This window comes from Diospyros lotus, chromosome 8 (genome assembly GCF_014633365.1).
Source record: "Diospyros lotus cultivar Yz01 chromosome 8, ASM1463336v1, whole genome shotgun sequence".
Classification (NCBI taxonomy): domain Eukaryota; kingdom Viridiplantae; phylum Streptophyta; class Magnoliopsida; order Ericales; family Ebenaceae; genus Diospyros; species Diospyros lotus.
In genome coordinates, this window is record NC_068345.1 from 8,227,780 (window position 1) to 8,337,050 (window position 109,271).

Consider the following 109,271-nt stretch of genomic DNA (forward strand, 5'->3'; position numbering starts at 1 on the left):
ATTTTTCGTGTAGTGTAAGGTAGTCCCTACGCGACCACTCCAATACTTAAGTTAGATTCTTGAGAATGGTTAAAGAAATTATAAATTAAGGTCATCAATATTAGTGGTGTATTTTTTTTTTTTTGGAGCGAAGGTTTTTCTATATTGATAGAGAAACCTAGGATTTGAGGATAAGTATCCATGGTATTTCAAGATCAACTAAGATTTAGACTTCTTATAGATAAGATTTATTCGTTACAAATTTTCTCAATGGACTTTCGACATCGTGTTCACAAATTAGTTGAGATTTTTTCGCGAGAGGGAGAGGTCTCCAGGAGACCTTTTAGTCTCCTTAGAGCCTTATTTGTTAGTCTTCTTCCTGAGATTGTCATAAATCCTTCGGGAGAATCTAGAATGTCGAAACTGTCCACACTTTGTCGATAGTTTTTGAAACAATCTCTTGAAAATCAATAAGAATTGTCGATAGTCTTCGGCAGATCATCGATAATCTCTTGGAAGTTGAGCAATTCCTAAGTTTTGAGGCATTTTCCTCTTCATCGGCTTTGGGCTTTATCTCTTTTGGGTTTTCTTGGGCCTTCAAATTAATTGTATCATTGGACACACATGATATAATAAAGGCGATGCTATGGAAGGAATACAAAATCTAAATAATTAATCATCCTATAATCTAGGTAAAAATAATAACATATGATTAGATAACTTTTAAAATTTTTATCAATTAGAGATTAAAATTTAAAAAAAAAAAAAAATCCAGTCCCCTATTGAAAAAGAATAGAGATGGAAGTCCCTAAAGTATAGGTTGAGATCAACAGTTTTGGGAAAAAAATCTGTTCAAGACTAATATTCCTTTAGTTTAGTCAATTTCTAACAATATGTCTTTTAAAAATTGACTAAACTAAACTAAAGACATATTGTTAGAAATTTCACTAAATTGTCTAATCAGAATTAAACAATTCAATCAGGTGATGATGGGTACGTAGGCTTGTGAATGGTTTGGATACAATTCTATTCCAAATCTGTTACAAATCCATTAAATTCATATTCGATAAATAATGTTTCAGTCTAAACCTATTTGTATTCGGACTTGGATCTCATTGATATGGGTCTAGATCCATTTATTATACAATTTTTCTTTTTCTTTTTCTCTAAACCAACCATCATTTCAACCATATATAGATAATAGAACAAAAGAACACCACCAATTGATCTCACTGGTTTGGATCAAATGGATCTGATCCAAGTCTACCCTCAAAATAGAGTAAATTTAATGGGTCGGATATGAGTCTTTACACATTGGGCTCTGCCAGTTCCCTTTTGTAAAGCAATGACCAATGGGTCGTGGAATATGTAACAGAAAAATACAGCCCATTAATGGCCCAGCCCACAATTCGACTTCCAGCGCCAATAAGCCGTTCAAATCTCTCTCTCTCCTCTCTCGTTCTCTCTCTCTCTCTGAGCAGTACTGTCTGAGCCCTCAATTGGTTTTCCATGGATCATTGTCATCGCCAGATTTAGCAGTGTTCCCAGGCTCTCTCTGGCATCCATTGTGAAAGAGAGATGCTTCTGAGATCGATCTATGGATTGGGAGGCTAACCTTCCGGCCCCACCTGCTCCACCGCCATCATCATCCACCAAGAACAGCCTCGTCCGTCCAATCAACAACCCCGACTTCAACCTCTCCCGTTCTTTCACCTCTACGACGTCTTCTTCCTCCTCGTCTTCATCCCCGGGCTTCGCCCGGAATGTTCAGGCTGCCTTCAAGCGCCACCGTCCTCTCGGTATCTCTCTCTCTTAGATTTTGATTTTCATTTCTTATTGATATGTAAATTGAAATTTCTTAGATTTAGGGGTTTCTTGAAGTCTTCATATGTTTTGTTGTTTAGGTTTCAATTGAGACTTGTTTAATGGTCTTTAAAAAATAAAATTGCGGAAAGAATTTGAACTGGCGTTGTGCTTCGAACTTTTTTCAATTTTTGATTATAGACCTGTCGATGCATGTTTCATGTTCCTTCCATGAGGTAAAGCTAGGACTTCAGAGCACGGAAATCAGGTTTTTATTTCAAAATTTGCTAGATTTGCTCTTTATTCAGGCTCCACTTCTATGTACTGACACAAAAATTAGTTTCCTTTGTGTGTGTGTTTGTGTTAATTATCGCTTTAGCTCCTGGATGAGGGCTTTCCCTTATGATTTAAGCTTAAGAACTTCTCAATAAAAACATGGGCTCCTTTTAAGTTTTTGCCCCCCTCATTGTACCACTAATGAGGACATTGCAGGTACAACGCATTTGAATAACATAAGACCAAGGCGCATGTTGGTTCCTCAAAGAGAAACATCGAAAGACTCATCTAGAAATCTGGGTTCTATGGAGTTCTCTAGGAAGAACCAAGATGAGATTTTGGAAAGTCGAGGTCTTGCAGTTGCAGAGTGCGGGGGAAATATAGTAAATACCGTTCTTGTTGTAGACCAAAATCATATAGATGCTTCAATCACACCGCCTTTCATGTCTGGCACCATTACAAATACATATGAAGAGAGCATTAAACCTTTTGATTTTCAGAGAGATCAACCCAGATTCAGTGCTGACCATAAAACCAATGATGTAAAGTCTCAACATCTTCCTATGGTTGACACTCAAAAGAAGGTGAAGTTTTCGTTGACAACCAATGCGGGATCTCAGGGTAATGATATTCCCAACTCAATAGTTCAGGAATTTTGGTTTGTAGATTCAATAAAGCTGTAGCAATTTTTTATGTGATTTTTGTGACAAAAACTATGAATGATTAAAATTTCATATCTTTGCACACCATATTAACAAATTGAAAGTTGGCACATAAATTTCTCTTCCATATTTTTGGCTTTTTTCGATCATCTTATCTTTGCAGGGGCCGAAGACAGAATGGCCACTGGAACAGACAACTTACCATCTCATATGGGTTCACTTGCATTGACAGAAATGGACCAGCATGCTAGTAATCAACCAGAGGCTATGGCTGCTATCAGTCATGAGTTGGACCATCAAAATTCTCACAACATAGAAGCAGATATTAGTTTGAGGTCTGATGGAGCAAAATTTTCTTTGTTCACAAAGAAAATGATGGAACTTCAGGATCATCAATGCAGAAACTCTTTACCTGGTGACATGAGCCACCCCATGACTCAATCTTCAGTTGTTGGGTCCTCTTGCACTACAACAACGTTCGTCAATTCAGCTTCTGCTCCCTTGGTTAATTCAATGACACATGGTTCACAACTGCTTCAAAGTAGACAATCTAATGTGCCTGTAGAATCTATAGGAGATTGCAATGTGAGTTCTCAACTTGTGTCACTTGGAAATCTGGTTCAACAACCTTCCATTCCTTCATCTAAGTGCTCCAGCAAAATCTCAGCTGATCGGACAGCTGCTGAAGCCCTCATGGAAATTAAAGAGTATGACCTGGCCAGGGAGCCACAAGACAGTGGGCCAGTGAAGGGTAACTTCCAAAAAGATCCTTCCCGTATAGATGAAAAATCAAACAAAGGGAAAGCTCTTACAAGTGATGTTTCTGACTTGCAATGTCAACCATCATTGTCCAAAAACCAGTCCTCAGATGTGAAGCCTTCTAAATCGGATAAACAAGAAAAAAGTGAAAGTGGTAAAACAGCACCACGAAAAAGAAATTATGATCCTGACTTATTTTTTAAAGTAAATGGGAAGCTCTATCAAAGGCTTGGGAAGATAGGTACTGGTGGAAGTAGTGAGGTTCATAAAGTCATTTCATCGGATTGCAAAATCTATGCTTTGAAGAAAATCAAGCTTAAAGGCCGTGATTATGCTACTGCTTATGGATTTTGTCAGGAGATTCTGTACCTAAACAAGCTGAAGGGAAAGAACAACATCATACAACTTATTGACTATGAGGTATGAACTTTAGACCTACTCAGTACTATAGTAAATTCAAGGTCACCCCTGATGTAAATGAGCTTATGTTATTGATGAGTTATTGCCCCTTTTTATCCCACTTCTGAAGTTACATGGAGAAGGTTGATATTTAGAAGAAGTAGGAGAGTCTAGCATATACTCATTTTTGTCATCTGCATGCCATATATATGCAATCATATGCATGCCCAAGGAAGGTTTCTTATTCAACCCTACAATGCTCAATAACCTTACAATAGGGGCTACAATTTTCAAAAGTCATCAAGCAATCTGTCAAGATCCTAGGTTTTTAATCTAGGATTTCGGGTGACAAACAAGAAGAAAAAGAAAGGGAGAGAGAAAGGAGAGAACTTTAGAGAGAAAGCCGAGAGAAAAAGAGAGGGAAGCAGAGAGTTGTAGGGAGAAAATGAGAGAAAAACTTACACAATTTACTTGATAATTTTGGTAATCTGGCATTGCTTAATATATAAAAGCTATCCAGGTTTCTTTTCCAGCATTTACCGCTAATTCACTACTTCCCCGCTACCCCATAACTGTAAATAATTCAACAACTGCTCCCAATCTCTGTTACCTGACACCAATTGCTCCTGATTATCTCTCTGATTCCCACACAATCATCCTGGGATTTGTTTCCTAAAATAATAACACTCAGAAGTCCCCCATTTCTAGGCCTTGATGACCTATCACTGGTGGCCAGGTGAAGGTGTGATGACACTAGCAAAGGGTAAGGGATTTGAGATTACAGGAGACGTAGTAGGGAGATTTGAAAGAGAGAAGTAAACTGATGAGGTGAAGGAAGAGAGATCTGAGAAGAAAGGAGAGGGAGAGCAGAAATTGCAGTAGGTGAAAGTAGCAAACACTGGCAAAGAATGGAGAATCAGGGTAGAAAAAGAAACTTCCCCCCATTTTGTCCTGTGGTAAACCCTAATCTCTCTTCAAACTACATTTAGGGTATAGGACCTTAAAACATCACCAAAAACAACACTTTTGGAAGTCTCTTAAAATTACGTTGTTCTGATACCTGTTAAAGCAAAAATGTAGATTGTTGAATTGGGTTAGTTCAACTAATTAACTGGTTGGCTTTTTGCTGCTAACCAGACAGGTCCGAGTGGCCCGATGATCAGTTCCCAGTTTTCTGGTTGGACTGGCTAGCCCAGTCAGGTTCTCTTAACCTTGATTTTAGTGTATACCCCCAAAAGTTTGGTTGCTGTAGTTTAAATACAGGCCAATTCACTCATTTAGCTTGAACTTTGCTTGAATATCTGTCAGTTCAGCAGATTAAGCTTGAACAGCCTAATTAATACCTAGCTTGGTTTAGTTAAGCTCATTTGAAGCCCTACAAAGGCTGACCTACAAAACAAATTAAATAACTGAAACCATGTATAATATTTTGACTTCATCTATATTAATATGATAACAAAACTCCTCCATTGGATATCTTTCCCTTCTTAGGTGACAGATAAGACTTTACTCCAGGAAGTTATGAATGGTTCCATGAGTAACAAGGATGGTAGAGTCAAGGAAGATGGGTGCATATACATGTTGCTTGAATATGGTGAAATTGATTTGGCTCACATGCTGTCCCAGAAATGGAAGGAAATGGACAGCACTAATTCAACCATAAATGAGAACTGGCTTCGTTTTTATTGGCAGGTATGAAAGCATTTCGTTGTTTTCCTGTTCTATCTAGTTATTCTCATAAAGAAAGTTTGTGATAATCTAAGATGTTTTTTTCCCTCTCAAGAACTTGTCAATTGTTGACTTATTCTGGTCATCATCTATGCCTCTCTATTTGTTATAGTTCCAAGCCTTTATGCCTGCACGATCCAGAATGGCAAGAACAAACTTGCCTTGAGTTATAACTGGATTGCTTTTTCTAAATCTAGTTAATTAGATCTGTATTTATTGTTGGACCCGGTCATTCCCTACACCCTCCCTGCATGGACAAATTTTGTATTAATATCTGAGGCATGTTTACATCATTCATGAACTAGAATTGTTTTCATGGCGTCTGGATTTCAAGGATAACTTTCTATGATTACCGACTTGGTAATTACATGGCTAGTGTCCTTGAACTAGGTGAATGGTTGGGGTTTGAGAACACATTTTAGAGCTTCTGATAAAGTATCTTTTTGGAATTTCCAGCTAAAATTCATAGAACATTATTCTGATGATATCATGTTTTGTGTACATCAACAATGTAAACAACCTATTTGTGCAAATAATGCAAATGCTACTGTTTCTCGATTCTTCAAAGTGTTTTTTTTTTTTTTTGGGGGGGGGGGGGCTTTTTAAAAATCAGTATGGCTAAGTGGTTACAAGAGCTAACTGAGAAGAGAAATGGGACAATAAAAATTAATAGCAGGATAACTCTGAAGCTTTTGTGTTGTACAAATTCAGGTTAGAAATATCCTGACCAAGTTCTTGTTATCAAAATGCAGTTTTAATGGCCCATTGTAGACCTAATATTTGTGGCCTTTTAAACTGGCGTAAACAATGTTTACCAAAGATTAAAAATGTTCCATAATTCTGAACTTGTAATGGCTCCTTGAAGAATAAAAAATTATGCACGTTTTAAGTTGTGCAATCTACTAGGTACAGGCCTTATGTAAGTGGCAAGCTCAAGACTTACTGGGGAATGCATTCTGCATGAATGAAACTGCACAAGCTCAAAGGTACTTGATTGAGGAAGAAACACATGGATTTTTTGGAGGTTTAAATGAATATAATCTTTATACTGAAATATCAAATAATTCCCTGATGTTTGACTTGCTTGCAAGTTTGACCTAGATTTACTAGAAGTCTAGTGAGTTTTGTCAAGATAGTTAAATTAGTTTCTACCAACCTGGTTAAATGAAGTTTTATTTTTTTTCAATGGCAGTGAACAACATATACATCCACTGATCTGTTGATGCATTCCCAGCAGTCTATTAAATCTGCTGGTGTATTTATAGCCACTGTATTTATGTGTGAGTCTGTAATGCTTGATACAGGTTTTATTGGTTATGAAGTTGATAGCCTTTTCAATTATTCTTGAAGTCCTTACAAGCTATATGGTCTATGCATAACATGCTCAGCAGAAGTATATTCTTCCATAGAAAAGATTATTTTTGCATTTCATGTTCTCTCTCTCTCTCTTTGGCTAAGACAGAAGGTCTAAATATGCTTTGAGCATTGATTTTTATTACTTAATAATGTTAAATGGACTGTTGATTACGTTGAATGTAAAAAATAATATTGATTAGTTCTGATAGGATGGATAATTCTCAAAAAGTCTGATCAATCACCATGTTGTTGGCTAATGGCTTCTCCCCACTGCTCCCGCATCCCAATTTTGTATGTTTTGTGATGTATTTTGTGAAGTTTGGATGGCGGTCCCTTGCATTGATTTTCCCTTTCTTGGAGAATGGTACCATGGCCCTCTATATTTGCTACATTACCGTTTCTGCATATTTAATCTAATAGATGAATAGGTTAATCCTGTGATTCTGTGGCAGAGAATCTGATATTTACCTTGTTTGAACTCTTGGCAGCAAATACTATTAGCTGTCAACACCATACATGAGGAACGAATAGTGCATTCGGATTTAAAGCCGGCTAATTTTCTTCTTGTCAGGGGTTCACTGAAACTGATAGACTTCGGCATTGCAAAAGCCATAATGAGTGATACAACTAACATTCAAAGGGATTCACAGGTTACTCCACATCAAATTCTTCCTTTATTTTACTGTCTGGGTTCCTATTAGAATGCATCTTCTATATTTCCGTTTGTTTGTCAACTGGCCTTCACAAGGTGGCACGCCAAGATGCTGGGGTTTACTTCTGGTTGTTACCTGAAATGCATAGAAGCTATAAATTTGGTTTTTCTACTCTGCAATACTCATCGCCTGTGAGATTTTTGCAAAATGTGATTTTGTTGGAAAAAGTTCTAGGAGACCTGAACCCGTAAACCACAAGTTCATTGAAGGCCTTGTACGGGACCTGTTTAAAAGAAAAAGAAAAACTCATAAAAGCTATAATGTTACACGGATTTTCAGTTTGAAGAAGGGGCAACAGCTCGTGTGAAACCTAAAGTGGAATGTGATGATTATTGATCACCTGATAGAGTCTATTTATTAGATGAATTTCTGGTATGACTTCCTGCTTATTTGGTGATGAATTAGTGCAGGTGGGTACATTGAGTTACATGTCTCCTGAAGCATTCATGTGCAACGAAACAGATGCCAATGGAAAAATCATAAAATGTGGCCGCCCATCAGATATCTGGTCCCTTGGTTGCATCCTTTACCAAATGGTGTATGGAAGAACGCCCTTCTCAGAGTACAAGACTTTCTGGGCCAAGTTCAAAGTCATTACTGACCCAAACCATGAAATCACCTATGAACCGCTTGCCAATCCATGGCTTATCGATCTCATGAAGAAGTGCCTTGCATGGGAAAGGAATGAGAGGTGGAGGATTCCTCAGCTACTTCAACACCCTTTTCTGGTTCCCCCAATCCAACCACAATTGCCTTGTTTTTCTCGAGACAAAAGCCTTCAACTGCTTCAGTTGATTGCTGAATCTTGCGCAAATAACCAGAGAGCTTTGTCGCTGTGCGATCAGCTTCAGGAACTATTGGAGAATCCCAGACCAGAAACGGTGTCTCAGGTATCTATTTCACAAGATGAAACAATGTAACATGATCTGTAATATCCCAAGTACTTAGCTTTCAACTCGGAGAACAGTTTGCAGACCAAGCAAAATAGTGGGAAAATGTCCACCTTTCACGAGGAGGATTTGGTGCCAGGCAGCATTTTTTGTTCGCTCGATCACCTTCTTACTCTTTTATGGTGTTTTTTCCGACTGGCTTTCCCCATTTCTCTCGGTGTAGAAATTGTCTCCTGCTGCTTGTGCATGCTAGGTTTAGTTTCTTGGTTTTTTCTCCCTATGTTGCATCTGATTCCTGTAAATTTTGGAATTGCATTGATTGTGTGGTCCATATAACCATGTAAAATTCACCGCGTTGTACTCCCAACCTGAACAATTTTGCACCAAAATTATGCATTGGTTTTCTTATTGATTGGCATATGAAGCTAATATTAGTCTAGCAAGGTTGAGCTCTGTGGGGTTGATATTGGATCAGACAATTTCAAATTACATCATGTTAAATTTAAGCCACAAAGGGTTTCTATGAAGATCACCAGGGAGTTTGGGTGAAATTTACCGTGAATATCATATCAAAAAATCAAATATCAATAGTACATTAAAAATATCTTGGACATATTACTTGATCCTAAAAAAATTAAAAAACTAGTTTTAAACTAATTTTCTTCTCTCCAACCAAAGTCAAATGCCCTTACTGAAGAATTGGCTTGAGAAGATGAATGATAACAAGAGTAGCCATTTTGGAAAGCATGTAGTGTTATTGCAAAGGGAATTATGAACCACCATGAGAAAGCAAATTTAGCTATGGCATTTGGTATCAATGCAGGTTTTTTTTTTTTTTTTAACATAAGAATCGAAGGAAGCCCCGATACATAAGCCTTTGGCAGAGACCGTCACCTTCTCCCTTATAACCTATGGGCCCGGCCCAAACCGAGCAATCAAGTCGGTCCAAGGTAAGTTCGGGTCGAGACCCGTACCCATGGCCCCCCGTATAGATAGGCGATACCTATCGCATTACTCAGGATTCGAACATACAACCTCGGCATACCCAGCACCCGAAACCCATGCGGTCGACCACTTGAGCTACCCGAGGGGTTAATGTAGGCTTTTTTTTTAGGCAGCATTAAATATGTTCTCAAGTTCCAAGATATTTCCATTCATAAAACTTGAAACAATGTGAAGCAACAGTGAGCTCACACGAGAATGACAGAAGAAAATAACCAAAGCATTTTGCTGTTTACCTCACCTATTCCATTACAACTTACAACCCAAGTGTGCAAGAAAAGTAAATTTCTTAGCGTCTTCTTTCCTCTTTGTACCTGCCAGCAGCAATTTTTGTTAAACGATATTGTCTTTCAGAGACTATATGAAGGTAAATTTCGCTAGCCATCCATTGCTGGATCTGTCTCAGATAAGAGCTTGTAAGAAGCTTCAGCCCGTGCTTCCTCTACCTTAGTCAGGAGTTCCTTCATGAAAGATGTATTTGTTCCGTGACTAATTCGCAGTACATCAACTGCCTTGGTCAGCGATTTCATTGCATTCTCTGTATCCCCAAGCAACCTGTAATAACCAAAATCTCCCTTCCACTTAAAACTTCTGAAACAGTCTGGAAAAGAAAAAAATAATAGAATCTCACAAAGCTCACAATAGAGACTTCACAATTACTTTGTCCGTCTCCTACTTTATAACTTTACCATAATTAGAATTCATAAACTTCATATAAAGTATCATTTACTTCATATTTAGTATTCAACCGTATGTCTGGTATGCATAGCATAATATAGTTAAGTTGAAACACTTATGCGCTAGTGTGTAAACTGAGAAGTAATCCCTATCCTCTGTCTTCCTTAATATTGAATTTAGCATGCCACAGAACTACAAAAATCCCAGCTGGTGCCTAATTGATACCACACAAATCTTTGAATTGAGTGAAAACATATTCATGTTATTTTAGGTTCATACGGATACTGATACTGCTTCCTCTTCATTTTCCTTTTAGTTTAAGATTTGGTAAATTTCACAAGAGAGGACCATTATAATACCGCATTACATGGCTAATTTATGTTTTTAGCACGTTCGGCACCATTTCTGTAGCATTTAGTACAAAATGCATCTATTCTTGTGTTGGTGAAGGTATACCATAAGTGGATGAGGATACAAACATCTTGTACCAGTGTCCCACCTAAAGTTAGATCCCTTACCATTTACTTCTATTCTTCCAATAAATTTGAGAGAGAGAGAGAGAGGGTGGCAATGTTCCTGGTTGCTGTTCAAAAAGCCTAAAACCTCTCTGACCAAGCCTCCCCCCCAACCCCCTCACCCATATTGCAGGCAATTCCAGATTACCAGTTGCCCCCAATGGCGGATAAATCGAACACAGAGCTTTTTTTTTTTTTACCAAGTCTAATAAGTCCATGTTTCACTATTCTTAAGCATTTGATCTAAACCTTTACATGTCTACCTTCAGAAGTACACCTCTTTTAATAAGTGATATGCAATTAGAGAAGAACCTACATTACACCCTCAATTTCTCTTCTTTTGGATCACCCTTATATCAAGTATTCCAAATGGAAGGTGGCATAAGAGTACTCAGTGAATTAAAAAGGAAAACTGAAGATCTAGAAGGTACAAATAAGCAAGCAAAGTGAATCCTAACCACTCAAGTTTCCCGCAAGTATAATATTGTAGTCCAAGCAATGGATGGAACCCTGGATATACTCCTGTAGTGAAGCAGAAAGGTCACACAATTTGCATTTCCGAACTTTAAAAAACCAACATATACATTCAAACAGTATAAAGCCTGAAGTAAGGTAAATTAAAAAAAATGCCAGATACAATAACTTTAAGAATATTTAAGAATTGATTAATATTTTGAAATCCTTTTTTTTCAATAGTAAAGGATAGAGGCTTCAAGAAAGAAATGGAATGCCCAAAGAAGAGACTCTGTAAACTCACCACTATTGGCTTTTAATGGGCTGAATTTAATGTTCTCAACAAAGTTGTTCACATTGATTTTACTTCATTAATATTTTAATCCAAATAAGTAAAAGAGTGAATCATCAATGAAATGCATCAATAGGGAAGTTAGGAAATAAAATGAATAGAACATTTTATGGAAGCTTGAAAATCATGAAGTGCCATGGCAAACAATTTTATTATTATTAATTAGGGTAATGTTAACTGTTGTCCTAAGAGCAATGGTTAAGGTGTAGTAAATGCACCTTGTTTTAACTCAAAACACTCCTATTGGATGATAATAAATGTATAATGTTTTGCAACATTTTATCAACCAATATAATTGTTTTGTGACTGAAACTAAGGTGCATTACTGCACCTTAACCATTGCCCTTATGGTTAGCATTACCCATTATGTATTTATTTATTTATTTCTTTTTTGTGTATGTTGGGGAGGGTGGGGGGGAGGTTGTTGAGAACTTTATATCAACAAGAAAAAGATGAAACCTGTAGCAACATGAATACCATCAATTTGAAACATTACATTGAATTTTCCACATCAAAGGGTTAACCGACCAAAAAGCACAGTGCACACTTGAGTCAAATTATGATGCAAAATGAGGTGAAAGAAACATTGAACCATGTTTTTCTTTTTGCATTGTAACATGCTTTAAGAGTTCTAAATGCATATGTTGTAATTTTTTGGCTTAGTGGGGATCTGCAGATGCTTATAATGCTAGTTAAATAGTTTATCAACAGAAAAGTGAGAATTTGACAGACATCGAAAACATTCAGCTATGTTGATTCTCAGGCGCAAACAGTGATTTCTAAAAAAACTCTTGAAAGGCCTAAACTGGCATTCAAATTTGTGTTCCATAATTTTTCATTTTATGATTGAATGGAGGTTACACAGATCTACAGAGCAAGGATGACCGTTCATGAATGAATGTTGTAATATTGAAGTATGAAATGAGGCATGAGACTACACTAAAAGCTTCTGTACTCTACGCCAATAGACTTTGAAAGGATAAAAGAAATGTGGAAAAAATATTTTCTCAAGGCATAACAAACTTTTGTTCCTCTATTTCAAACCTCTAGTTGGAAGATATCGAGATTGGGCGGTTCAAGAAGGAACCTTTTACTGAGGCTTGACTAAGTGGCAGAGAAGCAACTTTTTGTTTGAAATAGACAGAGTAAAGCCCCTTTGAAGGTGCCCCTACTATTGACAATTTGTCAATAATGGCACACAGAAGTGTTCTTACAATTGACAATTTGATTGAAAGAGCAAAAACTGTTACATGTGCAAAGACTGGAGACAGTTGATAACCTATTAATGTAGAGTCTAGTGGCTGGGGGCTGGGGACTTTGGGCAATGATCTTATGGATATTTGGGCTCCATTGCTTTTTCCATGGACTAATATTTTACTTTTCTCCCTTCTCCTTTACCACCCTTCTGGATAACAGCGAGAGTGGGGAGATAAGGAAGAATCCTTGATTTTTTGGCGTCCCTTAGATCTTGAAAATTTGGAAACATAATCAGAGAATCTTTAAGAGGCATGGAACCACTAGTGTTAAAAAGTATATTTATGTCCATTTTGTTAAGTCATTATTGGGCATCATACCTATGTTAGGATGAATTCTTTGTTTGACGGGAGAATATCCATTTGGCAGGTTTTTGGGTGGTCTATGTACAGAGTTGGCAAACCCTTATAACATGATTCGGATCTGATGATTCTGATCATAGAAAAGATTCTCCTCAAGCAAACCAGCCTATCCTCTGATTAGGCTTACAGAGTGCTTGACTAAGCTTATGATACATCTGAAAGCCGACAGCCAATAAATGCTTGTATATAATCAATAAGTAATTTAATTTATGACTGACCTATTAGATCCTCCAGAACTCAATGAATTCAGTACATTACTTATTCCCAAATAAATAATAAATAACAAAAAACAAGAATTGTATGTCATTATATTCAAGAAACACAAACATCTTTTAACCAACCAAATGCAATCGTTGAAGTGGAACACTAAACAACTATTACCATAATCTAAACTGGACAGCCTGTTAACCCTGGAGAGATGCATCAAACTAGGAGCTAGTCAACAGAATAATAGAACTCAGTAAGCAGTAAGAGATACACGTACTTTCATAAACTGGAATGGTCAATTTGCAATATGCCAGAGCATCCTTCCAATTTTGCAGCTCCATAAGTATCTAAAGAGATGCAGAGAGTTTGTTTTAGTTGATTTTATTCATAAAACTCACGAAGAACCTCCATGTATAAACATATGCCAGAAGCATAGAATGGCATATGGGCCTGTATATAAAATTACAAACAGTATTTGGGAATTGTCAATCGGCAATATGCTATTTATTAATTTTTTCCCACAAGTAAATCCGTAATATACAAGATCTTTGTTCCACTCTTCCACATACACAGAATATATTCATCAAACTCAAAAGAATATCAATCTATAAACATCAAGAATTGGATGTAGATGCCCTACATGTGATATAAGCAAATATTTAATGAATAAAAGATATTGTAGACATTGAAAATCCACATAAGAACAAGATACCCAATTTCCCAGTGTAATATTGAGCTTAACACTTCTTAGTTCCTAATGGAACTAAACCGAGCGGGCAAGATTTAGCAATACTTGTCTCAACAAAGAACTGAATTACTTCAAATACACACCCTACCCCCCGTCTTCACATTTGTGGCTAGAGTTCACAGCATAATTAGTATACTTGTGTAGAAACTGTAATGATTTTCTAGGGTCAATCACCCTTTATACACGAGAAGAATTACAAAATAAGCAAGAATAAAATAGGAAGCAGAACAACTGGAATCAAATTTGTACAAGAGTCAAGCCATAATTATAGGAATAATCCCACAATCATGGGAAGCAAGATGATTGATTGATTGATTGATTGATATGATTTCGAACACTCCCCCTCAAGCTACAGAGTATGTCTTAACCATTCCCAACTTAATCTCCTGAAATCTTGCTGGTGGAAGACCTTTAGTTAGAATATCTACTAATTGGTTTTCTGTTGGCATGTAAGGAGTGGTTATTAAGCCACTATCTAATTTTTTATTTTTTTTTCATAAAATGTCTATCAATCTCTATATGTTTGGTACAGTCACAATAAACTAGATTGGGCACAATACTAATAGCAGACTTATTGTCACAATACAGTTTCATTGTCCCTTCTGGTCTGATCTTAAGATCATTCAAAATAGTTCTTAACCATAGAAGTTCACATACTCTATGAGTCATATCTCTAAACTCTACCTCAACACTTGATCTAGCAACCACACTTTGCTTTTTACTCCTTCATATGACCAAGTTTTCTCCTAAGAATGTACAATAACCTAATATGGATCGGTTGTCCATAAGTAAACCTGCATAGTCAACATCAGAATAGGTTTCTAAAGTCATACTACAATTGTTCCGAAACATGATTCCTCTTCCTAGAGTAGGATACAATTTATAGCCTGTAGGTGTTCAATGTTCTTCCCTTGGGTCATGCATAAATTGACTGACTACTCCCACAGAATAAGCAATATCAGGCTTGGTATGGGACAAAGATATTAATTTGCTAACTAACCTTTGATAACTGCCTTTATTAACTGCACTGCCTCCATCTTTTGCTCCTATATTGTGATTTGGGTAAATGGGAGAGCTTGTTGCTTTGCTGTTAAGTTTCTCTGTTTCCTTTAAAAGGTCCAAAATATACTTTTTTTGGAGATAAGAATATACTATTTTTGGAGTAGATTACTTCAATTCCAAGAAAATATTTCAGCCTCCCAAGATCTTTAATTTCAAATTCTCATGCCAGATGTTCCCTTAGAGCAATTCTTTCAATATCATCAATATAAACTAATAAGGCTGTGATCTTACATTTTCCATTATGTTTTATGAATAGAGTATGATCTCCTTGACTCTGTTTATATCTCATTTGTCTCATTGCCTTTGTAAATCTTCCAAACCAAACCCTTGGAGACTGTTTTAATCCCTATAAGGCCTTTTTTCAAATGACACACCTTATTATTGCCAAATAGTTTTCCGAACCCAGGTGGAGGCTCCATATAAATTCCTCTTCTAAGTCACCATGGAGGAAGGCATTTTTAACATCAAACTGCAATAGTGGCCAATTAAAGCAAGCAACAAGAGAAATGAGTATCCTAACCGTATTCATCTTGGCTACAGGAGAGAATGTTTCTTGATAATCTATCCCATATGTTTGTGTATATCTTTTTGCTACCAATCTTACTTTGTATCTTTTAATTGTCCCATCAATTTTGTATTTCACTGTAAACACCCATTCACATCTCACTGGTTTCATATTCTTTGGTCTAGGTATAACCTCTCAAGTTTTGTTCTTTTCTAATGCTTTCATTTCCTGCCTCATAGCAAGTGTCCAATTCTTATCCTTTAATGCATCATGAACCGACTATGGGATTTCTATAGTGTCCAATGAAGTAAGAAAGGCTTGATATTGAGACAATAGTCTATGGTTAAATACAAATTGGGATATAGGATATATAGGGTGTTTTGTGCATTGGCGGGTACCTTTTCTTAATACAATGGGAAGATTGAGATCATTAGACTTAGGCTCTTCTACAAAGATTGGAGAGGGGATAGCGATATTACCTTTAATTAGATGGGAATCTCAACATTGTGTTGGTTTAGGATCAACTTCCTTCTTGAATAAACGAGAGTTTCTCTTGGATTCAAGGCTCATCAAAATCAATATCTGACTGAATTGGGGAGATTTTTTATGGAGAGGGAATAGAGTGAACATGATTCTCATCCATGGTAGATTGAGGAGGAGATCAGGTAGAACCGTAGAAGGTTGTGATGGAAGGGATTCAGGTGATTGAAGTGAAGAAGGCTAACTCGGTTGAGAATATGAAGGAGAAGAGAAAAGATTTAAATGGATGTCTAGAGTGAGATCCTCATCTTTACAAGAGTGCTCCCCCTAAAGATGAGGTTGGGAGAAAGGAAAAAAGGGGTATCTTCGTGGAGAGTAGCATTCATGGAAACAAAGAGTTTGCAAGAGGATGGATGATAGCATTTATACCCTTTTTGCGTGTTGGAATATCCAAAGAAGATACATTTGAGAGGGTCAAGTTTATCACGGTTATGTTGATATTCATCAACATATGCCGTGCACCCGAAAACTTTAGGGGACAAAGTTGAGGAAATGGAGACAAAAGGATAGTGTTTCATTAAGAGCCAAATAGGGCTCTTGTTGTCAAGGGATTGAGAGGGCAAGCAGTTAATCAAATGAGCTACAGTTAATATAGTGTCTCCCCAAAAATGTTTAGGAACAAACAACTGAAATAAAAGGATTCGTATGACATTTAAGTGGTGACAATTTTTCCTTTCAACCACGCCATTTTGTTAGGGGGTGTCCACACAAAAGGACTTGTCAATAATGCCTTCTTTTAGAAAAAAAAAAATGATTTAGACATTGGTTGAAGTAATCCTTGGCATTATCCAATCGAAACCTTTTGATAGATACTCTAAATTGGGTTTTTGATCATTTGACAAAAATTGGGAAGAAAAGTAGAAACTTTGGATTTGTCTTTTGAAGAAATCTTCTTTTTGGGAAGAATAATACTCCGTCAATTATTCCCTTGAAAATGCCACAAATATATATACAGTGGATCCTAAGAATTCTCCTAAACTTTAGAGATTAAATTCCTACTTTGTAGGACTAGATTACAACAACCTTAAATACAAATAAATCTAATAAAAGCAAGAAAAAATATAACAGTAATATAAATCAAGATAAATCATAGAGGATAAATTAGCCGATAACGAGCTTAGTAGCTCGGCAACTCGACCATTAGCTCGGCCTTCCATTAGTTCGGAAGCTTAGCCTCATCAGCTCGTCAGCCCGACCTTTCATTAACTCAGCAGTTCGGCTTCATTAGCTTGGCAGCTCGGCTTCATCAGCTCGGCCTCCCAACACTCCCCCTCAAGCTGAGGAATAGATACAAGTCATTCCCAACTTACCAATTAGTAACTCAAACCCTGGCTTTGCAACAGTTTTTGTGAAAATATCAGCTACTTGATTAGTAGTTGGAATGTAGGATAAGCTGATTCCTCCTTCTTCAATTTCTTTCTTTATAAAACTCCTGTCAATTCTTACATGTTTCATTTAGTCATGCTGAACTGGATTCTTCACAATACTGATAGTAGACTTACTATCACTATAAACTTCTGTTGGTTGTGATAAGGATATCCCCAAATCCTCCATTATCCTTTCCAGCCAAATAACTTCACATATCCCTTGAGCAATGGCACGAAATTCAGCCTCGACACTGCTTCGAGCCACTACGGATTGCTTTTTGCTTCTCCAAGTAACCACATTACCCCATAGCTTGGTGCAATAACCTGAAGTTGACATGTTATCCTCATGTGAACCAGCCCAATCGGCATCCACAAAACATTCAATTCTTCTTTCATTAGTTTTCTTGAACATCAGCCCTTTCCCAACCGTTCTCTTGAGGTATCTTAGAACATGGAACACTGCATTCATATGTTTTTGAGTAGGAGAATGCGTATTTACTTATGACACTTACTGCATAAGCTATGTCTGGCCTTGTAAGTGACAAATAAATTAATCTACCAACCAACCTTTGGTACCTTTCTTTTTCAACAAGAGTATCTTCTTTTTCTTCGACATTCCAACCCTTTTCTAGAGGTGTACCAGTCGGTTTGCATGCTAACATCTCAGTTTCCTGTAACAAATCAAGTGTGTACTTCCTTTGAGAGATGAATAGCCCTTTACTCCGAGCTACCTCCATCCCAGAAAGTATCTCATGACTCCTAAGTCTTTCACTTCAAATTCAGTTTTTAATTGCTTCTTCAAATTTTCAATTTCCTGTAAGTCATCACCTGTCACAATAATGTCATCAACATAAACAATTAATATGACCTTTTTACCTTCTACTGTAGACTTTATAAACAGGGTATGGTCAGCTTGCCCTTGCTTATATCCCAAACGATTGAGAGTTATGCTAAATTTCTTAAACCAAGCCCTTGGAGACTGCTTTAATCCATATAAGGATTTCTTTAATTTGCACACATTTCCACTGCCAATTTCCTGGTCAAATCCTAGGGGTATTCTCATATATATCTTCTCATCCAAGTCACCATTTAAAAAAGCATTTTTAATATCAAATTGAAATAGAGGTCATTCAAGATTAATAGCAAGAGAAATTAATACCTGAATTGAGTTGAGTTTGGCCACAGGAGCAAAAGTCTCCTCATAGTCAATACCATATGTTTGAGTAAACCCTTGTGCAACCAATCTTGCATTGTATCTTTCAACACTTCCATCTGCATTATGCTTTACTGTGAAAACCCATCTACAACCAACCATCCTTTTGTTTGAAGGCAGTTTAACAATCTCCCCTGTGTTATTTTTCACCAAGGCACTCATCTCTTCCATAGCTGCAACTTTCCACTTAGGATCACTCATAGCCTCTTGAATATTCTTTGGAATGACAATGTTGTTAATACTTGCAACAAATCCCTTGTACTGAGGAGATAACTTAGCATAAGTCAAGTGATTAGACATAGGATACTTGATACAAGATCTTACCCCTTTCCTTAGAACAATAGGCATAGCCCAATCCAAATTATCACTGCTGGTAGACTCATTCTCAATGCTGTTTTCTGATAAACCAACATCTGGAAGTGATGATTGGTTTTGTTGTCCCTTAGGATGGGCCTTTAAACGTCTAGAATACACTTGCAAAGGATTTTTAGCAACTGAATATGGAGTTGGAACATGAGGTTCAGCTGTAGTTTCTGGCTGAGAGGATGGCGGAAAAGATGGATTAGGAGAAATAGGAGAAGAGCTTGAAGGATCTACCCTTATGCTATCGGAAAGGATAGCATGCGGAGAGGCCATAAATTCTCCCCCTTGAGAGCATAAGGGCAGAGGAGCATCAAAGAAATAGGATTAGGATCCGGGAAGGATGGAGATGCAGCAACTGAAACTAGTGAGGGGTAAAATGATTGGTCTTCATAGAATGTGACATTAGTGGAGACCAAGACTTGTCTTTTGAGAGGGTTATAGCATGTATAACCTTTTTGGGAAGGAGAGTACCCAATAAAGATACATTTAAGGGCCTTGGGGTCCAACTTTGTACGGTTAAGCTGATTATTGTGAACATACATTGGGCAACTGAAAATTTTTGGAGGAAGAGAATGTAAATGGCTGACAGTTGGGTAGAGAGAACAAAGGACAGCAAGAGGGGTTTGAAAATTTAGGGTCTTTGAGGGAAGTCTACTGATCAAATATGCAACTGTAAGGACTGTTTCTCCTCAATAGAAATGTGGAACATGGGTGGTGAACATCATAGCGCGAGCCATTTCTAGAAGATGGCGATTTTTTCTTTCCGCTACACCATTTTGCTGTGATGTGTATGAACAAGAGCTTTGATGTAAAATGCCATGTTCGGATAAATAATTGGTAAGGTCATGAGAGAAATATTCTCGACCATTATCAGTACGAAGAATTTGGATGGAAGTTTGAAACATATTTAAGATGAGTGTGAAATTTCTTAAAAATGTTGCAAGCTTCAAATTTTTCCCTCATAAGGTACACCCAACATGCCCTAGAATGATCATCAATAAGGGTTATAAACCACTTAGAACCAAAAATATTAGGGGTTTTAGATGGTCCCCAAATATCACTATGAATTAAATGGAATGGTTTAGATGGCTTATATGATTGAATTGGATGAGAAGAACGAGACTCTTTGGCAATGGTACACTGTTCACATAAGAAAGTTTGATTTTTATTGATGAAAAAATGTGGATATAAGAATTTAAGATAAGGAAAACTTGGGTGACCTAAACGATTATGCCACAACAAAATCTTGGCATTGGTTGTGGCTGTCAAAACAACCTTATTTGTAGAAGAAAAAATCCTATCCTCTGTCAAATAATAAAGCCCATCCTTAGCTTTAGCATTGCCAATCGTCCTCCCTGATACTTGGTCCTAAAATAAGCAATATGAAGGAAAGAAGGTCACACAGCAATTCATATCTTGAGTAATCTTATGGACTGACAGTAAATTGCATCTTAAACCAGGAACATGTAGTAGAACTGATTTAAATTTTAAACCAAAAATACAAAATTGTTCCATGTCCTTTGGCTGGAGAGGTGGTACCATCAGCCATTGAAATGTTTATAGAGTTGTCACACGGGGTGTATTCTGTCATTGAACTAGCTGAACATGCCATATGGTCGGAAGCACCCGTATCTACTATCCATGTATTCTTAGAGAGTTTGTTGGAACTTGGAGAGTAATGGGGATTACCTTGTAAAGCAGTAGCTGCCATGGGAGGACTTGGAGAGGATATACCTTGATTCAACAGCTTATACAAGGTTTGGATCTGCTCCTCTGATAGGTTAAGGCTGGTACTGCTTCCTGCTTCTTTTGGTGCATCAGCTATGTAGGCATTCCTTCCACTCTCCTTTTTTCCTCTTGGCTTCCAGTTAGCTGGTTTCTCATGAATTTTTCAACATGTTTCTTTGTTATGATATGGCCTTTTACAGTGGTCACACCACTGCTTCTCTCGTCCTAGATTCCTTGGTTGACTCTCTTCTTGTTTAAAACTTGCTAAAGCAAAATTTTGGTGAGTTAAAGGGGACTCACCTTGCTGATTTAGCATTATCTTTCTTCGGCTTTCCTCCCTTCGAACCTCAGTAAAAACTTCTCGAAGTGAAGGCAAAGGTTTTGTACCCAAGATTCTCCCTCTTACTTCATCCAAATCATGGTTAAGGCGATGTAGGAAATCAAACACCTGATCCTTCTCAATCATCTTACTATATTTTGTATTATCCATAGAACATTCCCAATTAATGGTGTAAAACATATCCATCTCATGCCAAAGTTCAACCAAAACATTAAAGTAATCCGTAACATTTAGATTACCTTGTCGTGTGGTCCTAATGGCAGATCTGATCTCAAAGCATTGGGATGAGTTCTCCAAATCTGAGTACATATCTTGGACTGAACCCCATATCTCCTTTGCGATTTTATAGAATAGGCAAGTTCTTCCTATTCTAGGCTTCATCGAATTGATCAATCAGGCCATTATGCTAGAATTCTCGGCTTCTCAAGTACCATATGTGGCTGCTGTGCTCGGTAGAGAAGGAGTAGAGCCTGTTAAGTAACCAGCCTTGCCTTTTCCCTTGATAACCAGCATAACTGACTAAAATCATTCCCTAAAGTTACTCCCATTCAACTTATAGTGAGTAATCTATATAGGAAAATGATCAATTGAGTTGCTAGAAAGAGACAGATTGATCGGAGAACTTATGGCAAAAACCTCGATTAGAGTGGGATTAGGTTGAGTATCAGCCATTGATGAAACAGGGTGTAGATTGATGAAACAAGGTGTGGATGGAAAAGTAGAATAGAGGCTGCTTTAGGATTGAAGAGCAGGATCTGATACCATGAAGAAATCTTCTTTTTGAGAAGAATAATACTCCGTCAATTATTCCCTTGAGAATGCCACAAATATATACGCAGTGTATCCTAAGAATTCTCCTAAACTTTAGAGATTAGATTCCTACTTTGTAGGACTAGATTACAATAACCTTAAATATAAACAAATTTAATAAAAGCAAGATAAGATATAACAATAATATAAATCAAGATAATTCATAGAGGATAAATTAGCTAATAATGAGCTTAGTAGCTCAGCAACTCGACCATTAGCTCAGCCTCCATCAGCTCGTAGATCGGCCTTCCATTAGCTCGGAAGCTCGGCCTCATCAGCTCGTCAGCTCAGCTTTTCATTAGCTCGGCAGCTCGGCCTTCCATTAGCTCGGCAGCTCAGCCTCATCAGCTCAGCAGCTTAGCCTTCCATCAACTCGGCTTCCCAACATCTTTCATGAGGTAAACCCAAGTGACTAGTGTAATCATCAATGAAAGAAACAAATATCTAGCCCCCGTGCAATTGCGAACCCTTGAAGGACCCCACACATCACTATGGATTAAGAAAAAAGGTAAAGCAAATCTTTTATTAACCAAAGGAAAAGAAGTTTTGTGATGTTTAGCAAGTTCACAAACTTCACAATGAAGAGTGTCTAGAGATACATTATGGAACAATGAAGAGTGTCTAGAGATACATTATGGAATAAGGCTGGAAACATAGTTTGTAAAAGTCTAAATGGAGGATGCACAAATCGACAATGTTATAGCAAGTTCTTGGGTAGGTTCTTGGAAGCAGTAGCATGAGAGGAGGTATGTTGTGATGAGAAGGTCAATTGTTATCTTGGTCCATTAGAACTGCTCATTACCTCAAGATAGTAGAATCCATCCTTAACCTTAGCAAGTCCAATCCTCCTCCCTAAAGTCTGGCCCGAGAAAACACAGTGTGTGTCGAAAAAAGTAAAATTGCAGTTCAAAGGTTTAGTAATATGGCTTACAAAAGATTGGTGGATAGGTTTGGAACATAAAGAACATTGTGTAATGGGATGTTTGGGATGAGGTTAGTATCGCCTTGACGGGCAATTGGAATATGAGAGAGCCATTTGCAACAGCAATCCCTTTATTTCTCGAAAGAGGTTTATAGGTTTCAAATAAGGTGGGACATGGTGTCATGTGATCGATTGCTCCCGAGTCAAGAATTCTTGAACTATGATATGGGCTTTCATTAACATTAAGGAATAACAAAAGAGACATTTACTAGAAGTAGCTAGAAAGCATGCAAAATTGGAGCTAGAAAGGGATAGAATAAAACCTCGCAACTTCTCAATTTCTTCCTTACTCAACCCATGGAGTTCATCATTATTGGTAGATTTATCGTGTGACTGATCTTCCATTTTGGCAAGGTTAGCAGACTGTTGTGCCTATCCCTCGAATCCACCAATTCTACTAAGCACCTAAGCTTTTCCATGAATCTTGAAACAATTTTCTCTCATGTGGCATGGCTTCTTACAAAACATGCACCAAGACCATCCTTATTGGATGATTTAATGCGATCGTTCTATCCTCCTATAGTTGGCATTCCTCCATTAGTTTTCCTCGATACCATGGCATATCCTTTGGTTTGCTAGGACTCCAACATGACTAAGCGTTGTCACGAACCTAGGGTTCCTCCATTAGGGTCCGTTTGGCCTCAACCATGCACCCATGTTCATAACAACTAAAATTCTAACAAATTGCAAAATACCCTCTAACAACTATTTATATCCCTATTACAATTTTGCCCCTCTATTTCTCCTAGGGTCATGACAATTCCCCCCGCCTTAAAAGGTTTCTTGTCCCCAAGAAACTTATTACCACCTAGTCGTTGCTTCTTTATCCAATGCTCATCTTCACCCATTGGTTTCTTCTTCACCTTTTCTTGTTTTTATCTCTTATTTCCCTTGTCTCTCGCTTCCTCTTTTCTTTTTCCTCAACAATAACATCATTATGACTTGTTGCAACACCAATTTCAGCCATCCACCTCTTCCTTATTGCCGTTAAAAATGGTTCCAAATGTGCCGTCAGCCCTACAACCCATCCTCCAACTCTTCTAGCTGCAATGTTAACTTTACTTTGTCTTGTGTGCCCGTGTCAATGACATACATGTGAGATGTTCCAAGCAAGGTGCCTGGTGCAATCCTTTGTTCCTTCTCTTTAGACTCTTTATTCTATTGTTTCAGGAGATCAATGGCATCAGGAGTCTCCACACCAATGGCAGTGCTTGAGAGGATGCCAATTAATTGAGTGTCATCCTCCACTTCCTCCTCCCCAATCTCTTCTTCCATGTACTCTTCAGCCCTCTCCACAACCAAGACCAAGGGAGCAGTATGCTTAGATCCTTCCATATCTTCAGTAGGGGCCTCCTCAAATGGAAATACTTTTACTTGTTGGTAGTTGGAGTATACCAAGGACTTACTTTCAGCAAGGTTGTCCTCCTTCGGCTGCTCCACTTTAAGGAATTTGTCCTTGTTAAAACTTCCTCGATAATCATCGAAGTATTCTGCGGGAAACTTGCAATGATACTTCTTAGTTAGTATCATTGCAAATTCCTGCAGCTTCTCACGGAATATTCGACCGAATTCCTTGCACTCTTCATGTATCCCATTGGTTGTTTCCTTGCACCTTAGATTGAACTAATTATCCATTTTCTTTTCCCATGTCTCACGATTCTGGCCAAACCCATCATGGTTTCTGTTATATCCAACTGAGATTATAGCATTCTGCTTCATGTATGCACTGCCTCCCCTAGCTTCACGAGTAGGACACCCCACTGAAAATGTAGCCTTATTCTGCTACAATTGAGTCTCCCATGGCCTCCTCATGTGCGCACTGCCTGCCTTGGCAAAACTTTCACTGGCAGAACGAGACACAAGCCAAGAATTCGGAGCGTTGTCCACCCTGTTTCGCCTCCCAAATTCAAACGTCTAAACGAAGGGTTGCTCTCTCTCTTGGAAATTAACCACGTAAGCTGGCAATAGCCTAAACGGATCGAAATTTACCTGGCTAGCTTGCCGATGACTTCCGCCTTCGGAACTCCAAACCTCAATGCTACGACAATCGTCTATCACCCCAGATATGTGAATCAATTTCTGGAAATCAGCCTGTATCTACTTCCCTAGAAATTCCGCCCAGCCAAGTCGTCTTCTAGCCTTCTCACCCTAGACCTTAACTACGGAAACTAATTTCCTTGCCTTCAACTCAAATCAAAATCAGCCAAAGAACAGCTACTGCCCAATCACCGTCCAAGGCTCCCAGCCCAATTTGCAATTGTTTCTGATTCCAAAATCACTAGAACTCATTGCTAGTTCAACCGCTACACCCACTCTCGAGTTCAATTCTCAACGTTTTGGCTGTGCAAATACTTCCAGAACTTGATTGAATCGGTTCGGCCTCTAGATTCACCTCACGAAACGTCCACTATAGTTCACCGTCTGGATCGGAATCCCCAACTGATCAAAGCGGCAGCATCAACAACGCACCTGATTGAATTCACGCTCACCTCACCTAGAATCGCATCTCACCATTTGGATCATACTTGCTTGCTCGTGCTTTCCTCACCCATTCACCGTCAGTTTGGGTCGGAATCACCTCCACTCTAATTTGCTAGAACCACCTATGACCAGCAACTCGCTGATGTTAAATAGTGGCGTAGGAAGTTGATTCTCGTCGTCAACTTCCTAATTTGCATCAATTGCCGAAGGCCGCCCGAGTTCTAGCGAAAAAAAGATCACTCTGAATTGGCCTTGGTTAACAAAGAGAACCGCCAATCTCAATTTCCAATCCTTCAAGTCACCTTTGAAGTGAGTCTCGTCCTCGCCTTCAGCAACCTGACTCGCCTCCGACACTACTACTTGAATAGGCCAAACGATGCGCAAACAACAGGCCAAGAGCTTCCAAGAACCGGTGGCCCTAATTAACCTGGTTGTGACAGCCTTCCTCACCCATGTCGTCACTCCAATGGAGTTCTCGCAACTTGTCTTCTGCTTACCCAATCACCGACCATTTCTCTGCACCACCCGCGGAATTCACTGCTCAATCAATTTCGACAAAAGTCATCAGAATCAATTTACCCACAATTGTATGAACCACAACCGAAGAAGTACTGCTCTGCTTCGAATCGGCTTGATTACTTCATAATCGGATCGGACAAGGACAACTACCGAATTTTAGCACTCACAATTGAGGAACAACTGCTCTGATACTATTTGTCACGAACCTAGGTTCGTGATAGGTTAGAAGAGGAATTGGAAGGAATTGAGGAAGGGAATTAAGGGAGAACAGAATAGAGAAGAGGATTAAAGGGGAAATCGGAGGGAGATTGAGAGAGAATGGTAGAGGGAATTAGAATTTCATTTATCATTTCAATCATGCTTTCTTCCTACAACAGTGGCTTATTTATAGCCCACTGCTCCTGCACCCATGTGCAGTCCGTTTGGCCTCAACAATGCACCCATGTGCATAACAACTAAAATTCTAACAAATTGCAAAATACCCTCTAACAACTATTTATATCCCTATTACAATTTCGCTCCTCTATTGCTCCTAGGGTCATGACAAGCGTTTGCTTTCTTCAACCCTTTAACAATGGAAAAGACTTCACTCAACAGTGGTAACTTTTCTTTTCCAACAATTTGAACTCAAACTGGATCAAACTCTGAGTTTAACCCTGTTAGAAACTCAAATACTCGATCTCTTTCGACGAATTCCTTCAAAATTTGGGCATCCTCGCTTTCTTTCATTTTTAGATTTTGATAGTGGTCAAGTTCTAACCATAGGCCATTCATTGTAGACGAAATTTTAGTTTTGATCTCATACATGAAAGCCAAATCCTGCAGTATGTTTTCCGAACAGTTTCCCATACCTCCTTGGCAGTTGATAGGAAAATGTAGTTGCGGCTGATTTCAGGCTGCATGGAATTCCACATCCACAACATGATTGCAGAGTCCTCCTCATCCCATGCTGCAAATCTGGGATCGTCTTGTTGTGGACCTGTTCCATCAAGATGACTGAGTTTTCCTTTTCCCTTCAAGAAGGTTCTCACCACTTGAGACCACTGCAGATAATTTCTTCTATCAAATCTGTAGGATGGATTCAGGTTTTGGAGGTCACTAGTTGTACTACTATAAATGGCTCCAAATGGCATACCAGTGTTCAGAGTTAGGCGAAGTTGTATTGGGGTTGTTAGTTGCTGAAACTGAAGACATGTCTCGTCGGTTGGGTCAAACAACAGAAGATGAACAGAAGTGCAGAGAAGTCTTTCTACTATTAAGGTCGAGAAAGAACTGGAAAGATGGAAAAATGCTAGCAATGAAGGCCTAGCAGCGACACAAATAAAGAAGAGCAATTGCACAGCAGAATCATAGCAATGAAGGCTCTGATACCATGTAGAAACTGTAATGATTTTTCATATTTTTACAGTTATATACAAGAGAAGAATTACAAAATAGGAAAGAATAAAATAGGAAACTATGAAATATGAAGCAGAGCAACTAGAATCAAATTTGTTCAAGAGTCAAGCTATAATTATAGGAATAATCCCACAATCATGGGAAGCAAGATGATTGATTGATTGATTGATATGATTTCCAACAACTTGCAACTATTTAAACATAGGGTTGACAGTAAGGTTTGACCCTAGGATCATTTTCTGTTCCAATATCATGTGATTTTTGACTACTAACTCATACTAAAAACTTAAATTATTAGTAAATGAGCCCAACAATGTCTATCAAGTTGTCCAACATTCTCTCTTGCATGCAACTTGGATGTGGATGCAAGTGCATTAACACACATAAAACCTACTGGACCCAGACAATATCACGTTAAGTTTCCATTTGTTCTGCAAGTTTAAGCTATTAAAAGAAGGGGCCTAACAATGTATATCAATCTTTCCAACACTCTCCCTCATGTGCAACTTTCATGTGGACAAAACTGCACCAAAATGCACAAAACAAGAGAAATGCACATAGTGAGACTGAACCCAGGACTTCATAAAACCAGAGCTTTGTTACTATTTAAAATTGTTCAGCACTAACTCATCTTAAAGCTTAAACTTAAGAAAAGCTGCCTAACAACATATTTCAAGTACTCCAACATTTGCTCTGACATGCACTAGAGCATACAAAACAAGATCGCGCAACAAACACAAAGGAAGATACACACTTATAAAATTTTAAACCAGGATCTCTTGATACAGGAGCCTTGATACTATGTTAAGTTACCATTAGTCCAAAAAGTCAAAAGCTTAGGCTACAAGGAAAGGGACCCAACAATATATATCAAGCTTTCTAATAGAAAAGACCACCAAAAGAAACCAATTTGGCAACCCTAAAATATTTCAAGCATTATGATTATTTCTCTTGCACCTTTTGATGAAACAGAAACATGACAAAAAGATTTAGCCCATATTTCTCCACAAAGAAATGAATTGCATCAAATAAGAACTTCAATAAAGATTACAGCAGGGGGAGGAAATGAAGAAAAGAAGAAACTTGAGATAGACCTTTAAAAGAGTTTCTCGAGTTCGCATCAGATCGATCGAGTATGGATGGCACAGCTTCTGTTGGAGTTTCTCAAATGCCTTATATGTATCACTTGCTTCCATCTTATCTGAACTAAGTAAAAGACATCATTTTTCCAGGGATAATAAAATTCTAACTTGTTCCTTACAAACTCAACCTTTTTATTCAAGTACAAATCCATTTCTTATTATTAGATGGATAAGAACAAGAATTTTGGAAAGAAAATCACTTGATACTGCAGTCATTGTTCAAAATATCAAGTTGCCACTTAGTTTTCCGTGAAAACAGAAAAGGATACACCCTGAGACAAGTAACTCGGAAGCTTTTTCTGACAATAACTTTACTTCACTGGCAATCTTCCTTATTTCTTCTTTGTCCCTAACAAGCCCACACTCTTGGCATATGAATCCTTTATCACCCGCAAATTCAGATAAGAGATTAATAGAAACAAACTTAAGCTTTGTCATATACTGAAATACAGACATTCATAAAGACATACCAGAATCACGCAGCAAGAAACCATTGCATCTGATATCCTTGCATCTGTAACCTTCCAGAACAGCACTCTCTTGAATATCTTCAAGTTGGCCCTTCAACATAGAACTGGCAAAGTTTAGAAGAAGAAATACACAAGGCGTCTTCTTCAATATAAGACAGCATGCTATATGACTAAAACATTTTAACATAATGTAGAAAGTACCACTTTTGCACAACGGGGACAAGTGCAAGAGAAAAAATATTGTTCTTTGAGAGCCTTTTGCCGAGTCATCGTGCTTCCAGCTGTTTCTATGTAGCTTATCAACACCTTCAAATGTAAACAGTGTGTTGTAGAATAGTATTAAATAAACTGAGCAACACCAAAGTGCTGTGCTCTCTCTCTCTCTCTCTCTCATGAACAGACAGACACTCATTTTTCACAACCATACAATTCATTAGGAAGACGGCATAAAATAGCAAGGCCCCACCAGAAGCATTGGCAAATGAAATTAACAATAAAAAGTTTCATAACATATGATAACTGGAAGTTTAGTGCAAATCCAGAGAAAATGGTTCTAATAGCGTGGAATGGGAAACCAAGCCATACTTTACACCTTTAAAAGGTTTTCTAAAGACCATATTATCTTTTCCCTTCCTCAACCATGTATGCACTTTTTATCGGCTGAGTACAGTGGGGACTAGGGTTCTATAGATACCAGCAGTTAGAGTCCAACTTCATTATCTTTCAATAGATTTCTGTTAATTAAGGCCTTTAGTTTTGCTTTCAGAATTCAGATACACTTTCGTTGGCAATATATCAGACAAAGAACTAATCTGCAGACTTTGTTTCACTGCAGAGAAGATGGTTCAAAGCAGAACAAATAAGGTGTTGCTTCATGATACAGAGGCAATTTCAGGGGATCAAAGGCCATAAAATTGCCTGGATATTGCTATGAGAAGGTGATGGTTTGTGCTAAAGAAGATTAGAGTCCATAAAATGCCTAGATATTGCCATAAATTTCAGGAGATCAGAGTCCATAAAATGCCTAGATATTGCTGTGAGAATAAAGCATCAAGGATCCTGGTGAAGGCCAAGCAGCATTTAGCATATTACTTACATGAACAGCTGGGACCATCCTCCTCCAGTGAGGCAATAGAAAATGAATGGTTTTTCCTAGAGCTGTAGAAGTGGGTGGTTTAAGCACAAATTCATTTTTCAAAGAGCTAGAAGTCATTTCATCTCATATACAAGTAACATTTAGGCACAGCGCTTTTGTCTTAATAAGCTAAAACGAATAAAAAGAGAATGGACAGCGTACAAAGATTCAAACTATGCAAGTGAGCCATGGTAATTTTTTATATTGGCACATTTAAGATCTGCGATTTTTACTTTATTGATAATACTGCTTAAAAATCTGAGTATATTTTCACATAGTATTTCTCATTGCAAGCACTTCTATCAAGAAAAAGGATTCTTTTCCATTCAAACTACTAAAACAATCAACAAGCATATGGTAAACTGGAATCCAGAATAAAACAAAAGAAAAATGATTGGAAAATCATGCCTGGTTCTTTTATTCAAAACTAAAATATACTCTAATAGTGGATGGATGTGCGGCCATACAAAAAAAGATAAAATTAGAAATGAGATTATTCCTAATAAGGACAAAGTGGCTCTTATTAAAAATAGGATGGGAGAGACACGATTAAGATGGTTTAGTCATGTGAGAAGAAGACCAATATAGACCCTATAGGAGAGTTGATGGAATGGAACAAGTAGTTAGCAAACGAGGTAGAGGAAGACCAAGAAAAGCTTGGTGGGAGAAACTTAGGTTTGACATTAAGTATATGAGCTTTATCGAAGATATGGCAATGGATACAAATAAATTGAAATCTAGAATTCGTATGGTCAAACCCACATAGTGTGATAAAGGCTTGATTCTTCTTGTTGTAATGCACTGCTGAAAGAAGATAAACAGCATAGCAACTGCTCTGCCAAGAATGCACTTTGTGCCAGACACCAGAGCATAGTTGCAAAGACATTTGAGTCATCAAAATTACATGGCTCCAGGTTTCCCCTTTATTTTTCCAGACAACATAACATTCAACAGAGCATCCGCATGTTGCAGATAGTTAGATCTCTGTTCTCAAGTATTCCAGACTCACTGGTTGAATTTTGTTGTAACTCATTAGCACATCCAGACAGTTTATGAGAAAACGTGGGAGCAACTTTTCATCAGACAATGTTGCTATTGGGAAAGTCTCCCAGCAGAGGGCTGCACTAATATACAGTAACCAACCTACTTGAGCACGCAGGACAGGGGGTTGGAACAGATTCCTAGAGGAGCGAACAATATACAGAAAAACAGAGACGTGAATAAAATGCAAACTAATAAGACAACAAGAAATAGAAGAGATCTCATCCAAACAGGATGCCAAAATGAATTCCACTAGGTACTGGTGGATCAATTCTAGAAACTCCGCCTGTGGATTCTTACTTACAACCAGTTCCAAGCCCAGATAAAAGGAAGGTTGCATTAGGTAGTTGACAACCAATGTTAAACACGAAATAAAATTATAGGCAAGTTAGAATTCATGTACCAGACCCACATGGTGAGAATAAGGGGTGACCAGTTGTTGGATAATTTTGGATTTTGTTAATTCAGATGTCTTAAGCTTGCTAGACAACAGAGAAATAAACACTGATGTGTTTTCTTTTTTGAGCAAATATGCCGACCCACATGGTGAGATTAAGGCTTGACAAGTTTTTGGATTAATTTTGGATTTTGTTAATTCAGATGTCTTAAGCTTGCTAGACAACAGAGAAATAAACAGTGATGTGTTTTCTTTTTTGAGCAAATACTAAACCTCAGCATCTGTATAGCTATAAAACAGTACCTCGGTATCTTTAGGTATATGTTGCACAGCACGGATCACTGCCAATCTTCCTTCAAATGCCAGAACAGCATTGGGCAAGCAACTAGCAAAAACATTCAGCAGTGTGAACATTGACATAGAGAGCAGAAACAAAGCACAATAATACCTTAAGAAATTACCTGTGGTTGATAATGGAAACGACAGGATAAAGTCCTGTTCCTAGAGGTCTCAGTTCACTGTCACAAATAGTATGCGCATTGCAGGCAAGCTAGCATGAAGTTATGAAGGACAAAAGATTAGACAAAAATTTATTATACTGTTAATCTGTCGTAAAACACCATTAACAATAGACATCATTCATATGTGCAATTAAAAAATAGTAACAATAAATATCAAGCAGATGATAGTGCAAGTGTACTAAGTTGTCTAAGCATCATAGAGTTTCTTATCCTATAACTATTCCATTTTCTTTGATACATTCGGATGTTTGGGGGCCATCTAGAATCCCTAATTGTTTTGGGGCTAGATTGTTCATATCTTTCATTGATGATTGTACAAGGATGACTTGGGTATATCTCTTAAAGGATAAGACTGCTATTAGCACTATTTTGCCTATATTCTATAAGATGATTTCTACCCAATTTGGATCTCACATTAAAAGATTTCACACCGATAATGCAAGAGATTATTTTAATCACTACCTGCATCAATTTTTCAAGCAGGAAGGGCTTGTCCATGAGTCATCCTATGTGGATACTCCTCAATAAAATGGGGTGGCCGAAAGGAAAATGCGACATCTACTTAATGTTACTAGGGCTCTTCTCCTTCATCATTCTGTTCCTGAACTTTTTTGGGGAGAAGCAGTCTTAACTACTGCATATTTGATTAATCGGGCTCTTTCTAAGCTCCTAAATCAGCAAAGTCCATTCCAGTGTTTGTCTTCCTATTTTCCGGATGTTGGTCTTCATACCTCCCTTCCTTCAAAACTCTTTGGTTGTGTGTCTTTTGTTCATATTTTTAAGCATCACAAGGATAAGCTTGATCCTCGAGCACTTAAGTGTATCTATTTTGGTTATTCACTAACTTAAAAAGGCTACAAATGTTATCATCCTCTTACTAGAAAATTCTCTTTGTCCAAGAATGTTACATTTGTTGAATCCTGGTCACCAAGAGGAGAATGTTACTAGTGGTAACCAAAGGGGTGGTCTTTCTACCTCGGATTTGCCTCTTGAGTTACACCCAGAGACCGAAATAGTAGTTGTCCCCGACTCATCTACTTCCCCCTTGGGTGACCAGGCAGACCAGAACCATAAGAAGCACAACCACTACCAATGTTGTTGTGAGAAGTTAAAGGTAGAACTCCAAAGCTAGCTTTTCAGGTTGGAGTTCTACCTCTAACTTCTCACATGGTATCAGAGCTAACCCTTGGCTGTCGTGGCCATGGACCAGTACCCTGCCCGATCACCTGGGCATGAATTAGTTACTGGAGAAGTTTCGACGTGGGAGGGAGTGTTGAGAATTCCACATCGCCTCCACAAGGGAGACCTGGGCTATATATAAGGAGGAGGATCCCTCCACCTGTTAAGCTAGTTTTTCAGGTTGGAGTTCTACCTCTAACTTTTCACATGGTATCAGAGCTAACCATTGGCTGTCGTGGTCATGGACCAGTACCCTGCCCGATCACCTGGCCATGTATCAGTTATTGGAGAAGCTTCGGCGTGGGGGGGAGTGTTGAGAATCCCACATCGCCTCCACAAGGGAGACCTGGGCTATATATAAGGAGGAGGATCCCTCAACCTGTTAAGCTGACTTTTCAGGTTGGAGTTCTACCTCTAACTTCTCGCAACTGTCATCCCCGGTTAGGTTTAAAGGTTCCCCTTATGTCTTCAAGAGAAGAACACAACATATTCTAGATCCTCCTCTAAGACCAACATCCACTCCAAGTTCAGGTGTTGAAATCACTTATCCCTCTAGTTCTTCTTCTAATCATGTTCCTAATGACTTGGATCTGCCTATTGCTATTAGAAAATTGTACACAACATTCATTGGCCAACTATCTCTCTTATCATTGCATGTCCCCAAAACATAGAAGTTTCTTGACCTCTTTGGATACCATTGTTATTCCTAAGACAGTTAATGAGGCTTTAAAGGATCAGAATTGGATACAAGCAATGTAGGAGGAGATGAGAGCCTTAGAAAAGAATCAAACTTGGGACATGGTGCCTAGACCAAAGGGAATTAGACATGTGGGCTACAGGTGGGTCTTTAACCTAAAGTATAATGTAGATGATACTTTAAAAAGGTACAAGGCTTAGCTAGTTGTTAAAGGATACACCCAAACCTATGGCATTGATTACCTAGAGACCTTTGCACCTGTGGCAAAGATGACAACAATGAGGATCCTCTTAGCCCTAGCAGCACATTATGGATGGCAGTTGCAGCAATTTAATGTCAAAAATGTTTTTTTGAATGGAGACTTAGAAGAATAAGTATTTATGGAGCCACCACCAGGATTTGACAAAGGAATTTCAAGAAAGGTATGTAAACTAAAGAAGGCACTTTATGGGCTTAAATAGTCACCGAGAGCATGGTTTGACATGTTCTCTAAGATTATGAAATAGATGGGATATCATCAAAGTAGGGGAGATCATACTCTCTTCATTAAACATTCAATGGAGGGAAGGATGACAGCTTTGCTAGTCTACGTAGATGACATTATTGTGATTGGGAATAATTTTGAAGAGTAGAAATAGTTTAAGGAGAGTCTTGCCAGAACATTTGAGATCAAAGACCCTAGTGGACTGAAGTATTTTCTAGGAATAGAAGCGGCTTATTCTAAAGAAGGGATTTTTCTTTCATAGAGGAAGTATATATTGGATTTGTTGAAGGAAACAAGATTACTGGGAGGTAAAGGAGCAGGTGCCCCAATAGAATCCAACATCAAGTTTTGGGGGGGGGGAATTCTAACTGTCAGCTGGTGGACAAATGAAGATATCAAAGATTAGTGGAAAGACTGATCTATTTGTCACACACTCGACCAAATATTGCATTTGTTGTTAGCTTGGTGAGTCAATTTATGCATAGTCCCAAGAGAAGAACATATGCAGGCTGTAAGGAAGATCCTATGTTATTTGAAAACTACACCTGGCAAAAGGATCTTGTTCAAACCAGGAAATGAATTGGATATTAAAGGGTATACGGATGCAAATTATGTAGGGTCTTTAATTGATAAATGCTCCACAACCAGTTATTGTGTGTTTCTGGGAGGGAATTTGGTGCTATGGAGAAGTAAGAAGCAAAGCATAATGGCTAGATCTAGTGTTGAGGCCGAATTTAGGGCTATGTGAATTGTTGAGGCTAAGAATTATTTTGAAAAACCTAAAGATTGCTAGCAGTGGACCAATCAAGCTATGTTGTGATAATAAGTCAACCATAAGTATTGCACATAACCCAGTGCAACATGATAGAACTAAGCATGAGGAGATAAATAGACACTTCATAAAAAAGAAATTGAAAGCTGGCCTAATTTGTGTACCCTATGTTCGCTCAGAAAAACAGCTAGCTGATCTTTTGACAAAAGGGCTGCCCACTAAAAAGTTTAAGAGTTGGAATGCAAGCAGAGAATGGTAGATATCCATTCACTAGCTTGAGAGAAAGTGTTGGTTCTCGAAGGAAGAAATAAGGAAACTTTGGCTAGCATCTCAAAGAGAGTTAGCCAAAGTGTCCTTAGTTTAGAAGATAATCATATCTTTAATTTTTTGGAGATTTTTAAATCGGTGTTTAGGAAACTTTCCTATAGTGTTTAGGGAACTTCCTATTTGTTTATAGTCAAATCTTTCCTATTGTTTAGTCTTAGTAATCTTTCCTATGTATAATCCTCATCCCTATAAGAGGACTTGTATTTGTACATACGATGTAATGAAGAACATATTCAGTTTTCACAATTGGAGATCCTCAAATTTCCAGACAATTCCATAGAGCCCCTTCATAAAACCAAAAAACAAAAGAAAGTAAAAAAAAAGTCCTACAAATTCTCAGCAGACCACTCAAGTTTGCAGTATATGCAAAAGCCCAAGGAGTTAAAACTGAGTTTTGAGATACTCAACAGCACCCGACCATGATTGAATTGTTTCACGAATTATCTTGAGGGAGTATTCCTGCATATATGCAAAAGTTCAGGAATAAATAACTCAACGAATTTTTTTCTAATAGAATACCTTAGAAAAATTTCCTGCTATCTCTTTTATACTGATGTCAGGCCACTCAAGTATCAAGGTTACAAGGTTAGCCATCTGTGCATACAACACCAGTTGCTTCTCATCGAGCTCAGACATATCTTTGTGAAAGAATGGTTAAAGAAAACAGCCAAACATGGCTAAACTCACTGATAAAAGAAGAAATACAGAAAGCTAAGGGAACGCCAAAGACCAAAACCTATAGATCTTGAGAATAGAGAACCTCAAAGATGGAAATACACAAGGATACGAGATACCAAAGCCTCAACCAGGTTGTAGTTATCTGTTGCTGTAATTGGGATTACCTGGAGTGCCAAAACAATTAACAATTATGGCCCACAAATAACTTATATGTAGTTACAAATAATTGTACAAGCAAGAAATAATGTATGCAGTTTTGAAAACAGACATTAATGTGCATCTGGTTTCTTCTGGAAGAACAGAACTATGTAAGCAAAAGGCTCTTTACTATGGAACAAAAGCAATTCACATTTGAAGGTATCTGAGATGAAATGCAAAAAGATATACCATAATTGATAACAACATATGCCCTACAACAGTTGAAGTTTTAGTGAGCAATAAACAAGTTGGGACTAAGAAAATCTACTATTAGATTATGTTAGCAATTAAGGCTATTCTAACAAAGGAAACTGATTGGGGTCTAATGTACTACTTGCCATATTGTTCATGTCATTTAGTGATATCATAGGCTGCCACAAGGCATGTGTACTGATAAAGCTAAAGTAGTGCAATTTTGTCCTCAGTTACAATGCTCTGCATCGCATTATGAATGAGAAAAAATTGCTTTTGCCTCTACTATATATTGCAAAACTTCTCGTCTTATTTAAAGATGTGAAGACATTTGTCTTAGATTAGCTTTCTGTTCTTAGCGGTTTTCTTTAGTAAATCTCTTAGCATATTTTTCTTATTGTAATGAGTGGTTGTTAGTTTGTTTTAGCTGACCGGAAGTTGGTTAATTCGGTCAGGATGGGCAGTTGGTTGTAACTGCCTTGCCCGCCTCTATGGTCTATAAATAGGGGCTGGGAGAGCTTGGAAGTATTATGAAAAACATTGGGTTGTCTTGAGAGAGTTGAGCGAGAATGTGCTAGGCCGAGAGGGGGTTGATTTGTATTTTCTCTTGGGGTGTTCTTCTCTGTTTAGTCTAGGGTTTTAGACTGAGGGAAAAAGAGGTTTGTCTAGTGCATGTAATCTCTGTAAGGATTCAAGATAATGGAGTTTTTCATGGGCCTAAGGCAGTCTGGATGTAGGTCTCATTTATGAGACTGACCCAGGATAAAATCTTGTGTTTCTTGTGTGGTTTGTTACTGTTTTGTGTTTCTGTTCTTGTGTTTTCTGTCGAGTGCTGTATGATTAAGTCTTTGAGGTGTAATCGGTGAGTTCTTCGAGGGATAGTAAGCTGGGTGTGAGGCGATCCTAAGTTCAACAATTTGGTATCAGAGCGCCGGGTATCAGCTCCAGCAATCCTATCAAGATTTTTTCAAGATTCTCAAGAAACCAAAGTCGTTTTTGGTAGGCGATTGTCATGTACCTAGGAGTATAGGAGGGTCAATGTTGTAATAGGAATATAATAAAGGGGGTAATCTTGTAATAGGTTTATAATAACTGTTAGGATATATTGTTAGCAAGTGGTTAGGCTGTTAGAAGGCAATGACGCCTATATAAGGCTGCTGTTAGGAGTTTGTTGGCTTGCTTGATTTGAATGAATTCTTAGTTCTCATTTCTCTCTAAGACTCTCTCTAATCTCCCTCAAGTTCTCCCCCTTTCTCTCAATATCTCTTCCTCCTCCTACTGATTTTCCTCCTCCTATAATTCTGATTTCTTCTCCCAATTCCTATCACAACCCTAACTAACCCTAGGGTTATGACAATTGGTATCAGAGCAGTCATTCCTTGGTTGTGGTTTTGGAAAATCAATAGTGTCCAATCAGATTGGAAGTACGCAAGCCAGATTCGAAGCAGCATCGTTCCTCGGCGGTTCTTCTCGTTGATTAATTTCCGATGGGAATTGACGGCTGCTGTCCAACGCAGGGACTAGTTATCGGACTCTGAAGCATAGTTATCAAAGGCGCGCCTAGGCGCGAGGCGCCTTAAGGAGCCAGTTTGGCGCCTTGCCTGGGCCGAGGCGAGGCGGTTTTGGCGAGGCCCTCGCCTTGCGCGCCTAGGCGCTGGGGCGTGAGGCACGCCTCATGAAACCTAGGTCTTCTAACTAAATGTTGCAGCCCAGTCGCTCCTCACTCCTCCCGACTCTAGCATCTGCCGCGCTTGCCTCTCCTCTCCAGCTCGCTGCTCGCTGGCCCGATCTTCCTCTTCCTCTCTAGCCCCAGCTGCGCCTGCCTCCTCTCTTCCTCTCCTCTCCAGCGATCTTCTTCTTCCTCTCCTCTCCAGCCACGACCCCCTCCTCTCTTCCTCTCCAACTCGCCCGATCTTCCTCTTCCTCTCTAGCCCCAGCCGCGCCTGCCTCCTCTCTTCCTCTCCTCTCCAGCCGCGACCCCCTCCTCTCTTCCTCTCCAGCTCACCCGATCTTCCTCTTCCCCTCTAGCCCCAGCTGCGCCTGCCTCCTCTCTTCCTCTCCTCTCCAGCTCGCTGCTCGCCTAATCTTCCTCTTTCTCTCCAGCCCCAGCAGCGCCTGCCTCCTCTCTTCCTCTCCTCTCCAGCTGGCCCGATCTTCTTCTTCCTCTCCTCTCTAGCCGCGACCCCTTGATCTTCTTCTTCCTTTCCTCTCCACTCTCCAACAACGCCTGCCTCCTCTCTTCCTCTCCTATCCAGCCACGCCCACCTCCTAGCTTGTTAATTTCCTCTCCAGCTACGCCCTCTTCCTCTATTCTCCTCTGCCCACGGTCTTCTCCTCTCTTCCTCGCCTCTCTTCTCATCTGCTCTTCAAGTTGAAGCTGCTAAGGCTGCCCATGGTCTTCTCCTATCTTGTAAGTTTTTTACTTGTATTTTATTTGCTTATTTCTTGCATTCTTGCCTAATTTCTTTTGCTGGCAGCTGGTTGCTAATATCTCTTTTAAGTCTTTATAGTTTATTTCTATCATTAGGAGAATTTTGTGGAAGTTGAAACTGTGTTGCAACAGCCCAATAAATGTCATCAACCACTTCCAAAACGGACCCGGCATGGAATTATTTTGAAGCTGATCCGAATGATAGAAATACCACCACATGTAAATTTTGTCGTAAAGTAACAAAAGGTGGTATATTTCGGGCGAAAAAACATCTTGTGGGCGGTTTTAGGAATACTAAAGCTTGTCCAAAATGTCCTCCATCAGTAAAAGAAGAGATTGGAGAGTACATGCAAAAGAAGAAAAATAACAGGGATGAGCGAAATATAGCATCGTTAGATGATGATCTTCAATTTGGTGAAGGGTATGATGATGGTGATGATGATGAGCCACTGCCTCAAAGTAGAAAAAGACCCAATGTATCTACTGGAAGTGGAAGCGGTACTGGTAGTGTTGGTAGTGTTAAAAGGGCCAACACAAAATGGTCCACTTGATGTTTTTCTTAAAGACCCAGAAGTTAATGTGTTGAAAAGCAAGGGCAAAGGAAAGCAAACAAGGTTGGGTGAGCATGATTTTGCAAAAAAAGAGTTAAGAGCTCGAGTTTGTAGAAGCTTTGCATGATGGATGTATGATATAGGCATTCCATTTAATGCAGTGACATATGACAGTTTTAAAGTATTTATAGAAGCAGTTGGTCAGTATGGTCCGGGTGTGAAGCCGCCTAGTTACCATGAAGTCAGGGTTCCCCTTCTCAAACAAGAGGTGAAAGCCACTCGTGAAATGATGAAAGATCATGAAGAGGCGTGGGCCAAATATGGATGTTCTATTTTGTCAGATGGCTGGAAAGACAAGAGGGAAAGGACATTGATCAACTTTTTAGTCAATTCTCCTAAAGGAAGTATGTTCTTGGAGTCTGTTGATGGTTCTAGTTATTCAAAGACTGGGGAAAAGATGTTTCAATTATTAAGTAAATGTGTGGAAAAGATTGGAGTAAGAAATGTGGTGCAAGTGGTCACTGATAGTGCTTCAAACAATGTTTTAGCAGGTATGAAATTCATTTTTGTAATTTGTATTATGTTTATAAATAGAACAATTTGAATATTCATTAGATATTTATTATTTACTAATATCTTGTTAATTTCACTCTAAATAATAACAGGAAGATTTTTGGAGGCAAAATATCCTACGTTGTTTTGGACACCATGTGCAGCGCACTGCTTGGATTTAATGTTGGAAGATATTTTCAAGTTGCCTAATATGAAGAAGACATTTGAGAGAGTTGTCATAGTGAATAGTTATATCTATACTCGTTCGGGTCTAGTAAACATGCTTAGAAGGTTTACTGACAAGAAAGAGTTGTTGAGGCCTGCAAAAACACGGTTTGCAACTGCCTTTATCACTTTGGGCATGATGCATAGTCTGAAAAGCAACCTTAAAAGGATGTTTACCTCCGAGGAATGGATGACAAGCAAATGGGTAAAAGAAGCGGGGGCTAAAAAGGTTGTAGAAGTGATTTTGATGCCTTCATTTTGGAACAATGTTGTATTTGCTTTAAAGGTGGCTGGTCCATTGGTGCGTGTATTGCGCTTAGTGGATGGTGAGAAGAAGCCTGCTATGGGATACATATATGAGGCCATGGATAGGGCCAAAGAAGCGATTGCTAACTCTTTTAATGGGGATGAAAAGAAGTATGCACCCATTTTTCAGATCATTGATAATCGATGGGATGTTCAGCTTCATCGCCCCTTGCACGCAGCTGGTTGGTACTTGAACCCAGAATATTTCTACAAGGCTGAACGTATAGATCCAGAGATCATGACTGGCTTATATGAATGCATTAGAAAGTTAAATCCAGATGTAAAGGTTTAAGACCAAATTGATGTTGAGCTTTCGATGTATAACAATGCAGATGGGTTCTTTGTATATAGGCTATTAGAAAGAGAGCTGAGAAATCACCAGGCACACATATATATATATATTACATTATATATATAATAATTCTAGATAATAGATAATAACTAACCCATGAATTTTATTGGACAGCTGAACGGTGGGCTTCATATGGAATGTCAACACCCACTTTGCAAAAATTTGCAATTAAAATTCTTAACTTGACTTGTAGTTCATTTGGGTGTGAACGTAATTGGAGTGTGTTTGAAAATGTAAGTGCATTGTACATATAACACTTACAATTTTTATTAATAGTTGGTTTGTTTCATGTAGCTTATTCTTAGTATGTTTTTGCATAAATTGTTGCAGCTTCATACTAAACGGAGAAACATGCTTGATCAACTTCGTTTAAACGACTTGATGTTTGTGAAATACAATAGAGCATTGAGGCGTCGGTATCAAATGCGTGATACCATTGACCCTATCATATTGACTGACATTGATGAAAGCAATGAATGGTTGATTGGAAAACTTGATGAGGAGAATGATAAAGATGATGAAACTGTTTTTCCAGATGACGTTAGGGATGGGTTGACATGGAGTAATGTTGTTGCGGCCGCAGGAGTTGGAGAGCCTAGTTATCAATTTAGAACTAAACAAACTCAATCACAATTGGGATCAACTTCGGCTTCGACTTCAAAGCGGTGAGTAACTCAGGAGATTGAAGAGGAGGAGGAAAGTGAGGCAGGACCGATGATGATGAAGACTTGGAAGAGGGAGAAGAATTGAGAGATGAAAAAGAAGATGAACGGGTGATTGAAGGGGATGATGAAGATATTGACCTTGATGTTGATGATCTCCTTGATGATGATTGATTAAAAAACTTCTTTATATTGATTGTGGACTTGTAGTGTTTATGTGTTTGTTTAGAACTTTGCATTATAATTGGTACTTGGTAAAGTTTGAGACTTTATGTTTGAACTTTGATGATGTTTCTAGTTTAAAATTTGCATGATGAATGAATTAACTTTGATGTTGTTAGTTTATAGAATTTGAAGATAATGAATCATGAATGATATGAATGTGTTATTATTGATAATTTGATAGTTGTTTATGATTTTACAAGATTTTGAGTTTTTTTACTAAAAGGTGCACCTCGCTTCGCAAAGGCGCACCTCGCCTCGTGCGCCACGCGCCTCAGGCTCCAGGACCTTTTGCGCCTCACGCCTTTCAGAACTATGCTCTGAAGGCGATATCGGTTGTGGAAGAAAAGCGGACAGTTCGACTATTGAATTCCGGAGCAACAGGTTGATTCGCTGCTATGTTTTCCGAGTCGCTGCAATCGCGATTTCGAATGTGAGGCAGATCAAAGTGACTCAACTTCAGCGCATTTGGAAGCCAAGTCGTAAGCTACTGTAACCATCGAATTCTCAATTCTGCATAATTTCGTTGGTTGCATCATAGTCGCGCGAGGAAGGCGAGCAGCCCAGACGAATCTAATGGGGAAACTTCAGCGATCTAGCAGAATTCCATCGATCTGGAAGTTTTGTTATCAGTGCGTAAGATCCATATTGTGAAGGCGTGCGATTGAGGCTAGTCCAGATTCTTGAGCGATTGATGATCAACGACAATTGCGATCATAGGCGAACAATTGGCCGACTTGGAGTGTTGGACGATGATTCGGTGAAGCGGACGGTGATTAGGTTGGAATCAGGACTCGGCGGAATTGAAGATGACACAAGCTAGGAGAGGCCGACGGTGATACCGAGTTGAATTTGAAGTCTAAATCAGAGTAGCGCAACAGGTATGGGAAGCTGAGGTACAAGCAATTGTGGTCTGGAAGAGTTGTTTGGCTTTTCTTGGAAGCGAGTAGAAGGTTGACGCTCAACCGCAAATTGCAATAAGTTTGTTCGAAGTGGATGGGCGAAGCAATTTCGACAGATTTGGGAGTCAATTCATAGATTACTGCAGCCATCGATTCTCAATTCCAGAGAATTCCGTTGGTTGCATCACAATTGATCAAAGGAGACAAACAGCCTAGGTGATTCTGAATTGGAAGATGTCATAGAGCGGGCGATTTGTAAGGGGTTGAGCTGAGTCAATTATATCACAAGAAGTTGCAAAGTCCAGCGATCGTGGCGGCGAAACAAGCCAGGCGGCTTTGGCGATACCGAATTTCTGATAACCTCTCGTTTGAATTTGAAGGTGAAAATGAGCGAGTGAATCTCAGAGGTCAATCGGAAATGGTTTCAGCGACTCCTAGAGCAATTCCTTAGCCTTCGGTTTATTCTTCTGGTGCAATTCCAACAATTCCAGAGAATTAGGCATTGGAGACAGAGAAGCAACAAGGAAATTCTGGGTAAATCTCGAAATTGATTCTGACGCACAAGGAAGAGAGGTCGGCTCGAATCTGAAGGAGAAGTAGGAGTGGCTTCCGGCGAATTCCGTTGAACATTCTTAGTCGTCGATCTCTTTGCTGAGGAAAGATAGAAGGTTCGACTGTGAAGGCGGGGCAGCGGTTTGATTCGCTGCTACTTTCCGAGTTGTTGCAGTAGCAGATCAGGAAGACAACCTTAGTCATTATCGGAACTAATCAAGTGGTAATTTAGGAGATTCCGATTAGAAGTCCGACAACACATACCAGCAAATTAGAGACGAGAATTCCACGGGCAGTGAATTGCGTTTGAGGCGATTCTAACTAAGAACCTGATTAGTTCACGGGAGAGTTGGATTAAGGATGTATCAAGCTCCTATGCCCTGGCCTTTGACTTGTCCTGCTCTTGAGAATTCTACCATGACGAATAGCTTGCGTATGAAACAATGGGAGTCTCCTCTGCAGCAGAAGGATGCTGCATTTTTAGTGGGATACAACAGAAAACGTGAAGAGTTTGGGCTGAATCATGAGGCACGAAAACGGACATTAGACCCTTGGGTTAGCAAAATGTGTGAGGAATTTGGCTGTGTAATACGAGAAGAGCTTCAAGAGTTTGCAAGGATGCTAAGGAGTATAACTACAAGTTTCCAGCAAAATTCTTCGACAAACCGAGAAGGAATGTTGCAGATGATCATTCTGAAAATTCTAACCAGAAGCGGATGGATTCCGACAACTATTCAGCAGGAGTGAATTCCAGTAAGCTAAAAGAAGAAGATGTTGCTGATGTGGAGGAGAAAACTGTTGACAATGAGCTTCAGAAAAATTCCAATGAACAAGACGAAGATGCGGCAGAATTTCCGACAAGGGCAGATTGTTTAATTGCTAAGGAACCTCTTGAACCCTTGAGGGAATTGAGGCACAAACTATTAGAAAACCTTTCCCTAATGGCGATGACTTAATGTCGGGGGTGACTGATGGGGTTGACTATGTGCCCCAGTCTAAGGCTGGAGATGATACTAAAGATTTGGATTTTTTTGGCAGTATTGGAGAATTGGACTTGGGAAAAGATAGCTTCCCTTATTGTCATTCTGGAGGATCTATTAATTTGGGTTATGGAGAACATCCTCATGGGGAACAACCATCTCGAACTCTATTCATAAGAAAAATAGACAACAATGTTGAGGACTATAAGTTTCGGTCTGCTATTCAAGCACTCAGATTTGAATCTGAAGCCACTGAGGTCAATCTAGTTGCCCCTATTGAAGTCCTGGTCCAAGTTATGTCGGTGACAATTTTTGGAATCCTAAGAACAAAGAAGAAGAAGCCTAGAAGGAGAAAGAGGAAAAAAGAGATTGAACAAAAAATGAAGGTAGGAGTGGGATGAAGAAAGAGCAACTAAATGATAATAAGTTTCTTGGGGACAAGAAACCTTTTAAGGTGGAGGGAATTGTCATGTACCTAGGAGAATAGGAGGGTCAATGCTGTAATAGGAATATAATAAAGGGGGTAATCTTGTAATAGATTTATAATAACTGTTAGGTGTTAGCAAGTGGTTAGGCTGTTAGAAGGCAATGACGCCTATATAAGGCTGCTATTAGGAGTTTGTTAGCATGCTTGATTTGAATGAATTCTTAGTTCTCATTTCTCTCTAAGACTCTCTCTAATCTCCCTCAAGTTCTCCCCCTATCTCTCAATATCTCTTCCTCCTCCTACTGATTTTCCTCCTCCTCTAATTCTGATTTCTTCTCCTAATTCCTATCACAACCCTAACTAACCCTAGGGTTGTGACAGATTATGGCGCCCTCATCGGCCACTCGATATGATGTGGAGAAGTTCGACGGCAGCAATGATTTTGGTCTCGGGCGGATCAAAATGGAAGCACTGCTGTGCAGTCTTGGATTGGAGAAGGCAATTGAACAAGAGGTAATTGCAGAGGGAAGCTCTGAAGGTAAGGATCCTAAAACTATATCTTTAGAGGATAAGGAAATCAATAAGAAAGCATATAGCATGCTTATCTTAAGTCTTGGAGACAAAGTTCTCCGAGAAGTATCAAAACTTAAAACAACCCTAGAAGTTTGGAATAAATTAGAGTCTCTTTACCTAAAGAAGACTTTATCCAGTAGGCTGTATTTGAAGGCCAAATTCTTCACATATAAGATGCAAGAAAATCAAAGACTTCAAGAATATCTAGATGAATTCAATAAGCTATGTCTTGACTTAGAGAATATAGGAGTAAACTATGAGGATGAAGATAAAGCCCTAGTTCTTCTTTATTCTTTGCCTAAGTCTTATGAAAACTTTCTAGATATTCTACAACACGGCAGGGACAAGCTATCTTTAGAAGATGTAATAGGAGCCCTAAACTCAAAGGAATTGAGAATAAAAATGGATGTAAAATCCACCCCTAGTGATGCCCTAACCGTAAGGTCTAGGAGTACCAAAAAGGACTCAAAAGGGAAAAAGGGAAATTCTATATCAAAGTCTAGGAATGGTAAGGGCCCTATTAAATGTTATTACTGCCAGGAAGAGGAGCATATCAAGAGATATTGCCTTAAAAGAAAGAAAGACATGGCTGAAAAGTAACCATCCGATGGTGGAGCAAATCTAGTTGATCTTGGTTATGACAGTTCGAAGGCCTTGACTGTCACAGAAATGGCTGGTAATAATAGTTGGGTGGTGGATTCAGGCTGTTCATTCCACATGACCCCTGGGAGGCATTGGCTGCAAAATTATAAAGAAATAAATGGGGGTAAGGTCTTGCTAGGCAATGACCATGAGTGTAGTGTCGTTGGAGTGGGAGATGTGAGGCTTAAAATGTATGATGGCACCTATAAGACCTTCACAGCAGTTAGGCATGTGCCCGATCTCAAGAGGAACTTGGTTTCCCTTGGAGAATTGGACAGAAATGGCCTAAAGTTCAAAGGAGAGGGTGGAATCATAACAATGACCAAGGGGTCACTTGTTTGCATGAAGGCAAAACTGCAGAATGGCATTTATATCCTGCAAGCCTCTACCTTAAGTGGTGAAGCTGCAACAGTAAGTAGTAAATCCCAAGATTTGGCAAAGTTATGGCATCTAAGGATGTCACATAAAAGTGAGCAAGGGCTCAAGGAGTTAGCTAAGCAAGGGATTCTAGAAAATAACCAAATCTCAGTTTTGTCAAAATGTGAGTCCTGCATTTATGGAAAGGCAGCTAAACTTAGGTTCAATAGGATTGCCACCCACTCATCTAAGGCCCCTCTAGATTACATCCACTCGAATTTGTGGGGGCCAGCCCAAACCTCAACCCATGGTGGTTCCAGATATTTCATTTCCATTATAGATGACTATTCTAGAATGTTGTGGGTCTATATGCTAAAATCTAAGGATCAAACTTATGTGATCTTTAGGAATTGGAAGACAATGGTAGAAACTCAAATGGGCAAGAAAATTAAAGTCATTAGAACTGATAATGGACTGGAATTTTGTAATAAGAAATTCAATGACATGTGCAATGAAAATGGCATAATTAGGCACTTAACAATGCCTGGAAACCCCCAACAAAATGGGGTGAATGAGAGGATGAATCGGACACTTTTAGAAAGGGTAAGATGCATGTTAATTCATGCACATTTGCCAAAAATTTTCTGGGGAGAAGCAATGTCCACTGCAGCCCATATCCTTAATAGGACTCCATCTAAAGCCATAGATTTGCAAACTTCTTATGAGAAATGGACAGGAAATAAGCCTAGTCTTGCCCACCTTAGGGTATTTGGGTGCTTAGCCTATGCTCATGTGAAGCAAGGCAAGCTTGAACCTAGGGCTAAGAAATGTCTCTATATAGGTTACCCAACCGATGTGAAGGGGTATAAGCTATGGAACCTTGAACCAGAAGGACCTAGGACCATAATCACAAGGGATGTAACATTTGATGAGTCAACTACCATAAACCTAAGCAAAAATGAAACCCAAAAGGATCTAGGTGAAAAGAAGGACTCAATGAAGGTAAATATTCATGGAACAGAGTCTGAAATAAATGAAATAGAGCCTGAACCAAACCCGGATCAAAATGATCAGGTTGAAGATGAAGAGTAGAATGCTGAAACATCTCAATATGAGGAAGAAGAGGTTGACAGTATGCTGATTCAAGCATTGGAGATCAGCCAAACCCTGATAGGTATAGTGTGGCTAGGGATAGGCAACCTAGAGTTCGTAAGCCACCTCTAAGGTTTGGCTACTCAGATTTAGTAACCTATGCTCTAAATAGCGCCTTCGAAGTTTCAATCCTATGACTAAGCTATAGCATCCAAGGATTCCCAAAAATGGATAGAAGCCATGAAATCAGAAATATCTTCCCTTAAGATCAAACCTGGGAATTGGTGAGAAACCTAAAGGGAAAAGAATTGTAAGTTGTAAATGGCTGTACAAAATAAAAGAAAGGGCTGGTGAAAATTCTAAGCCTAGATTCAAAGCTAGGCTAGTTGCTAGAGGATTTACTCAAGTCCAACGGGTTGATTATAATGAAATTCTCTCCCCAGTTGTAAGGCATACATCTATAAGGGTACTGCTGGCTATCACTGCTCAATTGGACTTGAAATTGGAGCATATGGATGTTACTACAGCTTTCCTTCATGGAGAGTTAGAGGAGAAGATATATATGAACCAACCTAGAGGTTTTGAAGTTAAGGATAAGGTGGAGAAAGTTTGTTTGCTTAAAAAGTCTCTCTATGGACTCAAACAATCTCCTAGGCAATGGTATCACCAGTTTGATACCGTTATGATAAGTCAAGGATATTCAAGATGCTCCTATAACTGTTGTGTGTACCTTAAGCACATATCTCCTAGCATTTCAGTATATTTACTGTTATATGTGGATGACATGCCTATTGCAAGTCAATCCTTTAGAGAAATTCAGCACCTTAAGCAAAAATTAAAGGCTGAGTTTAAAATGAAGGAGGTAGGTGAGGCTAGAAAAATTCTAGGGATGGAAATCTCTAGGGATAGACAGCATAGGAAAATATACTTATCTCAAAAATCATATATAGAAAAGCTGCTCTCTAGGTTTGGTATGGCTGTTTCAAAGCCAGTGAGTGTGCCATTTGCACCTCATTTTAAACTATCTTCAAAGCAGTCCCCTGAAGATGAGGTGGAGAAAATCCCATACTCAAGTGCTGTTGGCAGCCTGATGTATGGTATGGTTTGTACCCGCCCCGATCTAGCTCATGCAATGAGTGTAGTCAACCGCTTCATGGCAAACCCAGGTAGACCCCATTGGATGGCTATAAAATGGATGCTTAGATACCTAAGGGGAACTAGCAAGAATGTATTGTCCTATGGTGGAGCTGAGATAGGAGACAAACCTAGTATTCTAGGCTTATCGGATGCAGATTATGCTGTTGATCTTGATAAGCGTAGGTCCACAACTGGTTATGTATTTAAGTTGTGGAATTCCTCTATTAGTTGGAAGTCTAGCCTCCAACATGTGGTAGCTTTATCCACTACCGAGGCAGAATATATAGCTGTTGCTGATGCAATTAAAGAGGCTATGTGGCTTAGAGGGCTAGTGGGAGAGCTTCTTAGTTTAGAGGTTAAAGTCACTTTGATGTGTGATAGTCAAAGTGCCATACATTTATCAAAGAACCAGGCCCACCATGAGAGGACAAAACACATAGACATTCGGTACCACTTTATTAGGGATATAATTGAAAATAAACTTGTTGAACTAACCAAAGTTACAAGTGAGAATAATGTTGCAGATATGTTTACTAAGGCTGTTCCAGTTTCTAAACTTCAACAACACATCGAGCTGCTGAACATTATTCCAGAACAAAATTGAAGATGGAGCAGGGGTGTAAGAAGCTAAAGTGCAGGAGTGCAATAAATCTAAATCAAATGGGTGGAGAATTGTGAAGACATTTGTCTTAGATTAGCTTTCTGTACTTAGCGATTTTCTTTAGTAAATCTCTTAGCATATTTTTCTTATTGTAATGAGTGGTTGTTAATTTGTTTTAGCTGACCGGAAGTTGGTTAATTCGGTCAGGATGGGCAGTTGGTTGTAATTGCCTTGCCCGCCTCTATGGTCTATAAATAGGGGCTGGGAGGGCTTTGAAGTATTATGAAAAACATTGGGTTGTCTTGAGAGAGTTGAGCGAGAATGTGCTAGGCCAAGAGGAGGGTTGATTTGTATTTTCTCTTGGGATGTTCTTCTCTGTTTAGTCTAGGGTTTTAGACTAAGGGAAAGAGAGGTTTGTCTAGTGCATGTAATCGCTGTAAGGATTCAAGATAGTGGAGTTTTTCATGGGCCTAAGGCAGTCTGGATGTAGATCTCATTTATGAGACTGAACCAGGATAAAATCTTGTGTTTCTTGTGAGGTTTGTTGCTGTTTTGTGTTCTTGTTCTTGTGTTTTCTGTCGAGTGTTGTGTGATTAAGTCTTTGAGGTGTAATCGGTGAGTTCTTGGAGGGATAGTAAGCTAGGTGTGCGGTGATCCTAAGTTCAACAAAAGAACTTTGGGAATTTATCATTGAAGCTCATGGTACCTTAAGTTGATAGAATTGTGGCCGAAAACACACTAGTACATAATCATTACCGTGTTGTTGCCCTAGAGAGAAAACAATGAAAAGGAAAGGCAGAAGAACTCTTTAAATTCTGACACCAATCAATCATATTATGATGATGAACAGAAATTGGTGGGAAAAGCAGCAATTTAGAAGGCCAAACAGAAGCACCTATGGAAAGTCAGAAGAATTGATTTATTTTTAAAACAAATTAGCCATATGATGTAAATCAAGAGAAATCAGAAGCAAAGACAGCCAGTCAAAAGGACAAACAGAAGCACCTAACCTAAGGACTGTCAGAAGAATTTTTTTAAGTACAATGGGCATATTAATGCTCCCACTGATACCACGAACTTGTGGTGATCAGTTGCCTTGAGCTTCAATACACGACTAGCGAAGATACAGGAGAGTTTTTCTTACATTTTCTAATTTTTACTCTGACATCGATACAGGATTTTTACTCTGACATCATGTATTTGTCATGACTTTGTGTGCCTTCTCTTTTTGGCCAGATACTATCCTCCAATGGCTGATGGCACAATGGATAAATATGCATGGGAACCCATGATCCTCATTTTTTGGCAATTGACTTGCACAGGGGATAGGAGTGGACAAGTGATCTCCTTTACTTAGTGTGCATGTGATTACTACTCCACCTTGTTTGGCTGCTTCATATACGGTTACGCATTACTATTCTACTTCTCTTTATTTGTCGATTTTAAACATCTCTGGATTTCTTCAGACAACCCCAACAAAAAACTTAACTTAGTCACTGTTTTGGAGATTCAATCCTACAATCAAGTGTCCCTGTCACCAGTCGAGGTCTTGCAAATTTTGTTTGGACAATCAACAGCCTCCAATCACAAGCCCCATACGTAAGACTAAAACATAAGAATGGATATAGCCTTATTCATACTCATAGCATGTTACACTGAGTTTACAAAATCATTATATGTCATGTCAAAATAGTAGCTTAGTTAAACAAAATAGTCACGTGCCCTAGTTGGCTATATACACCCTCAAGGTGAGCCTCTAAACACCATCATGGGTTTGACCTTCAGCATTTACAAGCTCTGTGGAAAAATGTTAGGAATGCAAAAAATGAGCTACACAAGTTCAATAAGATCACATGCAATGCACACACAATACTCTGTCACAATGCACAAAAGCTATTTCCATCATCATTCAGGTACCCTTCAACCACAAGCTCACAAACAGTCCATCCTACGATCAACAAACCACGTCCCATATGGCCTTTTGCTAGGCTTCCCTAGGTGAGCCTCACACAAACCTTGATCTCACGTGCACAGCACAAAAGGCAATTTGCATGTCTTACAACAATGCAAAGCATGCTGCATAACACAACATGTATGACTCATCTCATACTAAATGCATCACTGGCAAACTAACAACCACACTCATCAATGCGCATGAATGAACGAAGCACAAGTAATCTTCTCAAAAGAATGCAGCTATAGTATATCTTGCACATCAAGATCAGGACAAGCTTCCTTTTTGCAACACTTCTCCTGACTATAGTGCAAGGATATATGTTAGGAAAATTGTTATGTTAGTTAAATGTTGGACCCATGTAATAGGCTATAGGCCTGGATCTAGTAGGCCGAGGCCTTGTGTAAATAAAAGCCCACGGATGAGCATAGCTAGAGGAATGTTAAAGCATGCTATCAGGCAAGTTGTTAAGCAAGTGGGTGGGATAACCATTTTGGCGCCCATTTAGGCCATAGATCAGTATAAAAGCAACTGATCTACGCCTACCCCACATGTTGAATGAAATCTGGAAATTAGTTTCCCTCTCAATTCTCGTTCTCTCCTTCTCTCTAATTCTCTGAATTCTCTCATCTCTTTCCCTCGCCATTCTCAAGCGATTGAGAATTCACTTGTCAGACTAGGAATCTAACAAAAATCTCTTACCAATTCATGGTAACTGTCAAGAAAAATAGTAAAAATGCTTCTCTTCAATCTTATTCATCTCTCACGAAAGAATTTTGACTTATACAGACTTCCTTACAAGATTAGGAAGTTGCCAAAGACTAGCTTAGGAAAGTTTTCTAAACCTACATTAGGAAATATACAACTTTTAGGATACAACAAATTAAGGAAATATATACTAATCTAGAGCTAGAAGATACAACCCTAATTTAGGAAATAAATACAATCATCAATCAAAATTGATTGAGTCTTGTCCAAGATTGGGAACAAGACCTAATTGCCAACACCAAAAAAACCTTAATTGTTGACACTCCCCCTCAAGATTGGGCATGAATATTATGCATCCCTATCTTGCTCTTCATTCTTCTGAACACAGTTGCAAGCAAGCCCTTGGTTACCATGTTTGCTAACTGATCATGTGATGAAATGTAGGGCGTGCATATCAATCCACTGTCCAATTTTTCCTTTATAAAATGTTTGTCTACTTCAACATGCTTTGTCCAGTTGTCTTGAACTGGATTATGAGCGACGTTGATTGCTGACTTGTTATTACAATAGAGCTTCATAGGTGTGGTCCATTCAATCCTGAGATCATTTAGTAAAATTTTTAGCCACAATAATTCACACATACCTAGAGCCATGGATCGAAATTCCGCCTCTGCATTTGACCTAGCAACCACGTTTTGTTTTTTACTTCTCCATGACACCAAATTGCCTCCCAACATGGTACAATAGCCAGAAGTTGATCTTCTATCTACAACAGATTCTGCATAGTCAGCATCTGTGTAGAGGCCTCTAGTGTCATGGCTTCTCCTTTCTTGAATAAAATGCCTCTCCCAGGTGCTCTCTTTAGATGGTGAAGTATTTTGTACATAGCTATGAGATGACTTTCTTTTGGGTTGTGCATAAACTAACTAACCACCCCTATAGCATAGGCTATATCTAGCCAAGTATGGGCCAAATATATCAATTTCCCTACTAGCTTCTAATAAGCCCCTTTGCCAACCATATTATCCTCCAAAGCCTCTCCCAGCTTATGATTCGAGTCAATAGGGGTTTCAACTGCCTTGCAACCTAGCAGTTCGGTTTCATTTAGGAGATCCCCTATATATTTTTGCTGAGAAATAAAAATGCCTTCTTTCAAATGAGCCACCTCCATTCCCAAAAAATATTTTAATCTCCCCAACTCTTTCATCTCGAATTCCTTCACCAGACACTCCTTTAGTTGGGCCATACCTTCCTCATTATTGCCGATAACAACAATATCATCTACATACACATTAAGCACCGTCACTCCCTCTATGGCTGAGTGCTGAATAAAAAGTGTATGGTCTTCTTGGCTTTGCCTATATCCCATGCTAAGCATTACACTTGTAAATCTACCAAACCAAGCTCGTGGGGACTGTTTCAATCCATACAGGGCCTATTGAACAAAATAGAAAAAAGAGATTTTGAACAAGATAGAAAAAAGAGAAAACCCTTCTTTTAGGAGTAGAACTCTATATTAGGTCTAGCCTCCCTCTATTGAAATTTATAATAAACTGTACAATAATTAAGGCTAAATTTAAGGCCTAAATTATAGTTAATTACATCTAATCACATGCGTAATTGACTGCTAATTATATAAACATCTAATTTGTGAAGCACGGAAACGGCTCGGAGATGTCGTTTCAGCGTTTCCGAACCATTTCCCATTTCAAAAACGGCGAAGACGTCCCAAAACCGTGTTTCGCAATTTACAGAAAATTGTGGGAAATGTGTTTCTTGCTGGAAATGCGTTTCCGTCGACTGCAGTGAAGCAATCGCCTGCAACGGGGAAGATGAGGGTCGTCACTCACCAGATATGCAACTCATCACTTGATGCTAAGTGGCAGCGAGAGAGGTGAGGTGGAGGTCGACAACGAGAGATGAGACACGACGGGCGAGAGGCGAGATAGGTCGGCGAGATAGGAAGATGCAATGAAGCAATCGATGTGTCGACGTTAGGCGATTGGCGGAGAGCGGCGAGATGGGTCGACGATTGGCAGGGAGGTGGCGAGATGGGTCGGTGGTTGGCGGCGAGGTGGTGAGATGGGTCGGCGACGAAGCAGGCCAGCGGTGAGAGCAGCGGACTCGGGTCGGCGGCGGCGACAACTGCTCGAAACCTTCAGCATCAACAAATGGTTGTCGACCGACGGTTGCAACTTGCAAAATTGATTAGGGTTTGTAACTTATAATAGTATTTATATTATATAAATTATAAACTATTTCACATACACCCTTATTTATTTTATTCTAACACTTATATTTTTAATTTTTTTTCACATATACCCCTATATTTTTTAAATTTACAGTTTACCCCGCGTTTCCATTTCCTACTTTTTTGAAGAAATGTCGTTTTCCCGTTTCCGTTTTCTATCGGAAACATTTCCCGTTTTCGTTTCCATTTCCGTTTCCGTTTCCGTGCAACCTAGCATCTAATCACACGTGTAATTGACTGCTAATTATATAGAGATTGACAGCTAATCTTTGACTGCTAATTGACAATTATTCTTTGATTTGTGGCTGTCGTGAATCAAGGCAGAAAAATCAAGAATAGTTGCCATAAATCAAGGAAGGAAGATTTATCACAAATCAAGGAAGGAAGATTTGCCACAAATCAAGGAATAGCTATCAATTAGCAATCAAAGATTAGCTGTCAATCTCTATGTAATTAGCAGTCAATTAAGCATGTGATTAGATGTAATTAGCTATAATTTAGGCCTTAATTTTAGTCTTAATTATTATACAGCTTACTATAAATTTCAATAGAGGGAGGCTAGACCTAATATAGAGTTCTACTCCAAAAAGAAGGGTTTTCTCTCTTTTCTATCTTATTCAACATCTTTTTTTCTATCTTGTTCAATATGGTATCAGAGCTTTAGGGAATTCTCCATGGGCAACCCTTCTCCGGCCTTCATTGTCGATTATCCTCCTAACCTCCAACCTTCATTATTGTTCAGTTTTCTAGCAACCTTCATTGTTGCAACCACACCTACTAATCCGTAGCTCTTTCTTAGTTTTTATTTAGCCTTATTTCTCCGTTCAATCAAGATGTTTACTCAAACTAGAGAGATTAGCTCTTGTGATACAAGAGAAACAACAGCACCTCAAGGGATCCTACCTTCTGGACAATTGCAACACATTCATGCAACCTACAAATTGGACGGAAGAAATTACCTCAAATGGTCTCAACTTATCTGAACCATTTTGAAAGGGAAAGGAAAGATAAGTCACATCACGGGGACCGAACCAACGAAAGAAAATCCAGCCTATGCAGCATGGGATGAAGAGGATTCCATGATCATTGCATGGTTGTGGAGTTCCATGGCACCCGAAATAAGTGACACCTATATGTTTCTACCCACAACCAAGGAAGTTTGGGAGTCTATTCAACAAACTTATTTGAAAGTTAACGATGCAGCCCAGATTTATGAATTAAAGACCAAAATCACTGCTGCAAAACAAGGAAACAAGTCTGTCACAGAATATGCCAATTTCCTAAAAAGACTTTGGCAAGAAATAGATCACTACTAAGTTATTGAGATGAAGAACAATGATGATACAGCCACACTAAAAACCTTCATAGAGAAAGACAAAGCTTATGATTTTCTAGCAGGACTTAATGGGGAGTATGATCATGTAAGAATCCAAATCCTTGGTAAAGTCGATTTACCTTCACTTAATGAAGTTATTTCAATTATATTGGTCGAAGAAAGTAGAAGGGGTGTAATGTTGCACCCTAAACCAATCTAGGCTTCAGCATTGGTGGCCAATGGAGGAGGCCATGGATTTAATAGAGACCAACTGAATAGAGACAATGGTAAGACAGTTCCTAAGCACACAAGGAGTGACAGCCGTGACAACCTATGATGTACTTTTTGCAAGAAACCCAGGCATACTAGGGAGATGTCCTGGAAGTTAAATGGAAAGCCACCAAGTAAAGAATGGGGAAATAAGGGTGGACAACTGCATCGGAGTCAAGGGCAAGCCAATATGGCCACTTCACATGAGGAAGAATAGATCCATAAACCAAAAGAACAAAAAGAATTCAACCAGAAGAAGATTGAAAGGTTGAGGCAATTCCTAAGTACCTAGGACAAACCATCTATCTCAAGTAACATAGGTTGTGCACTTGAATATGTTGGGCTGCCAATTACTAGTCACATGAAAATCAAGAAAATGGCTAGTTAACAATTGAATAGGACTATGAGATTCTAGGGTTTTTGATGGAAGTCTATTGATGAGGGAGGTGGCTAATAGAGCTTCTTCCCCCCAATAATGTTTTGGTACATTATGGTGAAAGAGAAGAGCTCAAATAACAGCCAAAAGGTGACCATTTTTCCTCTCGGCCACTCCATTCTATTGAGGAGTGTGGGGACAAGAGGATTCATGAATGACACCTTTTTGTTAAAAGAAAACAGATAAAGATAGGTTGAAAAAATCTCTAGCATTATCAGATCTAAACTGTTTTATTTCCACCCCAAATTGAGTTTTAATCATGTTGTAAAATATAGGAAATACACGGCTTACTTCTGATTTTGTTTTCAACAAATATAACCAAACCACCCATGTACAATCATCCACAAATATAACAAACCATCTTGCCCCAAAAATATTGGGAACATTTGATGGACCCCAAATGTTGCTATGAATTAAAAGAGAAAGGAGAATCAGTCCTTTTATTGGATAGAAAAAAAGACACTCTTTTTATGTTTTGCAAGTTCACACACAGCACAATTAAAATGTTCAAAGTCAAGACCTTTGGTTAAATCAGGAAACATTAACTTGAGAGTGAGAAAAGAGGGGTGATGAAGTCTATAATGTTGTAACCACATCTTATCTTCGTTGGATTGAGCTAGGCGTGACATGAGGGGAAGAGACTCCTCCTTGTCCTATCCACCTGGTTCCTCGAGGTAATAAAGTCCCTCTCTAGCCCTAGCAAGCCCAATCATCCTATTCTTACCCTGTTCCTATATCTCACAAACATTAGAATAAAAAAATAAACTGCAATTAGTGTCTTCAATAAGTTTTTGAATAGATATGAGATTAGCAAACAACTTAGGAACATGAAAAACATTCTTAAGGGTTAGATGCTCATTAAGGAGAACATCTCCTTAGCCGGCAACGGTGGTAAGAGAGCCATGTGTCTTTGTGATTTTTCTTGAGCCAGAACAAGGGTTATAGTAAATAAACAAGTGTGGATAGGAGGTCATGTGGTTTGAAGCACTCGAGTCTAGAACCCAACAATTTTGGTGCAAAGTTTCTAAAGCATGTAGGGAAAAAAAAGGAGGAAGGAGTACCTATGAGAGCAAGAGAGTTGGTACCGTTTTTTGCCTTCTTGTCTAGGGACCCCAAAAAACTCCTTAGCCTTTCAATTTCTGCCTTGTTGAGCTCAAGGGTCTCTCCTCCTTATTCTGAATTCCTTGATTCAGATTGTTGGCCACTAACTGCCATATAGGCCTGTCCCTGCACTTGGCTCCTTGCTGGTCCTCCTTTGGGTGGCTTTCCTTGAAGCCTCCAACACTTCTCTATGGTGTGCCTAGGTTTTTTACAATGGGTACACCATAGAGAATCCCTATCCATGGGTTTCTCCTCGTCTCTAGGCCCTTTGCTCTGATTGTGAGTTTTTAAGGACACTGGAGCAAAGCTCTCACTCAGGATAGGTTCCAGCATTACACTCTTTCTCCCTTCTTCTGCTCGTATTAAAGAAATTACCTCATTTAAGGAAGGTAAAGTCTTCCTTGCTAAGAATCTACACTCTGACCACATCAAATTCTATGTTGAGGCCGGCTAAGAAGTCATATGTTCGTTCCTTTTCAACAAATCTCTTATGTAGTGCAACATCCTCACTACACTTCATCTTTAGACACTAGTAGTGGTCCAATTCTTACCATAGAGTTTGCAACAAATTTGCATACTCTGTGATGGTCTTCGTACCTTGCTTGGTTGCTGCCACCCTTGCCCATATCTCATAAATCTGAGCTACATCCATAACCCTTTGAATAGGTCAACTTTATGGCCTCCCAGATGTCCTTGGTTGTTGTCAAGAACATGACAGTGTCGCCGATATTTGGAATCATGGAATTCCAGAGCCAGGACATCACCAAGGCGTCTTCTTCGTCCCATGCTCCAAATGCCAAATCATTCTCCTTTGGACCAGTTCCCAACAAGTGGCTAAGTTCCCCTTTCCTTTAAGGAAGGTGCAGATCAATTGTGACCACTTCAAGTAGTTATTACCATTCAAACAGTAAGCTGCTTGAAGATTTTGTAATTCCCCCCCCCCCCCCTTCGAGCCCCCATTTTGAGTTCCAGCAACTGGAATCTCTTGAGGTATGGTTAGAATTTGCTGAATCAGGTGTAGGGTCTTGAATGGTAGACATTGTCAATGAAGTTTGAATGAAAAACAAACGAAGAGAAGATTGAAAGAGATAGGCTACGAACGTCCCAAGGAATTTGTTAAGAAATCCTAGAGCTCTGATACCATGTCAAAAAAAATAGTAAAAATGCTTCTCTTCAATCTTATTCATCTCTCACGAGAGAATTCTGATTTATACAAACTTCCTTACAAGATTAGGAAGTTGCTAAAGACTAGCTTAGGAAAGTTTTCTAAACCTACATTAGGAAATATACAACTTTTAGGATACAACAAATTAAGGAAATATATCCTAATCTAGATCTAGAAGATACAACCCTAATTTAGGAAATATATACAATCATAATATCAATCAATCAATACTGATTGAGTCTTGTCCAAGATTGGGAACAAGACCTAATTGCCGACAATAACACCCTGCCAGTTTTGAGGACAGCCCTTGCATTAGTCAAGGTTGACTATCAGCAAGTTGATATGACATGGGCATATTTAATCATGGTTGTATCACTTGACAAGAGATGGACAAGCTTCCAAGGGTGCATGGCTAGTAGGGTGGCATGCAAGGACTTGTAGCAATATGATGACCAGCTGGCATGCACTGAGGAGGAAAATGACCAGATTGGGTGATGTTAGCTTAAGGGTGAAGAATTTCATGACATGCTTACAATGGGTGCATACTGCAAGCAAAGGAGTCGAGTCCTATAGGTTTCTTAAGAGGTTCTAGAAGTCGCTAGTCCTTGATAGAGTATTCTAGGCTTGTCTGGATAGCTCTAGTGGGTTATGAAGTCTCCTAGACTTGTTTTGGACTTTTGTGGAAAGTTCTAGAGTTTTTGGAGTAATCTAGGGCTCCCAAGTTTTAGAATGTTCTAAAGTTTCCTAGAGGACTCTAAAGGCTTCTAATGGTTCTCAAGTATTCTATGATGTTCTAGAGTATTCCATTATAATATTCTAGGTAGTTAGTTGGTAAGCTTATTTATGAAGAAGATTCTAAAATTAGATCTAGGCCATCCATTAGGTCAGATCTCTCATTATTGGATGTGTGATGCAGTCTCCATAAACATGAGTGTCTCATTTTGGCATTGGATCCTTAGACTTGCAGGTAGTTCTAATCTCAAGGATCCAAGAAAGCTTCTCTCACTAGAAAGTGTTTCTCTCTCTAGACTTGTGGTGCACCTCTACACTTCAACTCCTCACGCAAGTATGCAAAATGAGTTAGGTTGACTTAGCATCACCAAGGGGTATCAATTGCTAAATGTTGGTCATTTAGTTGCTCAGTAGGGTTCACGTCCATGAAAAAAGTGGTATCAGAGTTTTAGTTCAAAGTCAATGTGGACTAGCTTGATGGAAGCCACACAAATTCAATTAGGCATGGGAAGAGATGTCGAGGTGGAGGCTGAAGGGGCCCAAGTTTGGGACATCAATGGTTTCTCCTAAGGAGGGAACTATCCAAGGACCCATCATACCCTCGGTGGAAAAGACTTGGGTAATGAGATACATGGTCATGGGCCAAGTTTGAGAAGCGTGATAGGGGTAAGTCTCATAGGGGTAAGTTTGAGAAGGGGGCTTTGGTGCCCAAGGCATATTGCTTTGTTTGCAAGGGGCCTAAAAGGATGCAAGAGTTCCCTAAGTTTGGCTTGGTGAGAGCCATGATGGAGTAGTCAAAGCTCTAAAGATCCAAAGGTGGGGAGCAAAGGTGCTCAATCCAACTACTCAAGGCCATGGAGATAGTGCCAAGGACCAAGAGTAGGATGCTCAGGGACGTCAAGGAAGAGATGGAGCAAAGGTGCTCAAGCAACACAGGACCAAGACATAAGATGTCGAAGATCAAGAGTAGGTAGCTCATGGACATTGAGGAAAAGGTGACCAAACAGCCAATTTTCAACCTACTTAGTTTAAAACCTTTGGATTCCAAGAAATTTTTCCATAATTCAAGTTTATTATTCAAGACTTCTTTTGTCTCATCCACCAAGACAATATTGTCTAAAACAACATACACCAATGCACTTCCAATGCTAGTACAAGAGTTTGACAAATACCCAACTCTAATACAAGTGCCAGCACTTAGCAATTAGTACACTGATTGGAGTTCTTAAAGTTTCAGGAGAGTTGGAGAGAACTTATTGCTGGATTTCAGAAAAATAAGCCTATCAGATTGCAAATCCAGGACATGATATCTTTATTCATGGTTCATAATTTTGATAAGAATTCAGTCCACGATTATCAAGATTGCACTCTCTTTCTCAAAGTCATAAGTGTTCAACTTTTCCACCCAGTAGTAGTATGCTACATACACATTTAAAAGCCAATGAATCATAAACCATACTGAGGAAACTAAAAGGTAAACAAATATAATGGCAATTAGAGTAACTGATGCACAAATTATGAATGTTCACCTTGTCAATTTGCAATTTCCTCCGTATGCAAAGTTTCACCATCAAACGTATGGAAGGTGTAAGAGATTTTTGTCTTTCTTTGTCAAGCTTAGAGAGAGCTCTGCATTCAAGACGATGCAGCTTCCAATCTGACATCTGAACATGATTGAAATTTTGAACTAAAGCATCAAAATAAGGATGAAAAGCATTTTTCTGAAAACTAAGAAATTTCTGAAATGATGCCAACTAAACAACCTGATGTAGGGTCACAAACTTAGCACCTTCCTTTTCTTTGCACAATAGTATAGTGGATTGTTTTGTCAGGACCCTATGGTTGTATTAGGGGTATTTTTGTCCTTTGGGTTATATTTGTAAGGTGGTTTGTAGCTGTTGTACTAAAACAGCTATTGGAAGTTGTACCTTGGATAATCGCCAGTAAGTTGGCGCCAAGGAGAAGCTATAAAAGGCTTCCCAATTGAATGAGAAGCACCAATGAATATTCGTAGCAACTAATTTTCCCTCTCGATCTCTCTAATCTCTGTCTTTCCCTCTGTTCTCTCTCTCTTTCTCTGCACTCTTCTCTCATCCTACCCTAATTCTCTTCCTCACAAGAGAATTTCCATTGTCAATCACGAAGTCCTGACAATTTTGGTATCAGAGCTTTGAGCCTTGGGCTTCGATCCATATTCCAACGGAGATAGCAATGGCAGACAGAACCAAAATGAAGTAGATGGAGGCTTAGCTATAGTAGATGTCTGCAACGATGTCCAATCTGTAGTTACAAGTTGAATCGGTAGATGAGATGGTGGAATGGAAATTGGACAACACGATCTCTCATATGAGCGAGAAGGTTGGGAATCAGATTCGAGAAAATGTAAGGAGTCAGATCTGAGAACAACTACAGAGCTTCATGCTGATGTTCACAGGGTAAAATCAGGTGCGATTGTCCCTTGACTTTCCTCCTAGGGAAAGGAGTGATACAATCCTACCAGGACTTGGACCAGGCCCTAAGGCAACGAATTCCTTGGATTTTGAAGTGGAACCTACTATTAGTGGAGAGATGTTCAAGGAACGAGTGCCAAGCAGAAGGCAAGGAATGCAGGTTGCTTAGCCTCAGCCTCATTTCCCTATGCCAAAGCTGGATCTTCCATTGTTTAAAGGTCCAAATCCACAGTGGTGGATTCGGCACTGTGAAAAGTTGTTCACCTTATATTAGATTTCGAAGCACCAGAAGATCACCTTAGCTTCAACCTACTTGAAAGATGTGTCGGACTCCTGGTTCCAAGGCTGGAATAAGTTGCAAACGGACAGCAATTGACCAGACTTTGTAGAGGAGTTCAGTGCCAAGTTTGGAGATCAGAATTTAGTTGACATAGCGGAGGAATTCAATAAGCTAAGATAAGAAGGGACTATCCAGCAATACCAGGTGAGGCCTATTTCGTTCAAGTTTTATCAGCAGCTTGAACGAAGAGTTGAGGCCAACAATCATGATGTTGCAGCCAAAGTCTGTCAAACAGGCTGCGGAAAGTGCACAATTGTAGGAGATGTCTATGGAAGCTTTAATGAAGAAGCAGAAGTTTTCTTTTCGAGGTAGTCAAGTGGTGATAAATCGAGGTAGTGGTAAGGAGATGGTGAAATCCAGCCAAATTAATAGAGCCCAACTAGCAGCAGTGGTGAATCAACCTGTGGGAGGCAGATCGGGAACTTTTGAACAGAGGAGGCAGGCAGGCCAATGTTACAAATGTGGAGACCAATATGTGCCTGGTCATCAATGCTGGAAACAATTATTGATGCTGGAAAGAGATGAGGAAATGGTGGAGATAGAAGAAGTTCCAGAAGAAGAAGAGATTGCAATGGAAGAAGTAGGTGATGGTGAGATCTCTCTGCATGCCTTGTGAGCCTTGGTTAATAGTAAAACCATTAAGGTGGAAGGAAAGGTCAAGAATCAAAGCTAATGGTACTTATTGACAGCGAAAGCACACACCGAATTTGGACAAAATGACAACCAAGAAGCTAGGATGTTCGATTACCAACATGCAGACATTGACGATGACAATGGAAAATGGAGAGAAGATGATTAGCAGATCTACCTGTGTGAACTTTTATTGGGAGATGTAGGGAGAATCATTTATGATTGACCTAAGATTGTTGAAGCTAGGAGGCTGTGATGTGGTGCTGGGAGTCGACTGGATGAAAACAATTAGTCCAATCAGCTTTGATTTCAACAAGCTAAAGGTTACTATTACCAAGGATGGGAGGGCAATACCCTTGGTTGGGAGCCTAGATACAGGCTTTTGCAAGATGATAACTGGAAAGAGGCTACAGAGGCTGTTAAAAACGAAATTGGATCAGGTGGCACAATTGTTTTCGTTGCAGGCCACCGATGACAGGGAAGAGATGCACCAGCAAGCGGGGAGGCTGTTGGTGACTATTAGCAGCCCGAGTCAACCTATTTGGAAGGTACATGAATATGATTCCTTGCATATGCTGTTGGAGGAGTTTAGGGATCTCTTTGCAGAACCCTTGTACCTCCCCAACATTTATATGACCATGCCATACCACTTAAGCCTAATTCAGAACCAGTCAACATTCAGTCCTATAGATATCTACCTAAGCAAAAGACCAAAATTGAAAACCTTGTCAAAGACATGTTACAACAGTCAATCATCCAGCCAAGCCACAGTCCTTTCGCCTCTCCCGTCCTTGTCAAAAAGAAAGACGATTCATGGCGGTTCTGCGCTGACTACCATCAATTGAATGCCATTACTATCAAGGACAAGTTTCCTACACCTATAATTGAAGATCTCTTGGATGAGCTTAAACATGCTACCGTTTTTTCAAAACCAGACCTTCAAGCCAGTTACCATCAAATTTTAATGAAACCGAAGGATATTCATAAAACAGCCTTCCAGACACATCAAAGACATTATGAATTCAAAAGTTATGCCCCAGCCTTCGGAAGTGTGTGAATCAGCCTTCCATACACTATCATTGTTTTGCTCAACCCCAAGCCTGACACAAGTGGCTTCCTTTAGCCCAATGGTGGTATAACTTGTGTTATCACAGTTCCATCAAAATGTCCCCCTTTCAAGCCTTGTATGGCTACAAGCCACCCCTGCTTCCTGCCACTCTGCAGTCCACATCTGTAGCTACCGTGGATGACTACTTGCAGTAGCAACTAGAGGTGCTACAAGTGTTATGAAGGGAATTAGCCATTGCCCAGCATAGGATGAAGCAATTTGCTGATCATAGCCGCAGTGAATGGGAGTTCTCAGTGGGAGATATGGTTTACTTGAAGTTGAGACACTCTCGCCAACGGGCTCTTTCTCACGGCCAAGTGTCTAAGCTTAGTCCTAAATTTTTTGACCCCTTCCCTTTCATGGCCAAATTTGGGACTGCAACTTACAAGCTACAACTGCCTACCACTTCTCACATGCACCCTGTCTTTCATGTCTCCCTACTCAAGAAGTCAGTGGGTGCTCAACAGGTTTCTCCTACTCCGCCTAACTATGTTTCCGATGCTCCTCCTCTAATGGAACCAACCTTCATATTGGATAGAAGGGTGATCTATTTACTCAAGTATTGATGCAGTGGACTTATCTTCATCCTAACAACAACGCGTGGGAATATCTCCCTGATCTGTTGCGATAGTTTTCTCAAGCAACTAGGCTCCTTGCTCTTTGTTGAGGACAATAAAGTTTTAATTGTCAAGACCCTCTGGTTTTATTAGGGGTATTTTTGTCCTTTGGGGTTATATTTGTAAGGTGGTTGGTAGGTGTTGTACTAAAACAGCTATTGGAAGTTGTACCTTGAATAACCGCCAGTAAGTTGGTGCCAGGAGAAGCTATAAAAGGCTTCCCAACTGAATGAGAAGCACCGATGAATATTCATAGCAACTAATCTTCCCCCTCACTCAATTTCTCTCCCTCTCGATCTCTCTAATCTCTGTCTTTCCCTCTGTTCTTTCTCTCTCTTTCAGCACTCTTCTCTCATCCTTCCCTAATTCTCTCCCTCACAAGAGAATTTCCATTGTCAATCACGAGGTCCTGACATGTTTTTCTTCTCATTACTAGATAATTAAGACATAAATCATGAAGAGTTACCAGACTGCTTAGTTAAACATTTAACCAAACTGTTAACCCATATATTGTTCAAAGGACAAGGAATTTTGGAAAAAAATCAATAATTCATTGTTTTTGTTCATTCAATACAAAAACTGTAAAGAAAAAGGTATATAAACTGGTGATAACTGTAAGCCTGAAACCTCAATGTTTTCTTGTACCTCTGTACCAAAACCAATCAATCAGAGCTGAATGGAGCAATTGGAAGGCATTGATTTGAATATGATGAAATAATATATCACCTTCCTATACCTGGCATGTGCTCCCGCAGTACCATACAACGTGACAAGCTGAGCATTTCTTAAGGTTACTTGTCATGAAACACCAATCACATCTTGAGTCACGAGAAGCTTTATTTGGTACAGAGACATAAGGTTCTTCACTTAAAATTACATTTCCTGTAACACAACTTGGATTAGTAAAAACATATAAGAGAAATCAGAAAACAAACCAATGGCTTACTTTGATGTAACTTGGAGCCATGCCTCTATGCTTACGCTTATATATTTCTCTTTTTGCATCATCAGGTTTAGAAGTAGGAATGCTGTGTTATATCTAGGACTATGCGGAATGACCCTTAGATGGAATATGCCTCTCTCAACACTCTCAAATCCACCCAGTAATTATAGGAATTGAAAACAGAAAATATAAGCAATCAAACAGAAAAAAAATAAGAACAAGAAACAGAAAGCAAACCACACAACGCAAAAGGCGTGGATTTATCTTGGTTCGGTTTCCTTTGAGGAAACCTACATCCAGCCTTCAAAGAGCCCTTCTAGCAGTCTTTATTTCCAGACAAAAGATCAGTACATCACAGCCCTCATAGCCCACAAACCCTGAGTACAATACCACACTGTTTCCCCAAGAAAAAACCCCAAGACTTGCAGACAGTCTTCCTTTCTTGAACAATGCCTTGCACTCATAATACAAAGGACTAGAGCACTCACAGAAAATGAATCTATCTCAGCAAGTGCCTTGCCCTCTTATTTATATAGGAGGCGGACACACTTAGGCAACTAACTAACTTAGGAAAATTACATATTAACCCCAACAAAATGTACTAATTACACTTAACCCCTAGCTGCCTAATTTCTTCAGCCAAGACTACTCCTTCATGCTCCTTTCCGGATCTGCTATCTTCTAGGACAAAACTCAAGGCAAACTTCAACAATTCTCCACCATTTGCCTTGAGTTCTTCACCCGATAACCAACTCCTGCTTTCTCCACGGATGATGGACAAACCTGATCATATCAAACACAAACACATCAAAGAAATCATATCAATGCTATAAAACATAACAATGGACCACCCTTTTGATAAAATTCCAACTGCAATAACTAAACCTGCAACTCTTATTAGATATTATCCTCCTCAAGGGACTTCCTAATGAATATATTCCTAACATCAATATGATTGGTCTCTACATGGTGTCTACCTATACTCCACCATAAACCAAATCCATACTCAATGTTATTCCTTAATCCCAAAGGGTCCAAATTTTTACACAACATCACAACACAGTGAACCTTATCTGAATTGGCCTTAACTTCGCTAGACTTACTCCTAGCACCCAAAACCGGCCTTTTAGGATTACCACTGACTTTCTCTTATGTTTGTTTCAAACTTTGAGAACTGCTCAACTCTCTTGAGACTCTTCTAACTACCAGCCTACCAAGATATGCTTAAGATTTGGGTAATCCTAGGCTTCCATAAGTTGTCCATTTCTATTCCAACCTCTATGCCTTATCTTTCCAGCTTCTCCTCCTTCCAACAATCTCAAACACTGAACTACAACCTCAGCTACACTTTGAGATTCCCATTGGATAACTATCAATGAAACTGCCTTACTTATCCTAGGCATACCATTGAAATTAACACAGCTTCCTCATGCACTCAATTTACCCTTTGGACTATCACAATCTTATATCTTACCTAGGGAATTACTATCATACCTAGAGAGACCTTCTAAGCAACCAATCCTTTCTTACCTTTCCCTCTAGCCTATTATCCCTTGGCTACACTATAAGATCCCTTTTCTCTCTTAATTTCCACATGGATAATGGCTGTTAGAGATTACCTATTTGATCCAAATTAAGCCTTCATGTGCTGCTATACCCAATGGCCATGTCTAGCCATTTCCCTAGACTTTTCCCATTTCCCAGCACTTCCTTAATTTACAAGTAGACACTACAACAGCACTCCACCCCTTTAACCTAAGGGATATACCATTTAAGTCCAACATTCTCCCTAAATTTACATGGCTCCATGCCATTCATTTGGACAAGAGTGCATCACCTCTTCTTATACAAGAGATTCTATTTTCCAGCCTGCTCCTTAGCACTCAAACCTGAGCCTAAGCATCCTTCAAACCCAACATTCCATACCTCACTGGAAACTAACTTAAGACCTATCACTACCCATCCTAGGCAGCACTCTAAACCTTCTATTCCCTTGCTCATTTCCTACAATATGATTCTCCTTCCCTTTCCTTGCTTAATCCAGATTTTGATCAACCATGGGCTTCACCATACAAGACAACCCTTGCACACACACTTATCCCCTCACTGATCACAAGGACCCTCACTGCAAGAGCCAAAGCTATCTTAAACACTAGCTTCCTCCTTCTCACAATTCAGCCCAAGCTTACACAATGAATCTGATCAAAAAAAATTTCCAGATTTCCATATTGCTATACCCTGGTTCATAGGTTAGTTTTGGACATTCCCAAAGGATTCTCCTTGCTGGCCAGCATTCCAATTCCATCCCTTGGCCTTGGAATCAACTAATTCCATGTCCTATTAGAGTTTTTCCCTCATAGGTAAGAACCCTAGCTTTAGGAGACCTAGGTATACCTATTACACAACTCCACACACCTAACCCTTCACACCAAAAGCAATTTCCAGCAAGCTTCCTAAATTCCAGCAAGCTCATATACGCTTGGGAATTCCTTAGGAACACATCATCTTCACTAGGATCACCTCACCTAGCTCCACCATGCGACAAGGCCTAGATAGGTCCCCCCAGATCCTAGGTATAAATTGAAAAAACCATTTCCTATGATAAGTCCACCCTAAACCTAGAAACTATGCTATATTTCCAGCATTTCTAGATACTTATAGGGCATCTGCACTATCATAGTCACCCTCACACACAGATGAAGAAATTCCAAGGTTTTTCTCTAGGATTTCACTCTTTCTTTGGGGACAATTCTTCTTAATATGTCCCTCATCATGGCAGTGATAGCATCTTATCATTTTCTTGCCATTCCTAGACTTTGACCTAGACCTACCCTTAAATTTAGGGTCCCTGTTTTCTGGTCTAGTCCCAACTGTAAGAGCATCATGTATAGAGTTCTTTCCTTCAACCTTATGTTGTAATTCCTTGGAACTCAAGGCTCCGGTCACATCATCTAGAGACAACTTGTCTCTACCATGTTTTAAGATGTCAACAAAGGTTTCATATGACTTTGGTAGAGAGTGCAATAAGACTAAGGCCTTATCCTCATCATCATATTTAATATCTATGTTCTAAAGATCCAAACATAATTTGTTAAACTCATCTATGTGCTCATGCAGTTTCTTACCTTCATCCATTCTAAAGGAGAAAATTTTGGTTTTCAAATATAACCTAGTAGACAAGGTTTTAGTCAAGTAAAGGGTCTCCAATCTTTTCCAAAGGTCTAATGCTGTGGTCATTTTGGCCACTTCCCTCAAGACTTTGTCCCCTAAACTTAAAATCAAGGTGTTAAAAGCTTTCTTGTCAATATCTTTCTTTTCTTTTGATTTTTCCTTTTCCTGTTCTTCAGTGGAGGTTTCAGGCAGAGTTTCTTCCTCATCTAAAGCCTCTTATAGTCCTAGATTCCCTAGCAATGCCCTCATTTTCATCCTCCAAAGGCCGAAATCATTCTGGCCATCAAACTTCTCAATATCATATCTAGTTGCAGCCATTATAACACTGTTCTATGATAGAGAATTCAAAACAGATGAAATCTTGAAGGTTCTTGGACTGTTCTTGAACCTAAAAACTAGCTCTGATACCAATTTGTTATATCTAGGACTATGCGGAATGACTCTTAGATGGAATATGACTCTCTCAACACTCTCAAATCCACCCAGCAATTATAGGAATTGAAAATAGAAAATATAAGCAATCAAACCAAAAAAAAAATAAGAACAAGAAACAGAAAGCAAACCACACAACGCAAAAGGCGTGGATTTATCCTGGTTCAGTTTCCTTTGAGGAAACCTACATCCAGCCTTCAAAGAGCCCTTCTAGCAGTCTTTACTTCCAGACAAAAGATCAGTACATCACAGCCCTCATAGCCCACAAACCCTGAGTACAATACCACACTATTTCCCCAAGAAAAAACCCCAAGACTTGCGAACAGTCTTCCTTTCTTGAACAATGCCTTGCACTCATAATACAAAGGACTAGAGCACTCACAGAAAATGAATCTATCTCAGCAGGCGCCTTGCCCTCTTATTTATAGAGGAGGCGGACACACTTAGGCAACTAACTAACTTAGGGAAATTACATATTAACCCCAACAAAAAGTACTAATTACACTTAACCCCTAGCTGCCTAATTTCTTCAGCCGAGACTACTCCTTCATGCTCCTTTCCAAATCTGCTATCTTCTAGGACAAAACTCGAGGCAAACTTCAACATGCTGGATACAGAACTTGGATTTGCAAAAGTTTTAAGAAAAAATACTAAACTAATTGTGAGGTAATTTTATGTCACGTGTAATATGCATTTTGCTTAGGCTTGTGTAGGAAGTTAATTTTAGCATTCATAAATCAAGCAGTATCCTCAGTAGGAACAGTCCCACTCTTCCAAACTGGTACGCTTATGGGTCTTCCTTGACTTAAATTCCTAGTGAATAAAAAAGTAACCAAGTTACGAATACCGGTGAAAAAACTTGCACATTTCCATCTTTTCCGCTGATAATAGACAGCTAAGTCCAATATGCTACCCTAATCCCACCAAACCCTCGTGAAGTAGTCAATTAAACTAGCCTAAGCCCCCCATACATTCACAGCAATTCGGCGATTACCACCACCCCTTAAGATTAACTCGAAAATCAGATAACATCGATGAGATTAACCACACGCATTATCGCATGCTTAAAACAATTTAAACGAATAAATATTCCGTACTGTGTATACATAGACCATTGCGTTTCATTATGTACAGAGACCTGGAGAGAAATCTCTTAAGGTTAAGAGACAGCGGCCTTTATCTGGGAGAGTTGAAACTGTTAAACCTCGTTCAGATAGCGCTCTCTGCAAATCCTCCATCGCCAAAGAAGCAACCAAACCATGGAAAGGCTGAACTCCTCGAACCAGTAGGCCCTGGAACTTTGGCCCCGGTTGTGCAATGTATACTTGGGTTAATTGCACATACACCCGTCCTCTGAAAATTGTTTCACTTATATCCCGCAACGTAGGATCATCAATTGAAAGGTGATTGTCGGAGTCACAACGGTGGGAAAAAAAAAATACTAAACAATCAAGCTTGGAGATAGAGTTTTTAAGGGTTTAGGGCTTAAATCTTAACAGTATTATTTTATTTTTTTTATTTAGTAGTGAGTTAATTATACCATCTATGAGTTTAATGAGATGTATGACTATAATATCATCAATAAGATCATTTTAAGAGTACGATATTCATAGTTTAAATTTGAAACTAATTTAAAACTAAATCATTGTCAATTGAATATATAAAATTAGATTTAGAATCAAATTTAATTTATTTACAAAATTAGAACAACCCGATATAACATTATCAGGAATATTGAGTATTTTTTTTTGAGAATCTTACATTCCTATGTTTGGTTTAAATATAATATTCTTGAAAATTCATGTTCTTTTTCCAAAATTACCCTTATTTAATTTTTATTTAAAAATGATAAATTTATTCTATTATATAAAATATTGGGACCCATAATATCTTTAGAAAATAAAAAAAATGTTATTTTTTTACACATTATGTATATATATGCATGTATATATATATATAATATATATACATAATATATATGTTCGTATGAATATCTACTTTAATATAAATAATATTTTATAATAAATAATATAAATATATTACATATATATAATATATTTGTATGGGGTTATAAAATGGTAAGGGGTATTTTAGTCTTTTTATTTGTTAAAAACATTTCCAAATCCATGAAAAATTTGGATTCCCAACCCCCATGGAAATCTTTTTGTGGGAAAGTTGCTTAAAAATTATTCTCGGGAATCCTATTTCCCATGATTCTTTTTATAGAAAAGTTATACCAAACATGGTAATACAAATTCCCAACCTAACATTCCCAGAAATCTTAAAATTTCTCCCATACCAAACGCCCCTTTAGTTCTTAGTTCCAATTACACGTAATAATTTATTAATCTCAAAAAATTTTATATACACTTTGAAAAAAACAATATTAATATTCAACAAACAATTTGCACATAAACACACTATAAATCAGTTAGCATTTTGTTATAAATAGTGCGAGTAACTCACATCTAACAACTGATAAATTCACAAAATATGTGAAATAACATAAAATGATTATGCATTTATACTACATATTTTTAATTTATTAATATATATTGATTGATTTTGGTTGAGTCTATAAAGTCAAATGTCTAGACCTAAAACCAAATTAATCTCCATCAAGTCCAAATTTGTGGACCTAAGACCAAATTGATATATTGAAAGAATCCAACAAATCTCAATCAATAACATTAGTTAGATTCCATTATTGAAACTACCCATAGTCATGAATACCCTCTATTATAGGGGTTATAAGTAGGGGTGTTTGTGGTTCGGTTTGGCAAGTTTTGAGTCGATTTAATGCGCTGAACCACAAGTTCGATTTTCGACTAAATCAAACCGAGTGGTTTGATTTGGTGCGAAAAACCTAACTGAACCGCACTGCATTTTGCAGTTCGATGCGGTTCGATTTTCGCAATTTCATAAATTTTGCGGCTGGTCCCAAAAATTATAAGGAAACATCAAATTGATCTGCTAGCAAACGCAACACAAACACATCCCCAAGGACCCCATCAAGCTAGTACAGTACAAGACGAAACCGTCGCTGAATTGAGTTCATTGCTTGAGTACCAAAAACTTGCACTAAAAAATAATCAACAAAAAGTAAGAAAGAGAGCATACCAACGACCAGTAATCAGGCGATCGGAATGGGATGAGAAAGAAAATGGGGCGACAGGCGTCGAACTGCTGCGAGCCTGCGACGCCCGTGGGGGCCGCCGGTGTGAGGTGCTGACTGCGACGGCATGAGGTGTTAACTTTGCGAGCCTGCGACAGTATAGGGGCCGCTGGTGGGTTGGATTCGATCGACGATCATCCAAAGGAAATGGGAGAGAAAGAGGGTGTGGTACGGCAGGCGTGGGTAGGTAAATGGGTCTTTAAGACCAAACGTGACTCTAAAGACAATATTGAATGACATAAAGCCAGACTTGTTCCCAAAGGTTTTACTCAGAAAGGTGGCATCAATTATAAAAAGACTTTCTCACCAGTCTCTAAGAAAGATTCTCTTAAAATCATCTTAGCTTTAGTGGCTCATTATGATTTGGAATTACATCAAATGGACGTAAAAATTGTCTTTCTTAATGAGGATTTGGAGGAAGAGGTCTATATGGATCAACTTGAGGGTTTTTCAATTGAAAGAAAGGAACATATGGTGTGTAAATTACAGAAATCAATATATGGACTTAAGCAAGCCTCCCGCCAACGGTATTTAAAGTTTAATAATACCATTACGTCTTTTGGCTTTCAGGAAAATACTGTTGATCGGTGTATATATATGAAGGTCAGTGGGAGCAAATTTATTTTTCTAATCCTGTATGTTGATGATATTCTGCTTGCTGCTAATGATCTTGGTTTATTACATGAAACCAAGAAGTATCTCTCTGAGAATTTTGAAATGAAAGATATGGGAGAGGCAACTTATGTGATAGGAATAGAAATATTCCGTGATAGATCACAAGGATTGTTAAGGTTGTCTCAGAAAACATATATTAATAAAATTCTAGAGAGATTCAATATGAATAAGTGCTCATCAGGGGTAGTTCCAATTCAGAAGGGGGATAAATTTAACCTTATGCAATGCCTAAAAACTAAATTGGAACGAGAGCAAATGCGAAATATTCCTTATGCATCTGCAGTTGGGAGCTTAATGTATGCTCAAACTTGCACCAGACCAGACATAAGCTTCACTGTCGGGGTTCTTGGCAGATATCAAAGTAATCCAGGCCTTGATCACTAGAAAGCTGCAAAGAAGATTTTCAGATACTTGCAAGGAACTAAAGATCACATGCTCACTTATAGAAGATCCGATCATCTTGAGGTGATTGGCTATTCAAATTCAGATTTTGCCGGATGTGTTGATACCAAAAAATCAGCATTCGGCTACTTGTTCCTATTAGTCGGAGGAGCAATCTCATGGAAAAGTGCAAAGCAGTCAGTCATCGTTGCATCCATTATGGAAGCTGAGTTCGTAGCTTGCTTTGAGGCCACCGTTCATGGTTTATGGCTACGGAATTTTATTTCAGGGCTTCGGATTGTCGACAGTATTGCCAAGCCGCTGAAAATTCATTGTGATAACTCCGCAACAGTATTCTTCTCTAAAAACGACAAGCATTCTAAGGGTATTAAGCATATGGAAATCAAATACTTGGCCGTTAAATAAGAAGTTCAGAAACATACAATGTCAATAGAGTATATTAGCACCAACCTTATGATTGCAGATCCTATGATAAAAGGACTGTCACCCAAAATATTTAATGAACATGTTGAAAGGATGGGTATTTTGGGTATTACGTAATTTGACTCTATTAAAGTTTATGCATTCGACACTTTGATTTCATATGTTTATGATATTCTTGTTTTCTATTTATATACATAACTGTTTAGAATAAAGTTGACAGGAATAATTAAAGTTGGATCGTCATGATTATCTTCATTAAAGGGGATGTTAAGTTGGAAGTTAATGTTGTGGCACATGGAATGGACTGGGTCAGAAAGAATTGACTCACAACCGCCATGACCCGCATTAATATTTTAACTTAATAATGACATTATGGTAACCAAAATAAAGAGAATTAAAGGATGATTATTTGTGCACATTATGTTATTTCTTATTAAATCATAAAGGTAATATCATATGAGCCAAGTGGGAGAATGTAAGAATTATCTTGTGGCTCACATGATAATTAAGTAAATATCTCAATAGATATTATAGTGTTTATCTAATGAGATAATCAAGTTTATTATCAGATATAATTGTATTAATCTGATAAGATAAATATAAGAATTTAATAAGATAATGGTCAATCATAATTCTATTTGGTTTAGAAGATGTTAATGATAACTCTTAAGAGTCTTGATGGGAGAATACTTCTACTATTATAAATAGGGGTCTGGTCCCCTCCCTACCCAACACAATCAAAGCTATCACAGTTATATTATTCCATCATTACAGTTGAGGTCAAGGGGGAGGAACCAGATTCCAGTATTTCGTCTTCAACTGGTATTTCTCATTATGGTATTATCTGTTATGGATTCAGGTACGCATTTAATTACAGTCTTATGTGATTTACATGAGTTTTACGATTATGGGCATAATGATTAATTGTATGTTATGTTTCTCATACAATATTATGGTTTTAACTTACAAATCGAGGCCAACCCCGATAAATGCAAAGCCATCCTTGAGATGCACAACCCTACCAATGTGAAGGAGGTCCAGCGACAAACAAGCTAGATAATAGCTCTATCCCGCTTTCTCTCAAGATCAACAGATCGGGAAAGACCATTCTTCCAATGTCTAGAGAAGCTGATAGAATTCTAATGGACGAAACAGTGCAAAATTGCTTTCTAGGAACTTAAAGGCCTCTTAACAATGCCCCCCATCCTTTCAAGGCCAGAGCTGGGGGAAGAAATCTCACTCTACCTCTCCGTCAGTGATAGTGCTCTCAGCGCAGTGCTGATCAGAGAGAAAGACAAGTCATAAAGATCGATATATTTTGTTAACAAAACTTTATAGGGATTTGAGTTGCGTTACCAGAAGATCGACAAACTAACACTGGCATTGGTAATCACAACTTGAAAACTCAGGCCATACTTCCAAAGTTACCAGATCACGGTCCAAATCAATCAACCAATCCTGAAAGTACTTCAAAATCGAAACTCTTAAGAAGAATGATCGCATGGTTAGTCGAACTCTCCAAATTCAATATACATGTCAGTCGAACGCTTCGAATTTGGTATACAGTACCAACCCCGCAAGCACATCAAATCTCAGGTACTATCCAATTTCTGCACTAGATTATCTTTTTCTAATCCGAGCCCAGAATCTAATCCCTAGATACTATTTGTCGATGGAGCTTCCAACATCAAGGAGAGCGGAACTAGAATTATCTTGGAGGGACCCAGTAGGCTGATGCTCGAACAGTCCCTCTATTTCAACTTCAAGGTAAACAACAACCAAGCAGAATATGAGGCCCTCATAGCCGGGCTGAATCTAATAAGAGAAATGAGAGTAACCTGGGTGGTCGCTAGGAGTGATTCCCAGTTGGTGACCAATCAAGTCAATGGCGAATTCTAAACAAACTCATGTAAATCACATAAGACTGTAATTAAATGCGTACTTGAATCCATAACAGATAATACCGTAATGAGAAATACCAGCTGAAGACGAAATACCAGAATCTGATTTTTTTCCCTTGACCTCAACCGTAATGATAGAATAATATAATTGTGATAGCTTTGATTGTGTTGGGTAAGGAGAGGACCAGACCCCTATTTATAATAGTAGAAGTAGTCTCCCATCAAAACTCTTAGGAGTTATCATTAACATCTTCTAAACCAAATAGAATTAGGATTAACCATTATCTTATTAAATCCTTATATTTATCTTATCAGATTAATACAATTATATTTGATAATGAACTTGATTATCTCATTAGATAAACACTACAATATCTGTTAAGATATTTACTTAATTATCATGTGAGCCACAAGATAATTCTTACACGATTCCCCAACTGGTCATCATGAAACCGAGAAATTTGCTAGCTTGAACTCCGAACGCGCACTTGTCAAGATTGAGCCTCATGTTATGCCATCAAAGCTGGATGAAAATCTTGGATAAGTCCAACTAGTGGTCCTAGCTTTCTAACATTTTGGCCACCATGTCATCTACGTAGACTTCGATGTTTCGGCCGATCTACTTAACGAACACCTTGTTCATCAACCGTTGATATGTTGCACCTGCATTCTTTAGTCCAAATGGCAACTCGGTAGTAGAAGTTGGCATTCTCTATGATGAACGTCGTTTTCTCCTCATCATTGGGGTGTAGCCAAATCTGGTTGTACCCAGAATAGGCATCCATGAAGCAGGGCCGGCCCAAGGCCCAATGGGGCCCTAGGCGAAAATAATTTTTTTTTTTTAGGGTGGGGCGCTGTATTTTTTGGAGGCCCCCAATTTATTTATTTATTTTTTAGGGGGGGAGGTGGTTTGTTATCTCAAGTTATTACTGTATTTTACTCTATGTGGGGGGGGGGGGCTGTATTTTTGGGGGGCTCAAATTTTGTTTGTTGTATTTTACTAGACGGGGGGGGGGGGGGGGGGGGCTGTATTTTTTGGGGGGTCCCAAATTTTGGCTGCTGTATTTTACTTTCGGGGGGGGCTCAAATTTTGGCTGTTGTATTTTACTTTGGGGGGGGGCTGTATTTTTTGGGGGCCCCAAATTTTGGTTGCTATATTTTACTTTTGGGGGGGTGTATTTTCTGGGGGCTGTATTTTTTTGGGGGGCCCAAATTTGGTTGCTGTAATTTACTTTGGGGGGGTGTATTTTTTGGGGGCTGTATTTTACTTTGGGGGGTGTATTTTCTGGGGGCCCCAACCTTTTGGTGGCCCTAGGCATAGGCCTTAGTGGCCTATGCCTTGGGCCGGCCCTGCCATGAAGCTTAAGAATCTGAAGCCCAAGGCCCCAACTACGAGTCAATTGATGTTGGGCAGCAGATATGAATCCTTCTGGCATACTTTGTTTAGGTTGGTGAAGTCAATACACATTCTCCACTTGCCTGAGGATTTCTTTACCATGATTACACTGGCCAACCATGTGGTGTATGACACTTTTCTGATGAATCCGGCTTTAAGGAGTTTTGTTGTTTCCTTGACCACCGTGCGCTGTCTTTCTTCTCCCAACTTTCTCTTCCTCTGGGCGATCGATTCTGCATTTGGATCCAACGCCAGCCTACGGCAAATGAAGGATGGATCGATTTCGGGCATATTAATAGGTGTCCAGGCAAAAAGGTCAGCATTCTGTTGGAGTAGACCGATCAATCTTTCTTTCAGCTTGTCTGGCAATGTGGAACCAATGTGGGTAATCTATTCTAAATAGGGACCTAGGCTCATAGGATGAAGCTCCTCTGTGGGCTAGGGACAACTGCCCAAGAGTTCACTTCATGGATCCAATTCTGTCGTATGTACACTGTGGTGTAGAGCTTGGCTAAAAGCTCGATTTTCCTCGTTGTCTTTGTCGGGTTTGGGGCCTCGAGCCTTGAGGCTGTAGTGGTAACATTATCGGGCTTCCTTCTGGTCGACATGAACGACTCTGACCTTCGTAGATGACACTGAAAATTTCATAGCCAGGTGGGGAATTGATACAACTGCACCCAAGGCGTTAAGAGATGGGCGACCAAGGAGTGCATTGTACAGTGTCTAGCAGTCAATGACCAGGTATCAGATATTGATCGTCTTAACGAGAAGGGTTAGTCCAAATAAAGCCAACAGATCAACATACCCCTTGACGCCTACCTGTTCCCTGGAAAAATCAATTAGATTCCCGTGGAATGACTTCAACCCTTTTTCGAGGATTCTCATCCTTCTTAGAGTCGACAGATATAGCAAGTCAACCAAGCTTCCTTGGTCGATGAGGACTTTCTTTACCAGGAAATGGGTGTCAACAACCAAGACTACTAATGGGTCGTCAAGGTTCTGATCAATCCCCTCGAATTGGAATCTCTTCTGCCCACGAACCCTCTAGAAATGGTGTCAATGACCCGAGCTATCTAATTGTTCCGGGGCGGTCCAACATTCAGCCTTTCGTCCTCCCGTGGTCACCTCTAAGGGTTACAGCTCCTTCGCCTGTCCAGATAGCCCTGCAGGGATCATCTCCGATTTATTCTATAATTGTATTGGCAGAGGTGGTCTTCTCTGACCAGGTATTTGATCTAGTCTTTCAAGGTGTCATTCCTCTGTTGTGTGCCCAAACATGCAATGGTAATCACACCGTTTGTTGGAATCGATGTTGTTGTGAGAAGGTTGTTGGTTTGAGGTGTCAAGGAGTGGGATTATCCTTGAACTGTAAACCTCCTGGAGAATTTGATCTCACCTGGTCATGAGAGAAGTGTAGGTGTCATAGCGCAATCGGGATGGTACGGAGAGCCAGGTTGGCTCCATTCGTCCCTTGCCGATGTCTTTATTTTCTTGTTTTCAACTAGAGTCTCTCTTGGGAATGTGTTGTTGTTCAGTGGGGGTCTTGGCTGATGGGTTGGTTGTAGCCGAGCTTACAGCTGGATGTTTTTGTGCCTGGCGGCCAACACTTCCTCCATGTTTATGTAGCCTGCCACCCACACCCTGAGGTCGTCTAGGTCGACGGGGGGTTTTCAGGCCAGTAAATCGGCAAAGGGGCCTACTTTAAACCTAGCCATGATAACGTGCAAGGAAATTGCCAAGTTGAGGTGTCTCATTTGGATGGACTCTTGATTAAATCTGTTCAAGAACGTCCAGAGCGGCTCGTGCTTACCCTGATTTAAGTTAATAAGGCTAGATGACATCTTGTGGTGGCCTGGCTTGTAGAGAAATGGGTGAGGAAGTGGGTAGCTAACTCAGAAAAGTCATGGGTGAAGTTTGGCTCCAAGGAAGAGAACCACAACATGGACGACTTCTTTAATGTGCTAGGAAAGGATCGGTACATAATTGGATCTGTACCTCCACTTAGTAGCATCGCAACATTAAACATGGTGAGGTGTTCTTGAGGGTCGGTAGTGCCGTCATACAGCTCCAAGGTACCAAGAAGGTGAAAGCTATCCAGTAGAGGCACTGCCATAATGAACCCGAAGAAATGATGGCTTGAAGAGTATAAGGATGCAGAAGGTGGGTGAGTAGGGTTATGGGTAGCTTGATGGTGTTGGTGGCGGCTCTTCTGTGTTGCAGTCAACCCGTTCGCTCCATTGGTCATGCTGTTGATTTTGGGTTAACTCAGCAACTTGGTTTTGAAGCTGTTGGATGGTCTGGAGAAGGACCTTCATAACAGCTGGGTTTTTTGGGATATGGTTGGTGGTGTCTAGCTGTTTGTTAGGGGCGCTTCTAGTTTGCAGCATGAAAAGGTGATGGGATCGGCTTGAAAGGCTCTGGTGAAATTATGGGGTAGGTAAGTTTTACTGGGTGTTAGATGTTCCTTCCAGCCCAAAAAGAAGGTGGTCGGACGTGAGCTCGCAACAACAGGAAATGGACTTCAGGGGGTGGCTGGCACTTGCAAGCGCTTTGACGCTCAAGTCAGTAAGAAGGTAAAATGGGCAAAGTATCAATAGGCTAGAGAAGAACATATCTTGGTTCTCGGGAGATCTGGCTTATATAGAAGAAGGAGAGGTCCTCCTACATGCATGCATCGTGCGTTTGCAGGGTGATAGGACTAGATATTTGGCGCCGACGGGGCTCCCTGATAATGGCATGGTGCCGATGAGACCCTCATTAATATGGATGAGATTCACCATTAATGAGAATGGATCTGTCATTAATGAGGATGAGATCTTGAGTGTGCGTGAGAGTATCCAACATGTGGTTGCAATGATGTTGTTGTAGGCTGGCACAGGGCTAGGGTTGGGCCGAGATTGGGCCATGGGAAGCGAGTTTAGATTGGGCCGGTACGGTCTAGAAACAACCAAGAGGGATTTAATCCAAGTTTCATGGAATTGAAAATATTCACTGATATTTTGTTTTCATGGGTTACCATTTCTAATTGAAAGATAGTGTCCCGATTTTATGAGTTAATTTTGCAGCCAAAATACTCAGCTACTTGTTTATGACCTAGAAATAGATTGTTGTGATCATTTTAGTTTATTTTCTTCTTAAAAGAATTGTCTTCATGAAAATCAACTTTTTCTTTTCTTGTTTGCAACAAAATGAATAGGAAGTTTTGTTTTTTCAAAAATCTTGCAACCCATGTTAGTTTAGTCTCAATGATTTGAATTCCACTTGCACTTAAATCATTGAATGAATGATATCTGTGTTTATGTGGGTTATGGTTAGTCCATGGTTGTCTTCTTTTTCCTTTAGCAGAGTTCTTTTTAATATTTAGCTAAACTAACTCACCAAATGTGATATATTAGACTAATGTGTAAATTATATGTTACCTTAAAATACATTAGAATTTGATTTATTAAACTCATTTTTGCGTTTTGCTACAACTTTGTCACCTTTAGGTTTTATTTGGATTTCATCTAAATTGAAAGGGTTCAATGTTGATAGTGAGAACTTCGACTCAAAAACTCTCAACTTCATATGTTTTGATATGTGAACAATTTAGATTTGAGAGTGTTGTACCCTATATTGACAAACTATGACATACCATTAGGATTTTTTTTTTCTTTTTCATTGTTTTCTTTGTACTTTGATGTATGACGATAGAAAAAATCTATCTGTTTTGGAAGAAAATATGATATGGATGCTTAATGCATAATAATTGTTGGATCTACTTTTATTTTTTACTTTTGTTAATTCTTTGCTATTTAATACGTGGAAATAACATGACAAATTATGTATGGAATATGACGTAACTTTATCTATTTGTTAATTCTTTCACCAGATTGATTGTTCTTATGGACATTGGTAATGGAACCAATATGACGTAACTTTATTCAAATATATGACAATCATTTAACAATGAGAGAGGCTTAATGATGATTGCCCCAAATAAGCCGAAAGATATTTCTACTAGTAAGGCATTAATAGCATTGTTACTCTACTTCCTTAGCATCTTTTCTTGCGCACAAATATCACCATCCTTTCAAAGTCAAACAACTGTGGAAGTCAATAAAATAAGGGAAAAAGTAACAAATATAAGTTATCCAATCACAACAAATAAAGAAACAAAAGTAATTAATCAAACAATTTATCTTATAAGTGTATGCTTGTAAATAAGCAAATACATGTTTTAACAACAAAATATGGTTATTGGCAATAATATTTTATTCAAATATTTAGATATTGTGTTAACATTTTGAAGTCCTAGAATCGAGTTTCTAATAAATATTCTCTATTTGATGATGAAATTAAGTTAAGCTATTTATATATTTCAAGTGAATTATGTAGCAAAGTTTGGACCAAAATTTTAAGTTAACCACAAATTTATTAGGGATTAAGCTTAATCTTAATTGGATGATTGACACAAACTAAGTTAACCACAAATTTGTTAGAGTCTGACACAAATTTTTATTAGATGTAAGTTTGCATCAATCAAATACCTAAGTGTTAAACCAATTTATTTATAACAGCTAAGTCTCATTCTATCTCCTAACTTGTCAAAACCATATCTCCTAGTAAGGAAAATATATCCAATCTTTTTTTATTGAACATATCCTCTTGCTACAACATACCCTTTGCCTTTTTTCCTCTTCTCAATTGTTTGACAAAAATTATTCTAACATCCAAGTCTATTACTAATTTTGCACCACTTTTTAGCACTAAATTGATTATCTAAAATTATTTGTAACACCCTGTGTTATTGAGGTTATGGAAAGTAATAATAATGCCAAAAGTGCCTTGGATAAATGTGTATGATGGTGCACTAAGAGAGGGACATTTTGGTAAATTTGAAAAGTAGGACCCAATGAGGGGTAATTGGGTAATTTGAGAACTCATTCCTTTTATGGAATTGGGCATGGATATGAATTATTCCCATTGTGCATTAGAAGGGAGATAAATGAGATTAAAAATTTATTAAGGGCATTTTGGTATTTTGGCATATAATTTTCCCTCAAAAGTGGTTGAGTAAATGGAAATTTAAGGAGAATGTGTATATATTTATGTATGTGGAAATTCTCCTCATATTTATGGTAAGTGATGTGATCAATTATGGAGAAATAAATGGATGAAAAGCCAAGTAAGTGGTGAATTGTGACACTAGGCAAAATCTTGAAAATTTGAGAGAAATTATGTATTTAGAAATATGGGTGCATATATGTATATATATGTATGTGTGTGTGGATTTATGAGTTGGAGAGTGATTTATATAAATCAAAAGAAAATGGAAAAAATGGGTCCTTTTTGGCCCATGTGAGTGTAATCATTATGTTACATAAAGAGAAATGCAAAAAAGAAAATGAAATTAGTCATGCAATTATGGTGAAAAATGGGAGAGATAAAATAAATGCCTATGAAAAAGAATTATGTCTCTCAAATTGTCATGGTGAAATTAGTCTCAAAAAAAAAAATAAAATTGAAATATGTCTTTCAAGAGATATATATGCATGATGGATGAAAATAGTCTCATGTTGCATGTTGCATGCATGCATTGACATTGGCATCACATATTATGTTTTGTGAGAATGTGGAAGCCTTAACCATGTTCCATGCATGCATTGGCATCACATATTATGTTTTGTTCATACTTATGTTCATTACACCCTTATTAAGCTTTATGGCTCATGAGGTTTTTATCCTCCACTTATTGGATTCTATTATGCCAAGAGGTTGGAAAGGTTGCAAGCTTGAAGCCTTTGAAGATTAATATGCTTTGATGTATATTGGTGTTATTGTTATGGCTTGTGATGTATCAAGCTTAGATGTAATCTCTTTGGTATATGGTATTTAACCTCTATTTTTTTGAATGTAAGAATTTATTTTGAAAATGAGATATTAGCTTATGGCATGTGGAAGCCTAAGTATTGGTGTAAATCTCATATTTGGTGTGGGTTGTTGGAAGCATCAAAAGGGTTAAATAAAATGATTTTTGTTGGAAATATGGTGATTTTTGGTGATTATTTATTTAATTTAATTTCTAAAAATTTTGGGTTAGAAAGCCCGAGAAGAAAAAAAATGGGGGGGGGAATGAGTGAAGAAGGCAATAGCAGGGCCACCAGGTGGCCCGTAGGGGGCCACAGTGACAGCAGACGCGTGCGGCCCACAGCCAACCCACACGGCCAGAGCACCATGCAGGCCCTAGGTACGCTAGCAGGCCCCGTTGTCCATTTTTTTAAAAAAAATTCAAAAATTCGAGAATTTGGGGGCATTTCTTAATGGATTTTGGGCCCTAGAGGATTTTTAAAAATAAAAAAAAATTTCAAGCATTTTTGGAGATAAATGTTGAATTTTTGGTAAGTGAAAATATTGATTTTTTCCTCGAATTTTGGGAAAATCAATGGGTTATTTGGAATTCTGAAACATAAGAAGCCCGGTAGAATTCTTGGAAAGAAGAAGAATTAAAATAAATAAATAATGGTTGGGCAAGCTTAATAGAAATTAATCAAATCAAGTGTGGTATGGTTAAAGCCTAAGTAATGTCACTAGTAATTGTGTACATTTGCTAAAATAAATGTTAAAAGAATAGTTGTGATCATTATTGGAATAGTAGAATCACCTTATAAAAAACGAACACACTTCCATTGACAAGACCAGTATTTCCACCTTGTGGAACAAAAACTCATTGTCTAGAATTGCAATATTTAAGGATTTGAGAGATTTACAGATAAAATAAATACAAATATTATTTGAACACAAATAATTTTGTTTGTGCATCATGCCATTAATAAAAAACTATATATATATACTACACAAAGAAGGCCAACCCTACTAATAAATTAAATTATATTATAAAATAAAGAAATAAGCAATGAATAATATTATATAGAGAGTACCTTTATTCCAACTATATTCATTTTTAGCCAAATTCTCTCAACTATACAATAGATAATGCTTAACCACTGATTTCTTAAGGGACAAAAAAAGAAGAAAAAGATTAACATAAACATTATTAATGACTATATAAAATAGCATGACAACTACTAAATTAAAGAATGAAAATGAAAAAAAGCAAAACAAAAACGATGTTCTACAAATACAATTGATGAAATGATAAATATAGCTAGAATAATATAACAAGCAAATGTCTTTGTTCTACAAATATACAAAATAATACATAGCTACCATTAAGCCAATACTAACAGATACTATACTTTTTCCTTTGCTTTTTCCTTAGCAATTAGATAAGTCCTCATATCATGACTTTTTCCATGGCACACACCACAAGTTTGTGTCCTTTTTTCAGCTTGCAAAACTTGTTTTCTTGATGGAATTCTTATACATTCTTTTGGTTGTCCTTTGGTTTTACCATGTTTGGATCTTGAATAGTTATATTACTTGAAAATGCACCCTACAAGATAGCTTGATTGCTAATAGCGTACTCACTTTGTTCAATAGACTGCCCTTCTTGTGTCATGCTCATGCTATTAAACTTGAAATTCAATTCCTCCACCATTAAAGTAGTAGCATTGTAAAGATCACGATGATTCATTACTTTCTTATGCACTTCATTTAGGACTTTTCGAAGATTGCAAGCTTCTAGGGGAGTCACCTCAGTCTCTTTTCATGTGTTGATCAACAAAATTGGCCTTCAGATGGATTGCATTCATACTCCTATGTGTGTAAGCAAGATTCCATCTAGCCAAGATGTACTAATCGGGGAAGACTTTCATTTGGTAACATTGCTTCATTACATATAAAATACTAGGGTATACTCGTGCCTAAAGGCACGGTGTAAATAATATTAAGATCAAAATATAATTATAATTTATACATATTATATTAAAAATTATGAAAAATTTATAACATTTTTTCTTGTATTAAACACTCTACAAAACTCAAATAATAAACAAACATATAAGATTTATAATGTTCATCAATATATTGCAAATCAAAATATAAGAGCAAGTAAAAAAAAATTGTAAACACTGAATAAAAAATAAAAATAAAAATTATTGTATATACTTGTTAACATTTTATAATAAAAAGAAAAAAAATTATCAAATCTATATAATAAGTACATCAGTAGTTGTTATACAATAAATACCAACTGTCGCTGGTTGCCATGGGCATGACTGTGAGTGGTCGGGAACCCTTGTGTTCCCAAACCCTTGTGCCTAAATTAAAAAATAGAATTAATAAAATAAATAAATAAATAAATTCTTTTTAAATATTTTCACAAAAAAAAAAAATAGGAAGGGAGTCCGACCCGTAAAACCCACCCATCAATAATTTTCAAACAACATCAACCAAAAGTTTAATTCAACCAAACCAATACTTATTTTACATTGCCTCACATAATATAAATAATTTAAAAATAATTATTTTTACATCAATCAATCTAAAGGAGAAACCCAGCAAACGCTTACACCTACATCACCTCTTTGACTGCCTCCCTTACTCTAAAACCCACCCATCAACAATGTCATTTCCCCCCATTTTCTCTTTTTTTTTTCATATTTTATATTTTATTTTATTTTATTTTTTCCTTTTTCTCTTTTCTTTCTTTATTTTTTTTTCCTTCTCATCTTCTTCTTCCTCCCACCCATGCCAGTTGCCTCCGACTACCAATCGAGGGTTCATCGAACCCCCCAATAGTCACCGATCGGGGGCAATGGGTCGGCCGCTATCGATGGCCAACAAATGCGAGCACCGTCGTCACCCCCCATCGTCGCAAGTAGCATTTACCATCTGTTGCTCCCCCGCTGCGAGCACATCGTGCGAGTGTATGTGTGTATATATATGTATGCGTATGTGTGTGTGTATATGCATATGTGTGTGTATATGCCTCTGTATGTATATGCATGTGTGTGAAAGAGTGAGTGGGTGGGTCTGTGAGAGAGAGGAAGAGAGAAAAAAATTAGGTGGGAAGTCTAATTCATCTCAGCCCTTCACTAACATTCAAAACTCATCTCAATCATAGGATTGTATCTCTAATACATTTTAGATATTTTCAAAAAATTGTTCTGGTTTATTATATAAATAGTTACCACGCGTATTTATTTTTAATCGACAGAGACTTGCATAGGGATTGAAGAACACGATGATAGAGTTAGGAACTTGCCTTGAAATAACCAATTTTCGACTTGCACGCACTCCCGCTAGCTCGAAACCTTATTGGCTGCCACCCTGTACCTTGATTCTATTTTTGAGCCTCTGACACGCTCATCGAACTCTAAATTAATTTTCAAAAAGATACATACATATATATGTTGCTGCTAAAACATTGTTGATTATTTATGCGTGGAAAGTTCTACAGGTGCATTAATATACAAATTTATTATTGCTGCTTGCTTGTTGGGTTTATAGTATTTCTAGGGGGTTTGCTGTTATTATAGTTATATTTGTACTGTTATTCCAACATGTAATTCCAAATGTCAAAATCACATAAATCATACAATGTTGTGTTGCATGTGATGACCATGCATTGATGTTTTGGATGAAAGTCAAATAGTTTCAATACACAAAATAATTTAAATATCATTTTTTTATAATTTTATTTTTATCGATAATTTAATTTAGATATCATTTTTAAATAAACAAAATTAAATTTACACAATAAAAAAAGAAAATCGCTATAATGCTTTCGATTAATTTTAAATAATTACATATAATTCTATTATTACAAATCATTGACAATTAAAATACCAAACTTATGGCTAAGTAAAAGAAATTTGTACCACTTGATAACTTGGGAAGAAAAAATAGATAAAAAGGTAAAAAAATATAACCACCAACTTTAAACATACCTTAAACCTAAACAAAATCTTGATTTATTCCAAAAAGGTACAAAAATCAATTCGTCCATAACACAACAAAATCCATTTCATTTTTGAATTTTGGGTAAGATAATTTTTAAAGAATTAACTTTGTTAAGTTTTCTTATTTTTGTCCTAGTAAACATGGTTTTTTTATTGACATTTTAAATAATAATTTTTTAAAATTTCTTTTTTTTATTTAATATAATTTTTGATTGAATTTTAAAACACTATATTTGTGTTCTAATTTTTAAAGTTAAAATTACTTTACTTTCACAATTAAAGATAAATTTGAGATTAATTTGATTTTGTTACTTAAAAATAAATTGAATTGTGCTTAGGTTATGGACTTATTGGCTTTTTAATTTCTTTAGAGGTTAATTAATTTCTTTAGTAGTTAAATTCCTTTACTTTTTTCCTATTTTTTCTTTTAAATTATTAATTGTCGTTACTTTAAGTTTGAAAAAAATAAAAAAATTTCTTCCTTCTCTTCTTCATGCGCACAGCCCGCTGCGCGCAGAGCCGCCGCCGATCAGTGCCACCTGGGCCCCTTCCAAACACACCCACCGTTGCAGCCAGCCTCGCCACCGTTGGCCACCTCCGATCGTCGCGAGCCACCGCAGTTGGTCCCCTGCGTCTCCAGCCATCGACCGCAGCAGCTGCTTCAGCCATCGCCGGCCACCAACGTTCCTGACCAATTCGCCGCGGCCGCCTTCCACCTCCGCTGAGACCCCGAACAACTGCCTTCCACCTCTACTGAGACCGCTGCTGCACGGTCGCCCCTGTCGCTGGTTCGGCCCTTACAGACTGCTGGTTCGCCCCTGTCGCTGGCTCAGTGTGTATGTAGATATATATATATATATGTGGCTGTGTGTGTATATGAAAAATGGTTGTGCTGTGGGTGTGTTTGGAAGGAAGATGGCTGCGCTGAGCATGGCTATGGGCGAATATATATGTGTATAGATATATATATGTGCCTGTGTGTATATAAAAAATGGCTGCACTGTGCGTGGGCGGGAAAATTTTTAATCCCAGCCATCAATCCATCAGAAATTGATCCTAGCCATTGAAATGTCTCCCATTGAGACATTTTCAAAAACCATCCTGTTTTATTATATAGATGTTTGCATAATATACTCGGGAGTCTCATACAACTCATAACTACAACTAAATTGGGCTTTAGATGGATTGCATCAGACAGTTTGTGAATCGACTTTTTCCTTCTTTTCATAGAAAATATTATATGTTATCACTCTATTGATGTTGTTCACTCCATCATGCTAACAATGGAAGTTTGTTTGTCTCTATTTGCGTTGAAAAGTAGTAAACTTTTCTAGTATACTCTCTCATAGCTTGAACTTCTAATTAATACATATTTTAAAAATTAGGCTTTATTCTCATTGTCCATAAACCCTCTTTCAATTTTTTATCATGAGGACATTATAACGCCTTTAAATACTAGTTGACAGACTCATGCAATGGAGTCATAGCGTTCACAAAGCCATCAAAAACTGAATTAATACTCTTGCTCCATTCGTTTAACCTTATACCAGCAAAGAAATTGTATTTCAAATATACATCAATCCAATTGTACCTTTTCTCATATATACTTTCTAACTACATCATTCACTATTGATTTATTGTCACAATATAACTTAAGTGGTCTTTCTATACCATCCAAAATACGCAGCCTAGTGATAAAATTTCGCAGCCATATTCCGTGGTTTGATGCCTCATAACATGCCACGAATTCTACTTCCATGGTGGAAGATACTATGAGTGTCTACTTGGCACTCCTCCAAGAAATGGTTCCTCCAGCTAACAGATAAATGTAACCTGAAGTAGATCTCCTACTGTCTTGGCATCCAGCATAATTGGAGTCGGAATACCCTATGATCTCCAACTGACCCGACCTCCTATATGTAAGCATGTAATCTTTTGTTCTCTGCAAGTACTTCATTACTCGTTTTGCCAATTTCAAATGATCTATGCCAGGGTTGTTTAAATATCTACCTAACATTCCAACAATGAATGCTATGTCCAAATGAGTACAAACTTAAGCATACATTAAACTCTCGACAGCTGACGCATAAGGAATCTTCTACATCTCCTTAACTTCAAGGTCATTCTTAAGGCACTAACCAAGACTAAATTTGTCTCCCTTAGCGACATAGGTGACACCTAGCTTACAATTCTACATGCCAAATCTTTTAAGCACCTTATTGATATAACTCTTTTGTGATAATCCATGAGTATGATGAGAACGATCTTGGTGTATTTGAATCCCTAATAAAAAAGAGGCATCACCAAGATCTTTCATCTCAAATTTCTTTGATAGATATCTCTTGGTTTCATGCAACATGCCTATATCATTAGTGGCAAGCAGTATGCCATCAATATACAAAACCAGGAAAATATGCTTACTCCCACTGAACTTTTGATACACACAATCATCCATAGCATTAACCTCAAAACCAAACGAGATAATTACTTGATGAAATTTGTGGTACCATTGACGGGAACCTTGTTTGAGCCCATAGATGGATTTTTTTAATTTGCAAACCATATTCTTTGGGTCTCTTGACACAAAGTTTTCTGGTTGCATCATATAAATCGTTTCATCAATGTCGCCATTGAGAAACGTCGTCTTAACATCCATCTGATGTAACTCAAGATCAAAATGTGCAACAAGCGCCATAATAGTCCTGAAAGAGTCTTTGTAGTCGATGCCCTCCTTTTGGGTAAAGCCTTTACCTACAAGATGAGCCTTATACTTTTCACATTATCTTTCGAATCCCTCTTGGTTTTAAATATCCATTTACAACCAATGGGCTTTACACCTTCTAGTAATGGGATAAGATCCCAAACTTTATTGTGTTACATAGACTTGTACTCCTCATTCATGGCATTAATCCACTTTTGAGAGTTAGAACCCTACATGGCCTGATAGAAGTTGATCGGATCATCATCCACCATTCCAATATCTTCCTCATGTTCTTGGAGAAATACTATGTAATCATCTGGGATGGTACTTCTCATTTCACTTGTAGATCTTCTTAGTTCTTGAGATTATTGAGTTTGTTTTTTTGGAATAATTACTTCATTTTGAATGGGAGGTTGTTCAACATTATCTTGTTGAGATTCCTAATTTCTTTCTTGATCAATGACAGGTATAGAAGCCTGCACATTATCAAAAATAATAGTAGGAATTGAAACCAATTCCTCCTCCAAGACAATGCCTTTGACCTTATTTCTCCCCCTAAACTCAATATCCTAAAAAAATGTTGCAATTCCCGTTTCAAAAATTAACTTAAGTATGGGATCATAAAATTTGTAACCCTTAGATCGCTCAAAATAAACAATAAAGTAGTTGCTTATTGTTTTAGAGTCCAATTTATTTTCATGTGGCTTATAAGGCCTCGCCTCAGCTGGACATCCCCAAATGTGAAAATGCTTTAAACTAGGCCTTTTGCCTGTCCAAAGCTCATAAGGTGTTTTGACAACTGTTTTAGTTGGTACTTTATTAAGAATATAAGCCAATATTTAGTGTTTCTCCCTAGAGTGATTCTAGTAAGGTAGAATGACTAATTATACTCACTATATCCTTAAGAGTTATGTTTCGTCTTTCAATTATACTATTCATGCTAGGTGATCCTGGAATGGTGTACTGTGGGACGATTCTACATTCCTCTAGGAATTTAGAAAATGGTCATGGACGTTGTTCGCTTGAACCATCATAATTTCCATAGTTTTCACCACCACAGTCAGACCTGCCAATCTTAATCCTTTTGTTAAGTTGATTTTCAACCTCAGCCTTAAAAGCTTTGAACACGTCTAGTGATTGAGATTTCTCATGAATGAGATATAGGTACCAATAACGTGAGTAATCGTCTATGAATGATATAAAATATTGTTGACCATTCCAAGAAGCTGTAGGGAATGGGCCACAAATATCCGTATGAATCAATTCTAAGACTCTGAAACTCTGTTGGCACCTAATCTCTTAGTTTTGGTCTATTTTCCCTTGATGCAATCAATGTAGACATCAAAATCTATAAAGTCAAGGGAATTCAAAATACCATAAGACACAAGTCTCCTGATTCTAGCTTTTGAGATATGACCTAATCGCTTGTGCCATAATGATGCTAAATTTTCTTTGTTTAATTTGTGTTTAGTACCACGTGATTCCACATGCAAGGTTTCATTATATGATGCAACAGTATCAAGCAAATATAGGTTATTATATGCACATAATGAACCAGTACCAATAACATTTGAATTTAATGAAATATTAAATTGATTGCTTCCAAATGAACAATAATATCCAAGTTTGTCCAATAAAGAAACAAAAACCAAATTCCGTCTAAAAGACGATACAACAAAAGTGTCTTTCAAATCCAAATAATAACAAGTTCTTAATAATAACCTAAAAGTGCCTATTATATCAACTTTCATCGATTTGCCATCACCCACAAAGATGTATCTTTCACCATCATTTGGCTTTCGGTAGCTTAGACAACCCTACATAGAAACACTTATGTGAGTAGTAGCACCAGAATCTAACCACCAAGTGTTTCTAGGTACTGAAGCTAAATTAACCTCAGAACAGACCAAGCGTGATATTTGGCATAGTCCTTCTTCACATGCCCAATCTTATTGCAAAGAAACAACCCTTATTGTCTTGTTGTTGTTTCTTTTGTGTTGGACCCATAGGAGCAGCTTCATATCCTTTCTTTCTTTTCTTACCCTTATCTTTAAAGGTGCATGCCAAGTGAGCACTTCAGTTCTATCTTGCTTCAACCTTTCTTACTCTTGCACACAATATGAAATAAGCTCATTTAGAGACCATTTCTCCTTCTGGAAGTTATAACTGACCTTAAATTAATTAAATTGTGTTGGAAGCGAGATTAATACCAAATGCACAAGCAAGTCATCAAATAGCTCAAGCTTTAATCCCTTAAGTTTTGAAACAATGTGAGATATGTCCATGATGTACTCCATTATGTTACCCTTGCTTTTATATTTCATTGAAATCAAGCGTTGCAAAAGCGTGCTTGTTTTAGCCTTATCATTTTTCGTAAAATGCTTCTCAATTTCTACAAGGAACTCATTGACATTTGTTATCCCTTCGGACACTGCGCCCCTAAAGGCTTCCGGAATGCCGGGCTTAATGATCATAAGACTCATGTGATTTGAGTGATCCCACTTCTCAAAGTTCCTCATATCATGAAGTGAGCTTTCATCCGTAAGAGGAGCAGGTTGCTCAATCCTGAGCGCAAGGTCTAGATCCATGCAACCAAGAACAATCGATATGTTCTCTTTCCAATCCTTGAAGTTTGTCCCATTTGGTATGGGAATTGAATTTATATTGGCAAATATTGTAGTAGTAGACACATTAGCTGTACAAAGAATAAAATAATCAAATAAAAAACATGTTCAATTAATATCCATAATAAATCAATCAATAAATTCAAATAATGGTAAGCCCCATCTTGAGATAGCTAGCACAACATTAATATCAAGTCTTTGGACAATAATATTAATTGTAAGTGGTACTTTTGGTATAGTAATCAAACATTGATAATAATAACATATCAAACAATAAATCTTCCTTTGGGCCAATTTATTGGTCACATGTAAAAACTGAACAATTATCACACATTTATTACCACAGGTGCACATGAAATTATGTTAAACATTTACCTTCCATTGGATCGATAAATATTCACACAAGTTACATCCACACAACCGTTTATATTTCAAAACAAATTAATTTCCACAAGAGAAGTCACTTTGGAGACATGTTGTTTCAATTAATTTATTTAAATATATATATATATATAAGCAAGCCAATATCTGAATTTAAAATTGCACCAAATAATTCCTTAATTATTTTTTTTTTTGTCAACGTCAATAGTCAAACATTGATTGTTGATTGGGTCAAGACTGGACTGGGTTGGGTCACCCTGTCCCGGATCCTGCATCAGCCTCGCGCAATTGCTTATTTCCTAAAAAATAGTTTTTTTTAATAAAAATTGTTTAAAAAAACTAGTGAAAAACTAATTTAAAAAAATGTTTTAAACTAATTTATAAAAATTAATTAATTAATTTAAAAAACTGAATTGGTTGCGGGCTTAGCCCACAGTCCAAAATCTTCATAGGCTTCATGGGCCTATGTTTGGAAGGAAACCCTAGGGGTTTCCTCCTTAAGGAGCTTGAATGCCGCGGCCACTGGCCACGACTTTTCTTAATGTCTCGGCTAGATGGTCGTGGCTTTGATTTTCTTAATGCTGCAACCAGATGGCCGCGGTTGTTCCTTATCGGCACAATCAGAAGCCTGCGCCACAACTAAATGTAAAATTTTATTTTAAAAAAAAAAACTGAATCTATAAAAAACTCAAATACCATAACATTAAAAGTAAATCATGGATAAAAAATTATATGATTCTTAATGATTCAACATGAAAACTACTCTGATACCACTTGTTGAACTATCACCCAAATCCTAAGAAAATTCATGTCAAATCACTAAGAATAAAATAAACAATAAGCGGAAACGTACCTATATCCATTGTTATGATTGATCAAAACGGGTCTTTTGATCTTCCAATTGATACTTAGTTTCTTTAAAATTTCTCTATTGATGGAGATGCAGAGAGATTAAAAACCTAAATATCAATTGGGGACCATAACCCATATATAACTGCTTTTAGCAGTTAACAGTTTTTAATATTTTCAAATTGGCCCCTCATCAATTTAGAAATGTAACTTATGTCTCTACACATTAATTCCATGATAGTTTAATACCCAATAGCCAAAAAATTAAACTTTATAGATCAGTTTTAATTGGTTAAACGTGACGACAGCATTACACATTTACAACTACATTTGTGGCCTTATATGCTAAATCATTTATTTTCAACACCATTGTGAATGACATTAAAAAACCGTGCAATCTTCGATGAACCACATCTTGCTAACCTATATTGATCCATTAACTCTTTAGCATATGGTAACAGATGTTGCTTATTATGATAAGGAAATTTTCTTGACTTATTTGGAGAAGTAAATATTTTATGGTTAAGCTCATTAAAAAAATTGTTTGATAATTCATGCTCCATTCTTCAAATGAATAGTCATCCGAGCCTAACAACCTTCATCATTATGACGTGATGAGTTTGTTGAGTATGTTTTGCTGAAAAATGTTTTTTTTTACAAAACTTTAATGTTCTCATCTAATATCCTTTGATGATGAGGTTTCCTTGATGATAAAAGCTCAAGGAACCTTAATAAGGTTTATCTATTAATGTTTATAATGCTCTCGTATCTTGCTGATATGTTAAGCTTTAATGTTTTGATGTGATAAGGTTGCATGTTTTATCTGTTAATGTGGAGGTAGTTTTTATCTATTGACATTTGTAGATTTACGAGTATTTTCAACATTAATGCCTTATATCTTCTCCATTTATGCAATATTTAGTTAGGGAATGTACAATTAGGCAATCCTTTTTTGTTTCCTTTTCTGTTGATTGATGATTTGTAGGGGATTCAAATTAGTTAGGGATTTCTTTCTTGTATATATATGTATCTTCGATGTACAATAGGAAGTAAGAAAAGCTATCATATTTTTCTTCATGGTATTGAGCAGGTTTAGGGTTTTTGTCTATTCCTTTTTCTCGACTTTCATCACCAGCATCCTATTCGTCTCTAGCATCCCTCTTGTCAGTCAAGGAGCATTTCTCAATCCCTTACTCATCTTTGGTGTCGTCCACCATTTTTATTTCTATGCATTCAACCCTCTATCTGACATTGCTATAGCTTACTCTTCTACAACCAGTCTCTAAACCTCCTCTACAATCCTATCAAATGGTAGCAATATAGCCGCTGAGAACACATTATTCACCATTACCAGCCATAAGCTAAATGGCCAAAACTACCTTCAATGGGCTTAGTCACTCCTGATCTTTATTTTTGACAAGGGAGAGATGATTACCTCACTGGTGAAGCTGTGGAACCCAAGAAGGAAGATCCAAAATATCAGCCATGGAAGATAAAAAACAACCAAGTTATTGATATTATACTTTTGTGTTTAGTTTTGATGATGAAAAATATCTAATAGTTTTATTCTTTAAATCAAAGTATATGATTTAGAAACAAAAATCAATTTCACGTGCTCCATTAAAATGAAAACCAAATTATCTAGAATTTTCTATAGATGGAGATTTGCTCAAACAAGTTTTAAGGTTTAAAAGAATCTCCTAAATGATTTTTCAAATGGTAAATGAAGCAAAATGTTTCAAAGGCAAAACACCATGTTGCTCCAATTATCCTATTGTGTATTTTGATGTTTAACTTCTAAGTTTGGATTATTAGAGTATTATAAGGAGACATATAAGAAAATATTTTCATTTTGAAAAACTATCTCCCAGTATTTTAATAGCTAATATTTATTGTTGTTAAAACGATTTTTAATGAATTTTTCAATAAATAGAAGGTATGTATTTTGAGAGTGGTAAAATTGCTAAATCACGAGTTTGTACTAAAACCAAAATTCTATTTTATTGTTGTTATGAATTTTGATTTTTTAGATATTTTTATTGAATCTAAATGGGGGGCACTTTCTTATTTACATTCATGTATTAAAGTAAATAGAAGGTAAAATATAAATTAAAGAAAATGTAAATATGTTGTAATGTATTGTATCATCAAGTTTCATCTGTCGACAAAATCTCTTCAATTTGTCGACTAACAGAAGCCTTGTATTGAATCTGTCGACTAAGTTCTTCCTTCTATTGACTAAGCTGTGTTTTCTACCTTGCATCTGTCGACTATCCCTTTCATTCTATTGACTAAGTGTTTCATTCTATCGACTATCTTCTTTAGTTTGTCGACTAACAGAATCAATGAATTGATTCTGTCGACAGATAGTATTAATTTTTTGACTAAGTCTTGTATAAATGCTTAAATCTGTCGACTAACTCGTTTCTTCTGTGATAGTTTGTTTCGTAGAAAGCTTCCAACGGCTAGTTTTTCAAATCCCAATGGTCTCAAACAGCTACTTTTCTCTTAGATCTTCTGGGATGCCAATAAATGCAAGTCATGGATAAACTTGAGAATGCTAATGGATGGGAATGAGTTGATCTAATGAGTGCAAATCATTTTACTTGAAGCTTAGTTGAGTTTGTGCTTTATTTTTCTCCCAAATGCTTTGTATTAAATTTGTTTCATTTGATTCAAGTCTTGTATCTTTATTGAAAAACATTGTAACTAAGAGTGTATACTCTTAGAAACTCTCTTTTTGTATCTTTCTTGTATTTCCTACCTTATTGTGCTAGAGGACTTGCTCTTTGAAGTAAGGGGTTAGAATTCCTAGCTAGGTGCTAGAAGCCTTGCTTATATAAGCAAGACGTTTCTAATTTCTTAATCTTGGACTAGAGGGCCCACTTGGTTAAGTATGAGGTTTTAGTGGATTATTTGCAAAATCCTTAGTGAGGAGCTAAGGTAATGGATTAAGCTTGGGTTAAGCCGAACCACTATAAATCCTTGTGTTCTCTTGTGCTTGTGCTCTTTGATCTATTTATCTTTCCAAGCATTTCATTATTTCTCACTTGATTCACATATTTATCTTTGTAAATTTACATTTGTCATTTTTTATCAAAAAGTTTTTCAAGTTCTATCAAGTTTTCAAATTATCCAATTCACCCCCTCTTGGGTGTGTGCCATAGGATTTCAAACTTAACAATTATGTCATGTTTCCTCAATTCCATGACGAATGAGATTGGAGAAAATTTTTTCCTTTACGAAATAACTGCATAACACATTCAAGTTGCTCGAAATCGAATGTGTTCTTTATGATCAATAGTAAGGAGACCTTACTATTACTCAATACTTTAACATTCTCAATCAAAACTGGCAACAATTAGATAAGTTCGAGGAACACAAATGGAAGTGCTCCAAAAAATTATCATACTATAAGAAAATTGTAAAACAAAAACATTTATACAAGTTTTTAATTGGTCTTAATAAGAACTTGAATGATGTTCGTGGAAGGACCATGTCTACAAAACCAACCCCAAGCCTTCAAAAAGCATTTGCCGAGGTGAGACAAGAAGAAAGTAGGAAAAAACTTATGTTGGGGACCCAAAATTCATCCACTAAAGCAACTGTCCTTATTGCTCGCTAGCCACAATCACATTATGACAAACAAAAGAAGGATTGGCCAAAATATGAGCATTGTCATAAACTTGGACACACGAAAGATAAGTGATAGGATTTACATGGCAAATCAGAAGACATGAAACCAATCAATCGAAGAAAAAACAGGAGGGGGGGGGAGCATGGCAAATTCATAAGAAAAGACCAAGATATCTTTCTTTAGAAAAGAATAAATTGAGTTGTTTCATAAACTTTTTAGCCAACCAAAAAGCAGTTCCTCCTCCTTGGTTATTGCGATAGGAACTATGGCTCATAAATGTAATATTATTCATGCTCTAAATGTTAAGAGAAACCATTCAAATGTGTGGATTGTAGATTTTGGAGCTTCAGACCACATGATCGAAGACTCCAGACTTTTTACTACAATCAGCTTGTGTCGTGAGAAGTGGACTATTCGAATTGCTGATGGAACACAATCCCGAGTGGTCGAAATAGGAACAATGAAGTTGATTGATAATTTCACCCTTCACTCGGTGTTGTTTGTTCCCAGTTTAGATTGCATTTTGTTATCTATTAGCAAACTTACTCATGATTATAACTATCTCACTAAATTTTTCAAGAATTTGTGTGAATTTGAGGATTTGGATTCCGGAAGGATGATTAGTAGTGTTAGGCCATGTTCAGGGTTGTACTTGCTGATAAGCAATAACTTTCATAATGGATAAGCTCTACTAGTTGGTAATCTATATTTTCGAAGTTCTTTTTTCAATGCTTCTATTCCCAATTCAAATAATCAAGCCATACTGTGGCATTTTTTTTTAGGGCATCCAAATTTTGCATGTTTTGAAAAGTTGTTTCCTTCTTTGTTCAAGAATACAAATCCCAATTTGTTTCAATGTGAGCTGCGTCAATTGTCAAAGTATACTCGTAGTTCATTTCTAAATCAATCATATAAACCATCTCATCCATTTGCTATGATTCATAATGATGTGTGGGGTCCTTCTTGCACAAAACATATTTTGGGGTATCGATTATTTGTGTCCTTCATTAATGACCACACTAGATTAACATATGTATTTCTTCTAAAAGAAATATTTGGCGTTGGTCAAGTCTTTAAAAATTTCAACATCATGATTCAAACTCAGTTTCATACGGAAAATCCAAATTATGAGGATAGATAATGCAAAAGAATATTTCATCTCTATCCAAGTGATTATTTTTTGAACCAAGAAATCATCCATCAAATCTCTTGTGGTGACACTCCTTAAAAAAAAGGTATCGCCAAACGAAAAAATTGACACCTCATTGAAGTTACTCGGTCTCTCATGCTTTTTACCATGTAGTGTTTGTCGAGCAAAATGACACAGCTAGTGAAAATGCCCTTCCAAACAAATGGTTCTTTTATTCTGTAATACCTATTCTATTGAACTAATATGCATCCATGATGGTTATATGGAACTGAGTGACTTATACTATTCTTGGCTGTGACACTCATACTTTTATTGCAATTTTGCTTTAAACCCAAGGATAGTATTAGTATCTTAACTGGAGTATTCACATGTGTAGGGAGCATACATTCCTTAGTAAAGTTTACTAATAAATATTTATTGTGTTTCATGTAAGGTTATAGATATCTTTGATGATGCATACAACATTGGCCTAACCAATAAGTCTATGTTATATCTCTAGCATTGACCCAGGTTGGAATTTGTGTGGGTGAGAAAGCCTATGCCCATGTTGCAAAGCCAATATAGATAAGCATTTTCTAGGAAGGAGTGGGTTCCCTATGCATAAGAAGATGTTGATATGGCTGGATTCGACCAAGTACATTGACTGGGGGTTAGGTTGAGTTTAGACTTGGCCTTGATTATAACACTAGTAGAGAAATGGCGGTAAAAGACCCACACATTCCACCTAACAGTTGGTGAGACGACTATTACATTATAAAATGTTACTATTATGAAGGGTTTGCATGTAAATAACATTCTAATCACGAGGACTATGGACTAAAGGTATGTGGAGTTGTATCAACAATTGCTTGGTTGAGTACCCTTGCCAAAGGCCATGAATGGTTTCTCATTGAGATTCATATGGCTGCATGAGCAATTTTCTGCCTTTCTTAACGATGTTACCAAGGAGGATGTTTAGAGGTATGCATATTTATCTATGGTTTTAAATAAAAGCATTTTGGCTTTTCACTTAATTTAAGTAAATTATAATCCTACGATGATATCTTACTAATTATAGGGTGTATTTTTTTTTTGAAATTATGTTTATATCTCTTTCGTTAAATGCATATTAAAGAATTTATATAAATATGCAAAAAGTCAAATTATCATGCATAGTAAAAATCTAGCAGTATAAATAGATGATACTTATTTAAAAATTGTGGATATTCAATATAATTTGTGAAACATCATAAATATTCATTGTATACAAATCTTAAGCATGTAGGATATATATATATATATATATATTTATTTCTTACTAAGTTGAAAAGAGAAAACCTAAGGAGTATGGTTAACCTAATAAAACCTTCAATTGTTTTTTAAAAATATAGATGCATTAGTTTGACCATGAAATGTGCTAGCATGTTTAGTTATATGAAAATTCATTTCAAATACCTAACTCTTTAATGCTCTTATAACTATGAGTGTTCAAAAAAACTGTTGGACCGCTGTTTCTGGCCGAGCCGGCCGATTTTTTTAAACTGGTGGTCCGGTTTGGTTTGGAAAATTGCCAAATCGCATGGTTTGCGGTTTGGCAAACTAGCAGTTTGGTTCAAAATCGAACTGCCCATATATATAATATATAATTTAAAAAATATATAATTTATATATTATAAATATAAAAAGGGGCAACGAACCCTCTCGGCTCTTCTTCTCCTAGTTCTCTCTTATTTCCCCTCAACCAAACCCTAACCCTATTGCTTGAACCGAATCGCACCCATCCACACCCGTCGCACCACACCATCTTTCTCTCCCTTTCCCTCGGATGATCGTCAATCGACTCCAACCCACCAGCGACCCCCATACCGTCGTAGGCTCGCAGAGTTAACACCTCATGCCGTTAAAGTCAACATGTAATACCCCATGTTCGTATAAGGATGCCACGTAATTTCGATGAGTTTAGAATACCAAAAAATTGGCTTGATAGCAGTTATAAGTACCGAATCAGTTATATGGAGTGCCTCGAGGTGAAATTGTCTAAGAAAAATGATATGGTTTCGATGAGCGTATCGAGATAAGATTTATGGTATCGAAAGAAATCGGATCGGGAACAGTTTTCGGTACAGCTAAAATACAGCTGCCATTTAGGCTGAAAAACTGAATCGTTGTAAGAGGCTCCCGAAAAATCAACGAAACCCTAAGGGGGCTCCGATTTTGCGTAAAGATCAACCCTTTAGTGGTTTTGGGATCAATCAATAGCCCGGTGAGGACGCAAAGGCAAAATCGTTTATATCAAGTAAAATTTAAGTTATTAATTGTGGATTTTTAGTATTGTAATGCAAATTAATTTGATATTTAAAGGCATAATTGTAATAAAAGAATTTCTCTAGTGATATTATGAGAAAATTAAAGATTAATATGTAATTTTCTATATCTATGATTGTGATATATAGTATATATATATATATATATAAATGGATGTGCTGTGTGTGCGTGGGATGGCAGCAACCCATTCCTCTGCAACTCCATATCTCTAACACCCCATGCCCTACAACTCAAATCAACCACGCCCCCTGCAAGATTGAAGTCACGTCCCTGCAAGCTTGGAAGGATTTGCACGCCAAAGAAGTTATTCACGCAAGCATGTGGGTCGAGTAAGGTAAGGTTGATTGAGTGATGTATAGCATATAATATATATATATATATATATATACACGTGTTTGTAGCAAACAAGTTGTGGCTGCCTATAAATAGGCAAGAGGATCGGTCGATTGAGAAGCATCAAGCAAGGGAGAGAGTAAGAGAGAGAGAGAGAGAGAGAGCTTAGCTAAGAGAGAGAGAAGGAGATCGCGAGAGAGAGAAGCCAATCGGTGGCAGCCATGGCAGCACGATCGCGAGCTCCAGCGGCTGGGCGACGTGTCGGCAACGCGGAGGAGCTTCCAACAAGGTGCAGCGATGACCCTCGTGCTCGATAAAAGCTCAGGAAGTGGCTGGAGGAAGCGGTCTCGACCATGGAAGCCATGGCTGCAACCAGATGCAGCAAAGCTGCAACAAGCCGCGGCCAACGGCGGCCGCGTGTGGCTGCCAACAGCGGCGCAACGGGTGCGGCAGTGGCCGGGAAGGCCGACGACTGCGATTGAGGTGGCTGGTGGGCGCGGGAAGGAAGGGTGGCAGAGCTGGCTGTGTGCGCATGGCGAAAGAAGAAGAAGCAGATGAGGGAGGAAAAAAGAAGGAGAATGAGAAGAAGAAAGAAGAAGAGAAGAAGAAGAAATAAAAAAGGAAAAGAAAAGAAAAGAAGAAGAAAAGGAAAAAAAAAAAAAAGAGAAATGGAAGCTCTGTTCGTGGGCAGGGAGCAGGAAGAGGAAGGAGGAAGAAAAAGAAAGGATGAGGAAGAAAAGAAAGGAAAGAAAAGAAAATAAAATAGAAAAATAATGGAAAAAATTCTAGAAAATAGGAAATTATGTTTCAGTAATATCCCAGAGATTTTGGCGAGAAAAATGGCTCGGGCACGCATTTCAAGGATAGGGCACGCATACCGAGGAAGTCAGAAATGCTAAGTTAAGATAAGTAAAATTTTCTAGAAAATTTTAGAAATTCAAGAATATTATTTTATGAATTTTTGTAGTGAAATATTTGAGAAAATATTTTAGAAATATTTAATCTGGATTTATTGAGGAAAAATAGGAAGAAATAGAGAAAAAATGATAGAAAATGACAAAAATTATGGAAAAATAGGTTTTAATGTTTATTTAAATAATTATGGTGATTAGGATGTTTTGAGGAATAAGTTGAAGTGACTTGTCGAATTTTGAGGTTGGTACGCAAATCGAGGCGATGCACAAGGCAAGGTACGAATATCGAGGTAGCCCGATAAACTTTAGAAGATAAGTGGTACTCCCCAATTAAAGTTAGTTTTATGGAAAATACTTGGTTTGTAAGTGGTTTATGTTCCTCGAAAATGTTTTCATCATATTGACATGCCCTGATATGTATCCATCACGTAGACTGCATACATGACATGACTATGAAATGCATGAATACACGTTGATATCATTGATCACTCGCATTTGAGGCCGTAGGGAGTATGAACTGGCACCGCTGCTTTACCAAGGGTGCACCCATACACCTCGGCTTCGAAAGAGGGGGCCACAAAAATGGTAGGTAGCATGAGGGGTGCAGTTGACACCTACAAGGAAAGACATTGCATTCATGCACGAAATATGTTTTCTGTACTCTTACTTAGATGATTCATCATCTAACTTAGGTTTTGCCCTTGGAATATTCAAACATTCTAGATGGAGATTGTAGCAGATACGAGGATGAATGAGGCATGAAATGGCACTTAGCATAGTGCATGATAAATGAAATGTATGTAACGTAGCCCCTGTATTTAAGTTCTGCTACTTTAGATTCTGAACGTTTTGAGAAATGTTGAAGATGTAAGAATTTATTTATGATTAATGTTAAGATATCAGGTTTCGATCATTGCTTCCGCATTTGATGTGTATAGTGATTCTTTTTCGAGATTAATGCATGGGAATTCTGGGACGGATTCGAGGAATGATATGGTTTAGTTTTAGTGTTTGAAAGAAAAAAAAATTTATTGTCCCAGAATTGTCCCAATTTATAACGCGCCCGGGAAAGCAGGGCGTTATAGTTGGTATCAGAGCTTAAGATTATCGGAAGCCCTAAGTGACTCGGATATAGTTAATATTGGAGTTAAATCCTATTTGAAGAATAAGGAATAGCAATTTGGAGACTTAAAAGGATCCGATATTGATAGAACCAGTTAGTAGGAACCCCAAGTGGAGGCTTAGGGAAAAGAGACAAGGGTTCGTAAGACGAAATCCCTAATTAGAGATTCAGGGATTGTTAGTTGAAGGCTTAGAGGTTACTGGATTTCAGTGTTGAGTAGTGGAAGTGCATGTCTATGTAAGTTCTAGCTAAGGAAAGACTTGGTATTTAAGTGTGTCTATTTGTGACCTACCTCTCTTTCCTAGGAACTTACCTGGTATACTATTCACATACAGACACTATTCCAGTATACGATTATTATTCTCGGTAAATAGTAAAAACCTGATAGGGATTAATATAAGCAGAATGATCTAGCTATGGAAGTTAGGATCCGATGATATGATTCGGGTGTAAGGTCAACTCGGTAACTGTGATTATGGATCCAAGTAGGTCAGGGATCAAACGAATTGGGTCAAGCAAGAGGTCGAAGATGGCTAAATGATGGCGTATGAGTTGCGTCAATTAATGAGGTGACGGTGGTACAATCGATGTGACTCGTAGAGATGGGATAAGAAACCCTATCAGCGTGACGACACTACTGGTTCGGTGTTCGAGTGATAGATCTGGATCTAGGGACCCATGTGTAGAGAGTTGATGGATGGCTTGCGATAAGGTATGGGAAGTCCGTCGATCGAAGCATCATAACAGACTGCTTGGGAGACGATCAGATGCTGAAGATCTGGGACAGCCCAGTAAGGCCTGTACCTTGTATGGGTCTAAGTCCCAATGGTCTAAGAGCGAGATGTACCACTAGCTATGATTGATTGAGGCCAGAGAAGCAACCTGAAAATGAAATAGATTGAGTATAGACTGAGTGTCCTATTTAAAGAATTGTATCAGGGTTCGCGGACATCTTGGGAGTAGGTGACACGGCGAATAGTGCGAAGCTCGAGGAATAGAATACTGCGATATTTAGTAGGACAATGGGATCATGAGATGGTAGCCTCGGTTCAAAGTAGAGTTCGGGTACCGAAAAATGAAAAAGTTGCTTAATAGGTCGTATCAACCCTAAAGAAATGATAAGGAGGTCTAGTTAACAGAGGCTGTAACTACGGTTCAATATGCCAAATAGACTTACGGAATCAGGTAAAGTTACCGGTGGTCAATTCAATGAGGAGTACTTGGAAGTACCATGAGGAATGGTGGATAGAGAGCCATAGTGGCAAGGAAATTGAGTTCACGGAAGATGATTAGAACTAGATATCATGAACTGATTCGAGACTTTCGGAGACAAATCGGTTTGAGATGCTGGAGGAATTTCTTGAAAAAAAAATTAATTGAGAATCTAAGGATTCATGAGGAAACTTTAGAGTTATCAAGAAGAAATCTAGGTGACGTAAGTACTTGCCTGCTCTAGCTGGCAGTATAGTTATGGATTGTCATCTGGAAGATTGTGCAAGTCTTAGATGTGATTGAGAGAATCAAGTAATGGCAAATGTGCCAGAATAATAGGTCGCAGTAGGAAAAACTGCAGACCTAGATTGGTTAGAAATCCGAGATTTTTGATTTTGGAGAATAAAACTCGTATGACTAGATGACTAGTCTAGGTAGCCTTGGTAGGCAAATTGGGAGATGTATAACTGAGTGATGTCAGTTAGTTATGAGCTTGCTAGGGTATGGTACAGGCACTTGCGGTCAATAAAAAGCCGTAAGAAAACTGAGAAGTACTAGGATATATTCTCGGAAGATTTATCGGATTTATTTCTTAATGATGATTGCCAATGATAGCTGGAGACTATTAAATGCTTAGTTATAAGTGACTTGATTGAGGACGTAAATTGTCAAGCTTTGAAAGATATAATAATTAAGATTCGACATCTTTACCCTGAATTTGATGAATTATAAACTAGGTGCAAGAGGCTATGATATTTTCTAGGATTGATGAATGATCGAGAAGTAAAGTAGACCTTTGTAATGTTAAGGTTACTTGTGACGCTCTTCATTGTGATACTTGAGGGTAAATGGTCCCGAGATTTTGGTTAAATGATAATGATGTCATAGATTGTGTGGACTAAGAGGCTAAAATAGTACGAATAAGGTTAATAGTACTATTACCAAGACAAGTGGACAGTAGAGTCAATGAGTAAGTCTAGAGGTTGTGAGTTGGTAAGTAAACTTGTGCTACGGTTGATTGGAAGTCAAAAGAGCCGATGGTCAGATGTAAGGAAGAAATTAGATGATAAAGTATATTCGGCATGAGATGGTGCCTTAAGAATCGAGCAAGACTAGAGTTAGTTGATATGAGACGTTATTACTTAAGGATTAATTCAAGCAAATTTGAGGATCAAATGATTAATCGTATGATATAAAATGTTATTTGAGGATCACTTCAAAAAGTGCGAGAAGTTATTAGTTTGGCGACCAAGTAACAAAGGAGCAAGCGATGCAAGGATATTAGTATTGCTAGACTTGGAAGACAACGTTAGATTTCGATCGATAAAGGTTAAGTTACGGAAGGAAGTTTGGAGACAAATAAAATCTATTTCTTGAGAAATAGTTACATGATTAGAAGATGATTGTGGACAATTAACATAAACTTGAAATTATATCGGGAGATGAATACCTATAAGAATGAGGAAATAATAGAAATCTCGAATAGATTAGCACAAGTAAAGATTAAACAATGACTAAGTTTGAGATGACCTAAGGTAGGGCATAGCTAGTTTCGAGGATATGTGATGACGTATATTTGTGATGTTTTTGGATCCAAGGGTACGTGAAATAGTTTGATGATATAAAAATATTTCTTTGAGGATCAATTTGATAAAGGTCAAAATGTATCGAGATCAGGGACTTTTGTGTTAAGGTTGGATGATTGTCAAAGCACGATTGATTAGTACAAGATGGATGATATCGTAGGAAATTGGAATTAGAGAAGTGTCATGATTAAGGATATCGATTGGGTGACTTAGTGAAAAACAAATTAAAAATTGATGATATGAGAGTTGCAGGTGCATTACGACGATATGTGTATCGACTTGGATAAGAGCTCGAAATGAGACTTGTGGCCCAAGGACCGAGTTATGTGGTTAGTGGCTTTGAAAGAGAAATTCGAAAGGAATGTGTGGTTGACAAGCGGATTGTCTAGGGATTGATAAGTGTGGTCAGTTTAAGAGTTCTAACTTTCAGGTTTAGAATATGTGGCAAATTTTGAAGACGAAATTTTTGTAAGGAGGGGAGAATGTAATACCCCATGTTCGTATAAGGATGCTACGTAATTTCGATGAGTTTAGAATACCGAAAAATTGGCTTGATAGCAGTTATAAGTACTGAATCGGCTATAGGGAGTGCCTCGAGGTGAAATTGTCTAAAGAAAATGATATGATTTCGATGAGCGTATCGAGATAAAATTTATGGTATCGAAAGAAATCGGATCGGGAACAGTTTTCGGTACAGCTAAAATACAGCTGTCATTTAGGCTGAAAAACCGAATCATTGTAGGAGGCTCCTGAAAAATCAACGGAACCCTAGGGGGGCTCTGGTTTTGTGTAAGGATCAACCCTTCAGTGGTTTTGGGATCAATCGATAGCCCGATGAGGACGCAAAGGCAAAATCGTCTATATCGAGTAAAATTTAAGTTATTAATTGTGGATTTTTAGTATTGTAATGCAAATTAATTTGAGGTTTAAGGGCATAATTGTAATAAAAGAATTTCTCTAGTGATATTATGAGAAAATTAAAGATTAATATGTAATTTTCTATATCTATTATTGTGATATATAGTATATATATATATATAAATGGATGTGCTGTGTGTGCGTGGGATGGCAGCAACCCATTCCTCTGCAACTCCATATCTCTAACACCCCATGCCCTACAACTCAAATCAACCACACCCCCTGCAAGATTGAAGTCACGTCCCTGCAAGCTTGGAAGGATTTGCACGCCAAAGAAGTTATTCACACAAGCATGTAGGTCAAGTAAGGTAAGGTTGATTGAGTGATGTATAGCATATAATATATATATATATACACGTGTTCGTAGCAAACAAGCCGTGACTGCCTATAAATAGGCAAGAGGATTGGTCGATTGAGAAGCATCAAGTAAGGGAGAGATGGAGCTTGGCCGAGAGAGAGAGAAGGAGACCGCGAGAGAGAGAAGCCAATCGGTGGCAGCCATGGCAGCATGATCGCGAGCTCCAGCGGCTGGGCGACGCGTCGGCAGCGTGGAGGAGCTTCCAACAAGGTGCAGCGACGACCCTCGTGCTCGATAGAAGCTCGGGAAGTGGCTAGAGGAAGCGGTCGCGGCCATGGAAGCCATGGCTGCAACCAGTTGCAGCAAAGCTGCAACAAGCCGCGGCCAACGGCGGCCGAGTGTGGCTGCCAGCAGCGGGGCGGCGGGTGCGGCAGTGGCCGGGAAAGCCTACGACGGCGATCGAGGTGGCCGGTGGGCGCGGGAAGGAAGGGCGGCAGAGCTGGCCGTGCGCGCATGGTGGAAAAAGAAGAAGCGGAGGAGGGAGGAAGAAAGAAGGAGAAGAAGAAAAGAAAAAGAAGAAAGAAAGAAGGAAAAGAAAAGAAAAGAAGAAGAAAAGGAAAAAAAAAAAAAAGAGAAATGGAAGCTCTGTTTGTGCGCAGGGAGCAGGAAGAGGAAGGAGGAAGAAGAAGAAGGGAGAAGAAAGAAAAGAAAGAAAAAAAAAAGAAAAAGAAAGAAAAGAAAAGAAAATAGGAAAATAATGGAAAAAATTCTAGAAAATAGGAAATTATATTTCAGTAATATCCCGAAGATTTTGGCGAGAAAAATGGCTCGGGCACGCGTTTCAAGGATAAGGCACGCATACCGAGGAAGTCAGAGATGCTAAGTTAAGATGAGTAAAATTTCCTAGAAAATTTCAGAAATTCAAGAATATTGTTTTATGAATTTTCGTAGTGAAATATTTGAGAAAATATTTTAGAAATATTTAATCTGGATGTATTGAGGAAAAATAGGAAGAAATAGAGAAAAAATGATAGAAAATGTCAAAAATTATGAAAAAATAGGTTTTAATATTTATTTAAATAATTATGGTAATTAGTATGCTTTGAGTAATAAGTTGAAGTGACTTGTTGAATTTTGAGGTTGGCACGCAAATCAAGATGATGCACGAGGTAAGGCACGGATATCAAGGTAGCCTGATAAGCTTTAGAAAGTAAGTGGTACTCTCCAATCAAAGTTAGTTTTATGGAAAATACTTGGTTTGTAAGTGGTTTATGTTTCTCAAAATTGTTTTCATCATATTGACATGCCCTAATATGTATCTATCACGTAGACTGCATACATGACATGACTATGAAATGCATGAATACATGTTGATATCATTGATCACTCGTATTTGAGGTCGTAGGGAGTACAAACCGACATCGCTTCTTTACCAAGGGTGCACTCATACACCTCGGCTTCCAAAGAGGGGGCTGCAAAAATGGTAAGTAGCATGAGGGGTGCAGTTGACACCTACGAGGAAAGACATTGCATTCATGCACGAAATATTTTTTCTGTACTCTTACTTAGATGATTCATCATCTAACTTGAACTTTGCCCTTGGAATATTTAAACGTTTCAGATAGAGATTGTAGCAGATACGAGAATGAATGAGGCATGAAATGGCACTTAGTAGAGTGCATAATAAATGAAATGTATGTAACGTAGCCCTTGTATTTAAGTTATGATACTTCAGATTCTGAACGTTTTGAGAAATGTTGAAGATGTAAGAATTTATTTATGATTAATGTTAAGATATCATGTTTCGATCATTGCTTCCGCATTTGATGTGTACAGTGATTCTCTTTCGAGATTAATGTATGAGAATTCTGGGACGGATTCGATGAATGATGTGATTTAGCTTTAGTGTTTGGAAGAAAAAAAAAATTATTGTCCCAGAATTGTCCCAATTTATAACGCGCCCGAGAAAGCTGGGTGTTACACAACACCTCACACCAGTGGCCCCTACACGCATCGCAGGCTCGCAGCAGTTTGACGCCCGTCAGCCCATTTTCTTCCTCATCCCATTCCGATCACCGATCGCTGATATGCTCTCTTTCTCACTTTCTGTTGATTATTTTTTAGTGCAAGTTTTTGGTACTCAAGCAATGAACTCACTTTAGCGACGGTTTCATCTTGTACTGTACTAGCTTGATGGGGTCCTTGGGGATGTGTTTGTGTTGCGTTTGCTAGTAGATCAATTTGATGTTTCCTTATAATTTCTGTGACCAACCGCAAAATTTATGAAATTGCGAAAATCGAATCGCACCGACCTGCAAAATGCAGTGCGGTTCGGTTAGGTTTTCCGCACCAAATCAAATCACTCGATTTGATTTGGTTGAAAATCGAATTTGCGGTTCGGCGCATTAAACCGACTCAAAACTTGCTAAACCGAATCACAAACACCTCTACTTATAACCCCTATAATAGAAGGTATTCATGACTATGGGTAGTTTCAATAATGGAATCTAACTAATGTTATTGATTGAGATTTGTTGGATTTTTTCAATATATCAATTTG

The 109,271-nt window shown here is 38.1% G+C and overlaps 3 protein-coding genes across 8 annotated transcripts; 1 reads left to right on the top strand and 2 right to left on the bottom strand.

Annotated features, from left to right (window-relative positions):
• The first annotated feature begins 1,412 nt into the window (after window positions 1–1,412).
• On the top strand, window positions 1,413–8,983 carry LOC127808976 (serine/threonine-protein kinase MPS1). Of its 2 annotated transcripts, none has more exons than XM_052347743.1 (6): window positions 1,413–1,778; window positions 2,275–2,679; window positions 2,884–3,899; window positions 5,370–5,570; window positions 7,451–7,612; window positions 8,086–8,983. In XM_052347743.1, exons 1-6 carry the CDS (start codon window positions 1,577–1,579, stop codon window positions 8,593–8,595), a joined length of 2,496 nt encoding a protein of 831 aa, XP_052203703.1. In that variant the 5' UTR covers window positions 1,413–1,576; the 3' UTR covers window positions 8,596–8,983. The 2 variants fall into 2 exon arrangements, with proteins under 2 accessions (XP_052203703.1, XP_052203704.1); XM_052347744.1 differs by having other exon boundaries at window positions 2,953–3,899.
• Window positions 8,984–9,659: 676 nt separating this feature from the next.
• LOC127807599 (histone-lysine N-methyltransferase ASHR1) lies at window positions 9,660–70,273 on the bottom strand. Of its 5 annotated transcripts, XM_052345596.1 has the most exons (14): window positions 70,003–70,271; window positions 65,055–65,200; window positions 60,703–60,837; window positions 36,397–36,451; window positions 36,129–36,247; window positions 32,091–32,179; window positions 31,933–32,014; window positions 29,258–29,362; window positions 29,057–29,147; window positions 28,856–28,966; window positions 28,539–28,645; window positions 13,666–13,735; window positions 11,219–11,282; window positions 9,663–10,122 (listed from the first exon to the last, which is right to left on the bottom strand). In XM_052345596.1, the coding sequence occupies exons 1-14, from the start codon at window positions 70,100–70,102 to the stop codon at window positions 9,945–9,947; spliced, it is 1,452 nt and encodes a 483-aa protein (XP_052201556.1). In that variant the 5' UTR covers window positions 70,103–70,271; the 3' UTR covers window positions 9,663–9,944. The 5 variants fall into 5 exon arrangements, with proteins under 5 accessions (XP_052201560.1, XP_052201557.1, XP_052201558.1 ...); XM_052345600.1 differs by lacking the exon at window positions 70,003–70,271 and having other exon boundaries at window positions 9,660–10,122; window positions 65,045–65,191; XM_052345597.1 differs by lacking the exon at window positions 60,703–60,837 and having other exon boundaries at window positions 9,661–10,122; window positions 70,003–70,273.
• Window positions 70,274–89,822: 19,549 nt separating this feature from the next.
• LOC127807758 (uncharacterized) lies at window positions 89,823–92,388 on the bottom strand. Its single transcript, XM_052345817.1, has 3 exons — window positions 92,382–92,388; window positions 91,593–92,077; window positions 89,823–89,858 (listed from the first exon to the last, which is right to left on the bottom strand). Exons 1-3 carry the CDS (start codon window positions 92,386–92,388, stop codon window positions 89,823–89,825), a joined length of 528 nt encoding a protein of 175 aa, XP_052201777.1.
• Window positions 92,389–109,271: the final 16,883 nt, after the last annotated feature.

Coding starts and splice junctions, on each gene's coding strand:
- LOC127808976 (XM_052347743.1), top strand. CDS start 1,577: ATGGATTGGGAGGCTAACCTTCCGGCCCCACCTGCTCCACCGCCATCA. Junction 3,900..5,369: donor TACAACTTATTGACTATGAG/GTATGAACTTTA, acceptor TTCCCTTCTTAG/GTGACAGATAAGACTTTACT. Junction 7,613..8,085: donor ACATTCAAAGGGATTCACAG/GTTACTCCACAT, acceptor GAATTAGTGCAG/GTGGGTACATTGAGTTACAT.
- LOC127807599 (XM_052345596.1), bottom strand. CDS start 70,102: ATGGAGGATTTGCAGAGAGCGCTATCTGAACGAGGTTTAACAGTTTCA. Junction 29,363..31,932: donor ATATACCTAAAGATACCGAG/GTACTGTTTTAT, acceptor TTACATTTGAAG/GTGTTGATAAGCTACATAGA. Junction 28,646..28,855: donor CGAGTTACTTGTCTCAGGGT/GTATCCTTTTCT, acceptor TACTTAGTTCAG/ATAAGATGGAAGCAAGTGAT.
- LOC127807758 (XM_052345817.1), bottom strand. Junction 89,859..91,592: donor ATGACTTGCTTGTGCATTTG/GTATTAATCTCG, acceptor GATAATGTGCAG/GCTTCTATACCTGTCATTGA.